The 141,973-nt window shown below is 34.2% G+C and overlaps 7 protein-coding genes across 20 annotated transcripts; 6 read left to right on the top strand and 1 right to left on the bottom strand.

Annotated features, from left to right (window-relative positions):
* The first annotated feature begins 10,865 nt into the window (after window positions 1–10,865).
* Window positions 10,866–15,017, top strand: LOC109793071 (putative terpene synthase 2). 2 transcript variants are annotated; one of them, XM_029270291.2, is made up of 7 exons: window positions 10,867–11,124; window positions 11,978–12,260; window positions 12,390–12,762; window positions 12,888–13,106; window positions 13,374–13,515; window positions 13,608–13,853; window positions 14,451–15,017. In XM_029270291.2, exons 1-7 carry the CDS (start codon window positions 10,993–10,995, stop codon window positions 14,772–14,774), a joined length of 1,719 nt encoding a protein of 572 aa, XP_029126124.2. In that variant the 5' UTR covers window positions 10,867–10,992; the 3' UTR covers window positions 14,775–15,017. The 2 variants fall into 2 exon arrangements, with proteins under 2 accessions (XP_029126125.2, XP_029126124.2); XM_029270292.2 differs by lacking the exon at window positions 12,888–13,106 and having other exon boundaries at window positions 10,866–11,124.
* An 18,217-nt stretch (window positions 15,018–33,234) lies between these two features.
* LOC145952492 (uncharacterized) lies at window positions 33,235–34,707 on the top strand. Its single transcript, XM_083064862.1, has one exon. It carries the CDS (start codon window positions 33,235–33,237, stop codon window positions 34,705–34,707), a length of 1,473 nt encoding a protein of 490 aa, XP_082920988.1.
* Window positions 34,708–36,269: 1,562 nt separating this feature from the next.
* LOC145952491 (uncharacterized) lies at window positions 36,270–42,828 on the top strand. Its single transcript, XM_083064861.1, has 3 exons — window positions 36,270–39,181; window positions 39,384–42,209; window positions 42,333–42,828. Exons 1-3 carry the CDS (start codon window positions 36,270–36,272, stop codon window positions 42,826–42,828), a joined length of 6,234 nt encoding a protein of 2,077 aa, XP_082920987.1.
* Window positions 42,829–49,103: 6,275 nt separating this feature from the next.
* Window positions 49,104–68,397, top strand: LOC114915488 (putative terpene synthase 2). Of its 2 annotated transcripts, none has more exons than XM_083064953.1 (7): window positions 49,104–49,292; window positions 53,312–53,594; window positions 53,700–54,072; window positions 54,185–54,403; window positions 66,886–67,027; window positions 67,108–67,353; window positions 67,550–68,397. In XM_083064953.1, exons 1-7 carry the CDS (start codon window positions 49,179–49,181, stop codon window positions 67,841–67,843), a joined length of 1,671 nt encoding a protein of 556 aa, XP_082921079.1. In that variant the 5' UTR covers window positions 49,104–49,178; the 3' UTR covers window positions 67,844–68,397. The 2 variants fall into 2 exon arrangements, with proteins under 2 accessions (XP_082921079.1, XP_082921080.1); XM_083064954.1 differs by lacking the exons at window positions 49,104–49,292; window positions 53,312–53,594; window positions 53,700–54,072; window positions 54,185–54,403 and adding exons at window positions 63,446–63,622; window positions 65,668–65,950; window positions 66,066–66,438; window positions 66,547–66,765.
* On the top strand, window positions 54,652–55,786 carry LOC109791104 (putative sesquiterpene synthase). The gene is made up of 3 exons (XM_083066008.1): window positions 54,652–54,696; window positions 54,777–55,022; window positions 55,197–55,786. Exons 2-3 carry the CDS (start codon window positions 54,801–54,803, stop codon window positions 55,521–55,523), a joined length of 549 nt encoding a protein of 182 aa, XP_082922134.1. The 5' UTR covers window positions 54,652–54,696; window positions 54,777–54,800; the 3' UTR covers window positions 55,524–55,786.
* A 16,883-nt stretch (window positions 68,398–85,280) lies between the features above and the next one.
* Window positions 85,281–125,045, top strand: LOC109794903 (putative terpene synthase 2). 4 transcript variants are annotated; one of them, XM_083065969.1, is made up of 9 exons: window positions 85,281–85,465; window positions 87,514–87,796; window positions 87,912–88,284; window positions 88,393–88,611; window positions 88,732–88,873; window positions 88,954–89,199; window positions 123,480–123,600; window positions 124,315–124,356; window positions 124,581–125,045. In XM_083065969.1, exons 1-8 carry the CDS (start codon window positions 85,355–85,357, stop codon window positions 124,347–124,349), a joined length of 1,530 nt encoding a protein of 509 aa, XP_082922095.1. In that variant the 5' UTR covers window positions 85,281–85,354; the 3' UTR covers window positions 124,350–124,356; window positions 124,581–125,045. The 4 variants fall into 4 exon arrangements, with proteins under 4 accessions (XP_082922095.1, XP_082922096.1, XP_082922094.1 ...); XM_083065970.1 differs by lacking the exons at window positions 124,315–124,356; window positions 124,581–125,045 and adding an exon at window positions 124,021–124,055; XM_083065968.1 differs by lacking the exon at window positions 124,315–124,356 and having other exon boundaries at window positions 85,282–85,465.
* Window positions 106,751–137,955, bottom strand: LOC145952878 (uncharacterized). Of its 9 annotated transcripts, none has more exons than XM_083065971.1 (5): window positions 137,712–137,955; window positions 135,129–135,216; window positions 134,952–135,056; window positions 134,653–134,784; window positions 106,751–107,123 (listed from the first exon to the last, which is right to left on the bottom strand). In XM_083065971.1, exons 2-5 carry the CDS (start codon window positions 135,178–135,180, stop codon window positions 107,095–107,097), a joined length of 318 nt encoding a protein of 105 aa, XP_082922097.1. In that variant the 5' UTR covers window positions 135,181–135,216; window positions 137,712–137,955; the 3' UTR covers window positions 106,751–107,094. The 9 variants fall into 9 exon arrangements, 1 of the variants encoding a protein (XP_082922097.1); XR_014430377.1 differs by lacking the exon at window positions 106,751–107,123 and adding an exon at window positions 136,867–136,968 and having other exon boundaries at window positions 130,734–134,794; window positions 134,952–135,061; XR_014430374.1 differs by lacking the exon at window positions 106,751–107,123 and adding an exon at window positions 136,867–136,968 and having other exon boundaries at window positions 130,734–134,794; window positions 134,952–135,061; window positions 135,157–135,216.
* Between the last annotated feature and the right edge of the window lie 4,018 nt (window positions 137,956–141,973).

The raw sequence follows: 141,973 nt of genomic DNA, 5'->3' as shown, positions 1-141,973 counted from the left end.
CCTCCCTCAGCGTCGCCGCCTCCTCCTCCTCCTTCAAAATCTCCACCAGCAACAAAATCTCCACCGGCACCAGCAACAAAATCTCCTCCAGCATACTAGGCACCCACCGTTTCCCTCGGTCCCGATCCTTGTAGATCCAGCTTCCCTCGGCTCCGATCTAGCTTTCCCTCGGTCCCGATCCATGTAGATCCAGCTTCCCTCGGTTCCGATCCTTGTAGATCCAGCTTCCCTTGGCATGGCAGTCGGGAGGTAGGTTCAGAGCCGATTTCAACGCTCAAAAAAAAAAAAAAAAAAAAAAGAAAAGTCTGAAGCGATATGGAATATCAACGGAGTAGAACTGCTGGACGACGGCATGGACAACGGTATGACAACAAGGAACTCAATGATTTCACACAAGGACACAAGGAAGGTTTCATCTAAGATTGACAATAGGGGATTGAATGGGAAGGAATTACCAGTAGGAGATGATAAGAGGAAATCTTATGCTCAAATTGTAAGAGGAAGTGATAGAGGAAAAATTTCTCAAGTATGGAGAGTTAAACATTCGTCTAATCCTGAACAGTGGAATGGAATACATATCAATGTACCTGAATATGTAAATTCAGAGTGGATTAAGGAGTGTTGGGTGGGTAGACTGAAGGATTTAACTTTATTCGACAAAATACAAGAAGCTAGGATCCTTTGTGGAAGAGAACAAGCAAAAGTTCGGTATATGGGAGATGATATGGTCTTAATTTCTGGGGTGAATGAGGAGGTTTTGAACGATCAACTTGACGTCTGGTCTTTCTTTCACTCTATTCAAAAGTGGGAACCAAACTTACTTCCTGGTAATAGGTTGGTATGGGTGAAGTGTAATGGTGTTCCTATTCATTTATGGAGTTATGAGTGCTTCTCAAAAGTCATAGCGACGATGGGCACCTTAGTTGCGATGGACGATCAGATAAACACCTTTTCTAGACTGGATGCTGCAAGGCTGTTAATCAAAACATCCTCCTTCAATTTGGTGGATTCACATTTCTCGGTGAAGATCAATGACATGGTCACTAAGGTTCGTATTCATGAAGAAAATGCAAGTGTAGCTAGTCAATGCAAATGCAGGTTGTGGTGCAATCAAAGCTCACTCATGTCATCGATAGGTAGTGAAAGAGAGGTAAATAAGATATCATCATCAGCAGAATGTTCAGAAGACAGTGTAACTGAGAAGGATGAGTTATCAGAGAATGAGGAAGACAGTGATGAATTTGTGGTGGAAAAAACATATGGGCCTATTGGGGTGTCGAACTTACGTGAAGAAGTGTTCAATGGTGTGTTTCCTCGTGCTCCATCTACATTTGAGCTTGGAGAATCAAGTTTCAGACAAGTCATAGTGAATAATCAGGATATTTGTGAAGGTGAATCTGGAAAGTCTGATAATGATGATAGGATTAGTCAAGCAGAGGAATATGTTACGGAGACTAATAATGTTGACTCCATCAAAATGTTGAATACACAAGCAGAAACATCAATTATAGGGGGTTCAAAATTCAATCCTTCAATATCAAAAAGTGGAATAAATAAATCACAGAAGGAGAGTGGAGAGGGAGGGATCAAGGATGACATTCTACCACAAAATGAAATACGATCCAAGGAACATCATCGCAACCGGAAAGCGGCAAGGAGTAAAGTGAGGAATGCAGTATCATCACTATGTAATTCTATTTCGGATGGGGATATAAATAATTGCAATAGGCTGTTTTGGATGAAGAATGATTTTGCGGAGGCCAAAAGGATTTGGGAAATGGGGAAACAAATTGGTATCACGTTCAATGGGGAAGAAGAACAGATTATCAAAACATTGATGGATTTAGAGGAGAGAGATAAAAAAGAGAGACAAGAACTAATAAATCAAAATAGGAATGGGAATCTTGACGGTGATCCATGAAGCTGATATCTTTTAATGTCAGGGGGATGGGAGGTAAGGTTAAGTGGAGGGTTATCAGGAAGCTGATAGTAGAAGAAGATGCTCAGATAGTGTGTATACAAGAAACAAAAAAGGAAGACATTGATGAAAGATTGTGTAAAGTACTATGGGGGGATGGAAATTGCGAATGGAGAGTTGTGCCAGCGATTAATACTGCGGGTGGATTGTTATGTCTATGGAATGGAGACAAATTCCAGGTATCTCAACACTTTGAAGGTGTATCTTATCTTGGATTGGAAGGGGTGTGGAAAGATAATGGGTTAAGGTTGAATATTGTTAATGTTTACGCGCCATGTCAAAGAGTTCCACGTATGGGAGTTTGGGAAGAGATAAAAGATAAAAGAAGACTTAGTTCAGTCAATCTTTGGTGTGTGGTGGGAGATTTCAACAGTATACGCTGCGAAACAGAGAGAGTGAGTATGGGACGAATGAATTGTAGTCAATCTGATATGCGTGCATTTAATGATTTCATTGAGAAGATGGAAGTTGAGGATCTACCGATTGTAGGGAGACGGTTTTCTTGGTACAAGACAAATGGTACAGTAAGGAGCAGGCTAGACAGGATTTTGGTCTCCAGGGAATGGTTCTTAGCATGGCCAGGTAGTATACAAATGATCATGGATAGATGCATTTCAGATCACTGTCCAATTAAACTACAAGTTTCAAATTCAGACTGGGGACCGAAACCTTTTCGCTCGCTCGATCACTGGTTTCAAGACCCTTCTTTCAAAAAATTTGTTGTTGATACATGGAAGGAATTGTGTGTTCATGGATGGGGGGCCTACGTATTGAAAGAGAAACTTAAACTTCTCAAACAAAAGTTAAGAGAATGGAATTCTGTCAAGTTTGAGGATCCAGTGTCGTCACAGAAAAGGATTGTGAATATTCTTAGTAGTCTGGATAAGAAGGAAGAGGAAACAGGATTGAATGAAACTGAACGGTCGGATCGACTAGAACTTCAAAATAAGTTTTGGGAGGTGGCTATTAGAAATGAATCGATTCTAGCTCAAAAATCAAGGGTTTCGTGGCTCAAGGAGGGAGACATGAATACTAAGTTTTTTCACTTAATGATCAACTGGAGAAGGAGAAAGAATGAACTGAAGGGGTTATTTATAAATGGGGTGTGGTCAGATGAAACCATGGTGGTCAAAGACCATGTAAGACAATTTTTCAAACAAAGATTCCAAGAACAGTACCAACATAGACCTGTACTAGATGGTGTCCGTTTCAAGGTCATATCCTCAGAACAAAATAACTTGCTTATTGCTCCTTTCACGGAAGTGGAGATTAAGTCAGCAGTATGGGAATGTGGCAGTTCCAAGTGTCCAGGTCCTGATGGTTTTAGTTTTAGATTCATAAAGGAATTCTGGGATACATTGAGTGGGGATATCTGTCGTTTTATCAGAGAATTTCACAATAATGGAAAATTACCCAGGGGATCAAACTCTACATTCATCACTCTAATCCCAAAGAGAAATGATCCTCAATGCCTCAGTCATTATAGGCCTATTTCTCTAGTAGGTTGTATGTACAAGATATTATCAAAGGTCCTTGCAAATAGATTGAAGTGTGTCTTGCCAAGTGTTATTGATGAGAGGCAAAGTGCCTTTATTGGGGGTAGAAATATTCTTCATAGTGCATTGGTTGTAAATGAAGTTGTGGATGAGGCTAAAAGACTTAATAAACCAACTATATTTTTTAAAGTGGATTATGAAAAGGCATATGATTCAGTGTGTTGGACATATCTTCTGTATATGCTAAGACGTCTTGGTTTCAATACCCTTTGGATTAGTTGGATAAGTGAATGTCTCATGTCATCCAGAGTATCTGTACTTGTGAATGGTAGTCCTTCAGAGGAATTCGGTGTCAAAAAGGGGCTTAAACAAGGTGATCCATTGTCTCCATTCCTTTTCACAATTGTAGCTGAAGGATTAACGGGAATGATGAGGGAAGCAGTTAGTCAAAAGAGATTTTGTGATGTGAAAGTTGGATCTCAACAGGTTCCTATCAGTATTATCCAATATGTTGATGATACCATGTTTATTGGTGAGGCTAAATTAGAGAATGTAATGGCAATTAAAAGTATGATGAGATGCTTTGAGATGGTTTCAGGTTTGAAAGTCAACTTTTGTAAGAGCAAGTTCGGAGCTATGGGAATTGATTCTACTATGGAGGAAGGTTTTGCCCAATTATTGAATTGCTCACTTCTATCCTTTCCTTTTACATATCTTGGGATTCCCATTGGTGCCAATCCAAGAAAGTTTGAGACATGGAGACCTATTGTTATCAAAATTCAAAAAAAGTTATCTTCTTGGAAGTGCAAGGTCTTATCAATGGCAGGTAGACTGTGCTTAATTAACTCGGTCTTAACTTCCCTACCATTATTATTTCTTTCCTTCTTCAGAATGCCTGTTAAGGTCAGCAAACAAATCGTTCGTCTACAAAGAAACTTTTTATGGGGTTGTAAGGAAGATCAAAGAAAAATCTGCTGGATAAGCTGGGATAGGATCACTTTACCAAAGAAGATGGGGGGATTGGGAGTTAAAAATATTACCAGGTTTAATATGGCTTTGCTAGCAAAGTGGAGGTGGTCAATTTTTCATCAAAGACATTCATTATGGGCTAGGGTATTATATTCGAGATATGGAGGTGGCACAAATCTTTGTGCTCAAAGTAGTTCTCGAAGTGATTCCATATGGTGGAGGGATCTTCTTTTGGTATGCGGTGGTATAGAACAAGACAATTGGTTTGAAAGGCAACTTAAGTGGAAAATTGGTTCAGGATCTAGAGTTAGATTTTGGCTAGATAGTTGGATGGGAACAGTCTGCCTAGCAAAGGTTTTTCCGAGGTTATTCAACATTTCTGAGAAGCAAAATAGTCTTGTTCAGGATATGGGTTCTTGGACGAACAACAGTTGGACTTGGAAGCTACATTGGAGACGAGAAAGGTTTGAATGGGAGAAATCATTGGAGCAACAATTATTGCAACAACTTACAAAGTATAGTCTTAGGCCGGAACAGGATGATTCATGGGGGTGGCAGAGTGAACCGTCTGGAAGTTATACAGTAAGGTATGCTTATCATGCTATCACCTCTGAAACTATAGCAGGATCTTATAATGATGTACCTAATTGTATCTGGTCGATCCCAGCACCACCAAAAGCCAAAATTTTTGTGTGGCGAATGATGAGTAGGGGTCTCCCGACGGTGGATAATCTGGCTAGGAGGAGAATTGTCCTCTCACATAGTGATGCATTATGTGTATTTTGTAAGAAGGATATTGAATCTGATTATCATTTGTTCTGTACCTGCCCGGTGGTGGACAAGGTATGGAAAGTTTGTCTCAATTGGATTAGCTGTCCTGCCCCCCTACCTAGCAACATTTTGGATCATTTCAACTTCATTCCTGGACCAATTCAACACTACGAACAGGTTGTATATTGGCGTTCCATATGGTTGGCAACTACTTGGACAGTGTGGAGGACAAGGAATCGTTACAGGTTCAATGATAATAGCTTATCTTTTGAAAGATTGGTGAACGAGATTCAGGTTTACAGTTGGAGGTGGCTGTCATCATTTACAAAGACATTCCGGTATACTTTTTCACAATGGTGCTATAATCCTGGTTTATGCATGTCTAGGTATATTCACTAAAATAATCTACATGTTTGGTATGTAGTTTCCTTGACATAATTATTCCTTTCACGAGACTGGTATGTTTAGTTATGTTGTATACTATTTTATTTCTCTTTTGGTACCACTGGTATCTTTTTAATGAAAATTTTCTTAGCCGTTCAAAAAAAAAAGGTTTTGGTGAGGAGTTTTATTCATCCAGTGCCTTCAAAAACAAAATTTAACGGTACTTGTGTCGCTGTACAAGTTAATACGACTACTATATTGATGTGGAATCTACTATATATAATTATCGTTACTTTTTCCAACTACTTAATAATTGGGCCAAACAGACCTTCTCCTCATTTTATATCGGAAGATGATCAGACAGTGAAGGAGAGATTAGGCTGCCTAGTCATCCAGCAGATCCATTGCTTGAAATGCCCAAACCACCCCTTCGACCATTTGACAACAAATAAAAATGGAAATGCATGATTAGGGATGATAATATATATATATTTATAAAAAAAAATTAACAGCAAATAGTTAATATAATTAAAATAAAAAGGTACAAAAAAATACTTGAACCCTTTTACATTAGATATATGAAACAATTAATAAAGAAAAGATTAAATTACAATAGTCTCTATAAAGTAAAGTCCAGCTAACTAAGAAGAAGCAAAATACACCTCCACCTTTCTTTTTGTAAAATTATACTTATCGAGAATATGAGCCATCACTACTAGATTTTAATCATTTAGCAACATTTTCTTGTTTACATTTATTAAAATGTTACTGTATATTATATAAATATGTTATTTTGTAACATTTTTTTTTAAAAATGTCATTATAGATAGAGTAACATTTTGTATTTCAATAATATTCTTTCCAATTGTTTTCAAAATCAAAGTCTCATATTGAGTAAAAAAAATTTACATAAGTTATTTTGCAACATTTTTTTAAAAAATATTACTATAATTGCTTCTAAAATCAGTCCCACATCGAGTAAAAAAAGTATATTTCTCTTATATCTAATTATAACTCATAATTAAAGTCCCACATCGAATAGATTAATGACTCATAAAGAGTATATATACTCATATAGTTATATTTAAGATAAATGAAATTTTATATTGTATATATAATTAATGGTGACTAACTAAAAATGTCTTTCTCTAAAATCTTAAAGAATTCCTAGAAATTTAGGAGACATAGAAATATAATAATTGATAGTAACATTTAAATTAAAATTAATTATTATTTTATAAGATTAACAAAATCTTGGCAACATCATTAAAATGTTACAAAAATACTATTTTGATAACATTTAAAAAATATTACCTAATTATGCAAAAATGTTACTAAAAGTCTTTAGCAACATGAACTATATACAACATTTGATAATATGTTGCTAAAATAAATTAGCAATATTTATACATAATTAAGTAACATTTTTCAAATATTACTAAATATCATTTGTGTTGTAGTGCATTGAGAACACATGTCAAACCAACGTACAACCACTGCATCAATAAGGTGCCTAAAATCACGTAATATAGCATTTGGTTGCTCGTTTATTAGGACGTGAAACATTACATCCTCACAATTATGTGCCACCAGAGACAATATGTTATTCCATTTCCCACCATATAATAGTGCCTCGGATTACCACGTAGAGACGAAGACACTTCTGGTTCTGCCACCTACACCATGTGCTGAGATTTGTCATGGCTTGTTTGTATCCTCCTCCCATACCGAAGCAACATATTACTTTTGAAGATATATTTGTAAATTAATAAATATCTGCTGATAAATAATAAATAAGTATGGGACATAATTTTGTCCAGAGGCAGAGGATGGGGACTATTACCATTACGGCCCTCCTACCCATTATCATACATATGCTTGACATCTTTACCAAAAAATACATATGCTTGACATCATACTCTAGATCTCTAAGGAATTGAGTCACATCATTAAACATGTGCTTCATAATGTAGGTTTGTTCAATCTTGATTCCAATTTTGATGGGAGAATAGTATTGATAGTACATGTAGTACCATATTTAAGTTTAATTTATTTTTTATTTTTTATCATTTAGGACTTATCTGAATAAAATTTTCAATAAATATTTACAGAAAAAAAATAATAAAAATTAAGGAAATTTTTTTCTCCATATATAAGATAATAAGTTAAAAATAAGTTTTGAAAATATTATCATCAAATAATTTCTGCAAATTAATTTACATACAAACTAATTTTAAATTTTAAAAAATTTACGTTCTCTCTCTCTATATATATATATATTATAAATGCTTACGAAATTTTTTATCTCAAAACAGGTAGTATATATCTCTATTGTGAGGGGTTTTAAAGGATATATTTAGTCTTCATTATGTTTAGATTCATTTCAGCACTTCTATGAAGTCGGATTGGTGTTTTTTTTTGACTGGGTTAGGTGAGATTTTCCTTTTAAGCTCATGGGTGGTATATCTAGTAATCCTTTTAGGGTTTAAAAGTTATCTATTGCAGTAGTGTAGAGTAAAAAAATTATTATAGCTACCACTTTTAAGATAAGTTTGTGAAAGTCAATAAATTTGATATAAATAAGAGTTTGTGATTGAATAATTAATTATATTATAATGTTTTACATTGTTATTATATTTTTTTTTCTCATCTTTTTATGTTTGGTTAGGCACGCCTTATATTTTGACCTATACTTCATTATTTTTAATAAAAAAGTCTTTACTTATCTCAATAATATTATATGAAAATATTCTCTTTTGAAAATATTCAATCAAAATATATAATATAATTAATATGTTTACCAAAATCAAGATATCAAAACTATTGGGCATTTTGACCATTATAAATAAATAAAAATTAAAATTTGTAAAATAAATTAAAAAAAACTAATTATCAAACTAATTTTTTTTACACGTAGGAGTGAGAGAGAGTGAAGAAAACGCAGGAAAGGTGACGACTTCAGGAGGTTACACTGTTCATGCAAGAATCATGTAGATTTCGCGTACGAAAATGTTTGAATGGAAGGCGTCACGCAAGGTGACATTTTCTACACTGTTCATGCTGCAAATTTTTCAGGGGAATCAGTTCAGTTTTTTCAGAGGAATCAGAATCTGGGCAAAAAAATGTTTGAATGGAAGGCGTCACACAGGGTGACGTTTTCTACACTGTTCATGCTAAAGGAATCAGTTTAGTTTTTTCAGAGGAATCAGTTCAGAGGAATCAGAATCTGTGTACATTTGAATGGAAGGCGTCACATAGGGTGACGTTTTCTGTAGAAAAGTGTAAAGAAAAAATGTCAGCAGAGAGTAGATGTCTTTAGTACAGAAAATGTAAGTGGAGGTGACATTTTCTGTATCACTTCTTCCCTACTCTGAGCTCGCTTCTTCCCTTTAAATAACATGTGAGAGTAGTGTTTTGAAACAAGAAAAGGAAGTAAGGGAAGAGAGAGAAGAGAGACAAGAGAAAGAAAAAGGAACCGCGGAGAGAAGGTGTGAAGGAGAAGTGAAGAGAAGGAGAAGGAGAAAGGAAGAGAAGAAAAGAGGTAATTTTTAAATTTTTGAAAGAATTATATGTTGTTATTTTCATGTATATTTTGTAATTTATAAGTTAAAAATTTGTACATGTGAAAAATATGTTGATGATTAAAATTGAGTATGTGTGAAAAAAATTTATGAAGTGTTAAAATTGAAATTTTTTAATGCACAATAACAATATTTCCCTTTCCTTTTTCATTGTCGTTCTGTAATGAACCTGGAATGAGCCGTTCTGAAATCAGAATGGGTCGTTCTGATCCTAGTCGTTGTGTGTTAATTTTGTAACTGAAACGCCTCGTTCCAGATGCAAATGTAATACACAACGAGTGAGTCAGAACGGGTCGTTCTGATTTCAAAACTGGTCGTTCTGGATTCAGTACGGGCCGTTCTAGAACGCCAACCAGAAATTGAAACTATTAGTTATGATAAGGGACCAAATTAGGTGTTTTACCATTTCTTTTTTGTGTTATAAAATTTAAATTATACGAAATTAAGTTTAATAATTTTTGTTTGTGTGATTTTAATTATATAATATTGATGTAGTAGTATAAGATTATTTTGTTTAGGATTTAATTGATTATTCGTTATTTAGGGATTTAGGGTATTTATTATTTAAATTTTATGTACGTATTTCTTGATTTTGTATAATTTCAGAATGCCTCGTAAAATAGTTAATTCGGGACCCATTGATGATTTTTTACTGACTATGCAATCAATTCACGTGTTTGAGCACATATGGAATGGTGAGGCTGATAAAGTTCTTCGTATTAGAAGAGCTACCAAAAGTGATCATAGAGATGGGTCAATTCCCGACGAATTAAGATTGTATCTTGCACGAGCAGGGATGCTGAGAGTGGCAGAAATCTCATACTTTCCTATTGACCACCAATTAATTTCAGCATTAGTTGAGAGATGGAGACCAGAAACACACACTTTTCATATGACATTTGGAGAGTGTACAATTGGAAGATGTTTCAGAGGTAACGAGGAGTCAAATTCAAACACAAAACGTCAGTACCAGTGACGTTTTGTGTTGTTTTTTGTTGATGAACAGAAAATGTCACTGGTAGTGACATTTGTTGCTTTTTGTTGATGAATAGAAAACGTCAGTACCAATGACATTTTCTGTGTGAATAGTATCAACACGTCACTCAGAGTAAAGTTTTCTACAAATCTTCACTTACTATGACGTTTTCTTCTTTCCTCCACATTTTACGTGTCCAAAATTATTTAGTTTAGTAAATAGTTTTTTTATTAATTTATTTTAAAAAAAATTATTTATTTTTTATTTATTATGGTTCTTCTGCCAAACTATTGACAGAGCATCATTAAATTATTTTTTTTTACTTTTCATTTTTGGTTCTGATTCCTCCGACAGCTATTTGTGTCATTAATATATAAGAAGTTGATGTTAAATATTGTATTTTGAAGTTAACCTTAATTATAATAAGAAGTTGATGGTAGATGATAACGAATTTTCTAAAGTTGATGTTAATAAGATGTCGACGTTAAATATTATTTTGAACAATATTGATTTCCCAATCGATTTGCATAATCAACTTGTATATCTTATGGTTGTTTAATCACTTATTTTAATTGCAAATAATTGCTAAAACTTGTTCAATTTTTCCACCAGCAACATTAGTCTAATCCAATGATTGCCATGGTTCCGGGCCGCCCTACGTAATCCGTGTCCAAATATCATATTTATAATTCTAACAAGACACCTCTTTATTCGTACAAACCATCCTTTGACATCGGATACCAAAGGCCTTAAGTTTTTTGTTGCCAATTTTGCTATATATATACCTCATTTGTAAGCGACCTTTTTCCATAAGGAACCTCTTGAAAGCGAATTACGATGTCACTTGCACCCTCCACACCTGTAGCTTCGACCCAACTTGCAGTACCTGACATCGCACGACCTTCTGTAGATTTTCCTCCAGGCATTTTATTGGAGGATGTTTTCCTTAAATATGATCCAGAATCATTGGTACTCTCCCTCCCTTCTTTTTTTTTTTTCTATATACAAAAATTAAGAAAATAATTAATATTTTAATTTTAAAAATATTTATTATTTATTTATTTTTATATCTTTTAAGTGATTAGAAAAGAAATAAATATATTAAAAATAAATAAACACATTATTTAATAAATACACATTAATTATCAAGAATAAAAATAAAAAAATTAATAAATTATTAATTTTAGGAAAGTAAAAATATAAATTAAAAAAAATAGTGTCAAAATGTTTATGAAAAAAAAAAATAGAAGAAGTAGTACTCTTAATAATTTCGCATCAATAGTGTAAAATTCAATAATAAGTTATTGATATAATTTTTAAAAGTTTGTTATTATAAATTTATAGAGTAATTTGTAATTAAATAATTATATAAAATTATTTTAAACTCTCATTATTATTGTCGATTTTCTCATATTTATGTTTGCATTGGTATTATGAGTTTGATTCAATTTTAATATGAACTATTATATTGTTTTAATCTTGAATCTATCTAAGTTTAGGGATTAAGGTTTAGGGTTTAGAATTATACTCTTGGTAAATGTGGGCCGGGGACCCACAAACTTAACAGGACATTAGAAAAATATTCTGGTAGAAATAACAAAAGGCACCTGCATGTATTCTTTATCATTTATTTTACATATTATTTTTTTTTACATGATATTGACAGAACTATCCTCCAGTTTTTTCGGAAACTAATTTTCTTTAAGGCTTTAACTGTATTAAAGTTATTTATTTTGAATGTCGCCTTTTTATTTTAAACACTAATAAAAATTAATTTATTAATTGCTCTATAAATATTAACTGAATGCAACCACATGTGCAGGAAATTAGTGACGATGTGAAGCAGCAAGCTCAAATATTAAAAAAAGCGGTTGAAAAGATGTTTCAATCATCAATCAATCAAAGTATCACACAAAAACTAAATTTTATTGGCTTACTCCAATGTTTAGGTATATCCTATCATTTCCAACAAGAAATTAATCATACATTGAAACAAATTTATAACACTTTTACAAAAGAGAATATCATTGGTGAAGTTGGTGATCTTCACTCTCATGCTCTACTCTTCCGCTTGTTAAGGCAAAAAGGATATCAAATTTCATCCGGTACGTATAAGACTTTGTCATTCATGTTTAGATATAGAAAATTATACTATATATGTTAGCAAGGTTATATGTCAAAATTCAAAACTCATCAAATAACCATAATATATTATATATCTATTAATTGAGCAGGTATATTTAACAGATTCAAAAATGAGCAAGGAAACTTCAACGAAACACTTACTAGTGATATTCAAGGATTATGTAGCTTGTATGAAGCTTCACATCTAAGAACTCATGGAGATGATATAATGGAAGAAGCATGTGACTTCTCAAGTACTCAACTTAAGTCCTTGGCCAACCAACTTAGTGCATCTCTTGTTGCACAAATCAATCACTGCTTAAGGCAACCTATAAATAAGAGTGTACCTAGATTTGAGGCAAAGTATCATATAAGTATATATGAACAAGATTCTTCCTACAATGAATCTCTGTTAGCCTTTGCAGAAATAGATTTCAATATTCTTCAAAATTTGCATCTAAAAGAAATTTGCAGCATTTCCAAGTAAGTCCCTTACTTTTAAATTGTTTTCCTAGTGACAACATTCATATCAAAATACACTTATACTAAAGATTTTAACTAATAAATATCGAAGTATATTTAAATTGTGAATGTGTAATTTTTTTTAGGTGGTGGAAAAACTCAAACTTTGAGAAAAAAGTTCCTTATGCTAGATATAGGTTACTAGAGAGCTATCTTTGGTCATTGGCCATGTCGGACAAACCTGAATACAACATTGGAAGAATGTTTGTGGGAAAATTGATTGGTGTAGTGTGTCTTCTAGATGATACTTATGACGCTTATGGCACTGTTCAAGAACTTGAACTTTTCACAGAAGCAATTCAAAGGTTGACAAATCATAGCTTATATTATGTACTCAATGGAAAAAAAAAAAACAATCATTTTTTTTATGTAGTAAATGAGCTTAAAAGGAAAAACAAAGTTGTTCGAAAATAATTATAAACTTTAAATTCTCATTTTAATAAAAAAAAACAACTTATTTTTTAAGAAAAAAGTTGTTTAAAAAACATAGTTTTTTTTTATGCAAACAACTTTTCCAAACGTACTAAAGTTTTTTTCTTCAATAATTATTTTTTTTATTTATAATTTTTCAGATGGAATATTAAGCCCATAGAATCTCTTCCACATTGCATGCAAGAAGTATTTAATGCAATTGTAGAATTATGTGATGAAATAGAGTCGACGACAACTGAAAGTGGAAAATCAAGCTTTGTGGTGCCACATTTTAAACAAGCTGTATGATAATTTCAATTTCTATTTTATTACTTGAATACTTCTTTACAAAGATTCAATTTGTATTATCAATATATTCATTACTTTACTTGTAGGTTTTTAACCAAGTAAAAGGCTACATGGTTGAAGCAAAATGGTGCCATGAGGGTTACATTCCAACATATGATGAATATAAAATTAATGGAATTTTAACTTCTTGTTTCCCTCTTTTCATAACATCATTTGTTGGCCTCGGGGAATTTGCCACAGAAGATGTGCTCAATTGGATTTCTAGTGATCCAACGATCATTAAAGTTGTATCAGTTATTGGTAGAGTCTTGGATGATATGGCCTCACATAAGGTATTAATTCATCCTTTTATTGCAATTGGAGATTTGATTTGACAAATATATCTTTAGCCATAATTATTTATCAATCAAAGCAAAACACATATACAAATGCATATGTAGGAGGAATCTACTTACTCCAATAGTAAGTCTCTTGGTAGACTTGCTCTATTTAATAACTCATGTTTTACATCAAATTTTAACGAATCAATCATTAAATTAAAAATTCTTAATGTGTAGATTAAGTTTACAAAATTTTAAAAAGATTGAAAATCATATGACATTTTTCTTTATAAATTTAAATCAACATATAAAATGCTATTATTATTATCCATCAACTTGAATTAATAAAATAAAATATCAAATAATTTTTAATTTTTTTTAATTTGTAAACCTTATCTATGCATTATAAATTTTTAATTTAACGGTTAAATCGTTAAAATTTAGTGTAGAACATCAGTTATGAGTGAATTAAATCTACTAAGACATACTTTTAGAATAAGTGGAACTCTTTATATATATATATATATATATATATATATATATATATATTATATAATTATTGATAATTATTACATTCCCAATTAAACTTTTTATTTTTTTTATTAATAGTTTGAGCAACAAAGGGTGCATGTTGCCTCAGCAGTTGAATGTTGCATGAAACAATATGGTATTTCACAAGCAGAAGCCTATTGCTTTATTCACAATGATGTTGAGGAATGTTGGAAGATTATAAATGAAGAGTGTATCAAGTTAAATGATATTCCAAAGTCTGTGATTGAGTGTATAGTTAATTTGGCACGCATGTCTGAAGTTTCATATGAAAATCATCAAGATAAATACACAAATAGTGAATTGTTAAAAGATTACATCTATTCACTATTTCTGGATCCCATGCACGTGCCGCAACCAACACCAGCAGGAGAAGATATTTAATGTATAAGTGAGTAACATAGTTTATTTTAACTTTGAAAAGATGTACTACCATATAGTGCTATGTAAAAGCAACCATAAATAAACATGAAGATGAGTGAATTGTTCGTATAAAAGTCAATTTGTCTTGCTTAAAATGTTGAATGTGCAAGGTCTGACAAATGTTGTTGATTGTAGTAGTGTTAATGTGAAGTCATGTGCTTAATTATCAATGTAATAATTAATGTTTACGAAGTTTAATTTGTACTTGTTTGTTCATTTTTTATCGATATGCCTTTTGTTGTTCACTATTTCCTTTTATTCATTTGCACTCGTACTTGTTTGAAATAAGTTTTTATCCATATGTTATTTGTTTTTCAACTTTTTCTTTTTTTCATTTGCAGCAAGCTGGGTATCCTTATATTATTGAAATAAGTTTTGCTTTTGTTTCTTTTTTACAAAATATTGAAAGAAAATCTAAGTCTCACATTGATTAGAGATAAAATAATTAAAGAATTTTTAAGTGGAAGACAACTTTCACTTTACAATTCGATTTTGTAAGTTCAGTTAAATTCTTAATTTACTTTCTTTAGATGGTACCAAATCTATCTAAATCTATTCTAAAAAGATCACTCATCATTGATACACACACTAAGTGAATAGTGTTGAGCATGAGCAAATATATTAGAAAAAAAATCAAATTTCACATCGAATAAAGATAAGACGATTAAAAAGTGTTCAAATGATAAAAAATTGAATGTTAATAACTTATAAGCCACCAAATCTTTCTCCTAGGCCTAGCTTGGCGGTGCCAAAACCACAAGTTACGCCACACACATGAATTGCAAGTTTGAAACCTTTCAACACAAGGCATGGTAGTGGGCAAGTCGGATACAAGTTTTATAATACTCGTCCTTGTTTTCGCGATTCAAACCCATCCCTGTCCTCGTACCTGTTGGGTATGTAATTTTCGTCTCATCCCCGTCCCCATCGAGTATCGAGTATACCTATATCCGTAACCGTACCCATAAAAAATTAATTAATTTTTTTTTGCAAAAATACACAATATTTTTAGCTTATCTTTTCATATTACAATTTTAATTGAGTTGTTCATCTATATCATATTTTAATCAAGAGACTTTTTAATAATTAAACAACCAGAAATGTTTCACATCATAATAAACAATCACACATAATTGAATATTAAAATTCTTTAAAATAATCAAAATGGGGACGAGTATTAAACCAAAGATGGGGACGGGAACAAGGATGGGGCAGGTAAGTATATACCCATCCCTGTCTCCGTCCTTGTCCCTGGTTTAATATTTCAGGTTTTACTTGTACCCGATCAAATTGCGTATTCCTTGTCAAAATTAAGACGGGTTCGAGTATTACCCACGGATACAGGTTTATTTGTCATCCCTATTCAACACCATACAACCTATAACACCTTCTTTCTCAACCACATATGATTGTCATCAACTAGCATCACATTCTTCGCAATTGCAACTAAACCCAATGAAAGCGTTCGACCTAAGGGAAAATAAGAGACAATGAAGGTGATTATTACCGGTTTAAACAAAGTTTGAGGTGTTTTTCCTAGTGTTCAAACTAGGTCTTACATTTCTTTTATGTATAAATTCATTATATTTAAATACAGGTCTAAACGATTATCATCATCATCATCATCATCATCATCATCATCATCATCATCATCATTATCATGTTAGAACTTGCCGGACAAGGAATTTTGCGACCTTAGGACTGTTATAGTTACAACTGCCATTCACCAGGGCTTCGATCTTCGGCTCCCCTATCATCAAGTCACCAACTTCCTTGACCTTCCGGCAATGGGCAGGCGTCAACCCCCATACATGGTCTTACGACTTTGTGGAGACCTGTGTTTTTGGTAAACAGTCACTTGGGCCTGGTCACTACAACCCCCTTTGTGAGGAGGCACCCCTTCTCCCGAAGTTACGGGACTATTTTGCCAAGTTCCTTAGAGAGAGTTGTCTCACGCCCCTAGGTATTCTTTACCTACCCACCTGTGTCGATTTCGGATACAAGTACCCATTTGTTGAAAGTCGTTCGAGCTTTTCCTAGGAGTATGGCATGATTTACTTCAACGCTATAGTGCCTAGTACTCGAACTTTGGCTCGAGGCATTTTCTCTACCCTTTATTAACCTCAAAAGAAGGGGCACCTTGCATTCTTGAACCGATAACCATCTTTTGGCTAACCTAGCCTCCTTCTTCCCTCGAGACTAACAAAGGGTAGTACTGGAATATTCACCTGTTGTCCATCTACTACGCCTTTTGGCCTGATCTTAGGCCCTGACTCACCCTTCATGGAAAAACCTTACGGAGGAACCCTTGGGTTATCGAGGCATTAGATTCTCACTAACTTTTGCATTACTCAAGCTGACATTCTCGCTTCTACTTCGTCCACCACTACTCGCACAGGTCCTTCCCTCTAAGGCGAATCCATGGAAGGCCACCACTGACTAGTTGTTTTCTAAAAACTAGTATTTTTCATTTAGCTTGCCGCACATCTACTGCAGCTCAAGATAATTTACTTAATAACCATCAATATATATAGATATTAGAAAATAATAGAAAATAAAAACAAAATGAATAATTATAATTATATGTGATATTTACGTTTACAATGTGTGATAAAAAGATATTATATAGAACTAGAAGATATTCCCGGTTCATTCACATTCAATTCAATGATTGACCAAAATTGAATTCAAAAAAAAATTAGATCACTCAAATTCTAATATTTCTATGCAACAATAATGAAGTCGAACGAATCTTTTAGATTAATTGTATCTATATGGGATAATAAAAAAAAGGGGGAAGAAGGGCTTCAAAAAAAAAAAGATAAAAAAATAGGGTAGAGGTGAGGAGAATCAAACGAGGTGTACATAATCTGATCACTATAAGATAACTCTTTCTTTGTTTTGGTTTTGGAGGTTTCAAAGAATTATTTTATTTTGAATTCAATTTTAACTAAAAGACAAATAATTGGTTTACAGCATAGAAGAAACCAATGTATATGTGATATTCTATATGAACTAACCATATATTTGAATATTTTATATCTAAAATTACCTTGCTACTACTGTAAATTTATAGAGGGATTCAAAAAAACAAAGCCCTTCCCTTTAATCTCTAATTGTGGATTAAATATTTAATGACTAAAGAAATTCAATAAAAAAATGAAGAATTCAAAGGTTATACAGATTCACAAAAAAACTATGTAGGTAGAGACCAAAAAAGAAATCTCGAAGTAATTCGTATAGTTAAATAACTATTCTTCTTTTTTGGAATTATTCTTAATTACCTTAATGGAATAAATCTTGGTAACTGGATAATTAATTCATAATTTATTGGTTGATTATATCATTAACTATTTCTTTATTTTCTATTTAGGTTATGAGGAAATTATCATGAATTCTATTATATCGGTTGCTTCCGTTATTGTTGCTAGATTGGTTGTAGGGCTTGCGTCTATTAGACCTAGGGTTGGTCAAGGCACTATTGCAGGGCAAGTTGTAGAAGGGATTGCATGACAACCAGTGGCAAAAAGGAAAATATGTGGTACCTTATTGCTTAGTTTGGCTTTTATTGGAGCTTCTCTAATTCCTTTTATTGAACATAACGATGCGAATCGAGCTTTAATGAGTTCTAATATGCAACGTTAAGTAGTTCCACTTTTGTCGGTGTGAAAAATACATTGTTGGAACTAGATTAGAATGTCAAGTAGCTTTAGATTTGGGGGTTTCTGCTATAGCGGAACACAAGGGAAACATTATTTATATCGATACTAACAAGATTTTTTTAATTAGATAATGGGGATACCCTAAGCATTCCATTAACTATATATCAACATTCCAACAAAAAATACTTGCGTGCATAAAAAATTCTAGGTTCAGTGAGGTAAATACATTAAAAAGGACAAATTTTAGCGGATGGTGATGCTACAGTTGGTGGCAAACTCGCTTTGAAAAAAACGTATTAGTAGCTTATATGCCATGGGAGGGTTACAATTCTGAAGATGTTGTACTCATTAGTGATCATTTGATCTATGAAGATATTTATACTTCTTTTCATATATAAAAATATGAAATTCAGACTCATATGACAAGCTATGGTTCTAAAAGAATCACTACTCAAATTCCACACCTAGCTAGAAGCACATTTACTCCGAAAATTAGACAAAAATGGAATTGTGATCCTGGGGTTATGGGTAGAAATGGGCGATATTTTAGTGGGTAAATTAACGCCTCAAACAGTGAAATAATCTTCGTATTCCCCATAAGATAGATTATTACGAGCTATACTTGACATTCAAGTATCCACCTCAAAGGAAACTTGTCTAAAACTACCTATAGGTGGTAAGGGTCAAGTTATTGATGTGAGATGGATCCAAAAAAAAAGGGAGGTTCCAGTTATAATCTAGAAACAATTCGTATATATATTTTACAAAAACGTGAAATTAAGGTAGGAGATAAAGTGGCCGAGAGACATGGAAATAAGGGTATCATTTCAAAAAATTTGTCTAGACAAGATATGCCTTATTTGCAAGATGGAAGATCTCAATTAAAACAACGGTTTCATTAGATATCTTACAACTAGAATCCCTTATTTTTCTTATCCAATTCCAACATCACCGCGAACCCCGGTTAGATTTAGGCATGATATACATTGTAGTTATTGCAAAAACCCAAGTACTTTCTTTCGAATCCAGGAAAGAGCTCTCAAAGATCTTTTTTCCTTTTGGAAGAACGTTGAGTTTGGAATCCTGAGCAGATTGCCAGTGATGAGCCAGAGGAAGGTGAGGATGACGTCAAGTCATCATGCCCCTTATGCCCTGGGCGAAACATGTGCTACAATGGATGGGACAAAGGATCGCGATCCCGTGAGGGTGAGCTAACTCCAAAAACCCGTCCTCAGTTCGGATTGTAGGCTACAACTCGCCTGCATGAAGCCGGAATTGCTAGTAATTATCAGTTTTCCATACGACAATGAATTTGTTCCCGGGCCTTGTACACACCGCCCGCCACACTATGGGAGTTGCCCATGCCCGAAGTCGTTACCTTATCCACAAGGAAGGGAATGCCGAAGGCAGGGCTAGTGACTGAAGTGAAATCGTAACAAGGTAGCCGTATTGGAAGGTGCAGTTAGATCACCTCCTTTTCAGGGAGAGCTAATGCTTGTTGGGTAGTTTAGTTTGACACTACTTCACACCCAAAAAGAAGTGATTTATGTCTGAGTCAAATTTTGAGATAGAAGTCTTCTTTCGTTGCTCGATGGTGAAATAAGACTAAACTCATGAGCGTATTATCCTAGGTTGGAACAAGTTGATAGGAGCTCCTTTTTTCACCCCCCATGTCGCCACATGGGGGGTGAAAAAAGGAAAGAGAGGGGTATGGTTTCTCTTGCTTTTAACATAGCGAGCCCCGGTGGGAGGCCCACATGACGGGCTATTAGCTCAGTGGTAGAGCGCGCCCCTTATAATTGTGTTGTTGTGCCTAGACTATGAGGACTCTCAACCACATGGATAGTTCAATGTGCTCATTAGCGCCTAACCCTGAGATGTGGATCATCCAAGGCACATTAACATGGCATACTTCTCTTGTTTGAAATAGGGTTTGAAACCAAACTTATCCTCAGGAGGATAGATGGGGCGATTCAGGTGAGATCCAATGTAGATCCAACTTTTTCTTCACTAATGGGATCCGGCCGATCCGGGGTGCCACCACGGCTCCTCTCTTCTCGAGAATTCATACATCCCTTATTAGTATATGGACAATTACTCTCGAGCACAGGTTTAGGTTCAGCCTCAATGGAAAAATAAAAATGGAGCACCTAACAATGTATCTTCACAGACCAAGAACTAAGAGATCGCCCCTTTCATTCTGGGGTAACGACGGGATCGTACTCTTCGAGTCTTTTTTCAAGCTTTTCTTGGGGGTCTGGAGAAAATTGCAATTCGAAGCACTTTAAACTATTTTGAAAACTCAAGGACTCAATCGTATGGATATGTAAAATACAGGATATTTCCAATCCTAGCAGGAAAAGAAAGGGAAACAGATACTCAATTTCAAGTGAGTAAATAGAATTCCATACTCGATATCATACACTACAAGAAAAACTGTTATTATCTACGGAATATTACCTACGAAATTTTTTCGTAGATAATATTGAAGTATCTACGGAATATTACTTACGAAATTTTTTCTATAGATAATTTTTAGCTATCTATGGAATATTACCTACGGAATTTTTTCCATAGATAATGTTTAGTTATCTACGGAATATTACCTATAGAATTTTTCTGTAGATAATTTTCAGTTAACTATGAAATATTACCTACGAACAATTCTCTAGTTAACATTACCAATGGAAAATTCTGTAAGTAACGTTAAATTTGATATGAAAATATTATGATACAATTAGATAAAATTTTAAATTAGTATTTTATTAATGGTTGATAATTAGAAAATAAAACAAGAATAAATACATTTTTTGAATTTTATATCTTACATTTAAGATGAATAAATATATTAAGTTAATTAATAATTTATTTAAAATGTTAAAATTTAATTTATAAAAATAATATTTTAAAAGAGAAGGTAACGTGATCTATGGAAAATTGTGTAGGTAACGTTATCTACGGAAAACTTCGTAGGTAACGTTACCTACGAAAACTTTCGTAGGTAATGTTAAATTTGATATGAAAATATTATGATATAAATAGATAAGATTTTAAATTAGTATTTTATTAATGGTTGATAATTAAGAAATAAAACAAAAATAAATACATTTTAAGAATTTTATATCTTAGATTTAAGATGAATAAATATATTAAGTTAATTAATAATTTATTTAAAATGTTAAAATTTAATTTATAAAAATAATATTTTAAAAGATAAGGTAACGTTACCTATGCAAAATTTCGTAGGTAACGTTATCTATGGAAAACTGCGTAGGTAACGTTACCTACGAAATTTTCCATAAGTAACATTAAATTTGATATGAAAATATTATGATATAATTAAGATTTTAAATTATTATTTTATCAATGGTAGATAATTAGAAAATAAAACAAGAATAAACACATTTTTTGAATTTTATATGCTAGATTTAAGATGAATAAATATATTAAGTTAATTAATAATTTATTTAAAATGTTAAAATTTAATTTATAAAAATAATATTTTAAAAGAGAAGGTAACATTATCTATCTACAATTTCGTACGTAACGTTATCTATACACAAAATTTCATAGGTAATGTTACCTATAGAAAATTCCGTAGATAATGTTACTTACGGAAAATTCTGTAGGTAATGTTAAATTTGATATAAAAATATGATGATATAATTTGATAAAATTTTAAATTAGTATTTTATTAATGGTTGATAATTATAAAATAAAACAAAAATAAATACATTTTTTTTAATTTTATATCTTAGATTTAAGATGAATAAATATATTAATTTAATTAATAATTTATTTAAAATGTTAGAATTTAATTTATAAAAATAATATTTCAAAAGAGAAGGCAACGTTACCTACGGAAAACTCTGTAGGTAACGTTATCTACACAAAATTTCGTAAGTAACGTTACCTACGACATTTTCAGTAAGTAACGTTAAATGTGATATGAAAATATTATGATATAATTAGATCAGATTTTAAATTAGTATTTTATCAATGGTAGATAATTAGAAAATAAAACAAGAATAAATACATTTTTTCAATTTTATATCTTAGATTTAAGATGAATAAATATATTAAGTTAATTAATAATTTATTTAAAATGTTAAAATTTAATATATAAAAATAATATTTTAAAAGATAAGATAACGTTACCTATGCAAAATTTCGTAGGTAACGTCATCTACGGAAAACTGCGTAGGTAACGTTACCTATGGAATTTTCCATAAGTAACATTAAATTTGATAAAATTTTAAATTAGTATTTTATTAATGGTTGATAATTAGAAAACAAAACAAGAAGAAATACATTTTTTTAATTTTATATCTTATATTTAAGATGAATAAATATATTAAGTTAATTAATAATTTATTTAAAATGTTAAAATTTAATTTATAAAAATAATATTTTAAACGAGAAGGCAACGTTACCTACGGAAAACTCTGTAGGTAACTTTATCTACACAAAATTCCGTAGGTAACGTTACCTACGAAATTTTCCGTAAGTAACGTTAAATTTGATATGAAAATATTATGATATAATTAGATAAGATTTTAAATTAGTATTTTATCAATGGTAGATAATTAGAAAATAAAACAACAATAAATACATTTTTTGAATTTTATATCTTAGATTTAGTATGAATAAATATATTAAGTTAACTAATAATTCATTTAAAATGGTAAAATTTAATTTATAAAAATAATATTTGAAAAGAGAAGGTAACGTTATCTATGAAAAATTTCGTAGGTAACGTTATCTACGGAAAATTTCATAGTTAACATTACCTATAGAAAATTTTGTAGGTAACGTTAAATTTGATATGAAAATATTATGATATAATTAGATAAGATTTTAAATTACTATTTTATTAATGGTTGATAATTAGAAAATAAAACAAGAATAAATACATTTTTTGAATTTTATATCTTAGATTTAAGATGAATAAATATATTAAGTTAACTAATAATTTATTTAAAATGTTAAAATTTAATTTATAAAAATAATATTTTAAAAGAGAAGGTAACGTTATTTACGAAAAATTTCGTAGGTAACGTTTCTTATGGGAAATTTCGTAGGTAACGTTACCTATGAAATTTTCCGTAAGTGATGTTAAATTTGATATGAAAATATTATGATTTAATTAGATAAGATTTTAAATTAGTATTTTATCAATTGTAGATAATTAAAAAATAAAACAAGAATAAATACATTTTTTGAATTTTATATCTTAAATTTAAGATGAATAAATATGTTAAGTTAATTAATAATTTATTTAAAATGCTAAAATTTAATTTATAAAAATAATATTTTAAAAGAGAAGGGTTATAATAACACCAGTGTAACTTTTGCTAAGTATTACACAACTCAATATAGCTTTATATTAAATGTGAATTTTATAAATTCGACTGTTAGATTGAAAGTTTTTTTTATTCTTGGCTCATATATACAAAATTTTATATTAATTCAAGATGATTTGATACTTCATTCTTGTAAAACAATATTGACGTAATATATACATTTCAAAATATACTAAAATATGAACACTTTGATTACCTTCAAGTTGTTGTTCAATTTTCACAAAATTTGATATAAACATATAAGTGATATGAACTTTCAATCTAACGGTTGGATTTACAAAATTCACATTTAATATAAAGTTATTGAGCGGTTTAATACTTATTAAAAGTTACATCAGTGTTATTATAGCCCTTATCATTTTAAAATATATAAATTATTATTTAAACTTTTAAATTTATAATAAAATTTAAATTATATCATAATATTAATTTTAAATAGAAATAAGTAGATCTTTAATTATACAAGTAAGTATATATATATATATATATATATGAATAAATATTAATTAAATATAATATTATTATTATTATTGTTAATATAATTATTATATATATTTTTATATTTTTATAGCGGTCTGGATATACCAAAATGAGAGGGATCCAAAAATAGTATAAGTATGAGATTGTATAGTTGAGGATGACTTAAATGAATTAATTTGTACTACTTATACTAATAACATACATTTACTTTTCGGTAGCTTATCCCATCAGAACTTCACAGTTAAGCGTGCTTGACTTGGAGTAATATAGGGATGGGTGATCTTCTGGGAAGTTTCCTAGAAAATGTGCAGTAAGGACAAAACACGTTGAAAAGTGAAGTGTCATGAAAAAAATATCCTTGAGGCCAAATATGAGGGTTGTTACATTAATAAATTTATTAAAATTGAACAAAATTTTTTTGAAGGTTATCTACGAAAAAAATCCATAGATAACAACTTTCATGGTAACGCTATCTACGAAAAATTCCATAGGTAATGTTATCTACGAAAAATTCCGTAGGTAATGTTATCTACGGAAAATTCTGTAAGTAACGTTACTTACGAAAAATTTTCCATAAGTAATTTTTCGTAGGTAACGTTACCTACGACCTTGTTACCTACAGGTTTTTTTCGTAGATAATCCGTAGATAATTGACAGTTAGCTACAGATTTTCATGCTTATCTACAGATTTCTTTCGTAGATAATCCTGATTTTTCTTGTATTGATAGATACATATATAATTTTGTGGAAAGTTGTATTCGATGAAAGTCGTATGTATGGCTTGGAGGGAGATCTTTCATATTGATTGAAAATGGGTTATTATGATTTCGAGTAGGCCATTATGGTGAAATTGGTATAAACACTGCTCTTAGGAAGTAATGCTAAAGCATATCGGTTTGAGTCTGAGTAGCAGCATGACATCTTATCTTCTAAAAAAATAGGTCCTATATAATGAACTAGATTCTTGTTTCTATTCCTAGTATTTAGATTTTTTCATTATATATGGTATTTTCAACTTTAGAGCATATATTAACTCATATATCGTTTTCAGTCATATTCATTTTAATTTCAATTCATTTGATAACCTTATTATTATTTAGTGAAATCATAGGATTATTTGATTCGTCCAAAAAAGGCATAATAATAACTTTTTTCTTTATATAACGGGATTGTTATTTACTCATTGTTTTTTTTTTGGGCTTATATGAATCATTAATATTTCTTTCATGGAATTTTTCCATTTTTTTTTATAGTTCCTTACTTTAAAAAGCATAAAAACTACTATTTAAATACAATAACCACACCAAGTGTTATTTTTACCCAAGGCTTTGCTGCTTCAGGTATTTTAACCAAAATGCATGAATCCTTAATATTAGTATCTGCTTTATAGTCTCATTGGTTAATGTGCATATAATTATGATGATATTGGGTTATGCAACTCTTTTATGTGGATCATTATTATCAATAGCTATTTTAGTCATTATATTTCAAGAACTCATACAAATTCTTGCTTTTACCAAGAATTTGTATTTTTTAAATGAATCATTTTCTTTTGTTGTAATCAAATACATAAATATGAGTGAAAAAATAAATTTTTTTAAAAGAATTTTTTTATTCGTCTTATAGAAATTATTTTAGATCTCAATTTATTCAACAATCGAATCATTGGGGTTACCGTACTATTAGTCTAGGTTTTATCTTTTTAACGATAGGTATTATTTCAAGAGCATTATGGGCTAATGAGGCATGGGGATCATATTGGAATTGGGATCCAAAAGAAACTTGGGCTTTTATAACTTGGACTATATTTACGATTTATTTACGTACTAGAAAAAAAAATTGGAAGATATAAATTCTTCAATAATAACGTGTATTTTAAACAATCTCCAAAAGAACATTTGTGTGTTATGTATAATATAAAAAAAATACTAATCGGGGCTTTAAATTGGTAGAAAAAAATAAGGCAGTATGTAACAACCCGCCACGGTCTCTACACTTAGTGGAATCGCACTACAACTAGTTAACTAAGAGAATATTAAACTGGATAACACATACATACATGCATAAATATAAAGATCAAAATAGTTAAGTTTCTGTATATAAAATATAGCACCATATATGTACAGTCATCCCAAAATATTCCTTAGTGCCGGTCAAGCACAGACAAAAAAACTGTTACCCAGAATGGTAACTCAAAACACGAGACTCAGCTCCTCGTCTCGCAGCGATCACCTCTACTCCAAGCTATCCCTGACCTGCTCCCATACCAAGTATGATCATCGCAGTCCCACCACATGGAAACAGAAGGGTAAGCTAGAGTTCAAAAATCAATCATACATTCATCAAACATGAAGTAAAATACCATACACATCATCATCATGACAATCATGCAATACATGCAACTCATGACAGATATCCATGCATATCAATCATCTAATGCGTCGTCACGCATACACCTAGGAGATCTCCATAATAATAGAGCTATATAAGTGACATTCCATCCTACCGAAACCATCCCAACCGTTTTCATGCCCAATGCGCCCGCTCGGTCACAGCTAAACAGGATATAATCCTCACTCGGGTTTACTCGGTTATACACTTGGAAGTCCAGATCCACCGTCAGGTATAGCACAACTGGGTACGGGCTTACCACGACATTGGCATGCATTAACCAAGTCAATTGTGGAGTTTGCCCACCGACTATCCGCAAGGATCCACACACCTTCCTGAGTACTTGGTTAAGGGAATAATCCTCGACCTCATACCCCGCTCCAACACTAGCTAAGGACTTAGAGGAGACTCACCCAACCCAATGGCCTATCTGAGCACCACTCTCCCAAAGCCAGTGGCCTCCCTGAGCACCACTCTCATATATCAGTGGCCTATCCAAGCACCACTCTCAAGAGACTCTATGTGAGCTCTTCCAGTTCGAAAATATTTTTCCTCTCCTCAAGTCCTAGGCTAGACTCATGCCATAGGCATCACATGCAATCATGCATCATACATCATAATTGTCTGCCCACCATCATGATCAACAACCATACACATGTCATAAGACATCACATGCAATAATGCATCATACATCATAAATCATTATGATCAATAAACATACTCATATCATATTCAACCATTCATACGTATCATCACAAGCATACATATGAATCATACCTCACCATACATCATATATCATACATACATGATCTAAACTTTGACTTTAAACATGCATAAGCATCAATTTAAATTAATTATTTATAAATATAATCACGATCGGCGCAGTCAGCTCGCGCCTAGCCTAACACCAACCCCAAGAGCTCTAAGCTCTTCTACGCCTGACGCGCTCAACCTGCGCCCGGCCTAAACCTATTCAGAGAGTTCAAAACTCTCATCCAAACTAACAAATTCAACCACATGCAAACAATCTAGCTTCCCTTACTTGAAGATTGGCTCAGATAGCCAAAAACTGAACAAAAGTAGAATTTCCCTTCGAGGCTCAACTCGGAACTTCAATCCACCCAAATCAAGCTTTCTAATCTGAATTTCAAGAAATGACAGAAGGCATTAGTGGTCTAGAGGAGAAAAGGATTCATACAGAGAAATTTGGGAGAGAAAGGAGCTCACTGACCCAGAGACCTTCTCTCTAAAACTTCTCTCTAAAAACTCAAGTTCTCCTGAAGGCCCCTAACCCCTATTTATAGATTTTCTGGACTGCCCAGAACGGCCCGTACCGAATCAAAATAGCCCGTTCCGAACTCCCAATTCATGCACAAAACCCACACCCAGAACGGCCCGTTCTGAAATCAGAACGGCCCATTCCGGGACTCATCCGGAACGGCCCGTTCTCCCTCCAGAACGGCCCGTTCTCCCTTTCGGAACGGCCCGTTCTCCTTCCGGAACGGCTCGTTCCAGAACCGTTCCAACCAAAAAAATAGGGTAATTTAATAGCTTGGAACGGCCCGTTCCAAATTGGGAACGGCCCGTTCTAGGCTACTAAATCAGCCAAATATATATATATATATATATATATATATATATATATATATATATTTTATTTTTTTTTAACGTTACATAGTACTCCCCCTAATTTCGATCTTGAGTATACTTTCATCCAATGATTAAACAAAAAAACTTTTCGGAACGAAATAATCCTTTAACTTTTTGAAGTCCCTTTTTTTACTTGCACAAAAAAGAGTAGGATAAGAACAAAAAAAAAGTGATCCCCTTTTCTTTTTGTCTTATATCCATAAATATAGATATAGAATTCATGTAATAGTTTAGAAAACTAATATGTAATTCTTTTTCGTAATCGAAAATGATGAGAGAGTTATTGATAATTCTAAAAGAGTATTTTATGGAAGAATAAAGCTATTACTCAACCTATTTTAATTTTGGTTTTTTATTTAAAGGATGAGACAAATTCAGAAGTACTTTTTGTATTTATTTTTAAATATTTTATTAGAGCAGACATAATTCAATTAGTTTAATTTAGAACTGTCCGATAAAATAGAATCTTATCTATCTTAGAGATATATCATTCTATAATAGAGGTGGTAACAGTAATGTTATCGCTGACTAGTATTATCTAATAGTTTAAGTACAGTTAATATAGTTGATGCGCAATCAAAATATGATTTTTGGGGATGGAATTTGTGGCGTCAACCTATGGGTTTCATTGTTTTTCTAATTTCTTCTCTAACAAAATGTGAAAGATTACCTTTTGATTTATCGGAAGCGGAAGAAGAATTAGTAGCGGGTTACCAAATTGAATATTTGGATACCAAATTTGGTTCCTATTTTACATTGCTTCCTATTTAAACCTATTAATTTCTTCTTTATTTGTAACAGTTCTTTACTTGAGTGGTTCGAATTTTTCTATTTTGTACATATTATTTATTTATTAATTTCTTCCTTATTTGTTTATTAATTTCTGATTTTTTTGAAATAAATAAAACATGTGGAATTTTTGTAACAATAATTGGTATCTTTATTACACTAGCTAAAACTTATTTATTATTATTTGTTTCTATCACAACAAGATGGACTTTGCCTAGGATAAGAATAGGGATGACAAATATATCCGTACCCGCGAGTAATACCCGAACCCGTCCCGACTTTGACGAGGAATACCCGGTTTGACCGGATACGGGTACGGGTAAAACTCGATATATTAAATCGGGTACGGGTACAGGTATGTACTTACCCGCCCCGTACCCGTCCCCGTCCCCGTCCCCGTTCTCATTTTTAATTTAATACTCACTTTCAATTTAATTATACTAAAAATTTTAATATTTTTTTATGTCTGATTATTTATTATAATATGAGATAGAGAAATAACCTAATTATAATTATAATATAATAAAAAAATAATTTAAAAATATTATTTTTTTTTACAAAAAATAAAAAATAAAAAAATTGACGGGTACGGGTACGGGTATACCCGATACCCGACGGAGACGGGGATGGGGATGAAAATCTATACCCGACGGGTATGGGGATGGGGACGGGGATGGTTTTAACTCGCGGGGACGGGTATCATGAAACCCGTACCCGACCCACCCCGTTGCCATCCCTAGATAAGAATAGACCAATTATTAAATCTTGGGTGAAAGTTTCTTTTACCCGTTTCACTTGGTAATTTATTATTAACAACTTTGTCTAAATTGTTTTTACTATAAAAAATGTCGACTTTGTATATTCATAATTTATCTCAAACTATAAAAATAAAAAAATTAATTATAAATTTTTAACTTTAAATGACAATTTATATACATCATTAGAAGTCAATTTCTTGTGGTTAGTGATTAAAAGCTTTATATTATTATTAAAAAAAATTATTAACTAAAAATAGATGGTCAGTCCGCGATTATGTATATAATAGATGGTTATTCATATATACTAAAGATGAATATCAACAATTTTATTTTAATTGAGCTTTTTAAATTGTTTGATTTTATTCAAAATAATAATAATAAATTGTTTGCTGTTATGGTTATCAACATAACTATATTCACGTTAACAAAATCTAAGCCTATTATTATAGTTTTCCTTTTGTTTTCCATTAAATGATCCAATAACTAAATTAACTTGCCGAAACAAACAAATTCGATCAACTTTATATTTCACAAAATAAAGAGATAGTAAAACTAATAATAAAAAAAGCAATGAAATGAACATCACAATTAAGAATCAATCACTTGTCTTGAGTGTCTTCACGTCAATCACGGTCCATATTTCTTTTTATTTATGCTACATGTATTTTCATACAAGCCTCATTACAAAAAACATAATAATAAAACGGAAACACGTCACAGTAGGAGTTGACATAGGAAATAGGAATGTGAAAAAAGTCAAACGAATCGGTTTGATTTTAAAATTAAATAGCACCGTTTAAAAAAAATTATAACTAATTTGAAAAAATTAAATCGCATTGTTTATATAAAATAGATTTTAAAAATCACATTGCATTGATAATTAGTTTAGTGCATCGGTGTACCACTTTTAAATAATAAAATAAAAATAAATAAAAATAATTTTTTTATATATTTCATATCTTATGATTTAATAATTTATAATATCACATAAAATGTTTGAATATTATTTATTATTATTATATTTTTTATTTTTTATTTTAAATTTTTTATTGTTTTTAGACTATTAAACTAAATGTTATTTATTAAATCATGTTTCATAATTAAATTTTTGCATGACAATTATAATTCTTCAATACTTTTAAGTTGACTTTTATGAGTTTGTTTGTGTAATTTTTTTCTTTTAAAAAATATTTTTTTTAATAATGTAGTAACCCAATTTCGTCCGGAAAATGTCAATTTTTGTTTTAAAAAAAAAAAATATATATATATATATAGCAAAAAAGGTATATTTTAAAAAAAATAAAAATAAAAATAAAAAAAAAATAAAAAAAATAAAAAAAAAATAAAAATAAAAAAAATGTGAACAGTAATTTCGGTGTGAATAGTATTTCCGTGAGTGAATAGTATTTTACTGTTCATGAATAGTATTTTCGTGAGTGAATAGTACCTGAATAGTAACTTTGTAATTCCTATAAATAGAGGGAGGGAGTGAAAGAGAGAAAGAGAGAGAGAGGGAGAGAGAGAGAAAAAAAAAGAGAAAGAGAGGGAGAGAGAGAGAGAAAGAGAGAGGAGGTTCTGCCCTAGTTCCGATCCCTAAGAGAGGAGGAGGTTCTGCCCGAAGTTTCTGTTTATCCAGAGGCTAGTAGCTGAAAGAGGAAATAGAGAGAAAGGGAGGGAGATCCGTGGTGGAAGTCACGTTCATCATCTCTTGTGTACAGTTCTATTTGTCATACTCTCCATTTAAATATCTAAGACATTTTTAATAATCAATTTCAAGTTTTTTTTTATTCCAAAATATTCATTGAATGGAAGGCTGAGCCTCCTATTAATTTATGAATTGTAATCATATTTAAATGGAAGGCCGAGCCTCCTTATTTTCTCTTATCCTCTGTTATTTCCTTTTAAGCTTTCTACTTTACTCTATTTATCTTTAATTTCGTCTAAAACTTCATAACAATCTCTAGCAATAATTATAATTAAAATTTTATTGAATTGACTTTGGTGTACACCTTAGTTAATTTTATATTTTTAAGATGAATGAGCTGAGACAGTTCAAGAATCTTATATTTAACAAAAATAAAATTTAATTAAAAAATATCAACACACAAATATTTTTTACAAAGAACTACGTGACTCTGATTCTTCATTACACATGAAGATACGTAGGAGCAAGAATTAAATCTTGTCGAGCCAAAAAAAAAAACAAAAATATATATTTGATTATTTTAGTGAGATAAATATTTTTATAAATTATAAATAATTAGTTTAATTAATTAAAGGTAATCGTCTTAGGACGAACGTTGTGAGGTGCTAATACCTTCCTCACACGTAATTGACTCCCGAACTCAAAATTTGGTTTTCGTAGACTGTTTTCTACTTTATGGTTTTTCCAATGTTTTTCCATATAAAAATAACATTGGTGGCGACTCCTCTTTTCCAATTTATTTTTCGCCGTCCCGTCGCGACCGAGGTTGCTACAGATGGCGACTCCACTGGGGACTATTTTTGAGAGTCAAGCCTATAATAATTAGTTAAACTAATTAATAATTTTTTTTAAATGTTTATCTCACTTTTTATTTTATTTTATTTTTTGTTTATGTTCCTTATTTGTTGTTTGTCTTATATGCATGAATTATATAAATATGTGTTGTGGAATTTGAACTTTAGGATAGAAGAATTTTATTTTCTATATCATATGTGATGTGTTTTGTAGATTGGATAGTATAGGATTGCTCCCTTCACACACTTCACTTGCACAATTTCACACACGTTTATGAGTGGGGTCCTATGCCCGGACTTGAGTGCAACTTAGGATAGTAAGAGGTTGAGTAGTAGTAACCTTCTTGATGAACATCTTGTTTGGTTATTATGAAGGCCTCACTTAGAGTTTGATCCTTTCAAGGGTATTATCACCTCTAATAGTTTACCTATTATTGTGACTAATATCCTAAGAAGGGTTATTGGCTCTAGGAACCTGTTTTAGAACCATAGTCCCACCCTTTTGAGAGGAACACATATTAGGGGTCTATAGAGCTTTCAACTTAGGAATGCCCTTGTTAAGTATCACAGGAGCAATATTCTACCTCTATTTTCAAATTACATAAAACATAAAAAAAAAAGATTTTTCCATTAAAACATTTCATAACAAGTATCATGCATTTCATTTCATGAAAATTTTAAAAAAATAAACTCTTACATCCTATCATGCATTTCAAAAAGAATCCCATAAAATAAAATAGATAACTTCATTGATAGCATGCTGCATTCATTTCTAGGTTGTTGGAGAGTCATAAAGACTTAAGTCGCTGTGAACACCTTTCGAGAAGTCATGGAATCAGGTTTAAGGAAAACTTTAAAGTTAAAGGTCAGACAAACTAACTTGAGCAGTTTGAGAACTCTCAGTAACATGTTAAAAGGCGGTCAGCGACGAACTTTTGTTGTTCGATATGGAAAAATCCTTAACCTATTGGAAGTAGACGTACAAGAGGGAGCTGTCACTGCCCTAGCCCAATTTTATGATCCTCCCTTGAGATCCTTCCTTTTTCAAGATTTTCAACTGGCACCATTACTTGAGGAATTCGAACAAATACTAGGTATTGGCTTAGGAAATAAAAAGCCGTATATGTACATGGGACATTATCCTTCATTAGCCAAAGTTGCCATCTCCTTAGGGACTAATGTCAGAGAACTAGCAAGCAAGAAAGAGACGAAAGGGGGAATTGAAGGTTTCTCGCGAACTAACCTTGAGCGATATGCGCTAAGCTTAGCAGAGAATGAGAGATGGGGTGCTTTCATGGATGTGCTCGCCCTCATTATTTATGGGATTGTCTTATTCCCAAACATTGAAAACTTTATTGACTTTGCTGCAATTGATGTCTTCTTAGCTTTCAAACATGAGAAAAGAAGTCCTGTACCAGCCATTCTTGCAGATACATATCATTCTCTTACCTTGCGTCATGAAAAAAAGGGTGGGACAATTTTGTGTTGTATACCAATACTATACTTGTGGTTCACATCCTACATGTTCAAGAGAGGAAGTCAGATTGAGATTAAAAATAAGAGTGAATGGGCTTACAGCATAGCTAATCTTAGCGAAAAGACCATTTCTTGGTACTTGCGAGAACAAAACATCGATGAAGTGATTTGTCAATGTGGAGATTTCCCAAACGTACCACTCATGGGTACAAAAGGATGTGTAAACTACAATCCCTCTCTTGCGTTGAGACAACTCGGTTATCCGATTAGGAGCCCACCGGTTGAAGATTCGATCACTCCTTTCATGGTCTATGATATGACTAAGGAGTTGGATTTGCTTAACAAGATTAGACAGTCTTGGGATAAAGTGATTAAAAAAGGGAGGGAATTGGGAAAAAGAAATTGTAATGTGGAGTTGAGTTATCAGCAGTGGCTCAATGAGAGAGTCCAACATGTTAAATTACCATTCCAAGGTCCTATTCCAGTTATTAAAGAAATGCCAATTCAAGAACCCATGAGTCAAGAAGAGGTCGAAAAACTTAAAAAAGAGTTGGCTAAATCTGAGAAAGAAAAAGAAGATATGAAGAGGGAGTTAATACAGGCCCGCCAAGAGTATCAAGCAATGCAAAGAGAAATTTCCCAAGTAAGACAATGTGTTGAACTAGCCAATAAGCGAGCGAGAATTGAAGAAGGAAGTAAGTTAAATACCCGCAGTTGTTTAGAGGCCGCTTCCACAGAATTAAAGATGCGAAGAAATGAACGTGATCAAGCTAGGGTTGATGGTGAACGATGGAGAGAGGCTTGGGAAACATCCAAAAAAAGCTGAAAAAGCAGCACAAAAACAACTGGAGGATTTGAAAGAACAACTCAAAAGGGTAGTGGCAGAGTATGAAAGTAGAGTTCAAGATGAAAAAAGACTAAATTTCAATCTGAATATGGACTATCAAGCCACATTGGGAGAGATAAATCATCAGGTTATGGGCCTACAGGAAGAAATAAGGCAATTATGGGACGTCATCGGAATACATGAAGAAAATCAAAGAATTTGGGCATATAATCTTGTGGATCGAGTTCAGCAAGTTAAAAACATGCTCCATGACACTTCTCACCTACTACAACGAGCTGAGGGAATGGCAATCCCACATTCCACTCCCAAAGAAATTTATGACTTCCTTGAATACTGTAGAGATATGATAGCAAAAATGAGAGAGATGGTTGTTAGCGGTGAATAATTTAAGTTATCATGATGTATTATACTATTGTTATTAATAAAATTTGCCAGCTAAGAGAGGATGTTCATGCAAAAGCTACTCGTTTCATATTACGCTTAGTACTTAGAATGTGACATTCTAAAGGAAAAGTTTAATTGATAATGATCACAAAGATCCACTGATTCCATGACCTAGTATCTAGAACGTGACGATCTAAGAAACAATTAAAGAAAGATGATCCACGTGATTCATGTGATTTATGTCTCTCCAACAATTTAACATTTTCACATACATGATGCATAGTCACATTTTCATATCATTACATACTCATTAAATTTCCTTATACAGTTTTATAAAAGAAATCAATTATTGAGGCAAAGAAAGCATCCCTTCGACACCCTTACGGGACACGTACAAAGACCAAAATCATGGAAGGGATGGTAGATGACTTGGAGCAACAGCATGAGGAGCTGAGAGGAGATGTAAATCAGTTGAAAGAACAAATGGGAAAAATTTTGGACTTGTTGCAGTCAATGGAATCCAAAAAAGGGGCAAATGGAGAGTCGTCTAAACAGCCTCATGAGTCACCTGATTACCCTCCTGGGTTTACTCCACGCACGCAACCCAACCCGAATGTTCAAAGGTACACACCACCTGTCATCCTAACGACCTCAGAAAATGACCATCATGTTTCCACTTCAAACCTTCAAGGCCAAGTTCCATTACCTCCATATGGTTTACCTCCGGGATACACGCCACCTGTGGCTAATATTCCTGAGGGTAATCCATCTACCTCCACCTTAAACCCATCACATCCAACACAAACCCAAAACCTAACCCTTGAAGCTAATGACCCACAAATTCCAACCCACTCAATTGCTCATGCACCACCTAATGTAAGTCATGGCGAAAGGCCTCCTAATAACCAGGGATTAGTTCCTGCACCAACTGTTATTGTACACCATCGTCATTCGGAAGATATTCCCATGACGATAAGCTTCAATCGTTGGAAGATAGATTAAAGGCCATAGAGGGATTCGACAATTATGGTTTCAATGCTGTGGACTTGTGTCTGGTTCCTGATGTTATAATTCCTCCCAAGTTTAAAGTTCCAGAACTTGATAAATACAAGGGAGATACATGCCCAAGGAATCATCTCACTATGTATTGTCGAAAGATGGCCTCCTGTGCTCATGATGACAAATTGTTGATTCATTTCTTCCAAGAAAGCCTTATTGGAGCAGCATTAAGTTGGTACATGAGCCTGGAGCGAGGAAGAGTACGCACATGGAAAGACTTGGCAGAGGCTTTCTTGAAACAGTACAAGTATAATATGGACATGGCCCCAGATCGCACACAGTTACAAAATATGATAAAGAAAGAGAATGAGACCTTCAAGGAATATGCCCAACGATGGAGAGGGGTAGCTGCTCAGGTACAACCTCCATTATTGGAAAAAGAGATGGTCACGATGTTCATTGATACACTCCAATCCCCCTTTTATGACAGGATGATTGGAAATGTATCATCAAACTTTTCAGATTTGGTCATCATTGGAGATAGGGTTGAGATGGGAGTTAGAAATGGGAAGATTGCACACATGACAACAGGATCCACAACCATCAAGAAACCCTTAGAAACCACAAATAAGAGGAAAGGAGGTGAAACAAATGCAGTGATGACAACACCAGTCAGACCTAACTACAATCCTATTTCTTTCATACCCAATTATAGACCCCAATATATGTATAACCCACAAATTGCAACAGTTTCTTTGCCACCATACCCGCAACCTTATCCATCTAGAATGCCTTATCGGCCACCTACAGCGCCACCACAATTTCAAGTACCCCAAGAAAATCAATCGGCAATTTCGCCTCCCATGGTGAATAATGCTCAAAGAAGGGGAAATAATCAACCAAGGACTCTAGCTCCGATCCCTATGACCTACACTGAACTGCTACCACATCTGGTTCAAAATGCTCTAGTTGAGCCTCTTCCTATAAAGCCTGTCCAACCTCCATATCCAAGAGGTTTTGATTCAAATGCCAAATGTGAATATCATGATGGGGCAATAGGCCATTCAACTGAGAAATGTTGGGGTTTGAAACACAAGGTACAAGACTTGATAGATGCAGGATTATTAAGCTTTAAGGAAAGCGAGCCGAATGTAAGAAATAATCCACTTCCAGGTCATGGGACTTCATCGGTTAATGCTATCAAAGAAGAATGTACTCCACAAGTGACAGAAGTAGAGAAGATCCGAACCCCCATGAGATTCATTTTTTCAGAATTGTGCAAATATGGGATGATTAAGGGAGAGTCTCGCAAAGTAGGAGTATGCGATTTCCACCCTACAACCACACATTCTATTGAGGAATGTGGCAAATTCAAGGAAATATTACAAGGCATGATTAACTCAAACTTTGTTCAGGTGAGCCAGGTGCATACAAAAGAGGATGTATTGATGATTCAATCAAACGAAAAGTCCAGCATGACTACTCCAAAACCACTGGTAATCACTTTCACAAAAAACACTTTCGCGTCAACACCTAGTACCCTTAAGCCACTTGTTGTGCAAATTCCAGCTCCTTTCCATTACAAGGACACTAAGGCAGTTCCATGGTGTTACGAAATGAAGGTAGAAAGTGAATATGTGAATGCCCAACAAAAAGAAGGAATTGACACTACAGAAACCAACGTAACAAATATCGCAGGAGTAGGTGGAATGACCCGTAGTGGTAGAGTCTATACTCCAGAAGAGTTAAGAGTAGAAGGCTTGACAAAAAACCATAAGCAAAAGGAAAATACAATTATCAATGAAGAGGTTTCAAGTGTTAAGAGGAGAGATGATGAAAAAGTCATGGGGAAAAAGAAAAAGGAAGTGTCGGATGAAGAAGTCTCAGAATTTCTTAAGTTTATTCGACAAAGTGAGTACAAGCTCATTGATCAATTAAATCATACTCCTGCAAGGGTATCTTTGTTATCAGTGCTGATGAATTCTGAAAGTCATAGAAAATTATTGATGAAGATCTTGAATGAAGCTCATGTGTCCAATGACATCACATTAGACACATTTGGCGGCATTGTTGGTAACATTACAGCCAATAACCACCTCACTTTCACAGATGATGAAGTCCCAGCTGAAGGAAGGGGACATAACAAGGCTTTACACATCTCTGTGAAATGCGCAAATCACATTTTGGCTAGAGTGCTTATCGATAATGGGTCCTCATTAAATGTGATGCCCAAGTCAACACTGGATCGATTGTCTTGTGATGGGACACATATGAAACCCAGTTCTATGATTGTGAGGGCCTTTGATGGATCACGAAGGGAAGTTATGGGGGAGATCGAAATCCCTGTCCAAATTGGCCCATTCACCTTCAACATAACTTTTCAGGTCATGGATATTAAACCTGCATACAGTTGTTTATTGGGAAGACCATGGATCCATTCAGCTGGGGTTGTTCCCTCTTCTTTACATCAGAAGCTGAAATTTATTGTGGAGGACAAGCTAGTGATTGTCTCGGGTGAGGAAGACATGTTGGTGAGTTGTCCTGCTCCCACCCGTTATATTGAAGCAGCTGAGGAGGCTTTGGAAACTTCGTTTCAGTCATTGGAAATAATTAGTACTGCTTATGTTGAATCTCCAATGGGAAGTCCACAACCATCAAGTGCATCCATGATGGTTGCAAAGGTCATGATGAATGGAGGGTATCAGCCAGGACTTGGGTTGGGAACATGCTTGGAAGGAGTCACGAAATTAATAGAATTGCCAGAAAACAAGGGTCGATGGGGGTTAGGGTACAAACCTACTCAAGCCGATAAAAGAAGAATGGCAGAAGAAAATAGAGAGAAAAGGTTGGCTCGTCTAGAGAATCGAGAGCCTAAAGTTCAGAGGATTCCCATTTGTCATCTTTATCAAAGCTTTCAAAGTGGAGGGGTGGTGCACGCAGACCAAGTGGCTATGATTAAGGAAGATAATGATGATAATCACGCCAACTTTGTGTGTCCGTGTGATCCATGTGAAGAGCTCCATAATTGGAAGATCATTGAATTTCCTGTGACTTTTAATTCAATTTCAAAGTAATTGTCACACAAACTCTACAATTATTCCCGTGATTTTAGTATGACTTTTGTTAATGGGCTTGCATGTTGTCTTTCAGTATATCATATGAATGAAATGCATTTTGATCTTTTTGTCATATGTTCTCTCTATCCTTTAATCTTTCTTTTCTCTCATTTATTGCTCCAACCTTCATTTTCTTTCATCAACCCTAAATTGCAGATTCAATAATAACCATGCCAAAAATAATAACGCTAATATCCCATGTCACGATTTTGATCACCCCATTAATGAGGCTCAAGAAGATGACAATGACCTGAGCACTCCACCAGAAATAGAAAGGTTGATAGAACAAGAGGATCGGGTGATCCAACCCCATGAAGAGGAACTTGAAGTAATCAATCTGGGAAATGAAAATGATAAAAAAGAAATAAAAATAGGAGTTGCTATAAAAGGGGAAGAAAGAAATAAGTTGCTTAAGTTGTTATTTGAGTATGCTGATGTCTTCGCGTGGTCATACCAAGACATGCCTGGGTTGGATTCTAGCATAGTTGAGCATCACTTGCCATTGAACCCAGAATGCACACCAGTTAAGCAAAAATTGAGACGCATGAAGCCAGAGGTCTCTTTAAAGATAAAAGAAGAAGTAAAGAAACAATTTGATGTTGGATTCCTTGCAGTGGCAAAGTACCCTCAATGGGTTGCCAATATAGTTCCTGTCCCAAAGAAAGATGGAAAAGTTCGAATGTGTGTTGACTATAGAGACCTTAACAGAGCTAGTCCCAAAGATGACTTTCCATTGCCACATATAGATGTTCTAGTGGATAACACTGCCCGACATGCTTTCTTTTCGTTCATGGATGGATTTTCAGGATATAATCAAATAAGGCTGGCTCCTGAAGATATGGAGAAAACTACATTCATTACATCATGGGGAACATTTTGTTATAAAGTGATGCCCTTTGGATTGAAGAATGCTGGAGCAACCTATCAACGAGCTATGGTGACTTTGTTTCATGATATGATGCATAAAGAGATTGAAGTTTATGTCGATGATATGATTGCTAAGTCCAGGACGGAGGTAGAACATATCACAAATCTACAAAAGCTATTTGTGCGGCTAAGGAAGTATAAGCTCCGACTTAACCCTTCCAAATGTACTTTTGGTGTGAAGTCAGGAAAATTGTTGGGATTCGTGGTTAATGAAAATGGTATAGAGGTGGATCCTGACAAAGTGAGAGCAATTTTAGAAATGCCAGCTCCAAGTACTGAAAAAGAAGTTCGTGGTTTCTTGGGGAGGTTGAACTATATTGCCAGGTTCATATCTCAATTAACTGCAACCTGCAATCCGATTTTCAAGTTACTGCGCAAGAGTCAACCAGTGATATGGAATGAAGATTGTCAAAAAGCTTTTGAGAAGATGAAGCAGTATTTACAAAACCCTCCAGTTTTGGTACCTCCCACCTCGGGGAGACCTCTCATTTTGTATATCTCGGTACTTGAGGAATCTATGGGTTGTGCACTGGGGCAACATGATGCATCTGGAAGAAAAGAACAAGCAATCTATTACTTGAGCAAAAAGTTTACAGATTGTGAAAGAAGGTACTCTCTGGTAGAGCGAACCTGTTGTGCTTTGGCTTGGGTTACTCGACGTTTAAGACAATACATGTTAAGTCACACTACTTGGTTAGTATCCAAGATGGATCCGATCAAGTATATATTTGAAAAGCCTGCTTTAACGGGTCGAATCGCTCGCTGGCAAATGTTATTATCAGAGTATGATATTGTGTATGTAACCCAAAAGGCTGTTAAAGGCAGTGCGTTGGCTGAGTATTTGGCTCATCAACCCATAGACGATTATCAATCAATACAATATGATTTTCCAGATGAAGATATCATGGCTTTGTTTGAGGAGGGAGAGTCCATAAATAGAAAGAGGTGGATGTTGTTATTTGATGGAGCTTCTAATGCACTGGGGCATGGAATTGGGGCAGTGTTGATCACTCCAGAGGACCGATTAATCCCTTTCACTGCAAGGTTGGGTTTTGATTGTACTAACAATGTGGCAGAGTATGAAGCATGTGCAATGGGGGTTCTAGCAGCTTTGGAGTTCAAGGCTAGAGTGTTAGAAGTTTATGGAGACTCAGCATTGGTTGTCCATCAACTCAGAGATGAGTGGGAAACTCGGGATTCTAAATTAATCCCATACCACTCATACATCAAAAATTTAATGGAACAATTTGAGGAAATAACTTTCCATCACATCCCTCGCGAGGAAAATCAACTGGCTGATGCCTTGGCTACATTGTCTTCGATGTTCAAGATTAGTCAAGGAAAAGAGGTTCCACTGATAAGAATACATAATCAAGGTCAACCAGCATATTGTCAAGCAATAGAAGAAGAACCAGATGGAAAACCATGGTTTTATGACATCAAACGCTATCTAAAAGACAGAGAATACCCTCCTAGAGCTTCAGAAAATGACAAGAAAACTTTGAGGAGGTTGGCAATGAGTTTCTTCTTAAATGGAGAAGTACTTTATAAAAGAAATCATGACATGGTTTTGCTTAGATGCGTTGATGCTAAAGAAGCTATGGAAATCATGGAAGAAATCCATGAAGGTTCATTTGGAACACATGCAAATGGACATGTAATGGCAAGAAAGATCCTAAGATCTGGCTATTATTGGTTGACCATGGAGGCTGATTGCTGTAGTCATGTGAGGAAGTGTCACAAGTGCCAAATTTATGCAGATAATATTCATGTTCCCCCAACATCTTTGAATGTATTGGCCGCTCCATGGCCCTTTTCAATGTGGGGAATAGACGTGATTGGTCCAATAGAACCAAAAGCATCCAATGGGCATCGATTCATTCTTGTTGCTATCGACTATTTCACTAAATGGGTTGAAGCAGCTTCTTATGCCAGTGTGACCAGAAATGTGGTGGTCAAATTCATCAAGAGAGATTTAATTTGTAGATACGGGTTGCCAAGTCGGATCATTACTGACAATGGGACCAATTTGAACAACAAAATGATGAAAGAGTTGTGTGAAAGTTTCAAGATTCAACATCACAATTCTTCACCATATCGCCCTAAGATGAATGGGGCAGTGGAAGCAGCAAACAAGAATATTAAAAAGATTATTCAAAAGATGGTGGTCACCTACAGGGATTGGCACGAAATGCTTTTTTTTGCCCTACATGGATATCGCACTTTCGTTCGCACCTCTACTGGGGCAACTCCATATTCGCTGGTTTATGGTATGGAAGCAGTACTTCCCATTGAGGTTGAGATACCTTCTCTAAGAGTATTGGCTGAAACCAAACTTGAGGAAGCGGAATGGGTTCAGGCTCGCTATGATCAGTTGAACCTCATTGAAGAGAAAAGATTGAATGCCTTATGTCATGGTCAGTTATATCAAAAAAGGATCAAGAGAGCTTTTGACAAAAAGGTTCATCCGCGAGAGTTTCAAGAAGGAGATTTGGTATTAAAAAAGATATTGCCACCCCAAAGAGATCATAGAGGGAAATGGACCCCGAATTATGAAGGGCCCTATATGGTAAAAAAGGCTTTTTCAGAAGGAGCTTTGATTCTCACAAATATGGATGGAGAAGATCTGTTGAATCCGATAAACTCTGATGCAGTCAAGAAATACTATGCATAAAGGAGAGCATAAAATAATAACAAAAAGAAAAGGCTCGCTAGGCTGAAAACCTGAAAAGGCAGCTTAGGCAAAATTTAGAGTGACCTGATAGGCTGAAAACTCGAAAAGAGCGGCCTATGCAAAAGTTAAGGTCTAAAAAAAATAAAAGAAATACCCATTAGACTGAAAGGGCAACTTTAACAAAGGCAACTTTTCTAAAGAAAGGCGGAGAAGGAGGAAGTAGATATGACAACCAAAGTGCGAAGCCGGGGCAAACTGGAAGGCCAAGGCAACATTAAGATGCTCAACAAGCATTTCACACCTTTAGAGGCCAATTAATGGGGTTCTCAAAATTGTTGATGTGGGGAATTAGTGTTGCTTTCCCCAAAAATATGATATGTTACTCTCCCATTGTTTTGTTTATCTCCACTCTCATATACTTGTGCTTTCTTCCTTGAAGCAATAAAAGCCCATATTCCCCACCATTCGTCATTTTTGTGTGTTTATTTCATTATTATATGCTAAAAGTGCAACATGCGATGCAAGAAAAACCAATAAATAAAGTCAAAAATAGGCTAAAATATCTCAATTACGATGATTGATTCTAAGAGTCACAAAGAAATGAAAGATCCCTAGCTAACTTTATTGAGAAGATTACAAATGTTGACAATTTTGAATTGTACTATCAGACAAGATAGCTTATCTAGCGACGCAATAATTTGACAAAAGGTCAGTCTGAACACTCATGCTCGTGAGGGGGTCAAAGGTTGGAAAAATGATGCAAAAATAATAATAATAATAACGGGATGAAAGGTCAAAACTCATCTTGTTATTATTTTTCCATTAAAACCATTTCATTGCATGTCATGCATACATCATGAACCGATTGAATGTTTATTACAATTTCTAAATTTGAATTTTCCTATACTTACTTGGTTGTTGTCCCGATTCTTAATGTTTCGAGCTCCCGTGCTCACTCTTTAATTTTCAAGCTTCTATCAATCGTCTGAGTCCCCGTGCTCACCTTTTTTACTTTTTAAGCCTCTATGTTCACTCTTTTAAAGTTCCAAGCCTCTATCAATATTTTGAGTCCCTGCACTCACTCTCAATCTTTCGAGCCCCTGTGCTCATTTTATCAATGCTTGGGTCCCCGTACTCACTCTTTTAATCTTTCGAGCCGCTGTGCTCACTGTAATACCTTATTTTTTATTTATTATTATTATTTATTATTAAAATGGCATTTTCGTGAATTTTATAAAGGTATAGGGGTATTATTGTAATTATTGATGGCATTTTCGCAATTTTCAAAAAGTTTGAAGGGTATTTTGGTAACTTGGAACGGGCCGTTCCAAAAGCAAAACGGGTCGTTCCAAGCTTTAAATTTTAACTAAAAATCTTGAGTGAGAACGGGCTCAGAACGGCCGTTCCGACAAGGAGAACGGGCCGTTCTGATTGTGAAACGGGCCGTTCTAAAGGGAGAACAGGCCGTTTCAAAAGGAGTACGGGCCGTTCTGCTGGAAATTGGGAACGGGCCGTTCCGGATTTGGAACGGGCCGTTCCAGTTCAAAAATTTGCGTAGATTTTTCGAGCCCAGAACGGGCGTTCCGATTTTTGGAACGGCCGTACCGGTTAGGTGAGCCAGAATTGCTATAAATAGGGGCTTGGGGAGTTACGAAAATTCATACCTTGGGAAGAGAAAATCCTTAGAGAAAGAGGGAGGAAAGGAAAGGAGGAGAAAGAGGAAGAGAAATCCGGTAGAGGTGGTTCTGTCAGAATAAAGAAAAGAGGAGAAAGAGGAGGAGGTTCTGCTCAAATTTCGGTTCCTATCTAAGGAAGAGAGAGGAGGAGGTTCTGCCCGAGTTTTGGTTCAGGATTATCCAAGTAAGGGAAGTTAGTTTTTGAAATTATTAATTGTTTGATGATTAATAATAAATGAATATTTTTGAACTGTGTCAAATTTTGTTGTTGAGTCGAGCTGAATTATATGTTGATTTATAACAGTATTTTACTATAAGAATGTTGAACTGAGTTATGAGTAGTAAGTTGTGTTGAATACTACTTAGCTGTGTTGTATGCTGATTTGCTATACTATATAATGCTGAGCTGTATGCTGATTATACCCACTTGAGGTGGTGTTGTTACTGCTGTTGTTGCCGCTAAGTCGGTGTTGTTATAGCCACTAGAGTGGTGCTGTTGTTGCCGCTAAGTCGGTGTTGTTATAGCCACTAGAGTGGTGCTGTTGTTGCCGTTAAGTCGGTGTTGTTATAGCCACTAGAGTGGTGCTGTTGTTGCCGCTAAGTCGGTGTTGTTATAGCCACTAGAGTGGTGCTGTTGTTGCCGCTAAGTCGGTGTTGTTATAGCCACTAGAGTGGTGCTGTTGTTGCCGCTAAGTCGGTGTTGTTATAACCGCGTTACGGTGCTGATGTTGTTGAACAATATAAGCTGTGCAGATGTGTTGATAACTATAACGATGAATTTATTTACATTGCTAATCCTTTACTAGTATGTTTTGATTTTTAAAGAATACTAGCTTACCCTTGCATGTTTTCCATGTGGTTGGAACTGCAATGATCATACTATGTATGGGAGCAGAGCAGAAATAGGTGGGCGTCTTGGGATGAGTCTCCGGCGGACTTTGGAGCTAATTTGCTTGTGTGGATATTTTGCTTGTAGCTACTTGGGATAGTAGCATTTGGTTGTAATTTTCCTTGGTACACTTTAACTCTAGTCAGACTGGAATCTTGTATATTTATATATTCTAGATCCTGTATTTATATACTTGTTCTATCTGTCTGGTGTTTTAGTGTGCTATACCGTGTGTAGTGACCAGCCGGGTCGTTACACTTAATGGTATCAGAGCAGTTCGAGTCTAGTGGACACTCTTTGGGGGTGGTTCCTTTAGACTTTTGTTGTGCTAAACTCTGTGTTGTGCTGTCTTGTTGTGTTGATTGTTGTGGTGTTTTGTTGTGTTGTTGATGGTTGTTTGGTTTAGTTATTGTGTACTGAAGATACTGTTACTTCTGTAGACAATGACTATAACCAATGAGCTGATAGCCAGTGCCATAAAGATGATGGCTATGGCTATGCAGCAGCAAAATGCTTATTTTGCTAGGATGGACGCTGGTAGAGCTGTAGCTGGTGCAGCAAGGCCCTTGGGGTCGTAGGAGAGCCGGGATCTAGCTGGGTTCTGGAAAATGTCGTCTTCCTTAGTTCAAGGGAGATGTAGTTCCAGAGGTAGCTGATCACTGGATCTGTGAGATGGAGAAGATCTTGACTGTATTGGGATGTTCTCAGGAGAGTAGGCTGGCATAGGCTGTCTACATGCTGATTGGGGAGGCTGAGCATTGGTGGAGTGGTACAAGGTAAACTTGATCTGTTTACCTTGGGAGGATATAGTCTTAGGGATGGATTGGTTGTCTGTCAATCGTATCCTTGTAGATTGTGCCAATAGGCGGTTGATCTTTTCTCAGGTGGAGGAGGAGTTGTTGATTTCAGCTGGTCTAGCTGAATTATTGTTGAGGGAGGAAGCATAGTGTTGTCTTCTTCTTACTACCATAAGTGTGGAGACCGAGAGGGTCATTGCTGAAATTGATGTGGTGAGGGATTTTTGTTGAGCTCTTCCCGGATGAGGTACCTGGGTTGCCTCCTGTTAGGGAGATGGAGTTCAGCATTGACCTGGTTCCAAGTGCGGGACCAGTGTCAGTAGCTCCCTATAGGATGGCTCCTGCTGAGCTGGCTGAGCTGAAAGATCAGTTGGAGGACTTATTGGAAAAGCAGTTGGTGCGACCGAGTGTTTCGCCGTGGGGTGCTCCTGTGTTGTTGGTAAAGAAGAAGGATGGGGGTAGTCGACTGTGTGTTGATTACCGACAGCTGAACAAATTGACCATTAAGAACAAATATCCACTTCCCCGGATAGATGACTTAATGGATCAATTGAGGGGCGCGACGGTGTTTTCTAAGATTGACTTGAGGTCAGGATATCACCAGATTAGGGTGAAGGAAGGTGACATACCGAAGACTGCTTTCAGGACTAGGTATGGTCACTATGAATATGTTGTGATGCCGTTCGGTGTGACCAACGCCCCCGCTGTGTTCATGGACTACATGAACAGGATCTTCCGGCCGTTCTTGGATAAATTCGTGGTAGTGTTTATTGATGATATCTTAGTCTATTCAAGGACCCCGGAGGAACATGGAGAGCACTTGAGGACAGTGTTGGAGATTTTGAAAGTGAAGCAATTGTATGCTAAGCTTTCAAAATGTGAGTTCTGGTTGGATGAGGTGAAGTTCTTGGGCCACGTGATTTCAGCTAAGGGGATTGCTGTTGATCCGGCTAAGGTGGAGTCGGTATTGCAGTGGGAACGCCCGAGGACTGTCACGGATATACGGAGTTTTGTGGGCTTAGCGGGTTACTATCGGAGGTTCATTGAAGGATTCTCTAGGATAGTAGCGCCTCTGACCCAGTTGACGAGGAAGGAGCAGCCGTTTATTTGGACAGATGCCTGTGAACGGAGCTTTGAGGAGTTGAAGAGAAGGTTGACTACTTCTCCTGTGTTGGTGTTACCGAATTCTGGTGAGCTTTTTTTTATTTCTACTCGATATGAGATTTGTAAGATGAGAGTTGTATTTTTTTATATATTTTTTAATTATCTTATCTTTTAAGAAATATGAGATTTATAGGTGAAAGTTGCTCTCTAATTGTTTTATAACACTACTGAATTTGGTAATAATGAGTGATTTGATACCAATTTAGAATAGTGAATTAAGAGTCAACCCTATAGAATGAACCTGTAAGGTGATAGTTATTACTCACTTATATACTATTTAATTATCTTATCTCTAATCGATGTGGGGCTTAAGTTTTTTCTAATAAATAATTATCGCTAATAATAAATTTTAGTGTAATATAAATATATTTTTAGTGCTTATTATATATTAGCCATTAATATTTTATATATAACGGTAATTAAATTATTGTCATTAAATAATTGTCGTTAATAACAAATTTTGTTGTATTTTGCACCCAGGCTTCTTCATGGCTTCTTTAATTTGGTTGCCATCACAAGGCCACTTGCAACAATTGTCATTTTTTGTCTATTTGTTTTTTCAGCTTCACCTTTTTCAGATAAAAGATTTTATAGAAGTTATGGTAAGAGAAATTTATAAATTAATTTATACATAAATTAATTTTAATTTATGAAAAATTAATTATTTTATTTATTTTCCTAATATATATATATAAGGAACATATCAAGTGAGAGAGAATTTATTATGAGAGATGAGAAAGTTAAAATATAACCCTTAGATTAATTTCCTCTCACTTGATTAATCTAAGAGTTATATTTTAACCCTCTCATCTCTTATAATAAATTCCTTCTCACTTGATATGCTCCATATATATATATATATATATTCTTGTAAATACTTATGAAAAAGATTATCCCAATGTATTTGTCTCGGTGGTAGTGGTATCTCTATTGTGAGGGGTTTTAAAGGATTTCCATAGGATTGATTTCGATGGGTATCATGTTAACGTGAAGTAGGTTTGGTGTTTTCTTAACTGGGTTAGGTGGCACTTTTATTTTAAGCTTAGGGGCGGTTTCTTGGAAAAAAAATTTTTAATCTTTGGCTGCGCACATCTTATACTTCTGTTTAGCCACACGCTCCATTATTTTTAATAGAAAGTTTAATTTTACTTACATGAAAATGAAACAACCTATAAGAAAATATAAACCTTTTGAAAATATTCAATCAAAATATATAATATAATTAACGTGTTTACCGAAAACACGACGATCAAAATTATTGAGAGAGCATCATAATATTATTTTATACTTTTTCACTTTTGGCTCAGTCCTCCGAAAGCTATTTATGTATCTTTCAGTAACAGGAGAGGTTGATGTTAAATATTGTATTTGGAAGTTGATTGTAAATATATATATTTTGAAGAGTGTTGATATTGCCATAAGATTTTGTAAATATTGTTAAATAACTCCGAAAGCTATTTATGTATCTTTCAGTAAGAGGAGAGGTTGATGTTAAATATTGTATTTTGAAGTTGATGGTAAATATATATATTTTGAAGAGTGTTGATATTCTCATAAGATTTTGTAAATATTGTTAAATATTGTATATTATTTTGAAGAGTGTTGATTTTCCCATAAGATTTGCATGCCTCGTCCAAAATCAACTTGTATATCTTATGCTTGCTTAATTACTTATTAATTTAATTGCAATTCACTCGTGACCCAATCAACATATGTGTCCAAGCATGTATTTATAGTCCCAACAAAACACTTATTTGGCACAAAATCGCATACAAAACAAAGCCTTTTTCCTTAGAAGAAACCTGTTGAAAGGTAGTAATTAAGATGGCACTTGCAGCTTCCACCCAGATTGAAGTACCTGACATCGCACGACCTCGGGCAGATTTTCCTCCAAACATTTGGGAGGATATTTTCCTTCAATATGATTCAGAGTCTTTGGTATTACCCTACTAACCATGCATCCATATTTTACACTGTCAATTCATATCAAATTATTGGTACCAAGATTTCAAAGTAACTGTAATCGAATAATTAATTGATAAGTTCATAAAGAATCTGTAGTTAATCGAATAATCGTGTAAAATAATTTTACACTCTTAGTGAATAGTCAATTTTCTCATATTTTATAGTTACGCGCATTCACATAGGTATTATGATTTGTTTGAATTTTAATATAAAATATTATATTGTTTTAACCTTGAAATCTTGAATCAGTCTAGCTGGCTGGTTCGCATATATCTATTGCGATCACTCTAATTAATGGTAAGGCTTTGAGTATATTATATGATATTTAATTTAAATTTTATCTTCATTATAAAATATATATCGAAGAGATTTATTTATTTTAATAATAAATCTGTTTAAATTTATTTTATTTAATAATTCATGTTTTATATCAATTTTAACGATTTAATTATTGAATTTAAAATTTTTAATACATAAATTAAATTTGTAAATTTTAAAAATTTAAAAATTATTTGATGTTTCGTTTCATTAATTCAAATTGGCGAATAATCATAAAATTATTTTATATGTCAATATGAATTAATGAAATGAAGTATCAAATACTTTTCAAAAAATTTTAAAATTTGTAAACTTGATCTATGCATTAAGAACTTTAAATTCAACAGCTGAATTATTGAAATTTGATATAGAACATGAATTATTGAATGAAATAAGTTTAGATAGACCTACTCCTAAAGTAAATGAATCCCTCCTTATATAGTTTATATATATAAGGAATAATCAAATTATTTCAAGAGTAACTATTAGTAAAAAAATTTCACACAATAACTTATCATTTATGTTGAATTTCAACGATTCAATGGTTAAATTAAAATTTCTTAATGTATATATCAAGTCTATAAATTTTTAAAACTTTTAAAACTGTATTATTCTTTATTATATAGATTCAAATCAATGTATGTATTAAATACTTTTATGATTATCCATCAATTTGAATTAATGAAACGAAGTATCAAATAGTTTTCAAAATTTTAAAAAAATTTAAAATCTTGATATATGCATTAAAAACTTTTAATTTAGCAGTTACATCGTTAAAATTTAATATAGTGTTTATGTGTGTCTATACACACACATATATATATTACAAGTTACAACTACTTATTTTCTTTTAGAAAGAAAGGTTAACAAGTTATAAATACAACTTCTAAAAAAGAAGTTGGTGTAAAATTAGCAAATGCTTATAGGACTTGTTAACATATATACACACTTCTTTTTTAAAATGCTAAGGTGTTGTTTGCTAATTTACTCCTTCCATAAAATAGGTTGATGTAAATTACACACACACATATTAATAAATGGTTTAGAATAAAAGATTATAAATAAAGCTACTACACCGTCACCATTGTAATTACATTTATCACTGTTGTCATCATTACCACTACCACTATTGTCACCATAGTTTTCAAGAAAATTTTTAAATTTATAAATTTGATCAATACATTAAGAACTTTTTATTTAACTGTTGGATCATTGAAATTTAACATATATCATGAATTATTGAGTAAAGTAATTTTACCTTTGATCACACCTCTTCTCCCCCCCCCCCCCCCCGCCCCCCCCCCCCCCCCCTCTCTCTCTCATATATATATATATATATATATATATATATATATATATATATATATATATATATATATATATATATATATATATTCACTTACTTTTAGAGTATGTCTTAGTAGACTTACTCTACTCAACAACTCATATTCTACATCAAATTTCAGCAATCCAATCATTAAATTAAAAGTTCTAAATGCATAGATCAAGTCTGCAAATTTTTAAAAAATTTTAAAAATTATTTGATACTTCATTTCATTAATTCAAGTTGATGGATAATCATAAAAATATTTTCTATATTGATTTGAATTAATTAAACGAAGTATCAAATAGTTTTAAATTTTTTTAAAAAAAAATTTAACATCATTTATATATTAAGAACTTTTAATTCAACAATTAAATCATTAAAATTTTATGCGGAATATGAATTATTAAGTAAAGTAAATATAGGTAGACTTACTCTTGATATAAGTGGATCCCTCCTCACACATACCTAATTCACATGTAAAAGAAGAAATATGTTAAAAAATATATATTATGAAAATCTCAATCTTTATTTAGGGGAGTGTATGTTGCCGCAAACTTTGAGTAGACTTTGATTTTTTTTTATAAATAAATTTCTCTATTAATTTAGTGTCAAAATTTGTTGACATTAGGTATAAGTCTAAAAATTTATATAAAATCTGTTATATTTAATAATTTTTTGTATGATGCAAATTTAATCGATCTAATTGTTGAATTATGTAATATTATATTCAAGATTATATATATCAAATTTTACATGCTTTGAAATTTTCTATATATGTATCCAAAAATAGATATTTACAAATATTTTAAATTAAATATCATATTACATATTAAAATAAAGCAATATGATGAACAACTAAATAAGCTTGGAATCATGTGAAATTGGATATATATGATCTTGATTATAATATAACATAATTCAATGATAGGATTGATTAAATTTGTATTATACCAAAAATTATTAAATGTATAAAATTTGATATAAGTTTTTAGACTAATACCTATAATCTGATGTCAATGGATCTTGATTCATTATTTTATTTTATTTTTATTGAGAGACTTATAATATGTCTTATTGAAGGGAATGAATAGATGAGAAAAGCCAATGAGAAAGAGACATTGCACATTAATTCTTGGAGGATCCATCCTATGTGATTGTAATATTTGCGTCTTAGAGTTTAACTAATTAAGTTAAGACTTGTTTGGGTAAATTTCTCCACAAGCACTTTTAAGATGAAAAAACAAGAAGGGAAAATGAAATGAGCTTTTTTAAGTTAAAATTAGCTTATGATAGGTTAGCTTCTTTAAAATCATACTTTTAATTTATGCATGAGCTAATTTTAGTTTATAGAGAAGGTTTTATTTATTTTTTTTTTTCTAATTATTTTTTTCTTCTAAAAGAGTTTCTAATTTTTTTTTTATCCAAACAGACTCTTAAGAGAACATTGGAAAAGTATTTTGGTAGAAATTTATAAAAAAGAAAAAAGAAACATGTATAATCATAGTTTTAAAAACCGGACCGGTCATCGAACCGGTTAAGGTACTGGGTCAGTGGGTCAAAGGTTGAACCGGTGGGTCACTAGTTGAACCGCATGACTCAATTTTTATTAAAAAATATTTATATTAAATATATTTTATACTTATAAATTTTAATAAATTCATATCTTATTTTAAATTTCAATTTTTCTATCTTATTTAAAATTATTTTTATTTTTATTTTGTAAAAAAATACATAAAAAAATTACATGTTAAACGGTATATTAATACAAATTAAAAATATAAATAATATGTACATATATAATATGCTTGCAATTAATATAACAAAATAATATATGTAATATTTACATAGATATTGCATTATTAAATATATAATTTAAAATTAATAATATACTATAAAAGTTATTTAAGTTGTATATATTGCAAACAAATATATTAGAACAAGTAGTCATTGTTATATTTAATAAGACTCCTTGCTTTTTCATTAAGAGATTCAATTTTCATTATTATTTTTGTGATTTATGGTCCCTTAAAATTTTTTTAAAAAAAATAAGAAAAAAAAGTGGTTGAACCGGTTTGACCCACCGGTTCACCGGTTGAACCGGAAAATTGACCGGTTCAATCTGGTTTGAAACGGGTCGACTGCATAACCGATCCAACTTCAGATTCGAACCGGCTGGACCACCAGTTCCCGGTCCAACCGGTCGGACCAGCCGGGTCGGTCCGAGTTTTAAAACACTGTGTACAATACAAATTAATTTAATCACTATATATATATATATATAGACACACACAAAGATAAGCTTATAACTTTATTAAATATTATAAATATTAATTGCTAGTATTTGCAGGAAGTCAGTGAAAATGTGAAGCAACATGCTCAAACACTAAAAGAGGAGGTGAAAACAATGTTTCAATCATCAATCAATCAAAGTATCATACAAAAACTAAGTTTTATTGACTTACTTCAACGTTTTGGTGTATCATATCATTTCCAACAAGAAATTAACCAAACATTGGAACAAATTTATAACACTTTTGCAAAAACTAAGAATATCGGTGAAGATGGTGATCATCACTCTCTTGCTCTACTCTTTCGTATACTTAGACAACAAGGATATCCAATTTCACCAAGTATGTATAAAACTTTTCATTCATATTTAGATTATAAGAAAAAAATACACTATATATGCCTTTATTAAATAATTATTGTTTGTTATATATCTATTAATTGAGCAGATGTATTTAACAAATTCAAAAATGAGCAAGAAAACTTCAATGAAATCCTTGCCAATGATATTCAAGGTTTGTGTAGCTTTTATGAAGCTGCACATTTAAGAACTCATGAAGATGATATATTGGAAGAGGCTTGGGACTTCTCCAAAACTCATCTTAAATTATTGGTCGACCAAGTAAGCTCATCTCTTGCAACACAGATCAATCACTGCTTAAGGCAACCTCTTAACAAGAATGTACCTAGGTTTGAGGCAAGGTATCACATGACTCTCTATGAACAAGATCCTTCCCATAATGAAACTTTGCTAACCTTTGCAAAAGTAGATTTCAACATTCTTCAAAAAATGCATCAAAAGGAAATTGGTATTATCTCGAAGTAAGTCCCTTATTTTTAAAATTTATTTTCCCCATAGTGAAAACATTCATAAAAAAATTAATAAAGTAAATTAAATTATTAAGGTGTAGTTTTTTTTTTTTTTTTTGCATAGGTCCCGGAAAAAATCAAACTTTGTCAAAAGGATCCCCTTTGCTAGAGATAGGTTGGTTGAGTCCTATCTTTGGTCATTGGCAATGTCCTACAAGCAAGAACATAGCAAAGGGAGAATGATGACAGGAAAAACAATTGCTTTTATGACTATTCTAGATGATACTTATGATGCTTATGGCACAATTCATGAACTTGAACTCTTCACAGAAGCAATTTTGAGGTTGATTCATTTCACAAATTATATATATATATATATATATATATATATATATATAACAGAAAAATGATTTTATAAACATCATGATTTACTTTTAGCCAGTGACTTAAAGTTTTTGTCAATAATTTCTTCTTCTATTTTACCTCAATATCTCAATATTTATTAATTAAGCCAAATCTAATCTCGGATATTTTTGTCTTTGGGTGAATAAAAAATTATGGGTGGATATATGTATATGTGACAAAGCAAAGGAGAGTGGAAAATCAAGTTTTGTGGTGCCATATTTTAAACAAGCTGTATGATTATCCTAATTCATATTTTCTTAATTGAATATTTTTCTCTACGGGATTCAGTATATTAGTTATTTTACTTGCAGATTTTTACCTTCACAAAAGGCTATATGGTTGAAGCAAGATGGTGTCATGAGGGTTACATTCCAAAATATAATGAATATAAAGTTAATGGAATCTTAACAACTGGTATACCTGTTCTTCTAACAACATTTATTGGCCCAGGAGAATTTGCAACAAAAGATGTTTTTGATTGGATTTTCAGTGATTCAAAAATCATTGAAGTTGCATCAGTAATTGGTAGATTCTTGGGTGACATAGGCTCCCATAAGGTATGAATTCATTTCAAATTAGAATTAGCGATTTGATTTCACATATACATATATCCACCCATAATTATTTATTCACCAAAGACAAATATATACGAGATTAGATTTGGCTTAATTAATAAATATTGAGAATTATTGTGGTTCCTAATTGAACTTTTTTATTTGTTTTGGTTATAGTTTGAGCAACAAAGAGTACACACTCCCTCAGCTGTCGAATGTTGCATGAATCAATATGGTTTTTCTCAAACAGAGGCCTATGACCACATTCTCAATGACGTTGAAAATTGCTGGAAGATTATAAATGAAGCATGTCTCAAGTCAAATGATATTCCAAAGGTTGCACTTGATTGTGTGGTTAATTTAGCACGTTCATTTCACTTTTTATATGGAGACCTCCAGGATAAATTCACAAATTCAGAACTAATGAAAGATCAAACCTCTACACTGCTTGTGGATCCTGTGTGCATCAATCAGCACCAGTACGAGAAGCTATATCACATATAAATGAGAATAACACATCATATATCCTTCCTACTTAAAGAAGAGTACTATCATAATGCTACGTACTAGCGACTATAAATAAATATGAAATAAGAATGAAGTGTGCGAATGAAAGTCAATTCATCCTACTTGAAATGCTCTATGTGTTAGTTTGTGACAAATGTTGTTTGTAGTATTTTCCATTTGTTGCCGATTATCTAGTTACCAATATAATAATGTTTAATTATTTTAATTCATATATATATATATATCTATTATTTGTTCAATTTTTGTAGGATATTTAGTTAGCTTTTTTTTAATCATAATTCAGTTTTTTTTTTAATCAACAAAAGAGATATATTAGAATGGTACAAGAAATACCAAAACTTATATACAAATCATTGTTTAGAGCTAGTCCAGAAACTATTTACTTAAGCATTTGATATAATAGGTTACATTCTATATATAAAATAGTGACATACTCCATTAATTTTACAGGCTGCCCCTGCACTAGATAATAGATATTGAGTAAATTAAAGCTCCAATCTCCCTTATATCTCAATTCCATATCAGACTTAGAACAGAATAGGAAGCCAAGAAATGATATTGCCTAGGTGCACTACTAGGCGGGTCATAATTGTAAGTGATAGTTACAAGAGAGCCCCTGACGCTTAAGGTTGACGCCCTAGCAAGTACCTATATGCTCCTACAGGCTCTCTTCATTCTTTTCTTGGACTGTGTTTTGTATATCTTACATACTAAGAATATTCAAATTACTAAATTGAACTAAACTAAAAAAAAACTAAACTAAATTATAATAAATAATTCACAAAACTAAATTGAACTAAAATAAATATTAATTAAACTAAATTAAACTATTATCTAGTTTAGTGAACTAAAAGAAATATTAATTAAAATAAATTAAACTAAACTAAAATAAAAGTCCCTTACGGTTCTCACGAGAACTCAGGGATAATATAAAATTCACAATTACAAGCTCAATTACAAAATTAAAGACAAACAAATACACAACATCAAAGAAAACAATGAGGAAGCATAGAGAAGACAAAAAACACAATACAATTAATTAGAAAAACCTGCTTCATACAATATAAGCAACAAAGAAGGGATTGAGAACTAATCCTACTACCTAACATACATCCCACATCTAGAACCTAGGTTTGTGGATCTCCAAGATAACCTCCCACAAACCTAGGTTCTCTTATCAATTCTTTAAAGTGTATGTATAAAAGGTAAAAGTGAGAAACACGAAAATAAAAAATAAGTAACCTGATTTATAAAAACTTAACTCTCCCTTAACTTTTCAATAAAAATATTTAGATGTACTTCTCTAATAATTTTTATACAAAACCATTTTGTAAATAGTTATTATTTAATTAAAAATTTCTTTAATTAATAAAATATTATTTTAATGATTTTAGAAAATTTAAAATGTTATACTCTTAGCTAGATGTTGCAAAATTGTCCGATATAATTAATTATAGCATCAATAGGGAACGCTCAGGTTCTAAGATTCAAAGGCCCAAAAGAGTATAATTTATTTTTAAAAAAATTGAGAGTTAGGTTTAAGAGGCTTTTTTTTTTAGTTTTAGAATTTTTATGGAATAGATTCCCAAACCAAGCCGCAAATGAATATAACACCAAAAATACATTCAAGGCACATGCGAGCATATTTTCCAGCAACCAAAACGTCTAGAAGATGCTGCACATATTTGTATAAAGAAAAGACCCAAAAAAAAAATGCCAATATACAGACTTTAATTTACAATTAACATAAAAGTATTATGTGACATCTTAGGTATAAAAAAATGAAAAACAATTATGACAAAAAAAATGAAAATTGATTGTCAAAATATTAAGACTATAAACAAATATATATATATATATATATATATATATATATATATATATATATACACTAGTGCAAAAATTGGATTTAAAATCGGAGTTTTAAGATTGATTACAAGGTAACCGATCTTAAAAGTGACGCAGTAGCAATTTTGTAAATAATATGAATACTTTTAAGATCGGTTGTTTTATGACCAATCTTAAAAGGTATGTCTAACACAACTTTTATGATCGGTTATAAAAGAACCGATCTTAAAAGTTGTATCAGACATAACTTTTAAGATCGGTCATAAAATAACCGATCTTAAAAGTACTTTTAAGATCAATTATTTTATGAGCGATTTTAAAAGTGCTATCTTTAAAATCGGTTATTTAAGAACCGATTTTATATACAAAATCGATTCTTAAATAACCGATTTTAAAAGTATCATCAGAAACCTTTTATATTTTCCTCCATTCTCATTCTCTTTAATCTTTCCCTTCATTCCTTTTTTTACTCTCTCGCGCTCTCATTTTCTAAAGTCTCCCAAAAGGTAAATTTTGTTGTCGTTTTTATTTTCTTCTTTTCATGCTCTTCTCGTGTCTCTTTTCATCTTTTCATGCTCTTCTATTGTCTCTATTTTCGTTGCAGATTCATTTTGGGCAAATTTCGAATCTGGAACGACCGTTCTGCAAGGAGAACGGACTGTTCTGCAAGGAAAACGCTCGTTCTAAAAGGAGAACGACCCGTTCTCCTTGCAGAGTTGCAGAACGGGTCGTTCTGGATTGGTTTTAACTTACTCCAAACTATCCTAGAACGGTCCGTTCCATATTATAATTTTAGGCCTTTTTAACAACCTGGAACGGTCCGTTCCAATTTTGGAACAGCCCATTCTAGTTTAGTTTTGTTTCAAAACCCAAGCTTTTAAGATCGGTTATAAAACAACCAATCTTAAAAATTAACTTTTAAAATCGGTTATTTAACCAACTTGACTCTTTTAAAATCAGTTACGAAACCGATTTTAAAAGTTAAAAATAACCGATTTTAAAAATCTCTTTTTCACTAGTGATATATATATATATATATATATATATATATATATGAGAAGGCAAAGAATAAAAAAAATGACAAAGTTTCTTTATGTGTTTAGGTTTTAGGTCTAAACACATAAAAGAAACACATAAAGAAATAAATTATGAATATATATTTTTTAGGCCTAAACCCTATAAAAATAAAACTAGAAATTGGGCCGTTGTTAAATCTGTCAAAAAAACAAATGTGTTTATTAAATAAATAAATAATAAAAATAATTTTTGAAAATAGTGTTGATGTGCATCCGGCACTTTTGACACAAATTACAATTATATATATATATATATATATATATATATATATATATATATATATATATAAAAGTCAAAAAATTGGAGCTGTTTGATGCTATTGCTCATTATTTATTAGTTTTAATGCTTATTATTATTATTTTATGTCAACCATTTAACGTTGTATTAATATTCGCTTATCTAATCTCTCTATTTAATGGTTGTGATAGTTTTAAAACACTTAAATTATTTTTGTTTTTAAATAAAAATAAGAAAGATTACAAAGATGATCGCAATTAAGACTAAACATAAATTTTTATACTTTTAATTATCTCAATCCTTTTCCCACTTAATCACTAGGGTTAGTGGTTAACTTAATTTTATTTCATCATTTATCATTTGTATAAGTAGTTTTTCTCTTACAAAATAAACATCAACAAAAGGATAAATAAAAAACATAATGAATAAAATGATGAAAATGTTTTATTTTATCTACTTAATTTTTTTTATTTATGTTTATTTACTTAAAATATTTTAAATTCTCTTTTTTCCTTTTCAAATTCTTTCAATACTAGACCAAAATTAACATAAGATAAAATTAAGTTTTTACCCCTTCATTTTCCTCTTTATTTCTTATAAAAAATTGAAACGAACAACAAGAGTTTATAAACATAGCTTTTCTTTCTTTTATGTCTCACCTTACCAAACATTGTGTAAGATTTATTCTATAAATAGTAAATATGTTCCAATACTTTTACCAACCAAAGTTGGGTTTAGTGTAAAAAGGATTAATCTCTTGCAATATGAGAAAACAAGGTTTGAATTTCTGTTAGAAGAGGTGTCCACATTTAATGTCTAATTGTGTCTCAAAATGGATTGTTTTAAAAAAAGTATATTACATGTGTGAAAAAAACAAATTGCATGTTTGGACTTTGGAGTAATTTTCAATCGCCAGTTTTATAAATTATAACAACTTTTCAGTTTTTATTTTAATTTTTTCCAGTAGTTTAGACAATAAATTTATTTATAAAGTTTCAAAATAAATTATAATCACTTTGTAGTTTTCAAATTTCCTTTTATTTTCTAATTTGTAATAATTATTTATTTATGCTTATGATTTATTTATTTATTTTATTCTTATCCTATATAGAATTTTAGTAATATAAAATATTAAATAAAAATCACGCTTCTGATATTTAAAAATTAAATGATTACTATAAAAAAAATTAATAAATGATTTTGTAACCGAAGAAACTAAAAATTTAATATAAAAATCAATACTTTGTATTGTATTTTATCTTTAAAAATTATCTTAGACATCACAATTTCTCTACACAGTCCTGAGAACATGCCATCATGAAACCAAAACTAAAACTCACATATTAATGAAGAAAGAACACAACAAATTAAAGAGGGTAAAAAAACTGAACCATGAAACTATCATGGGTTGTTGATGTATGGAAAATCTTAAACTTCAAATTTCTAACAGCAATGAACTTGTTCTTTTGAGCACTTATAAAGCAGCATTGAAATTTCTCATCAACCTTACTCTATTAATTTCTTTTCTTTAGTTTGGAATAGTGTGTCCTTCTACCCGCCCATCTTAATTAAAAACAAATATTTTCCTAAATACCGATGACATAATTTTTTTTTTTTTTTTATAAATGATGATATAAATCTATTGAGTTGTTGAGTTAAAAGAATTATAAATGACAGGAAGTAAAAGTAAAATTGCTAAGAATTGTTAGCTAATAGAGGATTGATCGGGTCGTTCAAAAGACTGACTAGTGATTAGAAGAAAAAGGAAAGTGGACAAAGAGTTATCAATGACTCTTGTCATTACTACATTTTAATTATTTAATAACAGTTTCTTTCTCACATTTGTTAAAATATTACTATATATTAAATAAATTAGTTATTTTATAATATTTTTTTTGAAAAATATTATTATAGATAGAATAACATTTTATATTTTAATATTATTCTTTTTAATTATTTTTAAAATTAAAATTTTATATCGAGTAAAAAAATGTTACATAGGTTATTTTATAACATTCTTTTAAAAAAATGTTACTACACATAAGTAACTTTTATTACTTCCTGTCATTTATAATTCTTTTAACCCAACAACTCAATAGATTTATATCATCATTTATAAAAGAAAAAATTATGTCATCGGTATTTAGGAAAATATTTGTTTTTAATTATATCTCGGTATATGCTTTTCCCACATACAGAATATGAAATATCTAAATAATATTGGGTAGAAATGATTATTTTTATTACCAAATCCACCTCATGCAGACACTTCCATGAATTTTCTTTGTCATTTCAGCCGGCAGAGTGGAAAATTGAGCATTATTTTTAAACTAACTAATAAATGTTGTTTTGCATTATTCACTTAATAAATTAATAGACATCATAAATGAGTGTCAAAAACGACCAACACATGTACATATACGGATTTGGTGCAACGTAGTTAGTAGACTGAAACGGGACGTTCTGGATTTGGAACGGACCGTTCCAGTTTGGAAACGGCCCGTTCTGGGCTACGCCTTTGAATCTTGGACTGGAACGGGCCGTTCTACAATGGTCATTGTGAGTTAAATTCCCCTCCAGAATGAGTCGTTCCGATTTTAGAACGGACCGTTCTAGTTTCTGAACAGGCTGTTCTGCATGTGAATTTTACGCATAATGAAGGAGCCTAGAACGGGCCGTTCCGGATTTGGAGCGGGTCGTTCTGGCCAGTTCAGACTTCTATAAATAGAGGTTGTTGGCATTTGAGGAAAATGAAGGTTTTTAGAGAGAAGGACTCTGGATTAGGAAGCTTGCTTTGGGTGGATTGAAGTCCCTGGTTGAGTTTCGGAAAAGGAATTCCGCTTCTTCTCAGTTCTTGGCTATTTTGACTCAATCTTCAGGTAAGGGAAGCTAGATTGTAAAGTTGTCGGTTGTATGTTAGTTGGGAGCTCATTTGGGTACTTAGGTTGATTAGTATGAGTTGTGTTAGGTGATGAAAATATTGTGTGTTGCTAATATATGATTAAATATTTATTAATGATGTTGTTGGTGATGCTTTCATGATGAAAATGGAATTGAAATGAGATGTTGTGTTGTTAAAATGTGTTGTTAAATAACGTTGATGAGTTGTTGTGTTGATATACCATGTTGTTTAAGTTGAAAGTTGATGAGTTGAAAAGTTGCTATGTTGTTTAAGGTTGTTAAAGTTGAGATTGATGACTATAGTTGTTTATTGCTGTAAAGTCGTTAAGTTGCTTATTGCTGTAAAGTTGTTAAGATGCTTATTACTGTAAAATTGTTAAGTTGCTTATTGCTGTAAAGTTGTTAAGGTCCCTATTGGTGTAAAGTTGTTAAATTGTTTATTGTTGTAAAGTTGTTAAGTTGCTTATTGTTGTAAAGTTGTTAAGATGCTTATTGTTGTAAAGTTGTTATGATACCTATTGCTGTAAAGCTGTGTTGTTGAGTTGTAAGCTGATTAAGCTGTGATGATAAGTTGTTGATCACTAAGACTAGGAGAGATGTTTTCGAAGTTGCCCATCCCATTGTGTGGATTGAGATAGTTGTGGTGCTCTGAGAGCCCAATTTGTTGAAAAACCCTCCTTGGGAAGTTATCCCTTGAGTGGTCGTTGTGTTGTTCTCCTCTAGGACTTAGTTGATCCCGTGTGTGGGCAAGGTCGAGACACACGTGTACAAAGCGACGGTATAGGGGCAAGGTCGAGCTATACCGCCGATTATAAAGCGACCACGGTATAGGGGCAAGGTCGAGCTATATCGATTATAAAGCGACCACGGTATAGGGGTCAGGTCGACCTATACCGATTATAAGTGGCCAATTTGAGTAAAGTACGAAGTCAGGAACTTAGTTCCTAACCGAGTACTATATTTCCTTTTTTAAGTGGCAAAGTCTGAGAAACCATTATCGTGTTGTGGATTGATATCCTTGTTTTTTGTGTTGTCGGTTCGGTAGGACCTAGCCACTTAGACTACTTACCATGTTGTAGGAGATCTCCGAGTCGAAATGCGTGACGACGCATAAGTTGTTAATGAGTTGATTTGTTGTTGATATGAGTAGTACATATGTTGTTGTGTTGTTAAGCTGTAATTGTGTTGTATGTTGACCTTGTTGAGAATGATGATAGTGCTGTTATGTTGTAAGTTGCTTATTTGTTTACAAGTTGTGTGTTGATCTATGATATTGTTGAAGTTAGTTGAAATTAAGTTGATAAGGTTGATATATGCCATGTGTTGAAAAGATATTATTTTATGATGATTGAATTGTAAATTATGAGTTGATTGTGTTGTTTAAAGTTGAAATGATGTTTAGATGTATAGTTGTTATGTTGCATATTAAGTTATTATGAGTTGTATTGTCTCTAGCTTACCCTTGCATGTTTCCATGTGATTTGGACTGCGATGATCATACGTTGTATGGGAGCAGGACAGGGATAGACTGGAGATAGTTGCGTTGTTCGTAGTGTGACGGTCATGAATGGTCGTTATATTTGGAACTTCTAATTTTATGGCAAAAAAAAAATTTAAAATAACTTAATGCATTTAAATGTGCGCATGTCATAATTTAAAATAAAAAAATTAAAATAATTTAATGCATTTAAATGTATACGTATTATAATTTAGTTTATTATAAATTTAATGACTTAAATGCATTAAATTACCTTAATTTTTTCACCATAAGTTAGTGGATATATTTCACACATGCAAGCTGGTTTAAGAATATAAATATGTAGCTAGATGTTTGGGTGTTTCATCAATAAGCTACGCACTCTTTTCCATAGAAATTAAAGAGCAGTTTGTATAAAGCAAAGATGTCCATTGCAGCTTCAGCACTTGCAGTGTCTGATGTCAAGCGACCTTCCGCCAATTTCACTCCTAGCATATGGGGAAATACTTTCCTTCAATATGCTTCTGAATCAATGGTACATTATTATTTTATATATATATATATAGACATAGGGTTTGCTAACTTACAAATACCTTTTTTTAGAAAGAATATGCTAACAAATTATAGTTACAATTTCTGAAAACAAAGTTGGTGTAAGTTAGTAAATGCTTGATGTAAGTTAGCAAATCTCTCTCTCACATACACACATGCATACACACATAATTCATATTTAGAAGGAATATATTAGCAAGTTATAACTATAATATATTTTTAAAATATTCTCTTCTAGTGTAGCTTGCTAATTTACTCCCTCTAAAAATTATGTTAATGAATAGACACACACATACATTCATGTAAGTGTGTGAATATATATATATATATATATATATATATATATATATATATATATATATATATATATGCACATGTATATTATAAGAATATTATTTTTATATGAGAAAGAAAATACTCAATCTCAACCTTTAAATTAAAATAAACGGTTTAAATTAAAAGACTATAGATAAAACTACTACACATGTTGCTATTATAATTACCTTTATTATTGTCGACATCACCATCACCACCACTACGTACAACTATTGTTAACTACAATTTTATTTTATTTTATGGTAGTGAAGTGGTGACAATGGTGACGATAGTGATTGTGACAATGGTGGTAGTTGCTATGTGTGTAGGAGAGTCATCCATTTATTTAAAGAGTGAATCTTGGTAAAATTATTTCACTCAATAACTCATTATATAAATTTAATTATAACGATTAAATCATTAAACATAAAGTTCTTAATGAATAGATAAATTTACAAATTTTTATAAAATTCAAAAATTATTTGATATTTTGTTACGTTAATTTAAATGGACATATATTCATAAAATCTATTTGATATTATAATAATATAACAAAATATCAAATAATTTTCAAATTATGTACAAATTTGTAAACTTGATTTATTCATTGAGAACTTTTAATTTAATGGTTCGATTCTTAAAATTCAATGTATACTTTGTAACTCTTAAAGTATGTGAATCTATTTCACACATACACAAAAGCTCAATAATTAATTAGGTGAGTGCTAACTACTGCAGATTTTGAGTAAATTTTGATTTTTTTATATAAATAAACTAGAGTATTAATTTATAATTAAGATTTGTTGACACTATGTTAAGTAAAAAAACTTACACCAAATTTTATACATTTAATATTTTGTTTTGTATGATACAAATTTAATCGATTCAACCGTTGAATTATATTATATTATATATCACATATATCAAATTTCACATGATTGGAATTTTTTTATATATGTTATCCAAGGATAGATATTTATAAATATTTTAAATATCACATTATACGTTAAAATAATACGATGTGATATGAACTACTAAATAAATTTGAAATTATGTGAAATTTGATATCCACGATCTTAAGTATAATATCATATAATTCAACGGTTGAGTCAATTAAATTTTTATTATACAAAAAAATTATTAAATGTATAAGATTTGAAATAAGTATTAAATCTTATAAATGATGTTAACAGGTTTGATTCACTATTTTATTTTATTTTTATAGACTTATAATATGTCTTACCAAAGGGAAGGAATAGAGGAGAAAAGCCAATAATAAAAGAGACTGCACATTTTTAGAGCATCCATCCTACCTAACTGCAGTTTTTGTGTATCGGAGTTTAACTAATTAAGTTGAGTTATATTTGTTTTGATATTTTTATTCAAAAGCGCTTTTAAGAGAAAAAAGAAAAAAAAAGCTTTTTTATAAGTTAAAACTAGTTTATTAAAAGTTAATTTGTAAAGACCTTCTCCTATTTACTTCTTTAAAATCATATTTTAATTTATACACAAACTAATTTTAGTTTATGGATAAAAAAAAATCTTCTTGCCTTTTTTCCTAAAAGTACTTCTGTAGAAATTTATCCATATAAACTCTTAAGAGGACATTGAAAAAGTATTTTGGTAGAAATTAATAACATAAGAAACATGTATATTACAAAGATAAACATATAACTTTATTAAATGCTATATATTAATTGACAATGTTTGCAGGAAGTTAGTGACAGTGCAAAGCAACAAGCCCAAACACTAAAAGAGGAGGTGAAAACAATGTTTCAGTCATCAATCAATCAAAGTATCATACAAAAACTAGGTTTTATTGACTTACTCCAACGTTTTGGTATATCCTATCATTTTCAACAAGAAATTAAGCAAACATTGGAACAAATTTCTAGCACTTTTGCAAAAATTAAGAATATTGGTGAAGATGCTGATTATCACTCTCTTGCTCTACTCTTTCGTATACTTAGACAACAAGGATATCAAATTTCACCAAGTATGTATAAAACTTGTCATTCATATTTAGATTATAAGGATAAATACACTATATATTCCTATATATTAAAGTCATTAAATAACTATTATTTCTTATATATTTATTAATTGAGCAGATATATTTAACAAATTCAAAAATGAGCAAGGAAACTTCAATGAAACCCTTGTCAATGATATTCAAGGTTTGTGCAGCTTGTATGAAGCTGCACATCTAAGAACTCATGAAGATGATATATTGGAAGAAGCTTGGGACTTCTCAAAAACTCATCTTAAATTATTGGCCAACCAAGCTAGCCCATCTCTTGCAGCACAAATCAATCATTGCTTAAGGCAACCTTTTAACAAGAATGTACTTAGGTTTGAGGCAAGGTATCACATGACTCTCTATGAACAAGATTCTTCCCATAACGAAACTTTGCTAACCTTTGCAAAAGTAGATTTCAACATTCTTCAAAAAATGCATCAAAAAGAAATTGGTAGTATCACCAAGTAAGTCCCTTATCTTTAAATTTATTTTCCTTATAGTGACAACATTCATTAAAAACGTAAATTAACTTTATTTAAATTGTTAAGGTGTAGTTTTTTTTTTCTTCATAGGTCTTGGAAAAAATCAAACTTTATGAAAAGGGTCCCTTTTGCTAGAGATAGATTGGTGGAGTCCTATCTTTGGTCATTGACAATGTCCCACATGCCAGAACATAGCAATGGGAGAATGTTTGCGGGAAAAGCAATTGCTTTTGCGACTATTCTAGATGATGCTTATGATGCTTATGGCACAATTCAAGAACTTGAACTCTTCACAGAAGCAATTTTGAGGTTGATGCATTTCACACATTATATATATAGTCAAGAGAAAATGACTTTAAAAACATCATTATTTACTTTTAGCTAGTACTTAAAGTTTTTGTCAATAATTTTTTTCTTTTTAAATTTCAGATGGGATATTAGTCTCATTGAATCTCTTCCACAGTGCATGAAAGTAGTATTTGACAAGCTTGTAGAGTTGTGTGAAGAAATAGAGTTGATGACAAAAGAGAGTGGAAAGTCAAGTTTTGTGGTGCCATGTTTTAAACAATCTGTATGTTTATCACAATTCATGTTTTCTTAAATGAATACTTTTCTCTTCAAGATTCAGTATATTGGTTATTTTACTTGCAGATTATGTCCCTCACAAAAGGCTATATGGTTGAAGCAAAATGGCTGGATAAGAGTTACATTCCAACATATAATGAATATAAAGTTAATGGAATCTTAACCACTGGTATACCTTTACTTGTAACATCATTTATTGGCCCAGGAGAATTTGCAACAAAGGATGCTTTTGATTGGATTTTCAGTGATTCAAAAATCATTGAAGCTGCATCAATTATTGGCAGATTCTTGGATGACATAGGCTCACACAAGGTATCAATTCATTTCAAATTGAAATTAGTTATTTGATATTATTTATTTGATATATATATATATATATATATATATATCCATAATTATTTATTCTTCAAAGAAGAGGATATATGTGTGATTAGATTTGGCTTAATTAATAAATATTGAGAATTATTATGATCCTTAGTTAAAAAAAATTATTTGCTTTGGTTAATAGTTTGAGCAGCAAAGAGTACATGTTGCTTCAGCCATCGAATGTTGCATGAAACAATATGGCTTTTCTCAAATAGAGGCTTATAACAAAATTCTCAATGACATTGAAGATTGTTGGAAGGTTATAAATGAAGAATGTTTCAAGTCAAATATCCCAAAGTTTGTGCTTGATTGTGTAGTTAATTTGGCACGTTCATTTCACTTTTTATATGCGGACTTCGAGGATAAATTCACAAATTCAGAACTAATGAAAGATTACATCTCTACACTACTTGTCGATCCTATGTGCATCAATTAGCACCAATACAAGAAGCACTATCACATATAAATGAGTAGCACATCATATATCTGTCCAACTTTAAGAAGACACACTATCATAATGCTACATACTAGTGAGTATAATATCAAATAAGAGTGAAGTGTGGGAATGAAAGTCAAATCATCCTACTTGAAATGTTCTATGTGTGAGTTATGACAAAGTTGTTTCTAATGCTATCCATAAGTTGCCAATTTCTTAATTATCAATGTAATGTAAAAAAAATAAGAGTTAAGTGTGAGAATGAAAGTCAATTCATCCTACTTGAAATGCTCTATGTGTAAGTTGTGACAAAGTTGTTCCTAGTATCATCCATAAGTTTCCAATTTCTTAATTATCAATGTAATAATGTAAGAAATAAGAGTGAAGTGTGGGAATGAAAGTCAATTCATCCTACCTGAAATGCTTTATGTGTGAGTTGTGATAAAGTTGTTCCTAGTATTGTCCATAAGTTGCCATTTTCTTAATTATCAATGTAATAATGTAAGAAATAAAAGTGAAATGTGGGAATGAAAGTCAATACATCCTACTTGAAATGCTCTATGTGTGAATTGTGACAAAGTTGTTCCAAGTAGTTCCTATAAGTTGCCTTTTTCTTAATTATTAATGTAATAATGTATGAAATAAGAGTGAAGTGTGGGAATGAAAGTTAATTCATACTACTTGAAATGCTCCATGTGTGAGTTGTGAAAAATGTTGTTTCTAGTTGTTGATATTTCCGTTGACATTAGTTTCTGTCTTTGTTATAAATCAATTTTATTCTATTAATGGACTCAAACACGGTAAGTATACCGGTCGTTCAAGTAGTAAATTTAAATCGTACCCACAGGGACTAGTAGGTAAAATAAGCATTTAATGACTATTTGTGACTAAAGAATAATTCCAATTTTTCATAGGTTGTCATGCAATTCAAATAAAGGTTATGACTATTAGAACTTCAAACCTATGATATAATTAGTGTGTGTGTGGAAGGGATAAGAAATGGTATTGTGATTTTGTAAGATTGTGGGGTCAGATGTCATCGAACTTTACTCTGATGAATCTTTGTTCTCTTGTTACATTCATTGCTTAGTCAACCCATAATTTTACTCAAACCTAATCCCTTAGAGCAAGAGCCTAGGTGTAGATAATGAATATCAATTCCTTGAGTATCCAATACATATACCTGCATTACGGGTTAGGATTTACGACTACTAATGGGCCAAGCTCCATTCTTAGATACATTTTTCACTAGGTATTTGTTTCAGAGCTAATTCAAAAGGCTACTTTCCAATACCCAATGGACTCTATATCAAGCAAAGGAAAATCAATCCAAAGCAAACATTAAGAATAGAAACATACACAATAATGAATGAAACAACATATATATATCATTAATAAAGTGAAGATTATAAAAGAGTTTCGTTGGTTACATCTAACCCCACAAAACAATAGGTAAAACTGCTCAAAACAATGAGGGTGAAACAAAAATAGAGATGGAAGAACCGAAAGAAAGACCCACACACGAACAGTCCCAAGCACCAGGAATACCTTCCACAACTTCTAGAAGTTGCCTAATGTGTGAATGAGGGAAAAATCCTCGAAGCTTTGCTCAAATACGAGCTAGGTGAGACAGGATAGGGTTTATACGCCCGACGCGTTATGCTTAGCGCCCGACGCATGGCCTTCCAGAGAGTTTAGATGCTCTCTGTCTCAAGACACGCCCGACGCAAATACTCTTGCGCCTGGGACGATATCTTCCAGAGAGTTTAATTGCTCTCTGTCTCGAGGCACGCCCTATGCGGATAATCTTGTGCCCGGTGCAGTGCTGAGTTACAGAGTGGTGCTCTCTGTCTTGACCAAGCCTGGCGCGAGTAGTCTTGTGCTCAACAAAGGTACTCTTCTCCTACTCATTAGCTCCTTAAATTTCGAATCCCATGGGTCTTCAAACTCAACTCATTAACTCAATACCTGCACAAAAAATGAGGTGTATCAAGGTATTGTTAGATAAATTTTGTAGTTTAGAACGGGCCATTTAACTTTTGGAACGGCCCGTTCTGGTCAATTTATGCACTATGCTTTCTTTTTATTTTTTTTAATGTAATATGAGTTTTAATGTTTAGCTTATAAACTATTATAATTATACATTATTTCGACATGTTTTCGTAGTGTGATGTGCAGGTTATCCATATTTTTCATTATTAGTCACAGTTTGACTCGTACAAGTTTTGAATCTATTAAGACAAGGTCTTATTATTATCATCTCATGTTTTTAAGTTTAAAACACTATAGTTTCATATTTCAAAGGTGTTTCCTTTAAATCTAGCTTCAAACTTAGCATTGCAGCGAACACAATTTACCCTTTCAACACAAACACAACGTAGTCTTAAAGAGTAACATCAAGTAATTAAATTTATTGAATATTAGCATTATAAATATAACTAAATAAAGTTATTAAAACTCATTACAACAATAAAATCAATGGTGACGGGAACTAAATCCATGACCAATATTTGGACATGTCTTCCTAGTGTGACCAGAAGTATGACAATAGGAACATTTTTTTACACGATTATGTTGTTCTCTAATATTCATCTCTGTTCTAATCCTTCGTATACCTTTGCAACTTGTTGTAAGGTATATATGGGAGACATGTAGGTTTGATAGTTGTGATGTGCATGTAAGCATGAAGCGAGCAAGGGATATGAACTTTCTGGAACTTGCCACAATCACACCACATTTCATCTAGCCACATTTCATCTAGCCTGCCTCTTTGAATGAAAAACTTGTTGCAACGAGTGTATGTGGCCATTACCATGGAACAAATTGGCAGATTTCATGTTTTCTTCAATACAGAATTAATAGACTTAGCTAGGTTTGTTGTCATGTGTCCCCAACGTCGTCCACTATCCCATGCTAGTGTCCTTTTTTCCCTAGAAATGTTGTTTAACCATTGGGCTGCTTCAGCATTAGTATCTTTTACTATGTTGTAATAGTAAAAGAATCTAGGTTCAGTCATCCCATAGGCTGAAAAAATAATAATTAAATAATGAAAACTAATTATTAAATGTTTTATAAAAAAAGTAACGATAAAATTACCCATGTTGACGACATCCTTCTTCAGTGCTGCATTTTCGCATGAAGTTTTGTGCAGTGTGTCGAATACAATAGACACGAACAAAATTATTTTCTGTCCAACCACTTCCATTTCTTGAGTGTGCACTTCAAATAGCCTCATGATGATCATAAATTAGGCACAACTCGTCTTGCGGTGTTACATATCGCCTTAAGTTCTTAAGAAGAAAAAAACCATGCATCGCTAGTATCACCTTCAACAACAGCAAATGCAATAGGATTTATGTTTCACCTTCAATAACGTATGTAACGACCCGCCATGGCCGTCACACTATGAAAAACATTACACACTACTGAAATATATATACTAGAATAGTATAATAAAATATTTACAACACAAGTTGCTAATCGAGCAACCAAAGACAACCAATTATATATGTACTATCCGTACCGCGTAACCGAGCTCCGAGCTCGACACCACAACGCAAGCCGACCTCGGACGCGCACCGCATGGTATCAGCTCGACATTTAAGTGAATCATAACCAATTCCCGAGGATCTCGCCCCAGACGAGGTCCGTTATCTAATCATATTACATCTTATCTCAGGCCCAAGGCCCAAAGCAACCCTAATTCACACTAAGGTACGTGCATTACTTATATGAGATTCATACTCTCACAAACACTAACTTTAGCATCGGAGTCTCTTTTGCAGGTACCACCCCTATCTTGGAGCATCAGCGTACCCGTAAAGAAGGCTCACCGATCTTACCTGGCGGATTCGCTCTACGACAGATTTCCGGTAAGAACATTTGGCGCCCACCATGGGGCTGATCAAGACAGCTCTCATCGGCCACGCTTATGGTTTGCACCAGAAGCCATAGCAGACGCGCAACAGAAGACGCAGATCATACGAATAACATGGACAGTGAAGCGGCATTAAGGAGGCTGATCGATCAGGTCGAGCAGATGCGGCAGCAACACGCCACCGACCTACAAAACATGCGTGCCCAGCACGACACTGATCTAGCGGCAATGCACATCGCTAATGAAGCCAACCTGGCAGCGCTGCGCGTCGAGAACGAGTGCATCCGCGCCCAACTCCCTCGACGTCCCTCTGATCATCCTCCTCATGTGAGCAGCCACCACGAGGAAGAAGAACATTCAGTCTCTCAACCTCAGACCGCAACCAAGACACCAACTCAGCGGTCGGCCACGCATCAGTCTCACGCACCGACACACAGGTCAGCCCATGAAATCAGCAAGGCCCCTACTCATGCCGCGGGAGAACCGACAACCTTCCGCTGCCACCCTTTTGTGGATGGCATTATGGAGACACCACTCCCTCACGGGTGGAAGCCTCTCCACCTCGACCGCTATGACGGCTCGACAGACCCGGATGAGCACATCGACTTGTACACAACACAGGTAAATCTCTACACCAACAACGATGCTATCTTGTGTAGGGTTTTGCCGACCTCACTTAAGGGGGCCGCGATCAACTGGTACACACAACTACTTGCTCAATCCATCGACAGCTTCAATACCCTAGTCAGGAGGTTCACCGCGTAATATGCGACAAGCCGACCTCACCATGTCACCTCAACCGCCCTGGCCAGTCTCAGGAAAAGTGACAACGAACCGCTCCGGGCATTTATGGAACGATTCGTCGCCACCTCGATCAAAATTAGGAACCTGAATCCCGAGATCGCCCTACACGCCATGCTCATGGCACTCAAGCCCGGGCCCTTCGTCGACAGCCTATGTCGTGAGTCTCCCCGCGACATGGACGAGCTCCGCGCCCGCGCTGCAGGTTACATCCAGATGGAGGAGCACTCCGCCTTCCGCGACCAGGTTCGCGGAAAAGGACCAGCAAAGCCAGAGCAGGGGCACAACGATAAGGTTAAAGTCAACAATGACAGCCAGTTCAAGAAGTCGGCTAGGGCAAACAGAGGGGGGAGATATGACTTCTACACCCCCTGAACGCACCCAGAGTCCACATCCTGGAAGAAGCTAGCAATAACAACTTACTCGCCCTTCCACCACCAGGTCACACTCCAAACAGTGCTGACAAATCCAAACACTGTCGGTACCACAGGAACCACGGTCACACCACAAAGGAATGTCGCACGCTCTGGGATCGTATCGAAGAGCTCATACAGGTAGGCCATCTCGGCCAATACATCCAGCGGCCCTATGGTAGATTGATGTTTCTTCTCTTTAGATTATCAGTAGTTGACATTCCATTTTAATTGAGTCTCCAAATCAAAGTTACTGCTTTCGAGGGAATTGAGTTTATTTCTATTCCATACTCCGAGTGCTGTATATATAGTTCTATATGTAGACTTAATTGTGAACACCGCTTTAGTCCCATCAACCCAACACCAAGTATCTTATTTTCCTTTTTCCAAAGTAATATTCTGAAGCCGACATTGTAGCCCACCCCACTGCTCAGTCTCCCATGCAAAGGACCTTCTCCTCCACTAAAAAACTCAAACCAAGTGTCTCCAACCCACTTTCCCATGTTTTTCGTAAGTGTTGCTAATGTTTTGAGCTCAAGAATAGCGTGAAACAAACTATAACACCCTAAATTTTCTAAAATTAATAAAAAAATTAAATTAATTAATTGAATTTTTAAAGTGTTTTTTAAATAAACATGAGTATTTTACTATATGGTTTAATGCAAATTGTTTTATTTGTAATTGTTTTAATAAAATGAGAGGGAAAGGAAGTGTAATCGAGATTAAATCTTTTAACTAAAGGAGTTAACTTTGGGTTAGGAGTTATTTTAGGAAGGGTTTAGGAAGTCGGTTTATTTTCACATTTCCACGTGACATTCTTTCTTTCTCTCAAGAACTCCAAGAGGAGAATACAAAAGCATCAACGAAGATCTCAAACCTTCATCAAGCATTCATTGAGATAAGGGATAGTGACAATTCTCTCTCTAAGTATTGTTTATCTATCAAGTGGCAAGATTGGTCTCAATCTCGTTGTTTGTTCTTATATGCTCTTTGGTATAATCCCAAGTTTGATTTGTTTGATGAGAACATGTGTTTTATATGATTCTTTTGTGTTTTATGTATGATAATTGTGTTTTGAATGTTGTGAAGTATGGGTTATTTGGTGTAAATTTTTAATCTTTGAGATCATGTAGTTCTTGTGAGAAAACCTTATTATAGAGTTGAGTGAGATTGATGATGTATGTGAAATTGATGTATGAATTGGGTAAATGATGGCAGAATAAGTGGTATAGTAGGCTTAAATAAGTGTTTTCATCGATCGATTGGAATGAGGTTTTCAGACTTGGGATCACCTGTGCGATTTTTGCACCTTTATGTAGGTTGTCACGAGCAAGTATCATGTTGGGTGTAGTGGTATAGCGTCAAGTACTAAAGCAACGAGTATGATGAGCTGCTCTTTATCTCTCATTGATATGCATTTGGCAAGTATAGTTGACGTAATAGTAAAGAAGGCAAAATATTAAATTATCAATCCATAGAAACTTGTGTTACGATTAATTAATCTAATTTAATATTAATTAGGGGGAAAATATAATTATTTGAAAGAACGCAATAAAGATAAAGAACATATTAAAAGATTGAAAAGTTAATTTAAAATTTAAAATAAAAGATGTCAATGATTGATTTTGGTGACCTTCCTCACATGTATCCTTTCCAATTATTATTTAATTATTTATTATTAAGTTATTTCAACAGCCAATGGAAATATTTTAACCCTAATTTCTTAGTTGAGAAATTTTATGTTGTTTAAAGAAAATCTCAATTTCTTGGTAATTAATAAATATTATCAGCATTTTATCTAGGTCGTAATTTTAAAAAGGATTTTTCAACCTCAATAAAAAAAATTATAAGTTCATGAAGAGCTTGATTAGTCCATAACAAGTATTAAGCACAAGATTAAAATGATTAACTAAATAAAAATATCAATTGAATAAAAGTAGAATGAATTACATGGAGTAGGATCGCCACGCCAATCCCTAACAATGACTCCCTTTCCTCTCAAATATTAAACTTTACAATATGTGGAGTGTCTTTCTATTATTTCCAGACCTAATTTTATAAGATTCTAAAATGATTTTTTTTCAATTGGACTTGTGATGTTCACTTACTTAGAGCGTCCAATAAACTTGCTCTAAGCAAGCATGCATGATCTTCTAGTGATGTTTTTTGCCTTGACTCGCTTAGAGCAAAATTTTGGTCTCTTTAAGTGAATTCTTCTAGCTGGGAGTGCCTACTTGAGTGATGTTTCCCCTTTTAGACTTGTAGCTTTCAAATTATTTTCTCCCTGTTTATATTCCAACAAAGAAAAAAATATAAAAAAAAATACCTAATACATAAACAATTAAACTAAAATTGAAGTTATCTCTTAATGAAGTGTTTTGTGGCCAAAAATAAGATTTAAAAGCGTAATATATATTAATAATTATGTAAAATCAAATAAAATATGTCTGTATATTTGAAAATTATCACTCATGCACCAGGCATTGGGTGCTCCACGTTGGGCTCGGGAGTCCCAAGGGCTCCTTGTGGTTAATTCATAGGGCATGAGTTGCGTCACATTGGGTGTGGGAACACCAGAGAGCAATATGTACTCTTTGTGGGTTTGGTGTTGAGTGCGAGATGAGTGCCATCGAGCGCCATTTTGAGGCAAAGTTGATTGTGTCTGTGTGGCTATGAAATGGCTTGAGGAGATTTTACCTAAGAATGTGACCTTGATATCAATATAAATATGATGAGAATCTTACTATGTTATAATTGTGTGGTTAAGGTTAAGTTTGATGAGTTAAATTGTCACACTACAAGAAAAACATAAATTTTCAACAAACATAATCCGTCGGTAAAAAGGAATATCCGTTAAAAAAAGAAAATTTTCGACAGATGCAAATCCGTCAGAAAAAAACTGTTGAAAATAACTTAATTCGTCAAATATCACTCGGTAATTATCTGTCAAAAATTTTCGACAAATATATCTATCGAAAATTATTTAAAAATATTTATGTGATTCTAACAGATTAGTCCGTCAAAAAAAAATTTGTTTAATTTTAATAAATTTATTAATGTAACATCATTCATATTTAGCCTCTCAAGAGTTCCATTTCATGATACTTCACTTTTCTGCGTGTTTTGTCCTTACTCGCACAAATTTTTTGAAAACTTCACGGAATGTCACCCATCCCTATATTACTCTAAGTCAAGCACGCTTAACTGTAGAATTTTGATGAGATAAGCTACCAAAAAGTAGATGTATGTTGTTAATATAGGTAGTACAAATTAACTCATTTATGTCATCCTCAACTATATAATCTCATACTTATACTATCTTTTGATCCCTCACATTTCGGTGTGTCCGGACTGTTATAAAAATATAATAATTATATTACCAATAATAATTATATTATATTTAAATAATCTTTATTTGTATATATACTTTTATAATTAAAAATCTACTTATTTCTATTTAAAATTAAATTAATATTATGATACAATTTAAATTTTTTATTATAAATATAAAATTTTAAATAATAATTTATATATTTTAAAATATTATTTTTATAATTTATAATGATAATATAATTTATAAAATTATAAATATTTATTTTTTACATACTTATAAATTAAATTTTAACATTTTAAATAAATTATTAATTATCAACAATTAATAAAATACTAATTTAAAATCTTATCTAATTATATCATAATATTTTCATATCAAATTTAAAATCAGATATTAGTTATACAAAAATATCAAGATCATATAGTAAATTGTCAATAAAATTTTAGTTAAATAATTTAAAATAATTAATTTTTCAACTATATTGTTAGTAAATAATTTATTCAAAAGCTAATCAATTTTTTTCTATATTAATTATTAGTAAAATTTAATAACTTTTAATTTAACAATTAGATTGATGAAATTCAACACACACCATGAGTTATTGAGCAGAATAACTTTACCAAGAGTTACTTTGTGAGTCATTTGATTCCTCTCCCTCCTCCTTCTTTCTCTCTCTCTCTCTCTCTCTCTCTCTATATATATATATATATATATATATATATATATATATATACTATAATATACATATATATATAGATATATAAAATTTTATTGATCTTTTTTAATATATGATTGTCAATTTTAATCATCTTTTATTATTATCGAATGGAATATTAAACATTTTCTATGAATGCAATTTTTGATAGATTATTAAACATTTTTGACAGATCAAATTTTTGACAAACCATTATCAATTAATAACATTCTGTTGAAAAATTTTGACTTAAGCATCTGTCAAAAATTCTTATATTTTCGACAAACATAAACTCGTCAGAAATATTTCATCGATAATATAACTTTTTTTACGAACTTGTTTCTATCAAAAATATAAATTTTCTAATAGATTTGTATCTATCAAAAATTACTGATGGATATATCCGTCAGAAATTACTAACCAATATATCCATCGGAATTATAAATTTTTTGACAGATTTGTATTCATCGAAAATATAAATTTTTTGACAGATTTGTATTCGTAAAAAATTATTCATCAGTAAAATCTATCGAAAATATAAATTTTCTAACAAATTTATATCCAAAAGTAATATCTTTTTTTTAATCATAATTCAGTTTTTTTTAATCAACAAAAGAGATATATTAGAATGGTACAAGAAATACCAAAACTTATATACAAATCATTGTTTAGAGCTAGTCCAGAAACTATTTACTTAAGCATTTGATATAATAGGTTACATTCTATATATAAAATAGTGACATACTCCATTAATTTTACAGGCTGCCCCTGCACTAGATAATAGATATTGAGTAAATTAAAGCTCCAATCTCCCTTATATCTCAATTCCATATCAGACTTAGAACAGAATAGGAAGCCAAGAAATGATATTGCCTAGGTGCACTACTAGGCGGGTCATAATTGTAAGTGATAGTTACAAGAGAGCCCCTGACGCTTAAGGTTGACGCCCTAGCAAGTACCTATATGCTCCTACAGGCTCTCTTCATTCTTTTCTTGGACTGTGTTTTGTATATCTTACATACTAAGAATATTCAAATTACTAAATTGAACTAAACTAAAAAAAAACTAAACTAAATTATAATAAATAATTCACAAAACTAAATTGAACTAAAATAAATATTAATTAAACTAAATTAAACTATTATCTAGTTTAGTGAACTAAAAGAAATATTAATTAAAATAAATTAAACTAAACTAAAATAAAAGTCCCTTACGGTTCTCACGAGAACTCAGGGATAATATAAAATTCACAATTACAAGCTCAATTACAAAATTAAAGACAAACAAATACACAACATCAAAGAAAACAATGAGGAAGCATAGAGAAGACAAAAAACACAATACAATTAATTAGAAAAACCTGCTTCATACAATATAAGCAACAAAGAAGGGATTGAGAACTAATCCTACTACCTAACATACATCCCACATCTAGAACCTAGGTTTGTGGATCTCCAAGATAACCTCCCACAAACCTAGGTTCTCTTATCAATTCTTTAAAGTGTATGTATAAAAGGTAAAAGTGAGAAACACGAAAATAAAAAATAAGTAACCTGATTTATAAAAACTTAACTCTCCCTTAACTTTTCAATAAAAATATTTAGATGTACTTCTCTAATAATTTTTATACAAAACCATTTTGTAAATAGTTATTATTTAATTAAAAATTTCTTTAATTAATAAAATATTATTTTAATGATTTTAGAAAATTTAAAATGTTATACTCTTAGCTAGATGTTGCAAAATTGTCCGATATAATTAATTATAGCATCAATAGGGAACGCTCAGGTTCTAAGATTCAAAGGCCCAAAAGAGTATAATTTATTTTTAAAAAAATTGAGAGTTAGGTTTAAGAGGCTTTTTTTTTTAGTTTTAGAATTTTTATGGAATAGATTCCCAACCAAGCCGCAAATGAATATAACACCAAAAATACATTCAAGGCACATGCGAGCATATTTTCCAGCAACCAAAACGTCTAGAAGATGCTGCACATATTTGTATAAAGAAAAGACCCAAAAAAAAATGCCAATATACAGACTTTAATTTACAATTAACATAAAAGTATTATGTGACATCTTAGGTATAAAAAAATGAAAAACAATTATGACAAAAAAAATGAAAATTGATTGTCAAAATATTAAGACTATAAACAAATATATATATATATATATATATATATATATATATATATATATATATATATATATATATATATATATATATATATATACACTAGTGCAAAAATTGGATTTAAAATCGGAGTTTTAAGATTGATTACAAGGTAACCGATCTTAAAAGTGACGCAGTAGCAATTTTGTAAATAATATGAATACTTTTAAGATCGGTTAAAAATTAACCGATCTTAAAAGTACTTTTAAGATCGGTTGTTTTATGACCAATCTTAAAAGGTATGTCTAACACAACTTTTATGATCGGTTATAAAAGAACCGATCTTAAAAGTTGTATCAGACATAACTTTTAAGATCGGTCATAAAATAACCGATCTTAAAAGTACTTTTAAGATCAATTATTTTATGAGCGATTTTAAAAGTGCTATCTTTAAAATCGGTTATTTAAGAACCGATTTTGTATACAAAATCGATTCTTAAATAACCGATTTTAAAAGTATCATCAGAAACCTTTTATATTTTCCTCCATTCTCATTCTCTTTAATCTTTCCCTTCATTCCTTTTTTTACTCTCTCGCGCTCTCATTTTCTAAAGTCTCCCAAAAGGTAAATTTTGTTGTCGTTTTTATTTTCTTCTTTTCATGCTCTTCTCGTGTCTCTTTTCATCTTTTCATGCTCTTCTATTGTCTCTATTTTCGTTGCAGATTCATTTTGGGCAAATTTCGAATCTGGAACGACCGTTCTGCAAGGAGAACGGACTGTTCTGCAAGGAAAACGCTCGTTCTAAAAGGAGAACGACCCGTTCTCCTTGCAGAGTTGCAGAACGGGTCGTTCTGGATTGGTTTTAACTTACTCCAAACTATCCTAGAACGGTCCGTTCCATATTATAATTTTAGGCCTTTTTAACAACCTGGAACGGTCCGTTCCAATTTTGGAACAGCCCATTCTAGTTTAGTTTTGTTTCAAAACCCAAGCTTTTAAGATCGGTTATAAAACAACCAATCTTAAAAATTAACTTTTAAAATCGGTTATTTAACCAACTTGACTCTTTTAAAATCAGTTACGAAACCGATTTTAAAAGTTAAAAATAACCGATTTTAAAAATCTCTTTTTCACTAGTGATATATATATATATATATATATATATATATATATATATATATATATATATATATATATATATATATATATATATATATATATATATATATGAGAAGGCAAAGAATAAAAAAAATGACAAAGTTTCTTTATGTGTTTAGGTTTTAGGTCTAAACACATAAAAGAAACACATAAAGAAATAAATTATGAATATATATTTTTTAGGCCTAAACCCTATAAAAATAAAACTAGAAATTGGGCCGTTGTTAAATCTGTCAAAAAAACAAATGTGTTTATTAAATAAATAAATAATAAAAATAATTTTTGAAAATAGTGTTGATGTGCATCCGGCACTTTTGACACAAATTACAATTATATATATATATATATATATATATATATATATATATAAAAAAGTCAAAAAATTGGAGCTGTTTGATGCTATTGCTCATTATTTATTAGTTTTAATGCTTATTATTATTATTTTATGTCAACCATTTAACGTTGTATTAATATTCGCTTATCTAATCTCTCTATTTAATGGTTGTGATAGTTTTAAAACACTTAAATTATTTTTGTTTTTAAATAAAAATAAGAAAGATTACAAAGATGATCGCAATTAAGACTAAACATAAATTTTTATACTTTTAATTATCTCAATCCTTTTCCCACCTAATCACTAGGGTTAGTGGTTAACTTAATTTTATTTCATCATTTATCATTTGTATAAGTAGTTTTTCTCTTACAAAATAAACATCAACAAAAGGATAAATAAAAAACATAATGAATAAAATGATGAAAATGTTTTATTTTATCTACTTAATTTTTTTTATTTATGTTTATTTACTTAAAATATTTTAAATTCTCTTTTTTCCTTTTCAAATTCTTTCAATACTAGACCAAAATTAACATAAGATAAAATTAAGTTTTTACCCCTTCATTTTCCTCTTTATTTCTTATAAAAAATTGAAACGAACAACAAGAGTTTATAAACATAGCTTTTCTTTCTTTTATGTCTCACCTTACCAAACATTGTGTAAGATTTATTCTATAAATAGTAAATATGTTCCAATACTTTTACCAACCAAAGTTGGGTTTAGTGTAAAAAGGATTAATCTCTTGCAATATGAGAAAACAAGGTTTGAATTTCTGTTAGAAGAGGTGTCCACATTTAATGTCTAATTGTGTCTCAAAATGGATTGTTTTAAAAAAAGTATATTACATGTGTGAAAAAAACAAATTGCATGTTTGGACTTTGGAGTAATTTTCAATCGCCAGTTTTATAAATTATAACAACTTTTCAGTTTTTATTTTAATTTTTTCCAGTAGTTTAGACAATAAATTTATTTATAAAGTTTCAAAATAAATTATAATCACTTTGTAGTTTTCAAATTTCCTTTTATTTTCTAATTTGTAATAATTATTTATTTATGCTTATGATTTATTTATTTATTTTATTCTTATCCTATATAGAATTTTAGTAATATAAAATATTAAATAAAAATCACGCTTCTGATATTTAAAAATTAAATGATTACTATAAAAAAAATTAATAAATGATTTTGTAACCGAAGAAACTAAAAATTTAATATAAAAATCAATACTTTGTATTGTATTTTATCTTTAAAAATTATCTTAGACATCACAATTTCTCTACACAGTCCTGAGAACATGCCATCATGAAACCAAAACTAAAACTCACATATTAATGAAGAAAGAACACAACAAATTAAAGAGGGTAAAAAAACTGAACCATGAAACTATCATGGGTTGTTGATGTATGGAAAATCTTAAACTTCAAATTTCTAACAGCAATGAACTTGTTCTTTTGAGCACTTATAAAGCAGCATTGAAATTTCTCATCAACCTTACTCTATTAATTTCTTTTCTTTAGTTTGGAATAGTGTGTCCTTCTACCCGCCCATCTTAATTAAAAACAAATATTTTCCTAAATACCGATGACATAATTTTTTTTTTTTTTTTTTATAAATGATGATATAAATCTATTGAGTTGTTGAGTTAAAAGAATTATAAATGACAGGAAGTAAAAGTAAAATTGCTAAGAATTGTTAGCTAATAGAGGATTGATCGGGTCGTTCAAAAGACTGACTAGTGATTAGAAGAAAAAGGAAAGTGGACAAAGAGTTATCAATGACTCTTGTCATTACTACATTTTAATTATTTAATAACAGTTTCTTTCTCACATTTGTTAAAATATTACTATATATTAAATAAATTAGTTATTTTATAATATTTTTTTTGAAAAATATTATTATAGATAGAATAACATTTTATATTTTAATATTATTCTTTTTAATTATTTTTAAAATTAAAATTTTATATCGAGTAAAAAAATGTTACATAGGTTATTTTATAACATTCTTTTAAAAAAATGTTACTACACATAAGTAACTTTTATTACTTCCTGTCATTTATAATTCTTTTAACCCAACAACTCAATAGATTTATATCATCATTTATAAAAGAAAAAATTATGTCATCGGTATTTAGGAAAATATTTGTTTTTAATTATATCTCGGTATATGCTTTTCCCACATACAGAATATGAAATATCTAAATAATATTGGGTAGAAATGATTATTTTTATTACCAAATCCACCTCATGCAGACACTTCCATGAATTTTCTTTGTCATTTCAGCCGGCAGAGTGGAAAATTGAGCATTATTTTTAAACTAACTAATAAATGTTGTTTTGCATTATTCACTTAATAAATTAATAGACATCATAAATGAGTGTCAAAAACGACCAACACATGTACATATACGGATTTGGTGCAACGTAGTTAGTAGACTGAAACGGGACGTTCTGGATTTGGAACGGACCGTTCCAGTTTGGAAACGGCCCGTTCTGGGCTACGCCTTTGAATCTTGGACTGGAACGGGCCGTTCTACAATGGTCATTGTGAGTTAAATTCCCCTCCAGAATGAGTCGTTCCGATTTTAGAACGGACCGTTCTAGTTTCTGAACAGGCTGTTCTGCATGTGAATTTTACGCATAATGAAGGAGCCTAGAACGGGCCGTTCCGGATTTGGAGCGGGTCGTTCTGGCCAGTTCAGACTTCTATAAATAGAGGTTGTTGGCATTTGAGGAAAATGAAGGTTTTTAGAGAGAAGGACTCTGGATTAGGAAGCTTGCTTTGGGTGGATTGAAGTCCCTGGTTGAGTTTCGGAAAAGGAATTCCGCTTCTTCTCAGTTCTTGGCTATTTTGACTCAATCTTCAGGTAAGGGAAGCTAGATTGTAAAGTTGTCGGTTGTATGTTAGTTGGGAACTCATTTGGGTACTTAGGTTGATTAGTATGAGTTGTGTTAGGTGATGAAAATATTGTGTGTTGCTAATATATGATTAAATATTTATTAATGATGTTGTTGGTGATGCTTTCATGATGAAAATGGAATTGAAATGAGATGTTGTGTTGTTAAAATGTGTTGTTAAATAACGTTGATGAGTTGTTGTGTTGATATACCATGTTGTTTAAGTTGAAAGTTGATGAGTTGAAAAGTTGCTATGTTGTTTAAGGTTGTTAAAGTTGAGATTGATGACTATAGTTGTTTATTGCTGTAAAGTCGTTAAGTTGCTTATTGCTGTAAAGTTGTTAAGATGCTTATTACTGTAAAATTGTTAAGTTGCTTATTGCTGTAAAGTTGTTAAGGTCCCTATTGGTGTAAAGTTGTTAAATTGTTTATTGTTGTAAAGTTGTTAAGTTGCTTATTGTTGTAAAGTTGTTAAGATGCTTATTGTTGTAAAGTTGTTATGATACCTATTGCTGTAAAGCTGTGTTGTTGAGTTGTAAGCTGATTAAGCTGTGATGATAAGTTGTTGATCACTAAGACTAGGAGAGATGTTTTCGAAGTTGCCCATCCCATTGTGTGGATTGAGATAGTTGTGGTGCTCTGAGAGCCCAATTTGTTGAAAAACCCTCCTTGGGAAGTTATCCCTTGAGTGGTCGTTGTGTTGTTCTCCTCTAGGACTTAGTTGATCCCGTGTGTGGGCAAGGTCGAGACACACGTGTACAAAGCGACGGTATAGGGGCAAGGTCGAGCTATACCGCCGATTATAAAGCGACCACGGTATAGGGGCAAGGTCGAGCTATATCGATTATAAAGCGACCACGGTATAGGGGTCAGGTCGACCTATACCGATTATAAGTGGCCAATTTGAGTAAAGTACGAAGTCAGGAACTTAGTTCCTAACCGAGTACTATATTTCCTTTTTTAAGTGGCAAAGTCTGAGAAACCATTATCGTGTTGTGGATTGATATCCTTGTTTTTTGTGTTGTCGGTTCGGTAGGACCTAGCCACTTAGACTACTTACCATGTTGTAGGAGATCTCCGAGTCGAAATGCGTGACGACGCATAAGTTGTTAATGAGTTGATTTGTTGTTGATATGAGTAGTACATATGTTGTTGTGTTGTTAAGCTGTAATTGTGTTGTATGTTGACCTTGTTGAGAATGATGATAGTGCTGTTATGTTGTAAGTTGCTTATTTGTTTACAAGTTGTGTGTTGATCTATGATATTGTTGAAGTTAGTTGAAATTAAGTTGATAAGGTTGATATATGCCATGTGTTGAAAAGATATTATTTTATGATGATTGAATTGTAAATTATGAGTTGATTGTGTTGTTTAAAGTTGAAATGATGTTTAGATGTATAGTTGTTATGTTGCATATTAAGTTATTATGAGTTGTATTGTCTCTAGCTTACCCTTGCATGTTTCCATGTGATTTGGACTGCGATGATCATACGTTGTATGGGAGCAGGACAGGGATAGACTGGAGATAGTTGCGTTGTTCGTAGTGTGACGGTCATGAATGGTCGTTATATTTGGAACTTCTAATTTTATGGCAAAAAAAAAATTTAAAATAACTTAATGCATTTAAATGTGCGCATGTCATAATTTAAAATAAAAAAATTAAAATAATTTAATGCATTTAAATGTATACGTATTATAATTTAATTTATTATAAATTTAATGACTTAAATGCATTAAATTACCTTAATTTTTTCACCATAAGTTAGTGGATATATTTCACACATGCAAGCTGGTTTAAGAATATAAATATGTAGCTAGATGTTTGGGTGTTTCATCAATAAGCTACGCACTCTTTTCCATAGAAATTAAAGAGCAGTTTGTATAAAGCAAAGATGTCCATTGCAGCTTCAGCACTTGCAGTGTCTGATGTCAAGCGACCTTCCGCCAATTTCACTCCTAGCATATGGGGAAATACTTTCCTTCAATATGCTTCTGAATCAATGGTACATTATTATTTTATATATATATATATATAGACATAGGGTTTGCTAACTTACAAATACCTTTTTTTAGAAAGAATATGCTAACAAATTATAGTTACAATTTCTGAAAACAAAGTTGGTGTAAGTTAGTAAATGCTTGATGTAAGTTAGCAAATCTCTCTCTCACATACACACACGCATACACACATAATTCATATTTAGAAGGAATATATTAGCAAGTTATAACTATAATATATTTTTAAAATATTCTCTTCTAGTGTAGCTTGCTAATTTACTCCCTCTAAAAATTATGTTAATGAATAGACACACACATACATTCATGTAAGTGTGTGAATATATATATATATATATATATATATATATATATATATATATATATATATATATATGCACATGTATATTATAAGAATATTATTTTTATATGAGAAAGAAAATACTCAATCTCAACCTTTAAATTAAAATAAACGGTTTAAATTAAAAGACTATAGATAAAACTACTACACATGTTGCTATTATAATTACCTTTATTATTGTCGACATCACCATCACCACCACTACGTACAACTATTGTTAACTACAATTTTATTTTATTTTATGGTAGTGAAGTGGTGACAATGGTGACGATAGTGATTGTGACAATGGTGGTAGTTGCTATGTGTGTAGGAGAGTCATCCATTTATTTAAAGAGTGAATCTTGGTAAAATTATTTCACTCAATAACTCATTATATAAATTTAATTATAACGATTAAATCATTAAACATAAAGTTCTTAATGAATAGATAAATTTACAAATTTTTATAAAATTCAAAAATTATTTGATATTTTGTTACGTTAATTTAAATGGACATATATTCATAAAATCTATTTGATATTATAATAATATAACAAAATATCAAATAATTTTCAAATTATGTACAAATTTGTAAACTTGATTTATTCATTGAGAACTTTTAATTTAATGGTTCGATTCTTAAAATTCAATGTATACTTTGTAACTCTTAAAGTATGTGAATCTATTTCACACATACACAAAAGCTCAATAATTAATTAGGTGAGTGCTAACTACTGCAGATTTTGAGTAAATTTTGATTTTTTTTATATAAATAAACTAGAGTATTAATTTATAATTAAGATTTGTTGACACTATGTTAAGTAAAAAAACTTACACCAAATTTTATACATTTAATATTTTGTTTTGTATGATACAAATTTAATCGATTCAACCGTTGAATTATATTATATTATATATCACATATATCAAATTTCACATGATTGGAATTTTTTTATATATGTTATCCAAGGATAGATATTTATAAATATTTTAAATATCACATTATACGTTAAAATAATACGATGTGATATGAACTACTAAATAAATTTGAAATTATGTGAAATTTGATATCCACGATCTTAAGTATAATATCATATAATTCAACGGTTGAGTCAATTAAATTTTTATTATACAAAAAAATTATTAAATGTATAAGATTTGAAATAAGTATTAAATCTTATAAATGATGTTAACAGGTTTGATTCACTATTTTATTTTATTTTTATAGACTTATAATATGTCTTACCAAAGGGAAGGAATAGAGGAGAAAAGCCAATAATAAAAGAGACTGCACATTTTTAGAGCATCCATCCTACCTAACTGCAGTTTTTGTGTATCGGAGTTTAACTAATTAAGTTGAGTTATATTTGTTTTGATATTTTTATTCAAAAGCGCTTTTAAGAGAAAAAAGAAAAAAAAAGCTTTTTTATAAGTTAAAACTAGTTTATTAAAAGTTAATTTGTAAAGACCTTCTCCTATTTACTTCTTTAAAATCATATTTTAATTTATACACAAACTAATTTTAGTTTATGGATAAAAAAAAATCTTCTTGCCTTTTTTCCTAAAAGTACTTCTGTAGAAATTTATCCATATAAACTCTTAAGAGGACATTGAAAAAGTATTTTGGTAGAAATTAATAACATAAGAAACATGTATATTACAAAGATAAACATATAACTTTATTAAATGCTATATATTAATTGACAATGTTTGCAGGAAGTTAGTGACAGTGCAAAGCAACAAGCCCAAACACTAAAAGAGGAGGTGAAAACAATGTTTCAGTCATCAATCAATCAAAGTATCATACAAAAACTAGGTTTTATTGACTTACTCCAACGTTTTGGTATATCCTATCATTTTCAACAAGAAATTAAGCAAACATTGGAACAAATTTCTAGCACTTTTGCAAAAATTAAGAATATTGGTGAAGATGCTGATTATCACTCTCTTGCTCTACTCTTTCGTATACTTAGACAACAAGGATATCAAATTTCACCAAGTATGTATAAAACTTGTCATTCATATTTAGATTATAAGGATAAATACACTATATATTCCTATATATTAAAGTCATTAAATAACTATTATTTCTTATATATTTATTAATTGAGCAGATATATTTAACAAATTCAAAAATGAGCAAGGAAACTTCAATGAAACCCTTGTCAATGATATTCAAGGTTTGTGCAGCTTGTATGAAGCTGCACATCTAAGAACTCATGAAGATGATATATTGGAAGAAGCTTGGGACTTCTCAAAAACTCATCTTAAATTATTGGCCAACCAAGCTAGCCCATCTCTTGCAGCACAAATCAATCATTGCTTAAGGCAACCTTTTAACAAGAATGTACTTAGGTTTGAGGCAAGGTATCACATGACTCTCTATGAACAAGATTCTTCCCATAACGAAACTTTGCTAACCTTTGCAAAAGTAGATTTCAACATTCTTCAAAAAATGCATCAAAAAGAAATTGGTAGTATCACCAAGTAAGTCCCTTATCTTTAAATTTATTTTCCTTATAGTGACAACATTCATTAAAAACGTAAATTAACTTTATTTAAATTGTTAAGGTGTAGTTTTTTTTTTCTTCATAGGTCTTGGAAAAAATCAAACTTTATGAAAAGGGTCCCTTTTGCTAGAGATAGATTGGTGGAGTCCTATCTTTGGTCATTGACAATGTCCCACATGCCAGAACATAGCAATGGGAGAATGTTTGCGGGAAAAACAATTGCTTTTGCGACTATTCTAGATGATGCTTATGATGCTTATGGCACAATTCAAGAACTTGAACTCTTCACAGAAGCAATTTTGAGGTTGATGCATTTCACACATTATATATATAGTCAAGAGAAAATGACTTTAAAAACATCATTATTTACTTTTAGCTAGTACTTAAAGTTTTTGTCAATAATTTTTTTCTTTTTAAATTTCAGATGGGATATTAGTCTCATTGAATCTCTTCCACAGTGCATGAAAGTAGTATTTGACAAGCTTGTAGAGTTGTGTGAAGAAATAGAGTTGATGACAAAAGAGAGTGGAAAGTCAAGTTTTGTGGTGCCATGTTTTAAACAATCTGTATGTTTATCACAGTTCATGTTTTCTTAAATGAATACTTTTCTCTTCAAGATTCAGTATATTGGTTATTTTACTTGCAGATTATGTCCCTCACAAAAGGCTATATGGTTGAAGCAAAATGGCTGGATAAGAGTTACATTCCAACATATAATGAATATAAAGTTAATGGAATCTTAACCACTGGTATACCTTTACTTGTAACATCATTTATTGGCCCAGGAGAATTTGCAACAAAGGATGCTTTTGATTGGATTTTCAGTGATTCAAAAATCATTGAAGCTGCATCAATTATTGGCAGATTCTTGGATGACATAGGCTCACACAAGGTATCAATTCATTTCAAATTGAAATTAGTTATTTGATATTATTTATTTGATATATATATATATATATATATATATATATCCATAATTATTTATTCTTCAAAGAAGAGGATATATGTGTGATTAGATTTGGCTTAATTAATAAATATTGAGAATTATTATGATCCTTAGTTAAAAAAAATTATTTGCTTTGGTTAATAGTTTGAGCAGCAAAGAGTACATGTTGCTTCAGCCATCGAATGTTGCATGAAACAATATGGCTTTTCTCAAATAGAGGCTTATAACAAAATTCTCAATGACATTGAAGATTGTTGGAAGGTTATAAATGAAGAATGTTTCAAGTCAAATATCCCAAAGTTTGTGCTTGATTGTGTAGTTAATTTGGCACGTTCATTTCACTTTTTATATGCGGACTTCCAGGATAAATTCACAAATTCAGAACTAATGAAAGATTACATCTCTACACTACTTGTCGATCCTATGTGCATCAATTAGCACCAATACAAGAAGCACTATCACATATAAATGAGTAGCACATCATATATCTGTCCAACTTTAAGAAGACACACTATCATAATGCTACATACTAGTGAGTATAATATCAAATAAGAGTGAAGTGTGGGAATGAAAGTCAAATCATCCTACTTGAAATGTTCTATGTGTGAGTTATGACAAAGTTGTTTCTAATGCTATCCATAAGTTGCCAATTTCTTAATTATCAATGTAATGTAAAAAAAATAAGAGTTAAGTGTGAGAATGAAAGTCAATTCATCCTACTTGAAATGCTCTATGTGTAAGTTGTGACAAAGTTGTTCCTAGTATCATCCATAAGTTTCCAATTTCTTAATTATCAATGTAATAATGTAAGAAATAAGAGTGAAGTGTGGGAATGAAAGTCAATTCATCCTACCTGAAATGCTTTATGTGTGAGTTGTGATAAAGTTGTTCCTAGTATTGTCCATAAGTTGCCATTTTCTTAATTATCAATGTAATAATGTAAGAAATAAAAGTGAAATGTGGGAATGAAAGTCAATACATCCTACTTGAAATGCTCTATGTGTGAATTGTGACAAAGTTGTTCCAAGTAGTTCCTATAAGTTGCCTTTTTCTTAATTATTAATGTAATAATGTATGAAATAAGAGTGAAGTGTGGGAATGAAAGTTAATTCATACTACTTGAAATGCTCCATGTGTGAGTTGTGAAAAATGTTGTTTCTAGTTGTTGATATTTCCGTTGACATTAGTTTCTGTCTTTGTTATAAATCAATTTTATTCTATTAATGGACTCAAACACGGTAAGTATACCGGTCGTTCAAGTAGTAAATTTAAATCGTACCCACAGGGACTAGTAGGTAAAATAAGCATTTAATGACTATTTGTGACTAAAGAATAATTCCAATTTTTCATAGGTTGTCATGCAATTCAAATAAAGGTTATGACTATTAGAACTTCAAACCTATGATATAATTAGTGTGTGTGTGGAAGGGATAAGAAATGGTATTGTGATTTTGTAAGATTGTGGGGTCAGATGTCATCGAACTTTACTCTGATGAATCTTTGTTCTCTTGTTACATTCATTGCTTAGTCAACCCATAATTTTACTCAAACCTAATCCCTTAGAGCAAGAGCCTAGGTGTAGATAATGAATATCAATTCCTTGAGTATCCAATACATATACCTGCATTACGGGTTAGGGTTTACGACTACTAATGGGCCAAGCTCCATTCTTAGATACATTTTTCACTAGGTATTTGTTTCAGAGCTAATTCAAAAGGCTACTTTCCAATACCCAATGGACTCTATATCAAGCAAAGGAAAATCAATCCAAAGCAAGCATTAAGAATAGAAACATACACAATAATGAATGAAACAACATATATATATCATTAATAAAGTGAAGATTATAAAAGAGTTTCGTTGGTTACATCTAACCCCGCAAAACAATAGGTAAAACTGCTCAAAACAATGAGGGTGAAACAAAAATAGAGATGGAAGAACCGAAAGAAAGACCCACACACGAACAGTCCCAAGCACCAGGAATACCTTCCACAACTTCTAGAAGTTGCCTAATGTGTGAATGAGGGAAAAATCCTAGAAGCTTTGCTCAAATACGAGCTAGGTGAGACAGGATAGGGTTTATACGCCCGACGCGTTATGCTTAGCGCCCGACGCATGGCCTTCCAGAGAGTTTAGATGCTCTCTGTCTCAAGACACGCCCGACGCAAATACTCTTGCGCCTGGGACGATATCTTCCAGAGAGTTTAATTGCTCTCTGTCTCGAGGCACGCCCTATGCGGATAATCTTGTGCCCGGTGCAGTGCTGAGTTACAGAGTGGTGCTCTCTGTCTTGACCAAGCCTGGCGCGAGTAGTCTTGTGCTCAACAAAGGTACTCTTCTCCTACTCATTAGCTCCTTAAATTTCGAATCCCATGGGTCTTCAAACTCAACTCATTAACTCAATACCTGCACAAAAAATGAGGTGTATCAAGGTATTGTTAGATAAATTTTGTAGTTTAGAACGGGCCATTTAACTTTTGGAACGGCCCGTTCTGGTCAATTTATGCACTATGCTTTCTTTTTATTTTTTTTAATGTAATATGAGTTTTAATGTTTAGCTTATAAACTATTATAATTATACATTATTTCGACATGTTTTCGTAGTGTGATGTGCAGGTTATCCATATTTTTCATTATTAGTCACAGTTTGACTCGTACAAGTTTTGAATCTATTAAGACAAGGTCTTATTATTATCATCTCATGTTTTTAAGTTTAAAACACTATAGTTTCATATTTCAAAGGTGTTTCCTTTAAATCTAGCTTCAAACTTAGCATTGCAGCGAACACAATTTACCCTTTCAACACAAACACAACGTAGTCTTAAAGAGTAACATCAAGTAATTAAATTTATTGAATATTAGCATTATAAATATAACTAAATAAAGTTATTAAAACTCATTACAACAATAAAATCAATGGTGACGGGAACTAAATCCATGACCAATATTTGGACATGTCTTCCTAGTGTGACCAGAAGTATGACAATAGGAACATTTTTTTACACGATTATGTTGTTCTCTAATATTCATCTCTGTTCTAATCCTTCGTATACCTTTGCAACTTGTTGTAAGGTATATATGGGAGACATGTAGGTTTGATAGTTGTGATGTGCATGTAAGCATGAAGCGAGCAAGGGATATGAACTTTCTGGAACTTGCCACAATCACACCACATTTCATCTAGCCACATTTCATCTAGCCTGCCTCTTTGAATGAAAAACTTGTTGCAACGAGTGTATGTGGCCATTACCATGGAACAAATTGGCAGATTTCATGTTTTCTTCAATACAGAATTAATAGACTTAGCTAGGTTTGTTGTCATGTGTCCCCAACGTCGTCCACTATCCCATGCTAGTGTCCTTTTTTCCCTAGAAATGTTGTTTAACCATTGGGCTGCTTCAGCATTAGTATCTTTTACTATGTTGTAATAGTAAAAGAATCTAGGTTCAGTCATCCCATAGGCTGAAAAAATAATAATTAAATAATGAAAACTAATTATTAAATGTTTTATAAAAAAAGTAACGATAAAATTACCCATGTTGACGACATCCTTCTTCAGTGCTGCATTTTCGCATGAAGTTTTGTGCAGTGTGTCGAATACAATAGACACGAACAAAATTATTTTCTGTCCAACCACTTCCATTTCTTGAGTGTGCACTTCAAATAGCCTCATGATGATCATAAATTAGGCACAACTCATCTTGCGGTGTTACATATCGCCTTAAGTTCTTAAGAAGAAAAAAACCATGCATCGCTAGTATCACCTTCAACAACAGCAAATGCAATAGGATTTATGTTTCACCTTCAATAACGTATGTAACGACCCGCCATGGCCGTCACACTATGAAAAACATTACACACTACTGAAATATATATACTAGAATAGTATAATAAAATATTTACAACACAAGTTGCTAATCGAGCAACCAAAGACAACCAATTATATATGTACTATCCGTACCGCGTAACCGAGCTCCGAGCTCGACACCACAACGCAAGCCGACCTCGGACGCGCACCGCATGGTATCAGCTCGACATTTAAGTGAATCATAACCAATTCCCGAGGATCTCGCCCCAGACGAGGTCCGTTATCTAATCATATTACATCTTATCTCAGGCCCAAGGCCCAAAGCAACCCTAATTCACACTAAGGTACGTGCATTACTTATATGAGATTCATACTCTCACAAACACTAACTTTAGCATCGGAGTCTCTTTTGCAGGTACCACCCCTATCTTGGAGCATCAGCGTACCCGTAAAGAAGGCTCACCGATCTTACCTGGCGGATTCGCTCTACGACAGATTTCCGGTAAGAACATTTGGCGCCCACCATGGGGCTGATCAAGACAGCTCTCATCGGCCACGCTTATGGTTTGCACCAGAAGCCATAGCAGACGCGCAACAGAAGACGCAGATCATACGAATAACATGGACAGTGAAGCGGCATTAAGGAGGCTGATCGATCAGGTCGAGCAGATGCGGCAGCAACACGCCACCGACCTACAAAACATGCGTGCCCAGCACGACACTGATCTAGCGGCAATGCACATCGCTAATGAAGCCAACCTGGCAGCGCTGCGCGTCGAGAACGAGTGCATCCGCGCCCAACTCCCTCGACGTCCCTCTGATCATCCTCCTCATGTGAGCAGCCACCACGAGGAAGAAGAACATTCAGTCTCTCAACCTCAGACCGCAACCAAGACACCAACTCAGCGGTCGGCCACGCATCAGTCTCACGCACCGACACACAGGTCAGCCCATGAAATCAGCAAGGCCCCTACTCATGCCGCGGGAGAACCGACAACCTTCCGCCGCCACCCTTTTGTGGATGGCATTATGGAGACACCACTCCCTCACGGGTGGAAGCCTCTCCACCTCGACCGCTATGACGGCTCGACAGACCCGGATGAGCACATCGACTTGTACACAACACAGGTAAATCTCTACACCAACAACGATGCTATCTTGTGTAGGGTTTTGCCGACCTCACTTAAGGGGGCCGCGATCAACTAGTACACACAACTACTTGCTCAATCCATCGACAGCTTCAATACCCTAGTCAGGAGGTTCACCACGTAATATGCGACGAGCCGACCTCACCATGTCACCTCAACCGCCCTGGCCAGTCTCAGGAAAAGTGACAACGAACCGCTCCGGGCATTTATGGAACGATTCGTCGCCACCTCGATCAAAATTAGGAACCTGAATCCCGAGATCGCCCTACACGCCATGCTCATGGCACTCAAGCCCGGGCCCTTCGTCGACAGCCTATGTCGTGAGTCTCCCCGCGACATGGACGAGCTCCGCGCCCGCGCTGCAGGTTACATCCAGATGGAGGAGCACTCCGCCTTCCGCGACCAGGTTCGCGGAAAAGGACCAGCAAAGCCAGAGCAGGGGCACAACGATAAGGTTAAAGTCAACAATGACAGCCAGTTCAAGAAGTCGGCTAGGGCAAACAGAGGGGGGAGATATGACTTCTACACCCCCTGAACGCACCCAGAGTCCACATCCTGGAAGAAGCTAGCAATAACAACTTACTCGCCCTTCCACCACCAGGTCACACTCCAAACAGTGCTGACAAATCCAAACACTGTCGGTACCACAGGAACCACGGTCACACCACAAAGGAATGTCGCACGCTCTGGGATCGTATCGAAGAGCTCATACAGGTAGGCCATCTCGGCCAATACATCCAGCGGCAACAGGGTCACCGGGGAGGGCACGACGGCCGAGGACGTGGCAGAGGTTGAGGTTCGGGAGCCCGCACGGATCAACCCTCCGGCTCCCAACAAAATGCCGGCGGCGCAGTGCAGGCCGAGGTAAGCCAGGAGACAGGGTCACCCCCCTTACGGGGAGTGATTAACACAATTGCAGGCGGTTTCGCTGGGGGATGTCAACTGCATCCACTCTACCACCTCGGTCTCGCACCAAAGCTCACCACCGATCTCTTTCTCTGACGAGGACTAGACCTACTGACAACCTTCGGGGTACCCCCGGATACAAGGAGAATCATGGTTCGATACCTCCTCGTGGAGGCCAACACCTCCTATAACATCATCATCGGGAGGCCAACCTTGAATCAGCTCGGAGCGGTGGTGTCCACCCCACACCTCACCATGAAGTTCCCAGGGAATGACGGCAAGATCATCTCCGTCAAGGCAAATCAGAAGACAGCTCGGCAGTGTTACGCCGAGAGCCTGAGGATCTCCTCATCCGGAGCAAGGGGGTCCCCCCACCATAGCTCATTAGGTTCTATTTCTCCTTTCTGTCTAAACAAAATTGTGCACTCTTTTCCCGCCTCAGTCCTTGACTGAGAGGGTTTTTAACGAGGCACACAAAAACGATCAATAAAATTACTCATTTTGTTGAATCTATTCTCTTATTTATTGTTTTTACAAAAAAAAAAAACAAAATCGAACCAATCTCTTTCGCCCTTACCAAGGTCGAGTACGAACCTTAATACTCCAAAACGAGGTCGAGTACGAACCCCGTTAAAATTATGAGGTCGAATACGAACCTCAACGCTCAAAAATAAGGTCAAGTACGAACCTCAACACTCTTATCCGAGGTCGAGTCCGGACCTCGGTAAAATTACAAGGTCGAGTACGAACCTTAACACTCTTATCCGAGGTTGAGTTCGGACCTTGGTGAAATGCACAAATTTGTTTTATTCCAAAACGAGGTCGAGTACGAACCTCGGAAAAATTTGTTTTATTCCAACAATGATGGGGTTACCGGAAACGATGGCGGAAACGGAAGAACTCAAGAGTGGAAGATGAACAGGCAGGCAAAGGAGACAACGTGCACAAGAAAACTGGAAGAGTGAAAAATGAGTAAAGTGAAAAAGGGAAGAGGCGCGAGGGAGAGAAAAAGGCCCTTTCAAAATTCAAAACGGTCATGCCACGTGTCAGCCAAGGGACATGCCTAACAATACAATTAATTGCAAGACCATCATTACATAACCATCATTTCCCATAACACGCCACTTGCACGTTTCCGGGAAATGAACAGTCGCGACACTTGGCACCACAACGAGCAAACATACGCGAAAGGTCACCTCTCTCCAGCGAGCTTAGTCTTAACTCCTCGACCTACGATCTTTAGAGTTCGGGGGGCTAGTGTACTATCCGTACCGCGTAACCGAGCTCCGAGCTCGGCACAACAACGCAAGCCGACCTCGGACACGCACCGCATGGTATCAGCTCGGCATTTAAGTGAATCATAACCGATTCCCGAGGATCTCGCCCCAGACGAGGTCCGTTATCTAATCATATTACATCTTATCTCAGGCCCAAGGCCCAAAGCAACCCTAATTCACACTAAGGTACGTCCATTACTTATACGAGATTCATACTCCCACAAACACTAACTTTAGCATCAGAGTCTCTTTTGCAGGTACCACCCCCATCTTGGAGCATCAGCGTACCCGTAAAGAAGGCTCACCGATCTTACCTGGCGGATCCGCTCTACGGCAGATTTCCGGTAAGAACAATATACAACAATTTATGCTATTATAAGGTAGCCTACAAAAAATATCCCTCTCCAGGTACCTCCTGTGGCCTCTAGTAGCTATCTCCCAGCTTATCCCTGCCCTGCTCCCATACCAACGTATGATCATCGCAGTCCAAACCACATGGAAACACGCAAGGGTAAGCTAGAGACAATAAACAGCTCATAAATATCAAATAAGAAACACAACTATATAATCATCTTCACATCCGATACAAAAGATAAACAACACATATATTACACATCTTTCAACAACACATGTTTAAAATAGCTTACAACATAACAACACTATCATCATCCTCAACAGGATCAACACACAACACAATCACAGCTTAACAACATAACAACATAGATACAACTTTTATCAACAACCAATCAACTCATCAACAACTTATGCATCGTCACGCATTTCAACTCAGAGATCTCCAACAACTGAGGTTGAGTAGTCGCTAGGTGGCATAAACCCTACCGAATCCAACGTTTGACCTATCTCAACCAGGTCAGGTATAAAACAATGTTAGGAACTCCGAAGAGAACCAGGTATAGACAACAATAGGCGATTTCTCAAGTGTGCCACTTAGAATCAGAGGTCCAGTACTACTGTTAGGACAGAAGGGTTTGGGTATGAGCCTACCACGACCTTGGCTAGCATCACCAATCCACATATGGAGTTAGCCCACCCACTGTCCTCAAAGTACCACGCACCCTCCAGTACCTAGTCAAAGACTACATCTCTAACTACATACCTTACTCAAATTGGTCATTCAGCCATGACATAGATCGACTATTTCCATGTCGTCCACACAATATTAAGGGATTCAACTTTAAAACAACTTTCAACTTATCACCTTAGTACTATGTATCTCAACATAGGACATATATCTTCACCATATGTCCCCAACTTTCCAACTTTATAACAATAGACATCTGGCCGCTTGTAATCGGTATAGCTCAGCCTGACCCCTATACTGTGATCGCTTTATACATGTGTGCCTCGACCTTGCCCACACAAGGGATCAACTAAGTCCTAGAGGTGAATACCACAACGTCCACTCCAAGGGACAACTTCCCAAGGAGGGTTTTCAACAAATTGGGCTCTCAGAGCACCACATTGACAATAGACAACTTACAACAATACAACAATAGTCATTATATACCACATTGACAACTTCTTATTCAATTATACAACTATGCAACTTTAATAATTTTAACAACATGCATGGTATATCAGCACAACAAATCATCAATGTTATTTAACAACACATATTAACAACACAACATCTCATTTCAACACATGGCACAACATACAACTTTATAGCAACATACAACTCTTCTCTAACAACTTAACAATATTACCATCATGCACTTCACAACACATACATGTCCACACATAACATATAGAAACTTTATCAACTTAATTTCAACTAGCTTCAACAATATCATAGATCAACACAACTTGTAAACAACTTCACAACTTAACTACCACATGCATCTCCAACATCATTAATAATTATTTAATCATATATTAGCAACCCACAATATTTTCATCATATAACACAACTCATACTAATCAACCTAAGTGCCCAAAGGAGTTCCCAACTCACATACAACCAACAAATTTACAATCTAGCTTCCCTTACCTGAAGATTGGCTCAGAATAGCCAAGAAGCGAAATTCCCTTTCCGAAGCTCAACCCGGAACTTCAACCCACCCAAAGCAAGCTTCTTAGTCCAAAGTCCTTCTCTCTAAAACTTCTCTTTAAAAACCTCATCTTCTCCTCAACCACCCAACTCTATTTATAGAAGTTCGGGAGTGGCCAGAATGGCTTGTTTCGAATCTGGAACGGCCCGTTCTGCACCCCTTCATCATGTGTAAAAATCACATGTAGAATGGCCTGTTCTGAAATCAGAACGGCCCGTTTTGGGACTCATCTAGAATGACCCGTACTCCCTCCAAAACGCCCCATACTCCATCCAGAATGACCCGTTCTCCATCCATAATGGCCCGTTCTAGGGTTTGAAATGCCCCGTTCTCAACTACATTTTATAGGTCAATTCTGTAGTTTGGAACGGTCCGTTCTGGACTACTGAATCACCCATATTGGGCTTTTGGGCCTTCTAAAATAATTTACTATGTTACAATATCCCCCAACAAATAGGAATTTTCGTCCCCGAAAATAGACTTACTTGGAAATAAAGAAGAATACTGCTCTCTACACAGTTGCTCAATCTCCCAAGTAATCTCACCAGTAGTTGCATCCCACAAGATCTTCACCAATCCAGTGGACTTGCCCCTCAACTCCTTCAACTTGCAATCAATCACAGCTACCGGTCTCTTCTCATAAGTCAGGTTCTCCTTGACCACCCATCTCAACTACATGACTCGGGTCATGGAAATACTTCCTCAACTGTGAAACGTGAAACACATGTTCCCCCTCAGCAAACTCCAAAGGCTTTCACCTTTTACCAGTATATGACTTCTGTCTACTCTGGCCAGTCTTCATTCTTTCTTGAATCAACTTTACTTTTTCAGTAGTCTGTAGGACTAACTTCGGCCCCACAACCATTGGTTCACTATCTTGGTACCAACATAGAGGAGTCCTACACCTCTTACCATACAGGAATTCAAAGGATGTCATCCCGATACTAGCATGAAAGCTATTGTTATACATGAACTCTACCAGTAGTAAGACTTCCTCCCAACTTTCTCCAAGTGGTCTAGCACACAAGCTCTCAGCAAAACCTCCAAGGACTGAATTGTCCTCTCTGACTGACCATCCGTCTGTGGATGATAAGCAGAACTCAACCTCAACCTCGTGCCTAAGGCTTGGTGTAAACTTTGCCAAAAATCTAGAAGTGAACTCCGGATCCCTCTCTGAAATAATACTGGAAGGCACCCCGTGCAACCGTACTATTCCCTTCACATACAACTGTGTCAACTTCTCCAAGGATCACTTGATATTGATAGGCAAGAAATGTGCACACTTGGTCAATCTATCAACCACAACTCAAATAGCATCACTATTCCTAGTCGACTTAGGCAATCCATCAATGAAATCCATAGTGATACTATCTAACTTCCACTATAGAATCTCCATCATCTACAATTAAACCACCAGACTTCTGGTGCCCAACCTTAGCCTTCTGACAAGTCATACAGGCCGCCATATATTCAACAATTTCTCTCTATACTTAGAATCTCGAGGTAGGCAAATTCTGCCCTAAAACCTCAAATCCCATCTTCACCCATCTCAAAGCCAACTGCTTTCTCTGTATCCAACAAATTAAGAACCTTCACAACTTTCGAATCTTACAACTACTTCATACCAACTTGCTACAAGAACTCACTAGCAATGGTAATCATGCCACAGCTAATGTGGTCTTGAACCAACTCCACATACAGATTCAAATCTCTGAATTTCTCAACCAGCTCCAACTCTTTCACCATCAAACTAGACATGTGCATGGACTTCCTACTCAAAGCGTCTGCCACTACATTGGCCTTCCTAGGGTGTATCAATTGAAATTCATAATCTTTTAAATATTCCATCCGCTGTCTCTGTCTCACGTTCAACTCCTTCTGATCAAGCAAGTACTTCAACTCTTGTAATCACCAAAGACGTTAAATTCTGCACTATGAAAATAGTGCATCCATACCTTTAAGGCAAAAACAATTGCTGCCAACTCTAAGTCATGAGTAGAGTAATTCCTCTCATGATTCTTCAATTGCCTTAAAGCATATACAACTACTCTCCTATTCTACATCAACACACACCCCAACCTTAGGTGAGAAACATCATAACACACCTCAAATGGCTCATTAGGAGGCAACACCAACATAGGAGAAGTAGTCAATCTTTCTCTTCAACTCTTCCACCTGACACTTCAATTCAACCAACTCTATTGGGGCCATCCTATAGGGAGCAACCAACACTAGCCCTACACCAAGGACCAGATCAATGCTAAACTCAATCTCCCTAGTAGGAGGTAACCCAGACACCTCATCCAAAAACACCTTCAGAAATTCCCTCACAACTCCTACCTATTGATCACCTTCTCAGTTTCCACACTCACAACAACAAATAGAATACAACACTTTATTCCATCTCTCAACATCACTTCAGCTTGGCTAGATGAAATCAACAATTCATCCTCCCCCTAAGGGAAAAACCAACTCTATATTGGCATAATCTATAAGAATGTGATTAGCAGATAACCAATTCATCCCTAAGATTATGTCAATATCCACTAAAGGCAAACAGATCAAGTTCACGTTATACTTCCTATTACACATCTCCAAGGGACAACCAACACATCTTAGAGACAACAATAGAAATAGAAGCGTGCGCAGACACAAGCAATCTCAACCCCAAATTACGTACATGCAAATCCAACTTTTCAGCATATTTATATAAAATAAATGAATGGGAGGCCCTGAGTTAAATAACATCATCACATCCTTACTAGTAGCTTTACCCTTCCCCTTCACTAGATCAGATGAAATGGAAGCTTCGACTCCGGTCAAGGCAAACACCCTCTAAGTTACAGTAGATCTATCACCCCTCGAGGCACTCCTGGTCTGTCTGGCACCTACAGGACAACTAGTCGACATGTGACCCATCTGGCCACACCTAAAACACTTGCTCTCGGTATGAGGGCAATCACGAATGAAGTGAGGTCCACCACATTTGTAATATTTGAGAGTAGCAGCTCCACTCTAACCTCCACTCCTAGTTGTGTCAATAGGTTTCCTTGTGATAGGACCCCCTTGTTGTGATTAGGGCCTATCATAAGGCTTCCTCTGAGGACCACCACCACTCTTGGACCCAACTGGTCCACCAACAATCTTCGTCGGCTTGCCGACTCTCTGTAGCCGCTCTAAAACCTTCGCTTTCTCTACCAAGGCTAGAAACTCCATGATGGCCATAGGCACCACCACTCTCCTCAAATCATACTTCAAGCCTTCAGCAAACTTCCTACACTTCCAAGCCTCAGAGGTGGCTTGGGTGTAGAAGTGTGCCAAGTGCTCGAATCTCACGGCAAACTCGGTCACCGACATTCCCCCTTGCTATAATCTCATAAACTCTGCCTCCTGAGCATGCCTGACACTCACTGGGAAGTACTTCTCGAGGAAGGCCCTCTTGAAGCACACCCAGTCCACAAGCACTCCACAGTCAATCAGCATCTGACTAGTACCTCTCCAACAATACTCTGCCTCCCCTGTCAACATACACACTGCATAGGTGAGCTTTCGCTCCTTTGAACAACCTAAAACTGAGAATATCTTTTCCAACTCGCAAATTCAGTGGTCAACCACCTCTAGATCTGCATCACCTCTAAACTGAGGAGGACTACACTTCCTGAACTCAGCCAAAACCCGACTCTCCTATGACCCAACTGGTCTTGAGGCACTAGTCACAACTCTCTCAGCATCCATCCTAGCAAAGTAGGCATTATGCTATTGCATAGCCATAGCCATCATCTCCATGGCATGGGCTATCTGCTTATGTTCTAAGCATCTTCTATAAAATGAACAACTCATTCAACACACTATATCTCAACTACTCAACACAAAGTAGCACAACATCCAACACAACACAAAGTTCAACGCAACAAAAGCCTAAAGGGAGCACCCCCACAGAGTGTCCACTAGACTCGAATTGCTCTGATACCATAAAAGTGTAACGACCCGCCATGGCCGTCACACTACGAACAACATTACACACTACTGAAATATATATACTAAAATAGTATAATAAAATATTTACAACACAAGTTGCTAATTGAGCAACCAAAGACAACCAATTATATACAACAATTTATGCTACTATAAGGTAGCCTACAAAAAATATACCTCTCTAGGCACCTTTTGTGGCCTCTAGTAGCTATCTCCCAGCCTATCCCTACCCTGCTCCCATACCAACGTATGATCATCGCAGTCCAAACCACATGGAAACATGCAAGGGTAAGCTAAAGATAATAAATAGCTCATAAATATCAAATAAGAAACACAATTATATAATCATCTTCACATTCGATACAAAAGATAAACAACACATATATTACACATCTTTCAACAAAACATGTTTAAAAAAGCTTACAACATAACAACACTATCATCATCCACAACAGGATCAACACACAACACAATCACAGCTTAACAACATAACAACATAGATACAACTTTTATCAACAACCAATCAACTCATCAACAACTTATGCATCGTCACGCATTTCAACTCGGAGATCTCCAACAACTGAGGTTGAGCAGTCTAGGTGGGATAAACCCTACCGAATCCAACGTTTGACCTATCTCAACCAGGTCAGGTATAGAACAACGTTAGGAACTCCAAAGAGAACCAGGTATAGACAACAATAGGCAATTTCTCAGGTGTGCCACTTAGACTCGAAGGTCCAGTACTACTGTCAGGATAGAAGGGTTTGGGTATGAGCCTACCACGACCTTGGCTAGCATCAACAATCCACATATGGAGTTAGCCCACCCACTATCCTCCAAGTACCACGCACCCTCCAGTACCTAGTCAAAGACTACATCTCTAACTAGATACCTTACGCAAATTAGTCATTCAACCATGACATGGATCGACTATTTCCATGTCGCCCACACAGTACTAAGGGATTCAATTTTAAAAAAACTTTCAACTTATCACCTTAGTACTATGTATCTCAACATAGGACATATATCTTCACCATATGTCCCCAACTTTCCAACTTTACAACAATAGACATCTGGCCGCTTGTAATCGGTATAGCTCGGCCTGGCCCCTATACCGTGGTCACTTTATACACGTGTGCCTCGACCTTGCCCACACACAGGATCAACTAAGTCCTAGAGGAGAACAACACAACATCCACTCCAAGGGACAACTTCCCAAGGAGGGTTTTCAACAAATTGGGCTCTCAGAGCACCACAACTATCTCAATCCATTCAATGGGATGAGCAACTTCGAAAACATCTCCCCTAGTCCTAGTGATCAACAACTCATCATCACAACTTAATCAGCTTAACAACTTAAACAACATACAAATTTTCAGCAATAGACATCTTAACAACAATAGACAACTTACAACAATACAACAATAGTCATTATATACCAGATTGAAAACTTCTTATTCAATTATACAACTATGCAACTTTAATAATTTTAACAACATGGTATATCAGCACAACAAATCATCAACGTTATTTAACAACACATTTTAACAACACAACATCTAATTTCAACACATGACACAACATACAACTTTATAGCAACATACAACTCTTCTCTAACAACTTAACAATATTACTATCATGCACTTCACAACACATACATGTCCACACATAACATGTAGTAACTTTATCAAATTAATTTCAACTAGCTTCAGCAATATCATAGATCAACACAACTTGTAAACAACTTCACAACTTAACTACCACATGTATCTCCAACAAAATCATTAATAATTATTTAATCATATATTAGCAACCCATAATATTTTCATCACATAACACAACTCATACTAATCAACCTAAGTACCCAAAGGAGTTCCTAACTCACATACAACCAACAACTTTACAATCTAGCTTTCCTTACCTGAAGATTGGCTCAGAATAGCCAAGAGGCGGAATTCCATTTTCGAAGCTCAACCTGAAACTTCAATCCACCCAAAGCAAGCTTCTTAGTCCAGAGTCTTTCTCCCTAAAACTTCTCTCTAAAAACCTCCTCTTCTCCTCAACCACCCAACTCTATTTATAGAAGTTCAAGAGTGGTCAGAATGGCTTGTTCCGAATCTGGAACGACCCGTTCTGCACCCCTTCATCATGTGTAAAAATCAGATGCAGAACGACCTGTTCTGAAATCAGAGCGGCCCGTTCTGGGGCTCATCCAGAACGGCCCGTTCTCCATCCAGAACGGCCCGTACTCCCTCCAAAACGCCCCATACTCCATCCAGAACGGCCCGTTCTCCATCCAGAATGGCCCGTTCTAGGGTTTGAAACGCCCCGTTCTCAATTACATTTTATAGGTTAATTCAGTAGTTCTCAACTACTAGAAAATTGCAAAATAGCGACCGAAATTTATTAGTCGCTATTTAGTGACTGATTTAGCGATCGATTATGAATAATCAAAATAGCGACCGATTTAGCGACCATAATAAGTCGTCGCTAGAAAATCGGTCTCTATTTCGGTAGCTAAATAATAAATTTGATTTTTTTAGTGACGAAACTTACTTCGGTCGCTAAATAAATTTTTTTGATATTTTTAGCGACAGAATTAAATTTGGTCACTAAATGTTTGTTAATATTAGCGAAGAAATTGAATTTGGTCGCTAAATATTAGTTAAAATTAGCGACGAAGTTGAATTCGATCACTAAATTAGAAATTTTGATTTTTTAGCGACGAAATTGAATTTGGTCACTAAATATTAGTTAAAATTAGCGAAAAAATTGAATTTGATCGCTAAATATTAGTTTAATTTAGCGACCGAATTCAATTCGGTAACTAAATAGTAGTTAAATTCAGCGATGGAATTGAATTCGGTCGCTAAATCAGAAATTTTGAGTTTTTTAGCAATAGAATTAAATTCGGTCACTAAATATTAGTTAAAATTAGCGACATAATTGAATTTCGTCGCTAAATCAGAAATTTTGATTTTTTTAGTGACAAAATTAAATTCGATCGCTAAATATTAGTTACAATTAGCGATGAAATTCTATTCGGTCGCTATTAGTTAAAATTAGCAACGAAATTCTATTTGGTTGCTAAATATTAGTTAAAATTAGTGACGAAATTCTATTCGGTCGCTAAATAAAACTAAATAAAACTTAAAAAAATTTATAAATATCTTAAAAGTGATGATAATATTGTTGTTGACTATCAATCCCATTTTATTTTTTTTAAGAGTAAAACATTAATTTATAATAAAAAATATTTATATGCTCTCCTACATAATTAATACCAATAGTTATTTATGTGAGAAAATATTTAGAGGTTTTTTTTTTTACGATTGGATTTTTAGGCATTTTTTTAATTAGAGTATATGAATTTTTTAAAATTTGTTATTTATTTTGATCCATATTTATAATATATATTCTAACTTATGATAACTTTATTTTTAAATAATTTTTTATATTGAAATTTTATTGATAGAAGAGATTTGATATCTTAAGGAAAAAAATAATTATAACATCCTCTCTTTTTTTAATAGGAAGAATACAATTGTATTTTCTTAACTATTAGTATTTCTTTATTGTTGTGTGATAAAATTGACTCACAAATGACTCAAATGACTCACAAAGTAGCTCTTGGTAAAGTTACTCCGCTCAATAACTCATGGTGTGTTGAATTTCATCGATCCAACTGTTAAATTAAAAGTTATTAAATTTTACTAATAATTAATATAGAAAAAATGATTAGCTTCGGAATAAATTATTTACTAACAATATGTTTGAAAAATTAATTATTTTAAATTATTTAACTAGAATCTTATTGACAATTTACTATATGATCTTGATATTTTTGTATAACTAATATCTAGTTTTAAATTTGATATGAAAATATTATGATATAATTAGATAAGATTTTAAATAAGTATTTTATTATTGGTTGATAATTAGAAAAAAAACAAGGATAAATATATTTTTTGAATTTTATATCTTAGATTTAAGATAATTAAAGATATTAAGTTAATTAATAATTGTAATAGCCCGATTTTCACAGATTGTTTGAGGGCCCAAAGGCCCAATAGGGGTAATTTAATAGTCCAGAACGGAGCGTTCCCAAATTGGAACGGGCCGTTCCCAACTACTAAAAAAAGAGTGATTTTGTAGCCCAGAACGGGTCGTTCCCAAACTTGAACGGGCTGTTCCAAAATACAAAAATTGTGACACCCTCTACCCCAACATTAATACATAATAAATGTAAACAAAATATTGTTTCTTTTTCCTTTAAAGTAAATAAAATCTTTCATAATTAACATCTTTCATGGATAAAACAATTGTTTCAAATATCATAAGGTAGAGGATTCACATTCGTAACTCATAAATCATAACAAGTCGACATGTAAGTATTAAGATTCAAGAAAATCATATAAAAGAAAATATAGATTAATACCAGCAAAGGTGGCAGTGCCTCCTAGTTAGGAATTAATTTATAACTTTCAATTCATGTAATAAAAATAATATAACAAAGATATACATTTTGGTCTTTTCTCAAGAACGTTCAAAATTACAAAAGAAGAGAAAATTAAAGCTTTTAAAACAATAATATCCCAAAATAAGCCTAGCTATGCCCGATGTCACATCCTATCAGAGAATGCCCAACTGAACCCTTAAGCCTCATTACCAACATCATGATCACCTGCAACATAATTTAAACATATACAAGAACAACAAGGGAGTGAGAAACATCTCACTCAGTTTCAGGTGCAAAAATAAAGGTTAAATAGCCCACACACACAACAAATATAAGTCACATGTAAATAACATACATAAATAACCAATATCACATATATATTCATTTATCATGCTATGATGTCATGGACTCGACTCATAATTGCATGCATGTGGCGCCATAAGGAAGTTTCACATATCATCACTGGTGACCCTGAGGTACACCTTGTTAGCATGTTACATCGTGGGTGACCCTAAGGTACACCTTGTTAGTCGTGGGTGACCATAAGGTACACCTTATTAGCATGTTACATCGTGGGTGACCATAAGGTACACCTTGTTAGTCGTGGGTATGCGGCCTCAGCGGCACACCTGGAGTAATATATGCATATGATGCATGTCATACATTTATAATCTCATTGACTTAACATTTAACTTATTACATAATTTTATTTAGTACATCATGTCATTATTTGTCATAGTCTCATAATCATAGTTTGTCTCAATAGTCCATTCTTAGGTCTCATGTCATTTGTCCATATTTCACATGATCATGTCATAAATACTCCTCATAAGGTCCGCACAGGAATTCACAGAGGTCCAGAGAGCATTCTTGTTCATATTAAAACTCATTTATAATTAACATTAATTTCATATTCATTTATTACTTTCAACAAAGAACAAAGTAGAGTAAATAGAAAATCAAACAGAACAACGACACCTTCAACAAAGAGCAAAGTAGAGTAAATAGAAAATCAAACAGAACAACTGTGAGGCCCCAGATTTTTATTTTTTTTCTCTTTCTTTCTTCCCCTGGACCCTCACCACTCTCACTTGCTTTCTCTTTTGGGCACATAGTGGTTGATCTTTCTTTTTCTCTCAAATCTTAATCTTATTCAAATCCCTTTTTCTAGCTAAATCCATGAGTGATTCTGAAGACCCTTCTTTGCAAGCTGCTGGAAACCAAGGGGTGCTCCCGAGTTGTTGGTGAAGAAGAAAGATGGAGGTAGTCGATTGTGTGATGATTTCTGGTAGTGGAGCAAGTTGACCCTTAAGAACAAATATTCACTTCTCCGGATAGATGACTTGATGGATCAAATGAGGGGAGCATCCGTTTTCTCGAAGATTGACTTAAGGTCAGGCTATCACCAGATCAGGGCGAAGGAGGGTGACATACCGAAAACTGCTTTCGGGACTAGGTATGGTCACTACGAGTATGTTGTGATGTTGTTTGACATGACCAACGCCCCTGCTGTGTTCATGGATTACATGAACAAGATCTTCCGGCCGTTCTTGGATAAATTCGTTGTGGTGTTCATTGATGATATCTTGATTTATTCAAGGACCCCGGAGGAGCATGAAGAGCACTTGAGGGTGGTGCTGGAGATTTTGAAGGCGAAGCAACTATATGCTAAGCTTTCAAAATGTGAGTTCTGGTTAAATGAAGTGAAATTCTTGGGCCATGTGATTTCGGCTGAGGGAATTGCTGTTGATCCGGCTAAGGTGGAGTCGGTGATACAGTGGAAGCGTCCAAGAACTGTCACTGACATTCGGAGCTTTGTGGGTTTGGCGGGTTACTATCGACGGTTCATTGAAGGATTCTCCAGGATAGTAGCGCCTCTAACCCAGTTGACGAGGAAAGAGCAGCCGTTCATTTGGACAGATGCCTGTGAGCAGAGTTTTGAGGAGTTGAAGAGAAGGTTGACTACTTCTCCTGTGTTGGTGTTGCCAAATTCTGGTGAGCCCTTTGATGTGTATTGTGATGCTTCTCACCAGGGTCTTGGGTGTGTGTTGATGCAACACGGGAAAGTAGTGGCCTACGCTTCAAGGCAACTGAAGAACCATGAGAGGAATTATCCCACTCATGACCTGGAATTGGCAGCGGTTGTTTTTGCCTTAAAGATATGGCGACACTATTTGTATGGTGCACGGTTCAGCGTCTTTAGTGATCATAAGAGTCTGAAGTATCTGTTTGACCAGAAAGAGCTAAACATGAGGCAGAGACGGTGGATGGAGTTTCTGAAGGACTAAGACTTCCAGTTGATGTATCATCCTGGTAAGGCCAATGTTGTGGCGGACGCATTGAGTAGGAAATCCATCCACATGTCAAGTATGATGGTGAAGGAGTTGGAATTAATTGAGAAATTTATAGATTTGAACCTTGGGGTGGAGTTAGCTCAGGATCACATTAGTTGTGGGATGATCACCATAACTAATGAGTTCTTGAGGCAGGTTGGACTAAAACAGTTACAAGATGTGGAGTTGGTGAAGCTTCTTGGTTTGCTGGGTACTGAGAAGGCAATTGGTTTTGAACTAGGAGAAGATGGGATCTTGAGGTTTAAAGGCAGAATTTGCCTACCCCAGGATGCTGAAGTGAAGAGAGCTGTGTTGGATGAAGGCCACAAGAGTAGACTTAGCATACACCCGGGTATGACTAAGATGTACCAAGACCTCAAGAAGATTTTCTGGTGGTCTGGTATGAAGAGGGAGATAGCTGAATATGTGGCGGCCTGTCTAACCTGTCAGAAGGCGAAGGTTGAGCATCAGAAGCCGAGTGGGTTGATGCAGCAGATTGAGATTCCAGAGTGGAAGTGGGATAGCATTACTATGGATTTCGTTGTGGGGTTGCCTAGGTCAGCTAGAAACAGTGATGCTATTTGGGTAGTTGTTGATCGTTTGACCAAGTGTGCACATTTCTTGCCTGTTAACATCAAGTGGTCCTTGGAGAAGCTAACACAATTGTATGTGAAAGAAATAGTACGGTTGCATGGGGTGCCTTCTAGTATTATTTCAGACAGAGATCCAAGGTTCACTTCTAGATTTTGGCAGAGTCTACACCAAGCCTTAGGCACGAAATTGAAATTGAGCTCTGCTTATCATCCACAGACGGATGGTCAGTCAGAAAGGACAATCCAGTCCTTGGAGGATCTACTTAGGGCTTGTGTGTTAGACCACTTGGGTAGCTGGGAGGAGGTCTTACCGTTGGTCGAGTTCACCTACAACAACAGTTTTCATGCAAGCATTAGGATGGCACCATTTGAAGCGTTGTATGGCAGAAGATGTAGGACTCCTCTGTGCTGGTATCAGGAAGGTGAGTCAGTGGTGGTAGGTCCGGAGCTAATCCTACAGACCACTGAGAAAGTAAAGATGATTCAGGAAAGGATGAAGACTGCGCAGAGTAGACAGAAGTCGTATGCTGACCAGAGGCGCAAGCCTTTGGAGTTTGCTGAGGGGGAACATGTGTTTTTGAAGGTGACTCCGACCTCTGGTGTAGGTAGAGCACTGAAAGCAAAGAAGTTGACACCGAGGTTTGTCGGTCCCTACCAGATAATACAGCGTGTGGGTCCGGTTGCTTATCGGTTGGCTTTACCTCCGTCTCTTTCGAACCTACACGATGTATTTCATGTATCTCAGTTGAGAAAGTACGTCCATGACCCGAGTCATGTGGTGGAACTAGATGATGTGCAAGTGAAGGAGAACCTGACCTTTGAGAAGTTGCCCATAGCTATAGTTGATCATAAGCTGAAGGAGTTGAGGGACAAGTCCATTACTCTGGTGAAGGTATTGTGGGATGCAACTACTGGTGAGGCTACTTGGGAGGTGGAGCAGCAGCTCAGGGAGCGTTACCCCTTTCTTTTCCCAAGTAAGTCTGTTTTCGGGGACGAAAACTCTTGTTGTTGGGGAGGATGTGAGGCCCCAGATTTTTATTTTTTTTCTCTTTCTTTCTTCCCCTGGACCCTCACCACTCTCACTTGCTTTCTCTTTTGGGCACATAGTGGTTGATCTTTCTTTTTCTCTCAAATCTTAATCTTATTCAAATCCCTTTTTCTAGCTAAATCCATGAGTGATTCTGAAGACCCTTCTTTGCAAGCTGCTGGAAACCAAGGGTAGCATACCGTGTGTGGAGTTCTCTTCCTCTTCTTCCCTTCCATACTCGTCTTCCCGGAGCTTGGGGTTTTTGAGCCAAGGTAAGGGAAGTTAGTTGTTTGTGATGGATTGTTTAGAAATGAGCTAAAAACTCACTTGATGACTGATTATTGTGGATTGATGGTGATGTTTGATGAAATTCCATTTTATGGGGTTTGATGAAAATTTGGGGATTTTGATGATTGATGCATGTATGTTGTAATTGTTGATGTTTTTGAGTTGTAGGTGGTTGGTAGATCATGTTTTGGGGGTAAACATTGATGGATTATAGTTGGAAAATGTAAAGGGAAGCCATGGAAGTGTAGAATTTCTGCACTTGGTGCTGAAACGAAAAAGGAAGCCCAGGAGAAAATGAGCTGGCAGAGAGTTACAGCTAAAGCGCTGGATTTAGCGCTGCAGCGGTGGGCCTAGATGACCGAATTTGGTCTTGAGGTCTTCATGAAAGTTGTATCCCTGGATGTTAGATTTCCAATGGAGTTGGAATCACCCAAAAAGGAGGTCTAGAACTCTAGATATGGCAGTTTTAGTGAAGAGAGGTCAGGCTGCCAGCATTGGTTATAGCTGTTTCGGTGTTTATAATTTTTCACAAGGTAGATGAAATAATTTGGACTCGATGTCTTCATGAGAATTGTAGAACATCTTCTTATCTTTCATATGAGATACGGATGAGTATGATAGGAGTACTATAACTCCATATATGTCTGTTTTAGTGAAGAGGGGTCAAGCTGCCAGTATTCCTTAAAGTTGTTTCGGTTTTTATCATTTTTAACATGGTAGATGAAGGAATTAGGATTTGGTGTCTTCATAAGAGTTATAGGAAATCTTCTTATCTTTAATATGAGATAAGGATGAGCCTGATAGGAGCATTATAACTCCAGATATTCTATGATTAGTAATGGTTGTCACTTCACAATGAGTGATTAAAATATGTTGAAGGTTGTTTGGGATGTGTTATTTCATGAATATGTTGACTAATATTGATTAATGTTGTTGAGACGAGTTGAGTTGTATTAGTGGTACATTGTTGTAAGATGCTATTTTGAGCTGTACGGTTGTGTTGTGTTGTGTGTTAATATTGGTGGTTGTAGGCCGTAAGGCTGAGTTGTTGTAGGCCGAAAGGCTGAGTTGTTGTAGGCCGAAAGGCTGAGTTGTTGTACGCCGCAAGGCTGAGTTGTTGTAGGCCGAAAGGCTGAGTTGTTGTATGAGATCTCCGAGTTGATATGCATGACGACGCATTACATGAATATTGATGACCAAGTTGAAAAATCAATGGGATGTATGTTGATGAAGTGTTGATAGTTGTGGTTATTTATATTTCTTAAATTTTCTATATGTTATTTCTTTTATACTAGCTTACCCTTTTGTTGTTTCCATGTGGTTGGACTGCAATGATCATACTATGTATGGGAGCAGAGCAGGGATAGGTGGTGTATCTGTAGCTGGAAGGTGGAGCTGAATCCTTTAGGATGCTTTGTTTGTTTTTCAGTCACTTGGCATAGTGACTTTTGATGAAATGTTTGTATTGTACGCCCTAACTCTAGTTGGATTGGAACATTCGTATATATTTATATTCTAGATCCTATATTTATATACTCGTTCTATTCTACCTAGTGTTTCCGGTGTGCTGTGGTTGTGAGTGTAGTGGCCTGTCGGGTCGTTACACTTTAATGGTATCAGAGCAGTTCGAGTCTAGTGGACACTCTTTGGGGGTGGTTCCTTTAGGCTTTTGTTGTGCTAAACTCTGTGTTGTGCTGTCTTGTTGTGTTGTTTGTTGTGTTGATTGCTGTGGTGTTTTGTTGTGTTGTTGATGGTTGTTTGGTTTAGTTATTGTGTACTGAAGATGCTGTTACTTTTGTAGGCAATGACTATAACCAATGAGCTGATAGCCAGTGCCATAGAGATGATGGCTATGGCTATGCAGCAGCAAAATGCTTATTTTGCTAGGATGGACGCTGGTAGAGCTGTAGCTGGTGCAGCAAGGCCCTTGGGGTCGTAGGAGAGCCGGGATCTAGTTGGGTTCTAGAAATGTCGTCTTCCTTAGTTCAAGGGAGATGTAGTTCCAGAGGTAGCTGACCACTAGATCTGTGAGATGGAGAAGATCTTGACTGTGTTGGGATGTTCTCAGGAGAGGAGGCTGGCATAGGCTGTCTACATGCTGGTTGGGGAGGCTGAGCATTGGTGGAGTAGTACAAGGTGAACTTGATCTGTTTACCTTGGGAGGATTTAGTCTTAGGGATGGATTGGTTGTCTGTCAATCGTATCCTTATAGATTGTGCCAATAGGCGGTTGATCTTTCCTCAGGTGGAGGAGGAGCTGTTGATTTCAGCTGGTCTAGCTGAATTATTGTTGAGGGAGGAAGCATAATGTTGTCTTATTCTTGCTGCCATGAGTGTGGAGACCGAGAGGGTCATTGCTGAGATTGATGTGGTGAGGGATTTTGTTGAGCTCTTCCCGGATGAGGTGCCTGGGTTGCCTCTTATTAGGGAGATGGAGTTTAGCATTGACTTGATTTCAGGTGCGGGACCAGTGTCGGTGGCTCCCTATAGGATGGCCCCCGTTGAGCTGGTTGAGCTGAAAGTTTAGTTGGAGGATCAGTTGGAGAAGCAGTTGGTGCGACCGAGTGTACCGCTGTGGGGTGCTCCCGAGTTGTTGGTGAAGAAGAAAGATGGAGGTAGTCGATTGTGTGATGATTTCTGGTAGTGGAGCAAGTTGACCCTTAAGAACAAATATTCACTTCTCCGGATAGATGACTTGATGGATCAAATGAGGGGAGCATCCGTTTTCTCGAAGATTGACTTAAGGTCAGGCTATCACCAGATCAGGGCGAAGGAGGGTGACATACCGAAAACTGCTTTCGGGACTAGGTATGGTCACTACGAGTATGTTGTGATGTTGTTTGACATGACCAACGCCCCTGCTGTGTTCATGGATTACATGAACAAGATCTTCCGGCCGTTCTTGGATAAATTCGTTGTGGTGTTCATTGATGATATCTTGATTTATTCAAGGACCCCGGAGGAGCATGAAGAGCACTTGAGGGTGGTGCTGGAGATTTTGAAGGCGAAGCAACTATATGCTAAGCTTTCAAAATGTGAGTTCTGGTTAAATGAAGTGAAATTCTTGGGCCATGTGATTTCGGCTGAGGGAATTGCTGTTGATCCGGCTAAGGTGGAGTCGGTGATACAGTGGAAGCGTCCAAGAACTGTCACTGACATTCGGAGCTTTGTGGGTTTGGCGGGTTACTATCGACGGTTCATTGAAGGATTCTCCAGGATAGTAGCGCCTCTAACCCAGTTGACGAGGAAAGAGCAGCCGTTCATTTGGACAGATGCCTGTGAGCAGAGTTTTGAGGAGTTGAAGAGAAGGTTGACTACTTCTCCTGTGTTGGTGTTGCCAAATTCTGGTGAGCCCTTTGATGTGTATTGTGATGCTTCTCACCAGGGTCTTGGGTGTGTGTTGATGCAACACGGGAAAGTAGTGGCCTACGCTTCAAGGCAACTGAAGAACCATGAGAGGAATTATCCCACTCATGACCTGGAATTGGCAGCGGTTGTTTTTGCCTTAAAGATATGGCGACACTATTTGTATGGTGCACGGTTCAGCGTCTTTAGTGATCATAAGAGTCTGAAGTATCTGTTTGACCAGAAAGAGCTAAACATGAGGCAGAGACGGTGGATGGAGTTTCTGAAGGACTAAGACTTCCAGTTGATGTATCATCCTGGTAAGGCCAATGTTGTGGCGGACGCATTGAGTAGGAAATCCATCCACATGTCAAGTATGATGGTGAAGGAGTTGGAATTAATTGAGAAATTTATAGATTTGAACCTTGGGGTGGAGTTAGCTCAGGATCACATTAGTTGTGGGATGATCACCATAACTAATGAGTTCTTGAGGCAGGTTGGACTAAAACAGTTACAAGATGTGGAGTTGGTGAAGCTTCTTGGTTTGCTGGGTACTGAGAAGGCAATTGGTTTTGAACTAGGAGAAGATGGGATCTTGAGGTTTAAAGGCAGAATTTGCCTACCCCAGGATGCTGAAGTGAAGAGAGCTGTGTTGGATGAAGGCCACAAGAGTAGACTTAGCATACACCCGGGTATGACTAAGATGTACCAAGACCTCAAGAAGATTTTCTGGTGGTCTGGTATGAAGAGGGAGATAGCTGAATATGTGGCGGCCTGTCTAACCTGTCAGAAGGCGAAGGTTGAGCATCAGAAGCCGAGTGGGTTGATGCAGCAGATTGAGATTCCAGAGTGGAAGTGGGATAGCATTACTATGGATTTCGTTGTGGGGTTGCCTAGGTCAGCTAGAAACAGTGATGCTATTTGGGTAGTTGTTGATCGTTTGACCAAGTGTGCACATTTCTTGCCTGTTAACATCAAGTGGTCCTTGGAGAAGCTAACACAATTGTATGTGAAAGAAATAGTACGGTTGCATGGGGTGCCTTCTAGTATTATTTCAGACAGAGATCCAAGGTTCACTTCTAGATTTTGGCAGAGTCTACACCAAGCCTTAGGCACGAAATTGAAATTGAGCTCTGCTTATCATCCACAGACGGATGGTCAGTCAGAAAGGACAATCCAGTCCTTGGAGGATCTACTTAGGGCTTGTGTGTTAGACCACTTGGGTAGCTGGGAGGAGGTCTTACCGTTGGTCGAGTTCACCTACAACAACAGTTTTCATGCAAGCATTAGGATGGCACCATTTGAAGCGTTGTATGGCAGAAGATGTAGGACTCCTCTGTGCTGGTATCAGGAAGGTGAGTCAGTGGTGGTAGGTCCGGAGCTAATCCTACAGACCACTGAGAAAGTAAAGATGATTCAGGAAAGGATGAAGACTGCGCAGAGTAGACAGAAGTCGTATGCTGACCAGAGGCGCAAGCCTTTGGAGTTTGCTGAGGGGGAACATGTGTTTTTGAAGGTGACTCCGACCTCTGGTGTAGGTAGAGCACTGAAAGCAAAGAAGTTGACACCGAGGTTTGTCGGTCCCTACCAGATAATACAGCGTGTGGGTCCGGTTGCTTATCGGTTGGCTTTACCTCCGTCTCTTTCGAACCTACACGATGTATTTCATGTATCTCAGTTGAGAAAGTACGTCCATGACCCGAGTCATGTGGTGGAACTAGATGATGTGCAAGTGAAGGAGAACCTGACCTTTGAGAAGTTGCCCATAGCTATAGTTGATCATAAGCTGAAGGAGTTGAGGGACAAGTCCATTACTCTGGTGAAGGTATTGTGGGATGCAACTACTGGTGAGGCTACTTGGGAGGTGGAGCAGCAGCTCAGGGAGCGTTACCCCTTTCTTTTCCCAAGTAAGTCTGTTTTCGGGGACGAAAACTCTTGTTGTTGGGGAGGATGTGAGGCCCCAGATTTTTATTTTTTTTCTCTTTCTTTCTTCCCCTGGACCCTCACCACTCTCACTTGCTTTCTCTTTTGGGCACATAGTGGTTGATCTTTCTTTTTCTCTCAAATCTTAATCTTATTCAAATCCCTTTTTCTAGCTAAATCCATGAGTGATTCTGAAGACCCTTCTTTGCAAGCTGCTGGAAACCAAGGGTAGCATACCGTGTGTGGAGTTCTCTTCCTCTTCTTCCCTTCCATACTCGTCTTCCCGGAGCTTGGGGTTTTTGAGCCAAGGTAAGGGAAGTTAGTTGTTTGTGATGGATTGTTTAGAAATGAGCTAAAAACTCACTTGATGACTGATTATTGTGGATTGATGGTGATGTTTGATGAAATTCCATTTTATGGGGTTTGATGAAAATTTGGGGATTTTGATGATTGATGCATGTATGTTGTAATTGTTGATGTTTTTGAGTTGTAGGTGGTTGGTAGATCATGTTTTGGGGGTAAACATTGATGGATTATAGTTGGAAAATGTAAAGGGAAGCCATGGAAGTGTAGAATTTCTGCACTTGGTGCTGAAACGAAAAAGGAAGCCCAGGAGAAAATGAGCTGGCAGAGAGTTACAGCTAAAGCGCTGGATTTAGCGCTGCAGCGGTGGGCCTAGATGACCGAATTTGGTCTTGAGGTCTTCATGAAAGTTGTATCCCTGGATGTTAGATTTCCAATGGAGTTGGAATCACCCAAAAAGGAGGTCTAGAACTCTAGATATGGCAGTTTTAGTGAAGAGAGGTCAGGCTGCCAGCATTGGTTATAGCTGTTTCGGTGTTTATAATTTTTCACAAGGTAGATGAAATAATTTGGACTCGATGTCTTCATGAGAATTGTAGAACATCTTCTTATCTTTCATATGAGATACGGATGAGTATGATAGGAGTACTATAACTCCATATATGTCTGTTTTAGTGAAGAGGGGTCAAGCTGCCAGTATTCCTTAAAGTTGTTTCGGTTTTTATCATTTTTAACATGGTAGATGAAGGAATTAGGATTTGGTGTCTTCATAAGAGTTATAGGAAATCTTCTTATCTTTAATATGAGATAAGGATGAGCCTGATAGGAGCATTATAACTCCAGATATTCTATGATTAGTAATGGTTGTCACTTCACAATGAGTGATTAAAATATGTTGAAGGTTGTTTGGGATGTGTTATTTCATGAATATGTTGACTAATATTGATTAATGTTGTTGAGACGAGTTGAGTTGTATTAGTGGTACATTGTTGTAAGATGCTATTTTGAGCTGTACGGTTGTGTTGTGTTGTGTGTTAATATTGGTGGTTGTAGGCCGTAAGGCTGAGTTGTTGTAGGCCGAAAGGCTGAGTTGTTGTAGGCCGAAAGGCTGAGTTGTTGTACGCCGCAAGGCTGAGTTGTTGTAGGCCGAAAGGCTGAGTTGTTGTATGAGATCTCCGAGTTGATATGCATGACGACGCATTACATGAATATTGATGACCAAGTTGAAAAATCAATGGGATGTATGTTGATGAAGTGTTGATAGTTGTGGTTATTTATATTTCTTAAATTTTCTATATGTTATTTCTTTTATACTAGCTTACCCTTTTGTTGTTTCCATGTGGTTGGACTGCAATGATCATACTATGTATGGGAGCAGAGCAGGGATAGGTGGTGTATCTGTAGCTGGAAGGTGGAGCTGAATCCTTTAGGATGCTTTGTTTGTTTTTCAGTCACTTGGCATAGTGACTTTTGATGAAATGTTTGTATTGTACGCCCTAACTCTAGTTGGATTGGAACATTCGTATATATTTATATTCTAGATCCTATATTTATATACTCGTTCTATTCTACCTAGTGTTTCCGGTGTGCTGTGGTTGTGAGTGTAGTGGCCTGTCGGGTCGTTACAACAACGGCACCTTTAACAAAGAACAAAGTAGAGTAAATAGAAAATCAGACAGAACAACAGCAAGGGATTGAGATTACATAATCATTTATTATTTCTAACAAGAAATAAAGTAGAGCAAACAGAAAATAAGACAGAACAACGGCAAGGGATTGGGGGCCAATCCGACAAACAAACTATCCAACAATTATCCCCACACCCCTGAGCGAGGTTTCTCACTCCCCCCTTACCTGGATAAGCGGAGTTGAAACTTGTGCAGGGCCTCCTCCTCTGGATTCCCTCTTTCCTTCCCTCTCTTTCTTTCTTTCTTTCTTTCTTTCTCTCTCTCCCTCTCTCTCTCTCTCTCTCTAGAATTTTCACTTTTCACTCAGTTATAATTTTTCACCCCCAGTCTCTATTTATAGGCATCCTAGGGTCCTCGGAACGGCCTGTATTGGATTCGGAACGGCTCGTTCCGGATTCCTTCGAACATAGGCAAATTTAGCAACTGGAACGGCCCGTTCCAAAATCGGAACGGCCCGTTTCAAAAATCGGAACGGCCCGTTTCAAAAAGCAGAACGGCCCGTTTCAAAAAGCAGAACGGCCCGTTCTGAAGTTCACGTTAACACTGATTGACCATAGTTGGAACGGCCCGTTTCCAACTAAGGTCTTTAGGCAATTTCATAACCTTGGAACGGCCCGTTTCCCTTTGGGAACGGCCCGTTCTGGAAATACAAAAATGAGTAATTTTCTTCTTTGGAACGGCCCGTTCTGCTCCCTCAAAAACAACTTATTTTCATTATCTGGAACGGTCCGTTCCACTTTTGGAACAGCCCGTTCCAGCCTAAAAAATATAATTTATAAAAATTTTCATAAATAATTTTAAATTAATACAAACCTCTATAAAACCCCTTTAATTAATAAATAATAATCAACAAGAAAATTCAGGGTGTTACAAAAATTGTCTACAAGTTTTAGATGGGAACGGAGTGTTCCCAAATTGGAACGGGGCGTTCCAAATCACCAAAAATTCCTATAACCTTAATTTAGAACGGGTCGTTCCAAAGTTGAGAACGGGCCGTTCCACAATATGGTTGTTGTGAGTATTAAATGCACCCCAGAACGGGCCGTTCTGGTTTGAGAATGGGTCGTTCTGGATGTGATTTTTACTTGAGATTTATGGGTCCAAAACAGGTCGTTCCGGAGACATCTGATCCTATAAATAGAGAAATTTAGCACTCTCAAAAGCACACTTTTCACTTCTCTCTTCTTTTCTTCTTTGCTCTCTTCTTTTCCTTCTACACTCTCTGAAGACCGAGAGGCACTCAGAGGAGGAGACCAAGGAGATCTCTGTTTTAGTTTCAACTACTGTTTTTCCAGGTACGAGGGAAAAGGGGAATTATTTATGTGTAGAGTTACATGAGGAAATTGGCTAGAGGAGGAATCCCGTAGTATTAGGGGTAATTTTATAATTATTTCTGTTTGAGAAATTGATGATCCCATTAGACTGTATCTGTATTGAGGATTAGAAATACATATTTAATTTATAAGAACGATGATCTGGGAGAGATAACGAAATTGTAGAAAAGTGCCTGTGAGTTAGGTTTTAGAATAATTGGGGGTTTTACCATTTATGTTTATATTAAATTGGTAATTTCGTTGAGTATTATATTAATTTATGAATGTTATTCTTATATTACTTCATAAGAAGATGATCTAGATGTGAATTGCTTGAGGGGTGTGTAAGCCCTTATTTTGTTGAACTTATCTGTTGTGTATGTGATATGGAATTGTGTATGTGTATGAAATTGTGTATGTGATATGGAATTGAACTATGAGATGAGATGTTGTATGGATATGATTATGATTGTGATTGTGGTTCCTCACACTAATCACCAGGGATGAGACAAACCTTGAATAAGTGATGCTATAAGGACGAGCGTGCCCCTGGCATGGTGTGGGATGAGTGAGGCAATTAACACGCATCACTTATGTCATATATGGCAGCCCTGGCATAGGGTTAATTGCAAGACTTGTGTGGATTGTAATGTGATTGTGGTTCCTCATACTAATGACCAGGGACGAGACAAACCTTGAGTAAGTGATGCTACAAGGACGAGCGTGCCCCTGGCATGGTGTGGGATGAGTGAGGCAATTAACCCATATGACTTGTGTCAGATGTGGCGTGGCCTTGGCATAGTGTTAATTGTAAGATTTGTGTGGATTGTAATGGATTTGTTTGATTATGAATTGTGATGTGAAGATGATGAATGATTGATAGAATGATGATATATCTATAGAAATGCTTGTAAATAACATTTCATGTTATGATGAGATGATGTTGTGGATTTCCTTGTGTGCTTTATATATAAATGTTTTCTTTTCTCACCGTACAATTTGTGGATGTTTTAGGTGAGGAACATCTAGCTTTGAGTGGCATCTAGAATGCAACCGTTGAGTTATGGGTGTGCTCTGATATTGTGACATCGGGACAGAGAATTCTAGGATAAATTTTTATATGTATTTAGAGTTATACCTTCTCTTTTGAAAGCAATTTGTAAACTCTCAAGTTTTACTTTCTAAATTTCATTTTTAATTATTTTGGTTATTTATGAAGGTTTTATGTGAATCCTTTTACCAACGTTGAATATTTTATTCTTTAGTTTATTTACAAGACTTATTTATATATGTGTTGGGGTAGTAAGGGTGTCACATTTAGTGGTATCAGAGCAGGTCGATCCAATCGGCCATGAGTTATGAGTCTACTATGCTTGTTTGGTAGATGAATGATGAAATGAATTGTGGAACTTATTGATGTGGTAATGATGAAAGACTATGTTGTTTATTTAATTGTGTACTCTAACAATGCTTTGCTTTATGATGAAGATAATGATAATGATGATGATGTTTCCCTTATGTTGTTAGTGTTTTGCTTACACTTATATTGTTTTCTCATAGTTTGGCTGAAAGACATGATATAGCTTAGTTGATGCTATTCATGATTGCTTATTTGTTTTGATACTTCTTGATTACGTAAGAAGTAGTGGTTGAGTGGTATCGCTCGTGTTGCGAGCATATGTGCCAGTAATAGTGGACGAAGCCTTGTGCTAACCAACTAGAACTATTAGAACCTTGGATGTGGGTAAGACATTAATTTGTCGAGTGTATTAAGAGTTTACGATTGGTGGAGTTTTTGAAATTTATAGTTGTAGCAATTGAATCCAAGGAAGTTGTATGTAGAGAATTGGAGTTTTGGTATTCTTAAGGAGAGAGTGAAGTGTTGATGATTTCTATAGTTTAATGCTTGCTTGTTGACCTTTTACGGTATAGGTAGCATGTGAGTTTTATTTTCTGAAGTCTTTTGTGATGAATATGTGAATTGTTTTGGTTTAGGATTATAGTGGGAAACTTGGATATTAGTTGAGGTGGAAAGAAATGAGTTGGAAGGATTGAGGTATTTTCGTGGTTTTAGAGGTTGATATAATATTGTTGTCTGGTATAGAGGATGTTTTTGCTGAAGTTTTGTTCTGCCAATATGAGTACTGATGGAAACTTGTTTGGAGAATCCGGATTGATGTGAATCCTCTTCAAGTTCCTCCCTAGATCTTCGGCTCCTTGATCCTTCCTAAGCTTGGCTAAGGTCTCCTATGGAGGAGGAGGCCTTAGAACCACCAAGGTTTGGTGGAGAACTCTCCCAAGAGGCGCCACTCCTTGATGAAGAGATAAGCCTCTTCAATTCTCGCCACACTCTTCTAGTTAAGGGATAAGAGAATTGGATGAATGTCAAAGAGGTTTAGGGACTTTTAGAAGAGAGATATCTGAACAATATTTCAGAAATGAAATCTCAATACATCCAAAAGTGTTTTACAATGAAGGAAAAATGAAAATATAGGAGTAGGAAGCTTGGAGAGCAAGCTATCCTTAACCATGGTTCACTAGGAACCATGGTAAGGTCTAGCTAACCATCCATGGTCTAGAGGCTTGGAGAGCAAGCTACTTACTTAGCTTGCTTGGTAAGCAAGCTAAGGAGAAGCCACTACAAAAAAAGTCAATTTAGCCACCGAAATTAGCGACCGATTTTTTTCCGTCGCTAATAGCGACTTAATTAGCGACCGAATCTGATTTGGTTGCAAATTTTATTTAGCGACCGAATTTTTAGTGGCAAATAATCGGTCACTAAATCGGTCGCTAAAATAATAATTGTTGATTAAAATAGCGACCGAACGACTTCGGTCGCTAAAAAATAAAAAATAAAAATATTTTTAATAATTTTAGCGACCAAAGTAAAATCGGTCGCTAAAAAAATAAAAAATTAATATTTTTAATAATTGTAGCGACCGAATTAAAATCGGTCGCTAAAAAAATAAAAAAAAAATTAATTTCTTTAATAATCGTAGCGACCGAATTAAAATCGGTCGCTAAAAAATAAAAAATAAAAAATTTTTAATAAAATTAGCGACTGAATTAAAATCGGTCGCTAAAAAAATAAAAAAAATAGAATTTTAGCGACCGAATTAAAATCGGTCGCTAAAAAATAAAAATTTTAATTTTTTTCATAAATTTAGCGACCGAATTAAAATCGGTCGCTAAAAAAATAAAAAAAAAATTAATTTTTTTAACAATTTTAGCGACCGAATATGTTCAACCTTAATTGTCGTGCTCTTAAATGGATTCTGGTTTTGTGTTTCTTGCATATATTTTGGATGGAAAATTGTGAACTATTGAGATAAAGCTTAAAAACTTAACAAGCTTAACAAATGTAACAAATATTGGTATAATTTCAAATCAAACAACGCTTAAATGCAATTACTCTTTTTAATTAATATTTATGCATTGTAATTGGGTATTTTTTTCATATAAAACTTGATATATTTATATTCCATGGTAAATAAATTTGCCTAAGTCAGGGAAAATTATTACAATGAACAAAAATATTTTATGTAAAAAGTAAAGTTAAAATTAGTAATGAAAGTGTAATATTGTTGTGGACATTAACCCGCACGTTGCAGGGTGAGAAAATAGGAAGTTAGTTAAATAGCTTAATCGGCCTAAACGAAGTGGACCCAGGCGTTTAACTATAGCAAGATAGTGGTTGACTGGTTGTTGTGTTTCTTTGGCTATGTTCTTAATTTTTTTCTTTCTCTAAATGTTTGTGTTTGTTTGACAGGGAGCTGGGCTTTCAAATCTTGGCAACACGTGCTTTCTTAATTCTATCCTGCAATGTTTTACGCACACGGTGCCTCTAGTGCAGGGTCTTCGTTCCTGCATTCATTCTTCTCCTTGTGATGGTGAGTTACCTTTGTTTGAATTTATCTTTGATGCTTTTTGCGTGTTTAGTTTTGGTTTATTGAGTGATATATTGTGGTAAGGTGTAACACTTATTAAGTTTATAGCAATGCTTTGCTTTGTTTGCTTATCTTAATTCTAAGTGGCCATGCTGATATTTTCCTCGTTTGATTGTGTTTTCTATGCTGACTTACTAACATTCTTTTTTGTTTCTATCCTATTTTGCTGATCCATTACCGTTTTTCAATAATTATATATTTGCTTCCATTTAGGCATTTAGGCCTATGCAGCTCGCCTTGTACGTGCCTTGTCTCTTTTGTCTTGTCTTTTTTATTTTTTATTTTTAAGTTTTTGCTGTTATTTAATTACCTTTTTATTTTAGTTTCTGACTTGTAATTTATTTTATTTTTGATCTTGTGAAGGTGAGATTTATCAATTTTGAAAGAACGAAACTTCCTGAATAGTGGTTGTCTTATTGGGAATAGCTAATTTAGGAAGTGGTTTGCTTGGATTGAACAAGATAAATATAAATTTCAACATGTCTGGTAAATCCCTAACAAGAAGAATAAATTATAAATGTACAATTTATTCATTTTCCTTTCTGTACTTTGCTGGCTTCTGAGGCTCGATAAGTCACTTGTCATCACTTTGTTTATTTTTTTTTTGTACATTTTAAAATAGCTATAAATAATCAAATTTCTTGCTCAAGAGCACAGATATTGATCAAGCTCAAGTCTTTTTGGGATTTTGAGTGGAGGGTAAGTGTTTAAATTTGTTTCATTTTACTTATAGACTCATTTTTATTGCATGTAATTTAGTCAAAACTTCATTACCCTTTTCCAGCTTTGTAATGGAGTTAACAGATTGAGATTCATTTGATCCTGAGTATCGTTTCTTTTTTGTTTCAAATAAATTTTGGAATTTGATCATGCTCTTGTGAATCTGTGATTTTGAATTTTGTTGTATCTTTGCGTTGTTCCAGGAAAAAGTGTTGTTAAAATGCCTGAAAAACCTGACACTGATGATTGGCGCGTAGAGCGTGGCGTAAGTTTCAGGGATCCGTAGGAAAAGGAATTTGTTTATACGGGTTGAACTCAGGGAGGATGATGGTGATATTCGTAGGCAGCCATTGGAGGATGATGGTGATATTCATGGCCCAAGCTATACTTTCTTCTTATTTGTCTTGGGTGACTCAATCTTAATTTGATAATTTTCCCTTTGGTTATATTTAAATATTTATTTTATTATTTAATGATAGCTCTTGGTTTATCGCTTTGCATAGTGAAACCAAAATGTATTGATTGCCATAGAAATCTTAATTACAATTTTAATGACCATGGTATTGATGCAAGCTGGGATCTAAAATTTTACATCTGATGAAAATATTTACTTCTTTTTGTACTTGCGTGGCATGCTGATTTTAATGACCATGCTGATTTTTGTACTAGCTATTCGTTTTGGATTCATTTGGTTCTATGTTTAATTACTCATTTTGTTACCAAGTTGTTTAAAGCGTTGAGTGCTCATGTAACGCTTAAGGTCATATATGTCCATGTATTTGTATATGGTTGGTGGTAGTTATCCTTTATATTGAAATAAATCTGGATGAATGTGTTGGGTTTTGACTTGCATTTTAGAATTAGTTATTGTTAAATTGATTATGTTTCATGCTTTGCTTTCATATGAGGCTATATTTGAAATCTGATATTCAATCATGCTGGAGATGAAAATTAAGGCTATTAATTTAGTCATCTATGAGAGGATATATATAGAAGAGTAGGTTTCCCATTAAAATTGGAAGAATCTGTAACTTGAAAAACCAAGACTTATCAATATTGTTTTCGATGCAGTAAAGCACCATCTTTTTATATGTTAAAATATTGTGGTTTGTATACTTGTCCTTTTTATTTTTGTTTTAAATTCAAGAGTGCATCTTGCATACTAGATGATTATTTCTTTTAATGGTTTGCAATTTAGTTTACGTTTATCTTTGTTTGGAGTAAAATATGGATCAATTTTTTTTGTAGCAAAGGAACTTGTTTTATTTTTTATTTTGGTATGAGTGTTATTGTTTCATTGTTAAACAGGTTCAAAATGAAAATGAAAATAAAATATATAGTGTTTAAGGTATAAAATTAGCGATCATGTCTAAAAATAAAGTAAGCCTAGCGACAAAAAAAATCAGTTTTTTTTTTATTTTTTTAAAAAATAAAATTATGTTTAGCGACCGATTTAGCGACCGAAAAAAAAAATTAATTTTTTATTATAATAAAATTTAGCGACCGATTTAGCGACCAAATTGAAAATTATTTTTAAAAATAATAAAATCTAGCGACTGATTTAGCGACCGAATCAGAAATTATTATTATTTTTTTAAAAAAAATACACTTAGTGACCGATTTAGCAATTGAAATAAAAATTATTTTTTTAAAATAATAAAATTTAGCGACCGATTTAGCGACCGAAATTAAAAATAATTTTTTATTTTAAAAATTGTTAGCGACCGACTTAGCGACGGAAAGGAAAATAATTATTTAAAAATAAATAACACATTTAGCGACGGATTTAGCGACCTTTTTTCCGGTCGCTAATTTGGTCCCCATATACTATGGCGACCATAATCGTAGTGACCAATTAGCGACCGAAAATTTCGGTCGCTAATTAGCGACCACCAGTATTTCGGTCGCTAAATAACTTTGCGACCAGGGTTTTTGCAACTACTTCAAATCGGTCGCTAAAGTAAATAGCGACCGATTTAAGTAATTTAGCGACCGATTTTTGTGGTCGCTAAAATCCTTTTTTTTTGTAGTGAGCTTGTGCTTCAAGCTTCTAAGCTTGAGTGTGAACAAGCAATGTGAACACAAATCAAGGTGGGCGGCTCATGGACTTTATTTTACTCCAACCGGTTTTGAAAAATGTTGATTTGGTTTAGTTAGGTTCATCCAATGTGAATGGAACCTAGCTAAATCAAATCTATGAAAAATTAGGAGTAAAATGAGTCTAATATCAAAAATTTAGCCTAGGTCCATCTCTTTGTCCAATTGCTAGTAACACTCTCTAGCTTGCTAGTCACACTCTCTAGCTTGCTAACGCCACTCCCAATCTTACTACTAGAAAAATAAGAAAAGAGTATATTTCTAGATTAGGTTAAATGGAGTTAAAGTGCTCAAGTAACCTTCCCTAGAAAAAATATACAATAGCTAATAAAAGAAAATAAAGTGCCTCACAAATACAAAGGCAAAAATACACCTATACAAGTATCTACTATATACAAGGTACAAGAAATCAAATTGTACAATGTATGTACAATAGAGACTATGAGACTAAAAAGAGGAATCATACTCAATACTCATATTGAGCATAGGTCTAAGAAGCATCTCCTCTCTAGAAGCCTCCTCTAGCCTCTTAACCATGGACCTAGTTAAAGGCCCAATGGTCTTCAAGTGTGAGCCTCCTTGGATCAACCTTCACCCTTCTTGGTCTTACCTCTTACAAAGGGATCCTTGGGGATTAGATTTCCATCATGTACCATATTAACATCATCAAGAAAGTTGAATCCTTAGATGTTATCTTTTCAGTGGAACTAGAATCAGGAAAAATGAAGGTCTAGAACTCCAGTTATAGCTACTTGGGTGATCAAAGGTCTAGCTATAAGTGCTGAATATATTTGTCATGATTTTTTAATTTTTAGCTAAGATAATCATTTTAGAATTTTATGTTTTCATAAGAGTTATAGCTAATTCTCTTAGCTTTCTTCTGAGATAGGTTTGAGATCATTTGGATGAGTATGACTCTCTATGTGTCATTTGCTTCGACAGTTGTTGAAGGGAGGTGTATGCTGTTATGATGTTTTTGAGTTGTTAGGCATAGCAAGGATAAAAACTGATTTGGATATGTTCTGAGGTGTTGTCATTGAGAGGTTATTTAAGATGGTATGATGCTATGTGGTAAGGTTGGTTCATGTACGTGTTGTATGGAGTAAACGATGATTGATTCTTACATGCTTAGGGATGGTATATATGAATGTTTGAAGTAGGTGTTCTAATATGATTTGATATGCATGTATGTTGATATGAGGATAGATGACCTTATATAACAATTAGTGGGTGTTTGTGTGTTTAGTAAGATTGACCTTAGGATGTGGTATCATCAAATTAGAGTTGAGGATGAGGATATATACGAGACAGTTTTATGCTAGTTATCTAAGTGTGATTTTTGATTGTATGAGGTGAATGTTCTAGGCCCTGTAATTTCTAGTGGAGATATAACGTAGATCTACCTAAGGTAGAAGTTGTGCTTAAGTGGGAGATACCAAAAGTCAATTAGTGAGGATAAGAGTTTTCTTATATTAGTTTATTATTATAGGAGAGTTATTGAGAAAATTTCTAGGATATCATTACCTTTGACTAGATTGACTAAGAAGATTGTTGTCTTTGTGTGGGATAATGTGAGAGTAGGTTTCAAACTCTTAAGGAAAGATTAGATAGTGTTACCGGATTTTAGTAAGTCTTATGTGGTATATAGTAGTGCTTCTAAGATAGGTTTGGGTGGAGTGTTGATGCAAGAAGGAACAATAGTAGCTTATGCTTCTAGGAAATTGAAAATTTATGAGAGGAATTATCCTATCCATTACCTTGGGTTAGCAATTTTAATACTTATACTAAGATTTGGAGACACTACCTATATGACTCTAAGCTTGAGGTATTTAGTAATCATAAGAGCCTTAAATATCTTTTGACTAAAGGAGTTGAATATGAGATAAAAGGGATAGTTGGAATTTTTTAAGGAATAAGATTTTGATCTTATTTGTTACTTGGCCAAAGCCATTGTGGTGACCAATGTTTTTAGTAGGAAACCTTTATATTTATCTTCCCTTATGATTAGAGAGATGAATCTTTTTTGCTCAAATTAGAGATTTAAGTTTGGCTTATAAGGTTACTCTTAGTAGTGTGAGACTAAGTATGACTCGAGTAACGAATGGATGGTTGAAAGAAATTGGAGAAGCACATTTAGATGATTCATTTTGGTGGTAAAACATGAGGCTATAAGACAAGATAGTGGATGAGAGTTTGCCTTGGATGTAGGAAAGTGGTGAGATTTAGATACCGAGTATGAGTACCTAGTAAACTTATGCCTAGGTGTTTGATCTTTGGAGAGGGTCATAGAAGTAAAGCTAATATTGTGACAGATGCCTTGAATAGGATGATCATTCATCTATCGTTTTTGATGATGTATGTGTTGGATTTAATTGAGCAGATTAAAAACATAAGCGTGATGTATAAGCTCACCCTTAAGAGCATTGGATTGGGTATGTCAAAAAGAAACTAGTGAATTAATGGATGAGATTAGAGAAGCTTAAGAGTTAGATCTTTTCTTAGTAAACCAAGTGGAGAGAATTGGTAGGGGTATGGATAGCCCTTACAAGTGGAGGTTGATGGTGTTTTAGGGGTTCGAGGATAGAATATATGTGCCTAGTAATCCCGAATTAAGGAAGATGATCTTAGAGAAAAGACATAAGAGTATTCTTAGCATTCATTTAAGAGCTACTAAGATGTATCAGAGTGGTACAGCGGAAGCATGGTGGCGTAAGATAAAGAGAGGAGTAGAGGAATTTGTATACTCGTGTTTAGTATGCTAGAAGTCTTTAGGAATTTTTGTAGCACTTAGACGTCCCATTTTGGAAGTGAGATGGTGAGTGGATAGACCTTAGTTGTAGGTTTGTCTGAGACGCTTAAGATATTGATTCTCTTTGGGTTATAGTGGATGGACTCGCCAAGTTTACTTGTCGTACCCTTGTTGATAATAGACATTCCTTGGTGAAATTGATAGAGTTGTACATCTATAAGGTAGTGAGGTTGCATAGGAATTAGAAAGCAAGATGCGAGGAGTCTACCATTGCAAAAATTTCAGGGACGAAATTTCATAAAGGAGGGGAGAATTGTAACAGCCCGATTTTCACAGACTGTTTGAGGGCCCAAAGGCCCAATAGGGGTAATTAGTACCCCAGAACGGGCTGTTCCCGAATTGGAACGAGCCGTTCCCAACTACTAAAACGAGAGTGATTTTGTAGCCCAAAACGAGTCGTTCCCAAACTAGAACGGGCCGTTCCAAAATACAAAAATTGTCTACAAGTTTTAAATGGGAACGGGGCGTTCCCAAATTGGAAAGGGGCGTTCCAAATCACCAAAAATGCCTATAACCCTAATTTAGAACGGGCCGTTCTAGTTTGAGAATGGGTCGTTCTGGATGTGATTTTTACTCGAGATTTAAGGGTCCAGAACGGGCTGTTCCAAATTTGGAACGGACCGTTCCGGAGACATCTGACCCTATAAATAGAGCACTCTAGCACTCCCAAAAGCACACTTTTCACTTCTCTCTTCTTTTCTTCTTTGCTCTATTCTTTTCCTTCTACACTCTCTGAAGACCGAGAGGCACTCAGAGGAGGAGACCAAGGAGATCTCTGTTTTAGTTTCAACTACTGTGTATCTAGGTACGGGGGAAAATGAGAATTATTTATGTGTAGAGTTACATGAGGAAATTGGCTAGAGGAGGAATCCCGTAGGATTAGGGGTAATTTTATAATTATTTCTGTCTAAGAAATTGATGATACCATTATATTGTATATGTATTGAGGATTAGAAATATATATTTAATTTATAAGAATTATGATCTGGGAGAGAGAACGAAAATGTAGAAAAGTGCCTATGAGTTAGGTTTTGGAATAATTGGGGGTTTTACCATTTATGTTAGATTATATTAAATTGGTAATTTCGTTGAGTATTATATTAATTTATTAATGTTATTCTTATATTACTTGATAAGAATTGATGATCTAGATGTGAATTGCTTGAGGGGTGTGTAAACCCTTACTTTGTTGGACTTATCTGTTGTGTATGTGATATGGAATTGTGTATGTGTATGGAATTGTGTATGTGATATGGAATTGAACTATGAGATGAGATGTTGTATGGATATGATTATGATTGTGATTGTGGTTCCTCACACTAATGACCAGGGATGAGACGAACCTTGAATAAGTGATGCTACAAGGACGAGCGTGCCCCTGACATGGTGTGGAATGAGTGAGACAATTAACACGCATCACTTATGTCACATATGGCAGCCCTGGCATAGGGTTAATTGCAAGACATGTGGATTGTAATGTGATTGTGGTTCCTCGCACTAATGACCAGGGATGAGACGAACCTTGAGTAAGTGATACTACAAGGACGAGCGTGCCGCTGGCATGGTGTGGGATGAGTGAGGCAATTAACCGTATGACTTGTGTCAGATGTGGTGTGACCTTGGCATAGTGTTAATTGTAAGATTTGTGTGGATTGTAATGGATTTGTTTGATTATGAATTGTGATGTGAAGATGATGAATGATTGATAGAATGATGATATATCTATAGAAATGCTTGTAAATAACATTTCAAGTTATGATGAGATGATGTTGTAGATTTCCTTGTGTGCTTTATATATAAATGTTTTCTTTTCTCACCGTACAATTTGTGGATGTTTTAGGTGAGGAAGATCCGGCTTTGAGTGGCATCTAGAATGTCAACCGTTGAGTTATGGGTGTGTTATGATATTGTGACATCAGGGCAGAGAATTCTAGGATAAATTTTTATATGTATTTAGAGTTATACCTTCTCTTTTGAAAGCAATTTGTAAACTCTCAAGTTTTACTTTCTAAATTTCATTTTTCATTATTTTGGTTATTTATGAAAGTTTTATGTGAATCCTTTTACCAACGTTGAATATTTTATTCTTTAGTTTATTTACAAGATTTATTTATATATGTGTTGGGGTAGTAAGGGTGTCACAATAATTTATTTAAAATGTTAAAATTTAATTTAATAATTTATATCTTAGGGTTATAGGCCATTTTGGTGGTTTGGAACGGCCCGTTCCAATTTGGAAACGGCCCGTTCTGGGCAACCAAAAAATGGCTCGTTCTACTAGTGACCCTAAGGTACACCTTGTTAGCTCATATATGCACATGATGCATGTCACACGTTCACAAAATCATGGACTCATCACTTCACTTGTCATGGAATTTCATGTCATTTGTTCATATTTCACACAGTCTTATTCATAATTGTTCCTTATAGGATTTCGCACAGGAACCCACAGAGCACTCTAATTTATATCAAAATATATATAATTTTTGAAATTAAATACATATTTACACTCTACATCACACAAGGAACGCAACAGAGCATTTAAAAAGCAAAACAAAAAACATTCATATTTTTTCTATTTCTCATAGGGTTCTCTCAAGAACCAACAGAACACTATAATTCATATCAAAACATATTCATTTTCAAAATCAATCACATATTCATACATCACATCCAATAAGGAACACAATGAAATAATTAGAAAGTAAAACAGAAAACATTCCTATTTCTACACATCACATCTAAAAAGAAGCCCAACAAAACAATTAGGAGGCAAAATAGAAAATGTTCATATGTTGCCTGTTCCTAAAAGCATTCATCAGGTAGGGGATTGGAGGCAAATTCTACTACCCAACAATTATTCCCACACCCCCGAGCGAGATTTCTCACTCTCCCCTTACCTGGATGAGAAGAAGACAAAGCTAGAGCAAAATCTGGTCAATCTCTTTCTCTAGGTTCTCCTTGGTCTCCAAAGAGCATGTCCAGAAACACTACCAAAGTGCTCTATTTATAGATTTCAGGAGTGGCCAGAACGACCCGTTTCAGATCCAGAACGGCTCGTTCTGGATCATTTCATCATGTGGAAAATTCATATCTGGAACGACCCGTTCTCAAACCAGAACGGCCCATTCCAGAAATGAGTTTTAACTCACAACATCCATATTTGGAACGGTCCATTCCCAACTTTGGAACGGCCCATTCCCAACTAGGGTTATAGGTCATTTTGGTGGTTTGGAACGGCCCGTTCCAATTTGGGAACGGCCCGTTCTGGGCTACTAAATCACCTCAATAAATTTTATGAAAATTACTAAATTACCCTCCATAAAAGTATGAAAACTCGGGTGTTACAACCATTACAAATATTGAACTATATAAAAAAGATCATGTTTTTTTTTTCCAAATACATACATTGTTTATAAAATATTATTATTACTTGTAACTGTTGCGACTGTTGAAAGAAGTCTTTCAAAATTAAAATTGATTAAATCATTTTTAAGATCAATTATGCTACAAGATAGATTGAATGTGTTAGCTATATTATCTATTGAGAGTGAGATGTTAGAATTACTTGATTATAAAATTTTGATAAATAATTTTACAGCTCAGAAAGCCAGAAAAATAACATAAAAATTATTAGGTTATATTAACATAGGTCCTTATCTTAATTTTTGCCTAAGGCCTCGGAATTCCTAGATACGACCCTGCTTGTTTGACATGGATCATATGCATACTTGTTTTGAATGAGTATGATATAGAATACACTATTAGAAGAAAAAAAACCCACTTTTGTAAAAACTTGGGGATTAGTCTTTAAGGATAGTATTGGATTTTGGGAAACTCGGCCTGATTTTGTCCATTGTGTACATGGGGTGAAACTTGCATGACATAATTGTCCTTATTAGACCCTGATTGTATATCCTCCTAGTGTTGAGTGCATTGAAGTTATGACCCAATATGGACTCCTTGACTACTTTGTGTGTTGTCTTAAATATGAAAATACGTGACGTGATTTTGCCTGGCACCACATGTATGATTATTTGTAGTTTGTGTTCATTGCTTAGTGTATGTGAATGAATTCATGTATTAGTTGATGATGATTATGGGAAATTATGTTGTGTTATCAATTAGATTGCATCTAGTCGTATTTAGGATTAATGTAACATTGTTTTGTCATTACCAAGTTTATATTTATTAAATTATTAATTATATTTAGTTATCTGACTACATTTTACCCGTGAACCACTACTAGAAAAATTAAAATTAGAGAGGGAAAAAATCCGTCACTAAACTTCATAAAATCCGTCACAAATAAGTTAGTGACGGAATTTGTGACAGAAATGATTCCGTCACAAAATTTGGCGTCACAAAATATTTAGTGACGGAATTAAGGCGTCACAAACAATATAATTTCCGTCACTAATTTGTAACAATAAATGTTTAGAAATTAATAAAAATCCGTCGCAATTTGTGAGGGATTAAATCCCTCGCTATTTGAGAGGGATTGAGAGGTATGTGAGTTCGTCACAAATTGTGATGACACAAAATCCCTCACAAATTGTGATGAATGAATCCCTCGCTATTTGAGAGGGATTAAATCCCTCGCTATTTGAGAGGGACTGAGAGGTATGTGAGTCCGTCACAAATTGTGATGAAAGAATCCCTCGCTATTTGAGAGGGATTAAATCCCTCGCTATTTGAGAGGGATTGAGAGGTATGTGAGTCCGTCACAAATTGTGATGAAAGTATCCCTCGCTATTTGAGAGGGATTAAATCCCATTCCTTGTAATCGATTACCAGACAATGAATTACTTATTAAAAGGATCTCTGGTAATCGATTACCCATTCCTTGTAATCGATTACCAGACAATGAATTACTTATTAAAAGGTTCTCTGGTAATCGATTACCCATTCATTGTAATCGATTACCAGACAATGAATAACTTATTAAAAGGTTCTCTTGTAATCGATTACCCATTTATTGTAATCGATTACCAGACAATGAATAACTTATTAAAAGGTTCTCGGGTAATCGATTACCCATTTATTGTAATCGATTACCAGAAGATGAAAATTTCAAAATTTGAATTTAAACTTTATAAAATTAACAAGCCATCGAGTTTAAAATTTAAATTCATCTTTGTATCTAAGTAAAACTTTATAAAATTTAAGATCATCAAATTAGTACAACTCAAGCATAAGTGTAAGTTAGCAAAAGATGTTACATCTAAATTAATTATTAAAAAGATTAAAAATATTTTGTAAAATTTATTGTAGCAATTACATTCAATTATGCCAGGAAAGAAGAGACACTATGTGTTTGAGTGTTTGTCTATTTTTAAAATAAATTAAAATTAAAATAATAAACTCACTTGGTTTTTTCTTTTGTATCTTCGTCTGAATCCTCTGTTGCAGTAGTGCCAGTAATGTTATCTTCCCAAAAGATTCCTTTGTGTCTCCGAAAAAGTCTTTCACTTTATCAAGAACGATTTTTAGTTGATCTTCTGTTGGGAGCTTGAATTCAGAAAAACATAATATATTAGTGGGAGAGTATCCAAAATTATTTAATTAATTAGAAAGTATACATAATGTGGACTATTATCAATAAATCCTAACTCATATATATATATATATATATTCAATGGAAAAGCATTATGATACATTTACGCACCACTTAAGAGGAAGGCCCTTGTATTCAAACCAAATGGTGTCAACTCCAGGGGAAGCGCGGTGCTGAAGTGATGCTTCAAAAGCGAAATCAACAAAGGCAAGTAGCCTATCCTGGAAAGAAAGAGAATAAAAGAATTACAAAGTATCAGATTTAATATCAAGTAATTAGCAACTGTACCATTTAAAACAGAGCCCCAAAGCTCCACCTGATCAGGATGCGACATGTTCATGACATTCTTGCAATTACCATTTATTACATATGCAGCCTGCAGCAGTAAAATCAAAATTCATTTAAGAATGGTTAACTTAAGATCAAGGCTTTAAATAGTGCACTATAGAAAGTCTATCAGTGCAGAACAGCCCCTGCCCACTACAGGGTATGCCATAGTGGCGCTGTGTTGATTCCAACAAAGTCTCTTTGCCTCTCATGCAATGCAAGTAGATGTGTTTATTAATCTATTAACAATACCATTTACAGTCATTGGTAGAAAAAAGTTATCTCTTGAATTAGTAGTGTCATTAAATGTAACCACTATTTAAACCATTCAATTCAAAGGATATTTTAGAATAAAATTAAATTTATGACATTATTCATGTAATAACTTAACTACTTTTATTGGTCTTGATTAATTAGTCATTTGTTTCTTAAATAAAGGATTAGAGGGAGTACTATACTAATTTATGAGAAGCAGAGTTACATTCAAAATTGTTTAGATGTCAAAGAATCCAATAACAATTTGTATTAATAGGAATTAGGATATGCTTGTTTATAAATTTTCGAAGAATTAGGTAGTTAGACACATGCAGACTTTGGCAGGGAGTCATCATTTTAGACAAGCAAGAAAGTTTTTCGGAGAATCATTTGGTCTAGTGGCATACTAATTACCATCGAAGTAATATCATTATTCGAGAGAGATGTACAAAAAGTATATAGAAAAGTGGAACAAAACATTTTGGGAAGCTTATGAAGGTAGTATACCTACTACTGATTTTCAAAGATGTCATTCCTTATTATAGAACCTGCAGTACAAAGGCTGATAAGGAAGTAGAGGTCCCAATACTGGGCCAGAGTCATAAAAGGCCTATAATATGGAGGGTTTATTCTAGATGGAATAAGGGCCTAGTGGAGAGTTAATTATCTTAGGTGGAAACTAGAGGGAAGAGAGATCATGTGGGAAAAGGATTATTTAATAAGCTGATTGGAGAATAGGGGATCTGTTATTGGAAATCACAGTTTGTTAGGCCTTTTGCTGGCCAGAGAGTGTTTTCTCTGGGGAGGTTAAGCTCTGGTTTCTTTCTTTTAGTTCTATAATAGCTCAAGCTCTCTTCAATTCAACAAAACTCATTTTATTCAATATTTTGTTTTCTGGTTTCCATCCTCACCTTACCATACTATTACTAATTTTACCTACTACTGAGTTCAAAGATGTCTTCCCTCATCATATTATTATTAATTTTATCATAGATGCATATTTAGTAGTAAATAATATTAGAATTCAGAACTATACCAAGATCTGGAGACTACAAATCATCATACATTCCATAGAGAATTCCTTATTTGAAAGCAGTAATAGGTTCTTCCTTGGGTAGTCCACAAAGGAAAAAACTTGTATGCAATTCCATAGGTCCAATTGATTTTGTTCTCTAATAAGAATTGAAATTTCACCTCAATAATCCACGTTGACATGTAATGGAAACCTTTATCATGCAAATTACCAAGGTAAAAGTCCAATTCTTATTAGACAACAGCACCAAAAGTACCTATGGAACTACATCTAAGTTGTGTCCTTCCACAAAACCCATATATCCATTAACCTTTATAATTAAAACACATTTTATAGCAGCCAAATATCACAGATATTTTGGTCCATTACTCCATTAGCATCATTCCTTTCTTCCCAGCAAACCATCATTACCTTGATACATGCTCAATAAACCTTGAAACAACCAAGTTCCACTACTGATATCCATCCAAAACCATAAACCTAGCCCTTGAAGCAACAGGCTCAATGAGATGCCTAATAATCCCAAAACAGAGCCAAACATACAGGTTAAACATGTACGTGTCTAGTTGTAATAGTCGTAGTAAGTTAGTAAATAAAACTCCATAAGAGCCTACTTTTTGTTTAAAATTTATCTCAGACAAGAAATGGGAGGCTTTTCCAATTAGAAGCATATGCACCATGTCATGGAAAACAACAAAGCATTAAGAAGCTGCAATGAGCAGTATTCCAAATTAATGTTCTTACTCACCAGTACAGACGTGGAGAATTTAATAAAAATCACTTTTAAAGAATAAAAATCAAAAGTATAAAAATTAAGCTCACATTTTAATAAAAATCCAATCATTATTTATACAAGCCCTAAAATTAAGCTTCGTAACTTCCAATGCCTTAAAAATATTGTACCATGCAGCAGCTGTACAAAACAAATACTCCAATCGAAACGAAAACAATCAAATCCACCCATCCATCACATAAAGAAGTGAAGAAAAACAACGCAACAGAACAAAAGGCAGAGCACAAACAAAAGAGAATTAAATTCTAAAGACAACGCAACAGAACAAAACGCAGAAAAAAATGCAGAACATAAAGAAGTGAAGAAAGAGAATGCAACTCTAAGGAGCAGCGAAAATGCCGCTACTCACATTTGGAATTTCTTTTCGAAAGAAGAATTAAATTGAAAAGCGAAAAGAAAAGAAAATGCGGAAACCCTAATGCTAGTAAAAGAGAGAGTTGAGAGTAGCGGTTTCAGCACTTACAATGAGTCTCGAAGGCTCGGAGAGAAAAGAAAACGCAGACGTTTGGATACGCAGAGAATAGAAGGGTGGTGTGCAGAATTTAGGTTTTGTAAAGGATGAGACCACACCTCTATTTATTTTATTTTGCTTTCTACTCCTTTAACCTACGCAGAGAATAGAAGAGTGGTGACTATATTTTCAGATTTTTAGGGTTTCAGGAAGAGAAGAGAAGAGAAAGAGTAGAGTGGTGACTTCAGATTTTAAGGGTTTCAGGGGCGTGCGCTGGAGGGAAATTTTTTTCCTATTTATTTTCAGATTTTTTTAAAACACTTTTTTAAACAAATTCTACATTAATTTATTAACTATAGTCATTTTTTAACTAAGTTATTTAATTTTAGTTTTTACAATAATTTTTTTTATGAATTAACTAAAATTTTGAAATATATTTTTTTAAAAAATAATTTTTTAGTTAATACGGTGATTAAAAAGTATTATAATAAATAATTTTAATTATATTTTATCACGTTTTAATCAAGTGAGTGAATGATAATAAATTAACTAAAATTTTAAAATATATTTTAATTAAAAATAATTTTTTGGTAAATACGGTAACTAAAAAGTATTATAATAAATAATTAAATTAAAAAAGAATAAATTTTATAATAATTATATTTTTAATGATGTTAAATTAAATATTCTAATTATTTTATAATAAATTAAAATGAAAATATAATAAAATATGTTAACTGATATTTTAAATAAAATATATTAAAATATTATAATCAAAAGAAGGTGGGTTGGTGGGCGGCCCATTTAGCCCACCAACCCGTGTTGGGCCGGGCCGGGCTAGAAAATTTTAGATAATAAACTTGGTGGGCCGGACCGGGTTGGCCCACTTAAAAAGTGGGTTGAGGTGGGCAGGGCCAAACGGGCCGGGCTGACCCGTTTTGACAGCTCTTGTTCAGGTATATGAAATTAGAAAGATATTTTTCAATAAATAACTAAATTAGTTAATTATTATTTATTTTATATTTGTGGAAATTATCTTCTTATAGTTATTTTAATGAGTTTTATAGAATGTTTTAAAGGCTTTTAATAATTATTATTATTTTAATAATGAATATTTATGAAAATGAATTTTTGTAATATTTTGATTTTTAAGTAGCCCAAAACGGGCCGTTCTCAAACTTGGGCTTCTACGCTCTTAAGTAAAAAGAGTTGCGCCCTGACTATCAGTTATAGCTTTTGGCCTAGTGGCCTACCATGGTCATGTAATCGATTACCAGTGCGTGTTTGCTTGTTCTGATATATGTAATCGATTACATAGTAGTGTAATCGATTACTAGTGCTAATTCATTTATCTGGGTAAAGTGTAATCGATTACCATGGAGTGTAATCGATTACCAGGGGCAAAATGCACATTATCTGAAAAGGTGTAATCGATTACGATATGAATGTAATCGATTACACGGCGCATCTGCACTTATATTCGTGCAGTTCGTCTTCTTCCTCATGAAAGAAAACCCAAAACCCTCGTGCCCTTAGATCTTCAAATCCCCATATCTTCCTCAAATCTTAACCAAATTGAGCCCCGTTTGTTCCATTCTTCATCGTTTTCAAGTCTCTTCAACTCTACCGATTGCATTTTTCAAAACAAACACTCAAATGGCAGAATCATCCAAACGTCATAAGGGTTCTTCGTCTCGTTCAACCACCGCCAGGCGCCGCCAACAGCCTCCCTCCGATGACGCCCCTACTCCTATGAATCCCATTCCGTACGCTGGACGTGCTCTCGCTCTGTTCTCCACAGACGAACAACGAGATAAGTACTACCAGTTGATAAGTGCTCAAATTGCATATTTTTATGCTTAATTTGGCACTTATTTTGGATGAGATATAAGTAATTTTGGTTATGTTTGACCCTCCAAATAGATGAACTAAGATTAATCTAAGGAGTTACAAGAGTGTAGTTTCTTTGGCTAAAAATATTTCCTTTTTGTGTAGGTTTTGATGAAATTGGAAATCCAAGGCTATAGCCCCAAAACCAGAGCTGCAGCCATGAAGCATGAACCAAAAAGAAGTGTTCCAGAGAGTTGGAGCTGCAGCCCCCATTCCAGAGCTGCAGCCTTGGGTTAAAAATCCCAACTTTTCCTTGGACAGAACATATGTGGGGCCCAAAATTAAGGAGAAAAATAGTGGGGGACAAAAATTAAGGAAAGAAACAAGAAGCACATGAGCACTAAATTAAAAAGAAAGACAAGGGGCCTTAAATTAAGGAGAAACAAACAAGGAAAAAAAGGAAAAATAATTAGTGGTTTTCCACTAATTGAACCACTAATGGAGGCTACAGCTGGACATCCACTAGGCTACAGCTAGAGACCAATTGGAGGGGGCAAGTGTTCTTTTTAGTAACACACAGATTGGGGGGCTATAGCATACACACGAAGGAGGGAACCCAAAACCTCTGTTTTTCACTTCCAACTTTGTACTCTCTTATGGAAATTGCTGGAGAAATTGTAATGGCCATGAGTGGCTAATTTCATTGAGGATTGGTTGGATGTAACTACTAACTCTTCTCCTTCTTAAATATATGCATTTTAATCTCATTATTTGTGTATGATTCTTTACTTAATGCTTATATCGGCTTGATCACCCGTTGTATGAATTTTTGGTTTTTGAATCCAGTTGGAAAACGTTTTTGAAAACCCGAACTGAATCTTGCACCTAATCAATTCTTGTTCTAGGGATAGACTTGATTTGGTTAGTCACATTGTTCAAGTTCTTGTTCTTAATGCGAAGTGTTGAACTCAAAACATAGAGGAATCATGTTTTGAGCTTAATGACTTTAGGATTCAACCTTGAGGAATCTTGTTGGATTACTTAATGAACGTGGAAATAATGGAATTAGAATAGCATTTATTTTAAGAAGATCTATGAGTTAGCAAGTGCTTCCGAATCAATCCTTGTTTCTTATTCATTGACCTTACTACGTTTGTTTTATTTTGTTGTTTTAATCTATTTTCACTCATCTACAATTTGAACATCAATTTCGTATAAATCATTAGAGCAAGAATTACTAAACACCCAAATCCCTGAGGACGATCTTTAAATACTACTTCGAAACTTGGTTCACTTGCCAAGTGATAGGTTGCGATAAAAACACCATCAAGTTTCTGGCGCCGTTGCCGGGGATTTGGTGCTAATTAGTAATTTTTAATCTTGTGATTTTGCAATTGTGTAGATAATCCATTTTGTGAATAGCTACAATATAGAGATATTTGTCTTGTTGTGTTTTGTGGATTCACCTTCCTGTGCAGATTTCTTAAAAATTGTATGAGAGGAAAAACTCCAGCTGAAGAATTGCATTTTGACCCTGAAATTGAAAGAACAGCAAGGAGGAATAATAGCAGAACAAGAAGGCTGAGACAGTTAGAGAGAATCCTAGAACAACAGCAGGATTTTCCAAGTTCTTCTACTTCATCAAATCAACCAATGGCTGAAGACGGAACAGGAAATAATAATGGTGGAAATGGACCAACCAGGCCTCCCAGAAGGACCCTAGGTGATTATGCACAACAACACGGTCCTAGACATTTCTCTAGTATTGCAGCTCCAAACACTTCTAGAGCCATGGAGATGAAACCTGCCTTCCTTACCTTGGTTAGCTCACAACAATTTGCTGGCCTTGATCATGAAGACCCATACTCACACCTATCAAATTTCTATGAGTTATGTGGAACTATGGGAATTCCTAAGGCTGATGAGGAAGCTGTATATTTGAGGTTGTTTCCATTTTCTTTGACAGGAAAAGCTAAAGTTTGGTTACAATCTCACCCAAATCAAAGTTTGACAAGCTGGGGTGATGTGGAAAATAAGTTTGTAAACCGATTCTATCCTTCATCCAAGTATATTAAGGCCAAGTCAGAAATCACTACTTTCAGGCAAGGTGTAGATGAGCCATTTTGTGAAGCCTGGGAGAGATTTAAGTCATTGCTCAGGAAATGTCCTAACCACGGGTTTGAAGATATAGCTCAACTGAATTTCTTTGTGAATGGAATCAAGCCTGAGGTGAAGATGTTATTAGATGCAGCAGCTGGTGGCACCATGATGACTGTGAGTCCAGAAGAGGCCACTCAAATTATAGAGTCTTTGTCATCTTCTGATCAACAAGCAGAGCATGGAAGACATCAATCTCATAGAAGAGGAGTTCTTGATCTTAACACTAATGATGCAATCCTTGCTCAGAATAAGCTGCTATCTCAACAAATTGAAGCATTGACTAA

Source organism: Cajanus cajan, chromosome 10 (assembly GCF_000230855.2).
Source record: "Cajanus cajan strain Asha chromosome 10, NIPB_CcT2T_4, whole genome shotgun sequence".
NCBI lineage: Eukaryota > Viridiplantae > Streptophyta > Magnoliopsida > Fabales > Fabaceae > Cajanus > Cajanus cajan.
Note: the sequence above shows the minus strand (reverse complement) of the source record. Positions and strands in the feature narration are given on the sequence as shown.

Coding starts and splice junctions, on each gene's coding strand:
- LOC109793071 (XM_029270291.2), top strand. CDS start 10,993: ATGTCACTTGCACCCTCCACACCTGTAGCTTCGACCCAACTTGCAGTA. Junction 12,763..12,887: donor GAAATTTGCAGCATTTCCAA/GTAAGTCCCTTA, acceptor AATTTTTTTTAG/GTGGTGGAAAAACTCAAACT. Junction 13,107..13,373: donor TTCACAGAAGCAATTCAAAG/GTTGACAAATCA, acceptor ATAATTTTTCAG/ATGGAATATTAAGCCCATAG.
- LOC145952492 (XM_083064862.1), top strand. CDS start 33,235: ATGGAATCAGGTTTAAGGAAAACTTTAAAGTTAAAGGTCAGACAAACT.
- LOC145952491 (XM_083064861.1), top strand. CDS start 36,270: ATGGCCTCCTGTGCTCATGATGACAAATTGTTGATTCATTTCTTCCAA. Junction 39,182..39,383: donor ACTTTTAATTCAATTTCAAA/GTAATTGTCACA, acceptor CCTAAATTGCAG/ATTCAATAATAACCATGCCA. Junction 42,210..42,332: donor AACAAAATGATGAAAGAGTT/GTGTGAAAGTTT, acceptor GGTCACCTACAG/GGATTGGCACGAAATGCTTT.
- LOC114915488 (XM_083064953.1), top strand. CDS start 49,179: ATGGCACTTGCAGCTTCCACCCAGATTGAAGTACCTGACATCGCACGA. Junction 54,073..54,184: donor GAAATTGGTATTATCTCGAA/GTAAGTCCCTTA, acceptor TTTTTTGCATAG/GTCCCGGAAAAAATCAAACT. Junction 67,028..67,107: donor TGCCATGTTTTAAACAATCT/GTATGTTTATCA, acceptor TTTTACTTGCAG/ATTATGTCCCTCACAAAAGG.
- LOC109791104 (XM_083066008.1), top strand. CDS start 54,801: ATGGTTGAAGCAAGATGGTGTCATGAGGGTTACATTCCAAAATATAAT. Junction 55,023..55,196: donor GTGACATAGGCTCCCATAAG/GTATGAATTCAT, acceptor TTTTGGTTATAG/TTTGAGCAACAAAGAGTACA.
- LOC109794903 (XM_083065967.1), top strand. CDS start 85,355: ATGTCCATTGCAGCTTCAGCACTTGCAGTGTCTGATGTCAAGCGACCT. Junction 85,466..87,513: donor AATATGCTTCTGAATCAATG/GTACATTATTAT, acceptor CAATGTTTGCAG/GAAGTTAGTGACAGTGCAAA. Junction 89,200..89,397: donor ATGACATAGGCTCACACAAG/GTATCAATTCAT, acceptor TTTGGTTAATAG/TTTGAGCAGCAAAGAGTACA.
- LOC145952878 (XM_083065971.1), bottom strand. CDS start 135,180: ATGAACATGTCGCATCCTGATCAGGTGGAGCTTTGGGGCTCTGTTTTA. Junction 134,785..134,951: donor AAGGGCCTTCCTCTTAAGTG/GTGCGTAAATGT, acceptor AGCTCCCAACAG/AAGATCAACTAAAAATCGTT. Junction 107,124..134,652: donor GATACAAAAGAAAAAACCAA/GTGAGTTTATTA, acceptor ATTATGTTGCAG/GTGATCATGATGTTGGTAAT.